We start from the raw sequence: 141321 nt of genomic DNA on the forward strand, positions 1-141321 counted from the left end.
CACAAATCAGCGTGAATGACAGAAATTGCAGCCCCTGTATCAATTAATGCTTCTACCGGTAATCCTTCAGCTAAAACAGAAATCACATTATACGGGCGATCTGGAGGACTTTTGGTAAGTTCGCAGACTGCAGTTTGACCTCCGGAAACTGCAACGCTTAGTTTTCCGGATGGCGGACAGGGAGAGTTGTTGCGGGTCGGAGAGGGGAAAATGAGCGGCGGTATGGGGATAGGGACCGACGTCGGGACGCATGGGTTCCACGAGGCTCAGACGAGGATTCTGGAGGTGGAGATGATCTTCGAGGTGGGCTGGACATAGGAGGTCGTCGCTGATAATATGAGGGTACGTCACTTTCGAATGCGTCATAACCACGCCGCTCGTTCTGAATACGGCGACGGCAGAAGCGGGATATATGTCCTCGTATTCCACAGTAGTAGCACACTGGGCGAGAGGGGCGCCAGGGCGCGTAATAGTGTGGCGTAGGCTGAGCCGTCGTCACGGCGTTGATGTGGTTGTAGGGCGATGCCAGTTGGGGCGGCGGAACAAAAGGAGGGGGTGATGCTGCGACGTGCGCGTAAGTCGATGCTTGGTGGGGTGCAGGAGGGTCGGACGGCATAGGTCGCGTGATTGTTGCCAGCTCATCTTTAATGATGTTGCGTAGACCGGCGTCATTAGAAGGTACGGAAGAATGATCGCACCCGTGTCGACAGACAGGCTTGAGGGCTTGGAGCTCCTCCCGGATGATGGCTCGAATCAGTGCCCGTAGATCCAGGTCAGCATAGGTCGGGCCTGTAGCAATGCTGGGCTGCAATCGGGAGGACTGCAGCTGGTCGATGCGTTGGCAGGTCGCAATAATGGCGTCAACAGTAGAAGGATTCTGGGCAATCAGGGTATTATAAGCCACAGAATTAATTCCTTTTAAGATGTGGTGTACGCGTTCAGGTTCCGGCATGGTGGGACTAACACGCCGGCAGAGTGCAAGTATGGCCTCTATGTAAGACGCGTACGACTCATCGGGACCTTGGAGGCGAGAGGCGAGCTTGTTCTTCGCGACCTCAGTGCGAACTGCTGGGTCGGCGAAATATTGGCGGAACTGCTGCTTGAATGTTGTCCAGTTAGTGGTGTGGGGTTCGCGGTTAATAAACCAGGTTCTGGCGACCTCAATGAGGTAGAAAGAAACGTTCAGAAATTTTAGAGCGTCGTCCCACCGGTTGTAGTTACTGCAGCGTTCATAGGTGTCCAGCCAGTCATCGACGTCTTCGTCGCGACGACCAGCGAACAGCGGCGGGTCGCGTTGTCGTGCGGGCATAGTCGGAGGGGGTGGTGCAGCCGAGGTAGAGGGTCCTGCCGATTCTTGGGTGCTCTCGGTAGACATAACGATGGTGGCAGGCGGTAAACAGCGACCGGAACGTAGCTCCAGCGAGAGGCAGGGCACAAAACAGCAAGGGGATCAATTCTCACCTCCACCACTTGTGGAAGAAGGCTAGGTCAAGACGGCGAGGTCGTGGCGGCAAGGACAGCGAAGCCTTGTCCAGCGTTTTAATCCGGTCACCAACCCAGGCACGCGCCAGAGCCGGCGCCGCGGGACGATGATGATGGTATGTACAAATGAAAGAAGATGATGATGGCATGTACAAATGAAAGAAGGTCCACAGAAGGCTCACAATATATATATATATATAATCACGTAAGTCACAGATACACTACATAGATAGGCACGTGTGGAAACATAGTTCCTACACGTATACTTTTGAATATATATACACTCGAGTTATTAGACCCTAAAGGTGGGGTCAGTGGCACTTGCCCATTAAGAATAGATATCTAAATTATTTATATCGTGGCAGATGGCGTGAGTACTGAGTACAGTTCCGCAGGTCAGGCTACTGACATCTATTACATAATCAACACTTGTTCTAGGCTGTGTTTATACCGAGCATGTATATTGCACAGTAATGCACAGCCAGGAATATCCAAATGGAACTGTTGAAAAACTCAACTGGAACCAGTTGGAATTGTATTCCATTTGAGTCCATTTGAAACCAGTTGGAAAAACATTTATTCTATAGAAAATCCAGCTGGTCTGAGCAGTGGGAATGGTAATTCTAACAGGAATCAAATGGAACCAGTTGCACACCATTTGAATCCAATTGGAACCTGTTGGAAACGCAACTGTTTTTTTCGACTGGGAAAGGTTAGGTAAAGTAGTTCTCATGTATCTCTGCCATCAACTGTCTTTCACAAACTATTGTGACCGATGATTCTCTTGTGGTGGGGACCGCGGACACTACTTTGTACAGCCATCCACTTCCAGCCTGAGAGCACTGAGTTGAGATTTCATCTTCATGCTTTCGAACCAAACGAAAGGGAAGATGTTCCATTTTCAAATTCAAATTTGTGAGCGGTGAGCTCGTCTTCTGCCACTGAGTGAACATCAGCCGAGCAACAGAGAGCTTTGACAAGTTGACAAGAAACAAAAGTTGGATGCTGTTGTCACACTGTTCCCTTAAGACTCATTGAGTGATGTTCATGGGTGAAGTAATTTCCTTACGCACCCCCTTGTTCATCTGAAGGCACCCTCGCATATTCTTGTTCTTTAGCTTTTCTGTTCATAAATACAACCTTTTTGTCTGTTTGCAGTCTTTCTCATTGCTAGTCCTGCACAACGCGTCAACGACAGACATTAAAAATGCTTCTCCTCTGCCATCTATGTCCCCCGCCCCAAAAATTTACCCCCTCCCCCAACACCTGCATAGGTCACACTTTCATGTTTCTAGTAGGTTTTGATATAACTTTATTCATACTTTTGCACTGTTCTCGCGTTTTTATGTGTTTGTCCTTCTGTAGCAATCTAGTGCCTTCTAAACCTTACCATACCTTTGCATTTGTCCTTTAGTCTGTTTGTTTTAAATATCATTCCCCGTGCCCACAGATGAGATGCTGTTATATCTTCCCTGCTCTCTCTCTCTCCCTGCCTCCCTGCTCTCCATGATGGTGCACCACCTAGCACCAGGACCGGTGCTAGGAGAGCTGGCTGGGCCACGAGCTGTACCGGCTGCTGGTGGTGGATACGGTCCTTGTGCTCCTGCTGACCGCGGGTGTTGGCAAAGCGCTCCTCTCGTTTGTCTACAAGCACATCACCTCGCGCGTCGGACCTCCCGAGCTGGACATTGCGCACAACACTCTGGACCTCATCTACATCCAGGCACTTGTCTGGTGGGTGCCTCCGACCCTATGCCCCGGTCGTGTTGTTCTTGTTTATTGTCGACTGGCCTTTACTGCAGATCTGTTCTTATGCACATTTTACCGTACCCGTTTCATGTCAAGTTTTTGAGAAAACTTGTCATTGTTTTATGTTATATATAATGGAGGGTGTTCTAGTTGGAAAAAGTTTCCTTTTTAGGAAGTTTTGTGTAAAATTTTCAACAGGGGGAATCTTTACAAAGTTTCAGAGAAGATTAGGAACCGAAATTGTCTCACTTGTTTTCAAATTCACAAAATGTCCCTGCCACTACAGGGAAAAATGGCCTGCAATAAGGAATGCATGTCTAATTGAGGTAATGTTTGGTGACATCATAGAAAATAAAGAAGCTCGAATGCATTCAAGTTAGGTCAAGTCATATTTTGTTCAAGCCTTCTCCTTATTTAAACTAACATTTTTTTCGTTTTAGAACTAATATTGCAAGGCTGTCACTGATGTGAATTCGACATTCAGGTTCTTGCACAAATGCTGATTTGATAAAACAATTAGTGTTGTAATGTAGGCGTTGTAAATTACCTGCAGAAACCAACAGTTTGATGGTGTTGTTTAGCATTTCTAGCATCATTCTTAGTGCTTTTCTATTGTAATTTAATTTTACTGACAGGGACAGTTATGTTTTCACCACCTTGAAAACTCTCAAGAATGGCGTCAAATCGCAGTTTCAGAACAGTGTACTTTTGTGCAGAATGAACTGGCATCTGGAACTGAACTGACATTTGAAAGCTTTTATTTACTCATTATTGTTCACCTTTATGTATGTAAGGCATGCTGATGCAATAATGAAGAGACTGGGAAAAGATTCACACCTGTGTTATGTGAATTGGTACCCAGAGACTAGGAACATGTTTTTTGGTAGTAGAGCTAAGACGAAAGCATAGAATCACGCATAACACATGACATGCAATGCATCGAACGCGGTGTCAGAGGCGGATGTCTTGAAAAAAAGCACTCGGTTAGCTCAGTGTTGAATTTTGTGACTTCGGTGCAGACGTAGGTGGTGGCTGGACCACAGTGTTGGGGTGTCACTAGATGAGGTGCTTCTTCGTGCTTGCAATGTTCAGGGCAGGCCTGTTCTACTGTCCCTTGCTCGCACTGGTGGCCTGTGTGAAGCTGGTGCTGACATTCTACGTGAAGCGAGTGAGCGTCCTGTGCACTCAGCCCTCGGTGCACTCCTGGCGGGCGGTGCATGCCCAGTCAGTCTTCCTGGCACTCACCTTCCTCGTTTTTAACCAGCCAAAGGACGAGACACAGGGAAGAGGAGGACAGGACAAGGTCAACCTTGTTGAATTTCACCTTCCTCAGCACTGGGCTGGCCACAGGGACCCTGAGATACGCCCTGCTCAGGTGGGTCACATCTTGGTCTTGTGCATCTATGTAATGGCTAGTGTGCTTATTATTAGTGGACTTTTACTTTTTGTTAAAGGAGCATGGAATCCTTTGAAAGAGGCTCTAGTTATATGTGAAAAAAGGCCGACTGTGAAAGCTGATGTGAGAAAGCTGCGCAAGCATTCGCATTTACCCTCAGTGATTTACATTTATGATTTTACTCTAATGATGGCTGGTTTTGTTCTAAGAAATAGTCTGAAGGAGTGAAGAAATGCTTGAAGAAATGAAAGCCAGTGATACACTGCAGCTTGATCGAGGCAGCATCTAGCAGAACCCTCATAATACGACGTTCCTTGCTCCACGTCCACGAGGTTACTGGGTGCAACACCCACCTGAGCAATTATTTTTAATGGGGCAGTGTGGCTAGACGGCTAGGTTACGATCATGTTGACTACATTTGTTGCTATCGCAACGTTTGACCGACCTATTTGCGGGTTGTAAGGTAAGTTAGCTGTGAATAAGTGGTGGGCAGTGGGTGCTTCCCTGTGACCGTTTCCAGTCCCAGCAGGATGCATGGGGCTCCATGTATCAAAAGAAGTAGTTGAGTTTTATGCAAATTCAAATTGCATGCTGTTTTCCCAGCTCGTTCATGCTGAATTGCTCCCTCGGACGAGTGGTAAATAGCACCCGATAATAACCTTGAGGACCTGCGTGCGCCATGGAATAAAAAACTGTATGGTCATGCAGACTTGCCTGCTTCAGGCCATTAGAACTGCAGTCAAGTGTAGAGGGTAAAGCCAGGTGCTGTTTCGCTTTTAATGTTTCTTGGCGTTGTTAGGATTTAACTTATTTTAAAACTGTGTACCTGCCGTAATGCCACCCACACTGCGATCTTTGGAATGCCCCTGTTTCCTTGAGGGAAAAGAGAGAGAGACTGGTGGAGAAAATTTTATTGTCATCATTGCGATTGTTACAAACCGCCAGCCGCTGGCGGACGCCTGCCAACAAGTCGGCGGCAGAGCCCGCTAGAACACGAGACTGATGGCTGGGGCAGAAAGAACAAGGTTTATTGTGTGGCTTGGGTTTTTATATCAAGCTAAAGGAAAACGAGAATGAAAGGAAAGCTGCAAGCAGAGGCTGCCGTGATGCTTGGTGATAACTACGAGCAGAGCGGAAGAGGGCACACGTGTCGCGGACAAAGCATTTAGCAGTTCGCAGCATCCCACTTTTCTTGGAATCCATATCTTACTACGGGCCTCCTGACATGTGTTTACCGCCGCAGCACAGGACCCTCGATGTCGCTGGCTATGGAGCCTCCGTTCTCTCCAGCTCCGTGTAATAAAGCATATGAGCCTAATGTGCGGCCGCCGTCTTTTGCATCTTCTCATACAGTGCTAATTCCCAAAATGGAGGACCGAGGTCAATTACGCACCGTTACCGCTTACCGCCCGGTTAGTTTAACCAATGTCAACTTTTAATGAAAGTACTTTCTAAAAGACTGCAAACATTATTAAAGATATTGATACGTGGCTAGGTTAGTACATGAAGGTTCGTCCAGGATGACACAGCATACAAAACGCAGGACAGCCGTGTCAACCTTCTAGCACAAACCATTGCTACCACGTTGTCTTCTTCTGTGTCACTGTTGCTGATCGTTGTCTTCTTCAACGTACAGCGATGCAGGGCATAAAAGTCACATTACCCCCCCACCCACGAAAAGCACAGTCCCGGTGCACACAAGCACGAACTACTGCAGGAGTAGTACGGCTTCATTCGGGCGACATGAACAATCTCGGTGCTTGGCATAGAGGACTGTTGCGGCGGATGTACAGGGGTGATCTCATATGTCACTGGAGTGACTGGCCGTAAAACACGGTAGGGTCCTGCGTAGCGTCGCATGAGCTTCTCACACAGCCCAACTTTACGATCGGGAGTCCAGCCCAACTTTACTAGCAGGAGTCCATAGCAAGACGAGAGAGCCAGGAGAGTAATGGACATCCCGGTGGCGAGAATCATGGCGCCGTTTTTGAGATTTTTCGGAGGAAGCCAGTCGGCGGCAAGAAATAACACGGGCGGCGTCAGCTCGGAGATGGCGTCACGAACGTAGGAACTGGCGTTAGCGGTGGGAGGCAGTACGCTGTCAAACGGAAGGGGGAGGGTCGCGGCCGTATAGAAGATAAAAGGGTGAGTAGCCCATTGTGTCGTGCCGAGAGGAATTGTACGCGAACGTTACAAATGGCAATGTAATATTCGAGTCACAGTGATTATACGAGACATACCTTAACAGCATGTTTGTGAGCGTGCGGTTCAGGCGTTCGGTGAGGCCGTTCATTTGTAGATGGTAAGCGGTAGTAAAATAGTACTTAATGGAGCAGTACCGAAGAATTTCGTCGACTACTCGAGCAAGAAAGCAACGGCCATGGTCAGTGAGCAGCTGGCGTGGAGCACCATGCAGCAGATGACGCCGTGAAGAAACACTGCCATGCCAGTTGCACAGCTAGTGGGTATCGCTCGGGTGACAGCGTAGCGCGTAGTATAATCTGTGGTCACCGCAATCCATTTATTCCTCGACGCAGAAAGTGGGAAAGGCCGGAGGAGATCAAGGCAAACTCGGGAAAACGGGTCTACTGGGATGTTGATCGGCTGCAGGGATCCAGCAGGCATAACTGACGGCTTCTTCCGTCGCTGACACTGATCACAAGAAGCCACGTAACGACGAACAGAGCGATATATGCCTGGCCAAGAGAAGCGGCGGCGGACGCTGTCGCACGTACGAGATACGCCAAGATGACCCGCTGTAGGTGCGTCTTGCAGCTGCTGAACGGTTGGTACGCAGGTGTTCGTGGACTACGAGCAGACGCTCGGCGCCATCTGGTCGCATATTCTGTCGGTATAAGGTGCCGTTGTGAAGCACAAACAGAGCAAGGGTAGCATCAAGGTGATCAGTGCTGAGGCGATTTGTAATGCTGCAAAGCTTGGGATCTAAGTGCTGCTCATGGCGAATGTTTGAAAGGTCATGGATGGCCAGCACATATGTGTCACACTCACACTCACTCGCAGGTGGCGGATCTACCGGGCTGCGGGACAGTCAGTCAGCATCAGCGTGCAGCCGGCCAGGCTTGTGGACGACAGAAAAAGTGTATTCCTGAAGGCGGAGGGCCCAACGGCCCAGGCGACCAGTAGGGTCCTTCAGCGTAGAGAGCCACCATAAGACATGGTGGCCGATGATGACGGAGAACGGGCATCCAAACAAGTAAGGGCGAAATTTACTTTCTTATGGCCCACACGGGGGCTACGCACTCACGTTCTGTGATCGAGTAATTTTGTTTAGCGGCAGAAAGGAGGCGACTGGCATAGGCAATGACGCGAGTGCGACCCATCTGCTGTTTGGCGAGTATGGCACCAATACCGTGACCACTGGCATCGGTGCGTACCTCCGTTGGTGCCGAGGGATTGAAGTGTGCCGAAACGGGAGGGTTGGTGAGGTATGCAGTAAGTGCAGAAAAGGCGTGGGATTGTTCTTCGTCCCAGCAAAATGGAGCGTCGTTCTTCAGAAGATTGGTGAGTGCACAAACCGTCTCCGCAAAGTTGGGTACAAACCGCCAAAAATAGGAGCAAAGCCCAAGAAAACTGCGCACGTCACTGGTACAGCGAGGTGTAGGAAATGCACTTACAGCACGTATTTTGTCTGGATCGGGTTGAACGCCACGGGCGTCGACCACGTGTCCGGATGCTTGAAGAAGAAGGAAGAATAGAACGGCTTGCCAGCACGATAATTACCGGTGAACCTTTGCCCAGGACACTGTCGGGCCACACGTTCCCACGACTCGATGGCGGAAGCCAGGGCACGCACCGCATGGCATAGGCAGGGAAGGATGTATTGAAGTGTAGCGGTGTCTTGGGTCGTGGGGTCTTTGGGCAGTACATCTGGTCAATGGGGTCACATATGGTCGTTCGGGTCTCTTCTTTTGTCTTGTGGTCATGCGCGGCGTCTCGGGTCAGTCTCTCCTTCGTCGTGTCTTGTAGTCGGGGTGGGGAAACAATTGAAACGTGTTTCTCGGATGCCGTGTTTTTCTGGGACGTGCTCCAGAGTACGTTTAAAAAAGAACTACCTCTGAGCCCACATGGTATCCGACTTCTGCCCGCAAAAGCGAGCGTGATACACCGTTGGATCCTTTGATGCTACTGGCCCTTTACAGCATATGGAAAAGCAGAATGGCTGTAGGGCACGCCGACGCCGATGCACGTTCAGCGAGGCAGCTTTTTAGAGAGCGCATACGAGCATATGTGGATGAACAGAAAGCTTTGAAACTACAGCCAGAATGGCTGGTTAGTGTTGAAGGGTTGTCACGTACAAGAGATTTTAATCCGATAAATTCAGCTAAGAAAAGCTGAAGCTTTTATTCAGCGCTTGGTTTTTATTTTGTCACATTACTGATGTCATACGTGTCTTTTCTCTGTACGTCTTCGGTAAGGCAATAAAGAAAAAAACCTGCGGCGTGCAGGATACGGCGTTGGCCTCCGGAGCCAAAGGTTGTGTGTTCAAGTCCCATCAGGTGTGGTAACGTGTTTTTACTTTCTAAATTTTCATTGGGATGACTCGATACTGCGTTTTTTGTCCCAAAGGGAGCGCGTCTGCGGAATATTCTTCCACATAGCACCTAAGAAGGGCTGCCATCTGACTTCAGGTAACGGTAAAAGCGCTACCCTATTCTGAATATAATTCATGTATGCTGCGCACCTGTGGCCTAATGGATATGGCGTTGGCCTCGGGACCCAGATTGTGAGTCCTATCAGGTACGGTGACGTGATTTTGCTTTCTAAATTTTGCATTGGGATGACTCGATAGTGCGTTTTTGTCCTAAAGAGAGCGAGCTTGCGGAATATTCTTGCACTTAGCACCTAAGAAGGGCTGCCGTCAGACATTCAAGTAACCGTAAAAATGCTACCCTATTCTGAATATAATTTCTGTATGCTGCGCACCTGTGGCCTAATGCGATTCCACTTCCCGCCATCACTGTGAACGGACATGTCATCATGTGCTCCTTCGGAGCGGTGTTAGCGGCTCAGCCGAGCCGCGGAAACAGGTTTGCTGCTGAAGATAACGACACAGGCTGCGAAGTTATGCTGCTCCACCTCCCAACAGCTCGTATTGTTTTTAATACTGTATTTTTGCACGCCGACGTTCAAGCGCGGCCGTATAGGGTCGAGGACTACAGGGATGCCCTGGCCCGTTTGGGATTGCTTCCCGAGGTTGTGGCCTTGGGAGCATTTCAAATGAATCGTGTGGGCAGTCTCGTTTAAGAAAACTCGGAAGCCGCTAAGAAAGTGCTTACTGCCGGGAGCCTGACTGTGAAGGAGCACCGGTGTCTTGTGATTGACCCCAACAAGCAAGAGGTTCGTGTTAAAGTGCAGTGGGTTCTTCACAACGTGACTGATGAAGAAGTGCGTGCGGCCTTCCTTCCGTACGGCCAGCAGACCGAGCTGTCGAAGGAGCGCTGGCGTGTGCACGGCGTCACAAAAAAAGGGTAAACGACCCGTGTACTAAGCCTGAAGCTGAAATCCAACGTGACAGTTGAAGGCATACCTCACCAACTGCGAATAGCCGGTGAACCTGCACTTTTGGTTGTAGCTGGGAGGCCCCTGCTCTGCCTCCGCTGCCAAGGGAAAGGCCACATTCGCCGCGAGCGTCGGGTACCTCGGTGCTCGCGCTGTCTCCGGTTTGGTCACGACGAAAGTAAGTGTGTACCGTCTTTGCCAAAAGTTACCAGGCTGCTCTGAAGGCTGGCGGTGCAAGCGCGCGGCCGTGTGGCGGCGTTGCGTTTGCTGTGGCTTATCGGTGCTCTTCAGTTCCGAGGGTACAACAGCTGACGTAACTTTGGACCCTCAGTCTCGCCCGTTGGATGATAAAAATTAGGCGCGTATGATGTGCGGGCTGCGATTTCACGTGTGCGAAGCTTAGCTGCACCTAGCGAGGGCGCTCAGTATAGCGACGGGGCTATTCGCTCTTCTCGGCAACTGCCCTGAGACAGATATGTCGCGTTACTCGCTACGTGCTTATGTTCTGTAATCAGCTGCTGAAGCGCACCAGCAGAATTGCGCTTTCCTGCGTGTTTGATGCGCCTGTACATTAAAGAATGATAACGCACCTCGAATTTTCAGTATGCTTTCTCCGAGGTGCCTTGCGTACTGCCGCTTTACGGGCCGTAACTTCAGTACAAAGATATGAAAAAGCTAGTGAACCCTTTTAAGCCACCTTATCTCTCTTTTAGGGTCGCGAAATTGTGTTAGCCCCTTGGTGAGGCTGCATATAAATAAGTGCAATGATTGATTCTAGGAAATTCTTGCTTTTGCTTGTAGGTAATTTTTGGTTTAAGTAATGAACTATAATGAAACCTTCCCCACTCTTAGGCATTATATGCACAGGATTGCTTTCTCGTTCGTGGAACCCTTATTTCAGAGCAACACTTTCTGGCAAACCTAGCACATATTCGTCCTAGAAATGAACAAGAACTCACAGTATCTACTATCACCTGCTTTTCTGTTTTCCGCAGTTGCCGAGAAGAGCGAATAGCCCCGTCGCTATACTGAGCGCCCTCGCTGGGCACAACCAGGCTTCGCAGTCGTGAAATCGCAGCCCGCACATCATACGCGCCTAGTTTTTATCATGCAACGGGCGAGACTGAGGGTGCGAAGTTACGTCTGCTGTTGTACCCTCGGAGCTGACGAGCACCGATAAGCCACAGCGAGCGCAACGCTGCCACACGGCCGCGCGCTTGCTCCGCCAGCTTTCGGAGTAGACTGGTTACTTTTGGGAAAGACGGTACCTACGTACGCAAACAAGACCGGGCCAGGAAAGACCATCAATTTGAGTGAACACGTTATGGACGAGGTGGAGGCTGAGGAAGCATCAAAGGCAGCTGGAGAGAAAGCAGCAACCGTCGAGAAGAGCACGCAGCCTTCAAGTGTTGGGCCTAGCGCCACAATTCCGACCGAGGCACCTCCAGTGCTGCAACACGTCTCCGAGGAAAAGACCAGCCAAGAAAAGCAGTCGCCTACTCTCAGAGCCCCTGCTAGCACACTTGACGACCTTCACGTCGGACACTACCCTAATGATGTCGCATTGGAAGTAGCTGCTGTCTCAGCCGCAAAACGCGCTTACCTCAAATCTGTGAAAGATGACCGACTAACTGATGGAGCACCCGCGGAGGAGCCGCCCACCAAGGCGGTAATGACGCGACGGTCGCCCTACAGGCCAAGACCAAATATTCCACCAGACATAAGACCTGCGGTAGAGGCGCCTGAATAGCGCTTCTACAGCTGTAATGCGCTGCCGTCGGTTTCCGGATAAGCGTGCAATGGTGGAGACGATATACCATGGAAGGGAACTGTGAGCTTGATCGTCAAACTTTCGCCATGGACTGTGAAAGTGCGAGTGATCGTTGCGAGGCAGTGCTGGAGCTCCAACACGCGGAACCCCCTTCAGCGCCACGGTACCCTGAGGTTAGCACTGCGAGAGCAGTGGGTGCCTTTAAAAATGAACAACAAAAGATTCAACTGCCACTACACGTAGCCACGCTGAACGTGCGTGGACTGGCGGCGAGGAAGCGCCAGTGTCAGTTTAACCGCCTCTTTTTAGAAAATTAATTGGATATAATCGCATTACAAGAAACTAAGATTGAGAGCGAGGAACACACAGATCGCACGGTTGAAATTTTTCGGTCCCGATACAATGTCTGCGTACGTCACGCGGTTGGAAAGTCCGGAGGTTGCGCGTTTTTGAGAAATAATCTTGGAATTGGGAATGAAACTGTTGTCACATCCGAGGAGGGTCGGTTGCTGGTTGTCAATTTTACCCTTTCTGGATGCTCTTGGAGCGTGATTTGTGTGTATGCCCCTAACAATTACAAGGAACGTGCTATTTTTTTTAAAAGGTCAAAGTGTTTTCGAACTACGAGAGAAGCGTTGTTTTGATGGGTGATTTTAACAGTGTTTGCATGCCAGAGGATCGAGTGCCGATCAACCCTGTGCGTGATCAGCGTGTGCAGTATCTCGATGCGATAATTCAACACGACATGGAAGATCTGGGCTGGGTGTTGTTTCAAGGCACGCAGTCATGTATTACACACTTCCCACGCGGTAGCAATGCAAGACTAGATAGAGTATACGCAAGCATAGGATTTGTGACAATATGTTCCAAACATGAAGTGAAACATCTTTCTTTCAGAGATCACAGCCTTGTTATTATAAGCTTTGGGAATAAACATAGTAGGATTCGTTTCAACTGGAAACTTGGGAAATTTAATGCTAAATTGCTGGAGGATGAAACCTTCGTTAAACAAATTATAGACTTAGCCAAAATGCCTTGCGTCGAATCGGCAAGCAGCGCAGATAAGTGGGAAACTTTTAAGAACACAGTCAAGATAGAAGCGATAGAACGAGGAACTATCCTTCTTCAAAGTGAAAAGAAACCAATCAAATAATTGGAGTGCAATTCAGACTGTTTGACATGTATGGAAAGAGTAGTGCCCGCTGTGTACATAAAAGAAATCCGAGAAATGTAAAAGCCAGCTGGAAGCTCTGGAGGCAGGTAAGTACCGAGCGGATCTGATAAGGGCGCGCGCCGAAAATTGTGGGCGGGTGAAATACCGAATAAGCGTGCATTGTGTGATGAAAGAAGATATGCAGCACAAAATCAAATTCAGCAGATCCGCTACCGCAACAGAATAACGACCGACCGCGAAGAAATCGAGCGAGCGTTTGTTGACCATTACAAAGGACTGATAGGAAACGACAGAAGCGCAAAGGGTAGTCTGTGGGAAGAATTTTTGCACCTCATGCCTCGATTAGACAAAGAAAAACGTGCGCGCTTAGAACAGCCTATTAGTTTAGAGGAAGTTCAGAAGGCTATTGAGGACCTGCCACTTGGGAAAACACCAGGACCTGGTGAGTTAGGCGCTGCTTTCTATAAACCATTCAGAGAAGAAGTCAGCCCGCTGCTATACGATATGATTGCAGAAGCATACACGGTAAAACAAATGCCACCTTCCTCTTCTACTGTCCACATTGTGTTTATCCCCAAAACAGTTGACCGAGAAAAAATGCTATCTGTGGGGGCTTATCGCCCGATAACCCTCACAAATATCGACTATAAGATCTATATGAAGATTCTAGGCAAACGTTTACAGAGTGTCATCACGGATCTATTTGTACCGCACCAAACGTGCGGAGTGAAAGGGCGCACCATCTGCACAAATGTGCACATCGCTCGAAGTATCCTTCAGTGCTGTGATGCCTTCGGTGGCCGAGTTGCAATGGTACAGCTAAACCTGTCGAAGGCGTTTGATCGCGTGGCGCACGATGTTCTGTACTCAGTTTTGGAACATCTAAATGTAGGCAGCATAATCGAAGACTGGCTTAAAATGGTTTACAGCAGCTGTACAGTTCAAATGATTGTCAAATAGAACCTGTGTGAACCCATCCCTCTGCGGTCCTCCGTAAGACAGGGATGCCCCTTTCACTGTTGCTTTTTGCACTTCACCTTTAGCCCTTCTGTTTACGTCTTATTTACAACGACAGAATAAATGGCTTCATGTTTCAGTCATCTAATGCTAAAATTCTTGCGTGTGCAGACGACATTGCTGTATTCTGCAGTGACCGCGAGAGTGTTCAAGAAAGTGTTTACGTCGCCAAGCGGTTTTGCCAGCAAACTTGGGCTGAGATCAATTGGGAAAAGAGTGTGGGCGTTTGGCATGGAAGCTGGGGAAATAAACCTGCGTTGTTCGCGAACCTGCAATGGGCAAACATGCCATCTAACTACTTGGTTGTGCCTCTCGAGCACTATAACAAGAGCGCAGATTACTGGAACGAGTCGAAGGCAAACGTTAGCGAGAAAGCAAGGGCATGGTAAGGACGAGACTAGTGGATGTTTGCGAGAGCAACAGTATGCAACATTTTTTCAATTGCCAAAGTGTGGTATGTTTTGCAGTTTCTGTCTATGTCGTGTGTAAATTCGCAAAAATGCATAGGGCGTTTGCTGTGTTTATTTGGAATTCAAGATGGGAGAGGGTCAGAACTAATTTGTTTCGAACAGTTCAAGATGGTGGTCTGGATCTCGAGATTTGTTTGTCCGCCAGGTTGTGTCCCGTGTTATTTTTATGAGGGATCAGAAAGAACCCTTCCTGCGCTCAATGATACAGGTGCGCCTGAGCAGGGCTCTTCCTGATTTTATAGTGTCCACTGTCAGATCGTCAGCTTGTGGCGCTAGAAGTTATTTGAAAGAAGTTGTTGACTCGGTGCAATTTTTCAAGGTTTGGTTTTTGCAAGAGTATCTCAGCACTGTAAAGAGGAAAAAATTGTACAAAGATCTTATAGATGTAATCATGCCAGTGCCTCTGTATCGTATAATAAACTCTGGAGGCCTAGGACAAGATGTTATTAAAAGAATTAAAAGCATGCCAGTTAAAGCAAGTACGAAAACATTCTTTTTCAAACTGCACACGGGTACCTTGCCGGTTAAGACATTGGTATCTGACAAAGGCATTTTTGTTCTATGGACAACGAACTGCTTGCTGTGCAAAAAGCCAGAAACCGTTGAATATGTGTTCATTGAATGTTGGTGGTGGTGAACTCTTTTATTGCGCCCAAAAACAGGGGACCAGTCAAAGGACCGGTTGCGCTGACTTAGAGGAGGTCGGCGGAGATCCTTTGAGATGCCGCGGCCTCCACCGCGCACTGGATAAGCCAGCGTTAGTCTGCTGGCTCGGAAGTACGCAGGAGAGACTCCCACGTCTCTGGGGTGTTTGAGTTGTCTGTGTTGTAATGTGTACAAGTCCACACCATGTGTATGAGTGTGGCCGGCATTGAGCAGTGTTTACACATGGGGGCTATCCGATCCGGAAAGATCCTGCTGTATAAGAGGGGGTGTGGGAAGCTGCCAGTTTGTAGTTTGCGCCATTGGACGGCCTCGCGTCTTGTTAGATCGCGGTATGCGGGAGGATATGTGCACCTTTGGAGTCGGTAGTGCTGGAGTATGTCCGTGTAAGTGGGGAGTAGAGATGCGCGTGAAATATTAGTGTCAGCGAAAGCAGGGTGGCTGATCATACTCTCGGCTCGGCAGCTGAGATCTCGAGCGAGAGTGTGTGCCTGGACGTTTCCGCTGAGCGACTCGTGGGCTGGAGCCCAAAGAAGTAAGCGAGATGTGGAAGAGGGTGATTTAGAACGTAGAATGTGTAACGCCTGGCAAGAGATACGGCCAGCATCGTAATTGCGAATAGCGTGTTGAGAGTCACTGATGACGACTTTGGTATTAGGGTCGGCTAGCGCTAGAGCAATGGCAACCTCCTCAGCTGTGATGACTTTATCTGCATTGCGAATGCTGCAGGCTGTGTACCAGCTGCGGTGAGGGGCGAGAGCTACCGCCACCATCGCTGGCCTCGATGGATGGTAAGAGGCATCCGTATACCTGACATCCGGACGTCCGCTGAAGCGTTTCTCGAATTGACGAGCCCGGTCGGCCCGTCTCTCGGCGTGTGTTCCGGGTGCATCCGTTTGCGTATGGGAGGAATGCGGAGATTTAGGCGATATTCCGGTGTAAGTTCAGCGTAACTTGGGGCCGATCTCGGCGGGGAGATCCCAACTTGCTGCAGTACCGCTCGGCCAGCGTGTGTGAGTGAGAGCCGCTCATACTGGGCGGTGAGGGTTGCATCGATCAGTTCGCTCACGCTATTGGAGATTCCGAGAGCCATGAGCTTATGGGTAGCTGTGGGCATGGGAAGACCTAGTGCCATCTTGTATGCGTCTAGAAGTGACGCCTCTAGCCGTTCGCTTTCGGCACGAGTGAGACGTAAGTAGGGTCCAGAGTAGGTGATGCGGGAGCAGATGAAAGCTTGAACGAGGCACAGGAGGTTGGACTCTCGCATGCCATGATGCTTGTTGGAGATTTGCTTAAGGAGGCGTCCAATCTGTACAACCGACTGGTCGATGCGTTGGATCGTGATGTTGTTGCTGCCGTTGTCCTGTAGATGCAAGCCTAAGATCCTGATGTTGTCTGTTCGAGAAATCGGGTTTCCTTGCACCTGGAGGTTGATGTCAGGAAGTATCTTTGAAGGGCGTCGTCTCGGGGAAGGGATGATGACATACTCGAACTTTGTCGCCCAGAAAGTGAGGCCAACTGTACTTAGATAATCTCCAATCAGTTCGATCGCGGTCTGTAAAGTCTCTTCAATCTCGCCGTCACTGCCGCGCGTGATCCAAAGAGTGAGGTTGTCAGCATAAATGCTGTGATGCAGATGGGGGATGTCGGCCAGTAGCTTCGGCAGGCCTATCAGTGCGACGTTAAAAAGCATCGGCGAAAGTACGGCGCCTTGCGGCGTGCCACCGTTACCCGGAGAGATGATGGAAGTATCTCCAGTGCCTGCTTTAAGTTACACTGTGCGGTCGGTGAGAAAGTTTCGGATGTACGCATACATGCGATGTCTAACACCGAGAGCTTGACGTTGTTGAAGAATCGCTTCATGGAGGACGTTGTCGAATGCCGTGGCAACATCGAGGCCGACGATGACTTTCGTGTCTAGCGTACGTCTCATGACTACCTGATGATGGAGAAGAAGCATAATGTTCGGGGCCGCTAAATGAGGGCGGAAGCCGAACATTGTGTCCGGTAGAAGATGGTTTTCTTCAAGGTATCGTGAGAGTCTGGTCTGGATAACGTGTTCCATCAGCTTCCCAACGCAGGACATGAGAGAGATGGGATGGAGGTTGGCCAAGGTTGGTGGTTTGCCCGGCTTGGGGATGAGGTCTAGATTGGCGCATTTCCACTCTTGAGGGATGGTACCGCTGGTCCAACATTCTTGAAAATAGTCGGTAAGAACATGAATGAATGCGTCGTCTCGATTCCTAAGCATTTTACTTGAAATGCGGTCAGGGCCGGCCACCGAAGTCGTCTTGAGGCGATTGAGTTCTGCTCGTACCTCCGAAAGAGTGACTGGAGCGTCTAGACAGAGATTGTCCGCGCCCTGATAGAAAGGGAGGTTGGTTGTTGGCTCAGGGCGGATGTAAGTATTTATAAGCTCTTGTTTGAGCTCGTCAGACGTGCCAGGACACTGGTGGAAGATTCGCTCGAGCTGTTGGCGTGTCTGGAGCTTGCCTCCTGCTGGGTCGAGTAAATGTCGAAGGAGGTTCCACGTCTTACGAGCGTTTGGAGTCGTGTTCATCTGGTCACATATGTTGTGCCAGCTCTGTCGAGTGAGTTCAATTGCATAGTTCTCGATATTTGTATGTGCGCGCGCCAGTCTACGCTGGATATCGAGGTCCCATTTCCGAGCGGCAAGTAGAGCTTCGAGCGAATTCTTGCGCTCCCACAGATGGGCGTAGTAGCGGTCGCAGTGTGGGATACTGTCCTCTAACTCGACGATTTGAGTGGCGTCGGCCACTTGTTTGACAATTTCGGTTGTCCATGCTTTATATCAGTAATAGCGGGAGGTTTGTCCTGCTGTTTCCTGTGCGTCAGGAAGGAGTCCCAATCACCTGAGCCGGTCGCGTACATTCTCTGGTGGGCTCATGCATTACGATTTCGAGTACGAAGTGATCATTCCGAAAGTTTTCGTGAGTGTGACACCAAGTCGCTTTAACTCCGGAGGTCGTAAAGGCAAGATCCGGCGTTGTATCACGGTGTAGGCCCGTACCATGTCTAGTGGGGTAGGATACGTCCGTGATAAAGGTCAGCTGGTGCGTGTGCCAGTCATTCCAAAGCCGTCGACCTTCAGAGTCATAGTGGTAGCCCCAAGCGCGGTGATGCGCATTAAAGTCACCGACAATGAAGAGGGGTTGCCCCTGCGCCAGCTGCTGGGCTTTGAGGAAATGCGGACAGAAAATATCCTTGTGAGCTCGGGGACATTAATTATAAACAGACTAGTGCAACGTTTACGCGAGGGTCGAGGTAATATTTCTAAGAAGACGTATTCGGGGAAAGTTGGATCTAAACAGTGTTGAAGGACAGTGAGATTACGTTTGACGAGAGTAGCTATTCGAGGTTTTACTCGTTCCGATAGGTATGTACTGTAACCGGCAAGGTTCGTGTTCTTGTCGCATTCCTGGGGAGCTATTAGTTCGGGGCGATCACTCGCGGTGAGGAACTGCTGGAGGACCGGACGCGTACACGCGAACCCACGACAGTTCCACTGCCAGATGGTGGTGTGGTCTGACGAGCTGCTCGCCATGATTAGGCTGGGATAGTTGTGGGGTTTGAACGGGTGTCGGCGCAGGGGCCGCGGGTACCATGGCAGCGAGGAGTTTGTCCTGTGCTTCTATAGCTTTGTTCAGCATCTCAAATTGTTGCGTGACTTGTGAGCTGATTGTTAGGAGTGAGCGTTCGATGTGTGCTTCTAAAGCCTTGATGCGATTTTGACTGATGTTGCAGCTTTCCTCAACTTTGGTAAAACGCGCCTGCCAACCCTCTGAAGGGTGAGTCGGTGTCGGACGTTGCTTTGCGTTTTTGTGCGGATCGGTTGGGAGGAGTGATATTCATAGGTACTGATTCATAAGATCCCTGCGGATGCGGGGGAGACGAAGTGAGTGTGGCCGTTGGCTTGTCGAGAGCCTCTACTCTGAGTATAAGTTGTTGGATGACTGCTGTCAGTTCCATAAACGCTTTGTGTGTGTCTAGAGTAGTGGGAGTCCCTTCCTGCGTACTCACCGGTTCTTGACATTCTCGTAGACCGGGTAGAGATGGTGGTAGCCCAGGTGGCTGCTGCAAAGGATTGAATCTTGAGACCCGATCTTCTATTGGCATGTCTTGCAACGTACACTAAAAAAGGAACTACCCTTAACACCGATTGGAATTTGCTATTTAGCAACAGACAGAGATGACACAGGTGTCCCTTACGACATCATTATGCTCCTTGGCCTCCATAGTTTATGGAAAACGCGAATGGCGGTACGCAATGCAGACGTAAACGTCCGATCTACAACGGAAAACTTTATTGAAAGTGTATGTTGTATACGTGATGTGTACCGAGCGCAGAAAGGCCCACCCGCATGGATAAGTGTACTTGATGAGTTAGTTCAAGACATTTTAACTTGTGACCGGCTGAAGGAGCCGGGGTGCTTTTAACGATGCATCGTGCTTTTCTCAATAAAAAGGTATTAGAAAAAAACCTTTGGCCTAATGGATATGGCGTTGGCCTCCGGAGCCAAAGGTTGTGGGTTCGAGTTCCATCAAATCGGGTGACGTGCTTTTGCTTTCTAAATTTTGCATTGAGATACCTCGATAATGCGTTTTTTGTCCCAAATGGAGCGAGCCTGCGGAATATTCTTCCACTTAGCACCTAAGAAGGGCTGCTGTCAGACATTCGGGTAACAGTAAAAACGCTACCCTATTCTGAGTATAATTTCTGGATGCTGCGCACCTGTGGCCTAGTGGATTCTGCTTCCGGCCACTCCAGTGAACGGACGCAGAATGCAGGGCTCCTCAGGAGCGGCTTCAGCGGCCATATCAGGCCGCGGTAACAGGAATGCTGAACAGGACAATACTTACCAGGTTGTTTTGCCTGCACTGCCAACAGGTCAGTTTGTTTTGAGTACCGTTTTTTTTGCACGCCGATATCAGGGCCCGCCCGTACCGGATGGAAGATTTCCGGGATACATTAACACAGCACTCGCTAATTCCCAATGTTATCGCAATGGGGCGTATCTGATGAGCCATCGGATGAGCTGGGCCGTCGCTTTCAAGGATACTGAAGCGGTGACCAGCACTGTTAGTGTAGGTGAGCTGTGTGTGAAAAACGGTCGCTGCTTGGTGATTGACCCGGCCAACCAGGACGTGCGACTGAAACTTCACTGGCTGCTACGCAACGTGCCAGAGGATGTTCGTGTTGCCTTTACGCCATACGGAAAGGTGTCGGAAGCTATCCGGGAGCGCTGGCGCGTTAAAGGTATGTTAGAAAAGGGCTCTACTACTAGAATCGTCATCGGATCACATCCGCAGAGAGTTCCAGGCTCCTCGCTACGGAACCTGTCGACAGTTACGGCATGAAGATTGCCAGTGTGCACGTACTTACGCTAGCATTGCCGGACCTGGGGCCAGCGAAGACTCGTCCGAGTTAATAACGGATGAGGTGAATGCGGAGAAGGCGGCTGACATTAGAGGTCAATCAGCGAAACAGGACGCGCATTCCATGACGGTGTTAACAAAACATAAGGTGACGGTCTCCAGTGAAAAGAATGAAACTCGGCAAGTCTTGCACGTTCCATCACAGGACCATGAAGGCGCGTCAAAGGAAGCGTCAGAAGATGTAATCAATTTTTCTGACGCTGAGGAGCATCTCAGTACTGAGCCCCCCTGTACTGATGCCATGGAGGTTGGGCCGGAGACAGCGGCCTTAATTGCCACGAAACGTCCGCACGAGGAAAGCGTCGAAGAGACGCAGCTGCCAGGTGGTGTTTGTGGTGAGCCGCCGCCGAAAACTGCGGGTATCCGAAAATCGACATTGGGACCGAAGCCTAACTTTTCGGCCGACACGAGGCAGGCGGGGAAGCCGCCTCCGTAGTTTTAGTGGTGTCCTGAACGATTTGTGGGTCGGCTGCCTACCAACCAGCGTCAGAAACCTTCTGCAACCAAGCGGCGCTTGTGTGCGCAAAAATGAAACACTGTGCTTGGACTTCTTTTGAATGCATCCCGACGTTCTGCTGGGAGGACATTACATGCATACACACGCCGCTGTTCGTCTGAAGCGGAGGCCATGCAACCATGAAGGTAGGCACCATGCGGGTACGGGCGTCTCTTTCTGATATATTACCCTCAAGCTTAATTTGCCGTTAAACGTAGCTACTTTGAATGTCAGAGACTTGAGAGCGAGGGGGCGACAATGCCAGCTCAGTCGCCTCCTTTTGGATAATGATAGATATAGCAGCTGTGCAAGATTCAAAGATTGAGAGCTAAGAAAGCACTGACCGTATGGTGGCTTCTTTTCGAACAAACGTTTGTGTGTGTATGCCATTCTGTTGGTGTATCGTGTGGATGCCTTTTATTTATAAGTAACACGCTGGGAGTAAGCGTAGAGTCCGTTTTTGCCTGTCCAAGTGGTTGGCTTTTGGTTACTGATTTTACCTACTCTAATTTATGCTGGCGTGTTGTGTGTGTGTATGCTCCCAATTCAGAATGTGAGCGTGAATTGTTTTTTGAGTGTATTGAGTTGTGGTTGAAGGTCGACAAAATCTTGCTTTGTACATGCATGTGACTACAACTGTGTGTGCGCAGCTGTGGACCGAGCGGCGAAGTGTAAACCTCGCAGAGAGAGAAGCTCCGAGCTGTTGAAAACACTTGTGCATGAGTATGGCCATGAGGACGTTGGTAGTGCGCTCGCCACTGGAAACCAGCCAGAGTTCACGCACTTTCAGCGAGATAACCATGCTAGATTGGACAGGGTGTATGCCTCGGTTGATCTTATTTCCATATGTACTGCATATGAGGTCAAACCTGTGACTTTCAGCGATCATTGTCTCGTGAGTGCAGTGTTTCGCAGTGTTTGGTAGGAAAGGAAAGAAATCGCGCTTTAACTGGTACCTATGGAAACTTAATGGCAAAGTTCTTGCTGATGAAGAGTTCCTTACGGAAGTTAAGACCGAGTTTGAAAATCGTCTTGATATGCGACCAGTAAGTTTTGCAGCGGAATGGGACAGCTTCAAAGAGAGGGTCAAATTGAAAACCATAGAAAAGAGTAGTAAGGTGCTGTATAAAGAGAAAGAGAAAGAACTGAATGAACAACTTGAATTTTTTTTTGACCATGGAAAGTACTGTGCCAGGGAACTTCGCCAGTAAAATACGAGAGCTTAAAAGTGAGCTGGAAACAATCGACAGCGAAAGATACACAGCGGCTGTCATGCGTGCAAGAGCTGAAAAACTTGGGGCTGGAGAAGTGCCGACAAAACGAGCGCTAGCAGACGAGAAAAGATACGCCTGCCAGGAAGAAATAAGGAGCATAAGGTATGCCGGCCATATCACTGAAGATGCTAAAGATATTCAGCGTGCGGTAGCAGAGAACTTCTAAGAACTGCTTAGCGCTAAGCTTGAGGCTGTAGGCGGCTTTCAAACAGATTTTCTAAGACTGATGCCTGCAATGGATGGTGAAAGTAAAGCGCGCCTAGAAACACCGATAACGTTGCAGGAGATAGAATCTGCAATAGATGACCTGACACCTGGAAAAGCCCCTGGGCCGGATGGTCTAAGCGCTACCTTCTTTAAAAGTTTTCAGCAATATGCGGCTCAGTTTATGCTCGATGTAATCACTGGAGCTTATGAACGTAATACGGTTCCATTGTCTTTCTCTACATCGCACATTGTTCTAATACCCAAGACAGAGGATCCGGAGAAACGACAGTTGGTGGGGTCATATCGACCGATTAGCCTCACCAATGTTAACCACAAGGTGTACATGAAGGGTTTAGCAAAAAGATTGCAAAGCGTAATAAAAAAATTGGTTGGGTCTCATCAAACATGCGGCATCAAGGGTCGATCCACTGCCACGAATATACATCTCGCAAGACCCGCATTAGAATGTGTTGATACACTCGGCGGTCAGATAGACATGATGCAATTAGATTTGGCGAAAGCCTTTGACCGTGTTTCTCACGGAATTCTTTTTTTAGAGCATTCTAAACTTGCTGAAGTCATAGTGGAGGAAGTTAAAATGGCTTATGCGAACTGCACGACCCGTATTATAGTGAATGGTGAACTGACTGGCAGCATCGCTGTACTTTCATCGGTGAGGCAGGGCTGCCCGCTCTCACCCCTGCTTTTTGCACTGTATTTAGAGCCACTTTGCTTGGCTATCATTGATAGCGATCGCATGCTAGCACACGAGAAAATGCTAGCATACGCTGATGACATAGCAATGTTTTGTGCAACCAGAAAGAGCATCTGTGAAGTCACAGGTGTCGTTCAAACATTTTGTGATCAAACCGGATGTAAGATCAATTGGGAGAAAAGCTCTGGGTTTTGGGACGATGATTGGGACGCGGCACCTGATTTCTTCTGTATGCTGCGATGGTCTGCTCTCCCAAGGCGATATCTAGGCGTGCCGTTAGATGGTTATCGAGATCCCAACGTGCACTGGATGGAAGAAACTTCAAGAGCGAAAGAAAAAGTGGATGCATGGCAAGGAAGGCAACTCTCAATGTTTTCGCGCGCTTCTATTTGCGATGTTTTTCTTATTTCGAGGCTGTGGTACCACATATGTATATATAACTGTATTAGGGAGCCGGCAAAGGACGGGTTAAAGCATCGTGACGCTGGCCAAGCGTCTACCGGGGTTAAGCCCTACTCTGCACTACCTCATTTGGCCCGTTTGTGGTGGGTTGTGAGGCTCATGATTTTCGAGCGCACCCCGGGCCTGCTGGACGGCCCATAGTTGAATATCTTTGTCTGTATTCTGCACAGCACTTTGAAGTTCCAGCGGGTATGTCCTGGATGCAGCTTTGGTCGGGAACCTGGCACAGTCCCACGTGTTGTGCCATTGGTCCGCAGGACCCACTTGACATACACTGCACATATCACTCGTGTAGATGTCTGGGTGGAGGACGTGTAGCACTGCCGGGGCTAGGAGTGACCCGGTTTTCATTTGCCTCAGGATGACCGCCTCCTCACGACTAAGTACCGGGTGAGGCGGCGGTACTGTCCGTCGAGCTAAGCGGTAAAATTTAGTCACTTCCTGGTAACTGGTCAGTCGGTCTTTTGTTTCGAACCACCATTCGGAACGGTCCCTCTCGGGGGTGCGGAAGGTAAGCACTCGCGCCGCCGAATGGGCCGTCTCGTTGTGATTCGGTGAGGATGCACAATCACCCGCGTGCGCCGGGAACCACTTGATGCGGATAGGGCTGCCGCGGTCTTGAAGCTGGAGCTTAATGATGATGGCGGCCGCCGGCGTTGTGTGTCTCACGAACCTGAATTCAGAAAATGAACCGCGTTTTTTTATTTATTTTCATTATTTATTGATGCTAGCAGGGTGGGAATACAAACTAAGCAGTTTAACAAAACAGCAAAAATAAACAATAATTACAGTTGCTGTTTTTATTTGGGCATCCACATGGGAAAAACCGCCCGGACGAATATGTTTATTTTTGTTAAAAGGGGCGGGCTTTGCCTTGCACATTTGTTCTTGCGTCAAGTGGTTTCGGGATTTATATTCCTCCGTGATCACAAAGGTATCTTTCTAAGAACTGTGATGCAAGTGTGATTGCAGAGGCTGCTCCCTGAATGGGTTGTGTCATGTGAAAACATGCCTGGTACTGTGACTAGCTACCTGAGCGAGGTTTTTCGTGCAAGTTGTTGGAAGTGCGGTTTTCTTTTGATTATCTTTACAATGTTCCAGGAAAAAACCTATATAAAGATCTCATTGACGTGATGCTGCCGGTGCCTTTTTACCGGGCATTACACTCTGGAGGCCCAGGGCAGAACGTTTTGAAAAGAGTTAAGATGTCCGTGAGGCCATCTGCTAAAACCTTCCTTTTCAAACTTCACTCTAATACGCTCCCTGTTAAAACCTGGCGGAATGATAAAGGTATAATCGTCCCATGGACAACAAATTGCCTGTTGTGCAAAAACCCGGAAACAATTGAGCACGTTTTCTTAGTGTTGGCATGCGGTCTTTCTATGGGACGTCCTCCAAAGGACAATTAAAAAGGAACTTCCCTTAACTCCTTACGGTATCAGATTCCCAAGATTGCAGAACGATGATGCACCTTATGATGTAATTATGCTTCTTGGCCTCCATAGTTTGTGGAAAACACGAATGCAGGTGCGTCACGCAAATATAGATACACGATCTGCGCGTGAAAACTTCATTGAAAGTGCGATGCATATACGCGAAACTTTCAGGATGCAGCAGGATCCACCATAATGGCATCGTCTATTTGATGAGATGACCCGATACTGCGTTTTTTGTCCCCAAGGAAGCAAGTCTGCGGAATATTCTTCCACTTAGCACCTAAGAAGGGCTGCCATCAGATATTCAGGTAACGGTAAAAGCGCTACTCTATTCTGAATATAATTTCTGTATGCTGCGCACCTACTGTAGAGGTCTGTATAGAACTCCTCGGCTACTTTGACTATCTTGTCCATATTTTTGACGACGTTGGCCGTCTTGTCCCTTATCACATACATCTGGTTTTTGCCTATGCCCAATTTCTTCTTTACTGCTTTAAGGCTCCCCCCATTCTTTACAGCATGCTCAATTTTTTCCATGTAATACTTCCTTATAACGGCCACCTCGCGCTTATTGATTAGCTTTGATATCTCGGCCAACTAGATCTGCTCGGTTGGATTGAAAGCTTTCATAATCTGACGTTTCTTAATCATGTCTTTGGTCTCCTTAGACGGCTTACCTGTATCCCCTCTAACTATCCTACCGCCTACTTCTACCGCACACACAGTAATTATCTGAAATTATTGTTCATTGCTTCTAGGGTCATGTCGCCATCCTCGGTTAGAGCTGAATATTTATTCTGTCGCGAGATCCTGAATTCTTCTGCCCTCCCCCTCACCACTGATACGTTGATGGGTTTCTTCCGTACTAATCTGTTGCGTTCCTTCTTCAGATTTAGGCTAATTCGGGTCCTCACCATCCTGTGGTCACTGCATCGCACTTTCTTGATTGCCTCTAAGTCTTGAACAATGGCAGGGGTTGAACACATTATGAAGTCAATTTCAATTTTAGTGTCCCCGTTAGGACGTTTCCACGTCCTTTTCCGATTCTTCCGTTTGCTGAAGAAGGTATTCATGGCTCTTAAGTTATTGCACTCTGCAAATTCAACTAGTAACTCCCCCCTGCTATTCCTAGATCCAATGCCATAGTCACCTACTGCCTGGTCTCCTGCCAGCTTCTTCCCTACCTTGGCATTGAAGTCCCCCATTAGTGCAGTATACTGCGTCTTTACTTTTCGCATTGCCGATTCTATATCTTCGTAAAAGCTTTCAACTGCCTGGTCATCATAACTACATGTAGGTGCATAGGCCTGTACAACCTTAAGATTATACCGCTTATTAAGCCTAATTACGATGACTGCCACCCTCTCATTATTACTATAGAATTGATCTATATTACCCGCAATATACTTATTGACACGGAAACCTACTCCTAGTTGTAGCCTGTCTGGTAAGCCTCGATAACACAGTACAGGCCCATCCTTCATTACAGTATATGCCTCATTCGGCCTCCTAACATCACTAAGCCCTATGACAGCCCATTTCATACCCTCTAGTTCCTCTAACAGCACTGCTAAACTAGCTTCACTATCTAGGGTTCTAAAGTTAAACGTTGCCAGGGTCAGTTTCCAATGAATGGCGGCCTGTCCAGCGGAGCCAGAAGTTCTCAGCACCCCCTGCTGCGTCACAGGTCTGACCGCCGCCGTGGTCAGTTGTTCCGCAGCCGCTGGTGACTGAGGGCCGGGGTTTTATGGAGCTTACCATGAGAGGTCGGCCAATTACTGCACCAGGGTGGCCAACTCCTGTTCTGGTGAGGGAGTGCGTTACCGGAGGTATGTTCACCGGCATCAGATCGCACCCCAAACCTGTTTATGCAATTCCATCGACAAGCGGATGTTTTTATTTTTTTTAAATCCGGTGGAGAATAGCGCGGCCAAAGTAGTCAGGACCGTAACGAGATTAGCGGGAGGGAAAACGTCAGACGTTCCACCAGTGACGAAGGACGAGGTCAAGAAAGCATTAGAAACTATGAAAAGGGGGAAATCAGCTGGAGAGCATCAGATAACTACAGATTTGCTAAAGGACGGGGGGGATATCGTGCTAAAAAAACTGGCCACCCTGTATACGCAGTGCCTGGTGTCATCGACGGTACCGGAACCATGGAAGAATGCAAACATTATCCTCATTTATAAGGAAGGGGACTCTAAGGACCTTAAAAATCACAGACCAATCAGCTTACTCTCTGTTACGTATAAGGTATTTACTAGGGTAATCGCTAATAGTATCAGGACAACCTTAGACTGCAATCAAGCAAAGGATCAAGCAGATTTTCGGAAACGGTACTCTACTATCGATCATATCCATACCATCAGTCAGGTGACAGAAAAATGATCGGAATATAACCAGCGCTTATACATAGCATTCAATGATTACGAAAAAGCATTTGACTCAGTTGAAACATCGGAGGTGATGCAGGCATAGCGAAATCAGGGGGTAGACGAGCCGTACGTGAGAGTGCTGGAAGATATATCTAGTGGCTGCACAGCAACCATAGTTCTGAATGAAGAAAGTAACAAAATTCCCATAAAGAAAAGTGGTAGACAAGGAGACACAATCTCCCCAGTACTATTCACAGCTTGCTTAGAGGAAGTATTCAGACACTTGGAATGGGAGCAGTTAGGGATAAAGATAGATGGAGAATACCTCAGTAATCTGCGATTTGCTGAGTACATTGCCTTGCTAAGCAACTCGGATGATGAACTGCAAATAATGATTGATGACCCAGACAGGAAAAGTAGAAAGGTAGGCTAGAAAATCAATATGCAGAATACTCAGGTAATGTTCAACAGCCTCGGGAAGGAACAGTAGTTTACATTAGGTAGCGAAGTTTTGGAAGTAGTAAGCGAATATGTCTACTTAGGACAGGTAGTAACCGCAGATCCGAACCATGAAAAGGAAATAAGAAGAATAAGGTTGGGATGGAGCGCATTTGGCAAGCACTCGCAGATTATGACTAGCAGGTTACCGGTATCGCTCAAGAGGAAAGTATACAACAGTTGCTTCTTACCTGTACTCACCTATGGGGCTGAAACGTCGAGACTAACCAAGAGAGTTTTACTTAAGTTGAGGACAACCCAGAGTGCTATGGAACGAAAAATGGTAGGGGTAACATTAAGAGATAGGAACCATGCAGAGTTGGTCAGAGAAATAACTCAAGTTACCGACGTTCTAGTGAAAATTAAGAAGAAGAAATGGGCATGGGCAGGACATGTAGTGCGAAGAGAGGATAACCGATGGTCGCTTAGGATAACAAACTAGATTCCAAGGGAAGGAAAGCGTAGCAGGGAGCGGCAGAAAAGTAGGTGGACGGATGAGGTTAAGAAGTTCGCAGGGGTCAAGTGGATGCAGTTAGCACAGAACCGGGTTAAGTGGAGAAATATGGGAGAGGCCTTCGCCCTGCAGTGGGTATAGTCAGGCTGATGATGATGATGCGCACCTGTGGCCTAATGGATATCACTTCCGGCCACCGAGCGTGACGGACGTGTGCTTCATGGGCTCCCAAGAAGCGGTTTCAGCGGCCCAGCAGGGCCGCCGCATCAGGAGTAGTGACAAGCCTGCCGAGGATTACGAAATGGTTGTGCCGCATCTGGCCTCAGGTTCGAGTGTTTTGAACACGGTCGTTTTGCATGGTGACGTCAAAGCCAGGCCATATCGCATTGAGCATTTTCATGACGCCTTGGCGCGTCTGTCATTGTTGCCGGAAGTGGTTACCCGCGGGGCATGTCAGATGGACCACCTGTGGGCGGTAACTTTCAACGGCGAAGGAGCGAAGGCAAAGATATTTTAGGCTGAAGCCTTCAACGTGAAATATCACCACTGCGTGGTGATCGACCCGAGCAACCAAGGCGTCAGGCTTAAGCTGATTTGGCTTCTTCACGGCGTGCAAGACGACGACGTGGGAGAGGCCTTGGCAGCATTAGGGAAAGTGACTGAAATCTCCCGTGACAAGTGGAGGGTTAAAGGGTGCGTCGTCAAAACTTCAACGACGCGGTCGGTTACTCTGAGACTGAAGGTGGGTGTTACCATTGACGACTTCCCCCTTCAGCTACGTGTTTTGAGGACGTTGCTCTCGTCCATGTGCCTGGCAGGGCTCCTCTCTGCCTCCGATGCCGTGGCACCGGACACATACGCGGAGAGTGCTGTGTGTCGCGTTGCGTGCTTTGTCGTCGTTTAGGCCGCGTTGAGTCCCAGTGCGTGCGTACCTATGCAAACGTTGCGGGGCCGGTGCGCACGGATCGCCTCCACGGGCCGGTGGAGGCGACCCGCGAAAGCGGTGGCGACGAGGAGACCAAGGAGTCACTTTCCGAAGTAATCGCACCTCTTGAGAAAGTCAGTCAATCCACCGAGATGCAAGCCCAGCAGGCTGACGATTCAGGGGGCATGCTGCCTCCAACAAAAGATTACAGCTCGAGCACCGGAAGCTGGTTGCGACTGGACAGCAGAGCGGTAAACAGGAGGACACCGACGTCGACATGCCCGGGGCTTCAACCTGGCCAGTAAAGCGGGCACACAAAGGCGCAGACTACCAGGGAACAACGGAGGATGGGGAACGCGTTGAGGAACCTCCGTCTAGGGCACCTCCAATGCGCCGCGCGCCTTTCAAGCCGAAACCTAACGTGCCACCAGATCATAGGGCTGCGTCTACGCTACCTACGCCTTAGCGGAGGTTTCCTTTGTCACAACGGTAGAAGCCTGATCATTGATCGGGACAACATCGAGCTCCGAACGTTGGATATTCCTGGATGTGCGTGTGAGTACAGTTCAGCGACTCCGAATCTCTTTAAATGGCTACCAACCTTGCGACTAGTTTACGCGTGGCTACGCTGAATGTAAGAGGCCTCTCTGTGCGTAGACGACAGCAGCAACTAAAACGCATTCTGCTAGAAAAGGAAATCATTTGCTCGCAGTTCAGGAAACCAAGGTTGAAGATGAAGAGCAGACAGACAGAATGGCTGATGTTTATCGAAGCAGATACAGTGTTGGCATTTGCTATGCACTTGGTAGATCCGAAGGATGTGTTATTTCTATGAGAAATTTTACTTGGGCTTGTGACTCTGTGTTCTCATGTGAAACTGGACGTCTTGTGATATGCGATTTCAATGCGGCTGGAGTGGCCTGGAGAGCTATATCTGTTTACCCACCGAATGTGCTATACGAAAGACAGATTTTTTTTTCACCGTGAGAAGTCTTTCCTACTGACAAAAAGGCGTGTGATAATGCTTGGCGACTTCAATTTTGTCTGTACACCAGATGATAGATCAAACATGCGTTCTTTCGCGACAAAAGTGCTGAATTACTTTCCAAAATTGGTAATGAGCATGACCTTGAAGATGCAGGCTTGATACCGACGCACGAAGGCCAGGCAAAGTACACACACTTTCAGGGAGGTAGTCATGCAAGATTAGATCCGATATACGTTTCTATTGAATGTGCACTTTTATGATCGGAATATCTTACAATGTATGTCAGTTTTAGCGACTACTGTCTAGTCATGGTTACACTCGGCGTAAAGAAAACAGCTACAAAGTTTAATTGGGACTTATGTAAATTTAATGATAAGTTACTGGACGATAAGGAGTATGTCACGAAAGTGAAGATAGAGATAGTGAACATGATGGAAAGTGAGTCAAAAAACATGTATGAGAGCAGTTCAAATGCGATATTAAAAGAGCTGCTATAGATGATAGAGCATGTGCGCTTGGGCGGAAAGAAAAAGAAGAAAAAGAGCTTCACAGCGCCCTTGATTGTTCGCAAAAGAAATAAAAGAAACAAAAGCTAAGTTCGAAATTTTGGACGAAGAAAATTACCATGGAGCGGTGATGAGGGCGCATAACGAAAGGCTGTGGTTAGGAGAGACGCCCACAAAACGGGCGCTTAGCGACGAAAAAAGGCATGCACTGATGAAAGAGATAACAGAAATCTGCTATCAAAATGAAGTTACATCTCGAACTGGAGAAATCGAAAAGGCATATGTGAAATATTACAGAGATCTATTCAGCCTGAAAATTCCAGACACTGAATGCTTCAGAACAGATTTCCTACCTCGGATGCCGAGATTAGAAGACGAACTTTTGCAAACCCTTGAAGCTCGTATAACAGCAGCGGAAATTGAAGTAGTTATCCGGGAACTGAGTTCAAACAAGCCCCCGGGCTAGATGGACTCCGTGCATCTATATATAAAGCTTTCAGAACTGAAATGGCAGTCGCTCTGGAACGACTCATTAGCGAATGCTACGAAAACGAAGTGACGCCTCCATCTTTCCTAGTGTCCCACGATTTACTAACCCCTAAAACAAATGACCCGATTAAGTTAGTCTGTGGAATCATACCGGCCCACTAGCTTAATGAATGTGGATTATAAAATATACAAGAAAGTTTTAGCTCGACGTCTCCAAAGGGTAATTAAATCACTTTTAGGTCCTCAGCAAACGTGTGGCATAAATGGCAGGACAATACCAATATTCATACAGCTAGAAGCATCCTTGAATGCTGCGAGGTAATGCATAGGCGGGTAGCCATGTTGCAGTTAGACTCTCACAAGGCATTTGACAAAGTTGTACACCAAGTTCTCTTCTTAATAATGGATAACAGCAACGTGGGCAGGGTTATTACTGATGGCATAAAAATGAGTTTCGATAGTTGTGCGGCGAAGCTGGTAATAAATAAGCAATTAAGCGAGAGTATACCTGTGCTGTGTTCTGTGACACAAGACTGCCCTTTGCCTGCCCTGCTTTTTGCACTATATTTTGAGCCTTTTGCTTGCGGCTGCTTTCAATGCGAAACATCCGGGGTTACGATTTCTACAGAACTGAATTTAAAGTCTCTGCATACGCTGAGGATCTAGCAGTGTTTTGTACGGACCATGAAAGTGTGAAAAAAGTTGTAAAAGAGGATGAAACATTTATAATGCAAGTGGAAGTGCTGTGAGCCAGTCCAAAGTGTTTTTGTTTCTGGCATGGGAGCTGGCAATACTCGCCGGAGGTGTTTTGCAACATGATATGGGCGGTAAAACCAGGCACCTACCTAGGTGTGCCACTGGAGCATTACCGCGCGAGCAAAGATTACTGGGCAAATGAAGTTGTACGCGTTAAAGCTAAGACAGGAAAATGGGGAGAGCATAATTTTTCAATGTTTGCAAGAGCAACTGTCTGCAATTTGTTTTTAGTGGCGAAAATCGTTTATGTGATGCAAGCGTTATGTTTTGCGACAATGTCTGTGCAAAAAATGCATAGAGTATTCGCGACATTTATTTGGGGTTCAACATGGCAGCGCACATGTCATAGCAATCTCTTTCATAGGATGGTGAACGGGGGGCTGGGGTTGTCGCATTTGTTCCTCAGGCAGGTTGTAACAAGATTCCTTTTTTTGCGTGATCAAAAAGATGATTTTCTGAGGAGAATTATTCAAGCCTGATTGCGCGATTCATTGCCTGATTGCGTTGCGTCGTCCATGTCTACAGGGCCAATAGCTTTATGTGCGTTTTCGCTGCGCAGTGGTCGCGTCTTTTGATATATTAAAGGCGAGATTTTCAAGTGAGTATCTCGCCGTGCTTGACTGTAAAAGGCTTTATACAAAGACCATGTTGGCGTATTCTTGCCTGTACCTTGAAAAAAATGCCGGTACGAGCAGTTGTTAAATCCTTCGTTTTCCAAGTACACACAGGCACTCTCCCAGTGAAGCCGTGGCTACAAAGCAAAGGCATCTTTTTACCTCGGTCCGTGAACTGCTTGATATGCGGAAAATAGGAGACGATTGAACATACTTTTCTGGATTGTCATGATGCAGTATTTTTGTGGGATGTCTTAAAACGCAGCATCAAAAAAGATTTGCCGATATATCTATTCGGTATACATTTCCTGCCATGCGCTGAAACAGGGGGAGTGCCCTACGACCTGGTAATGCTTTTGTGCATGCATAGCGTGTGGAAAACGCGTATGGATGTTAAACATGGCCATAATGTTGCGACTCCTTCTCGAGAATATTTTATTGAGAGTGTGGTGTACATACGGAATGTTTTTGGTTCCAAGAATGATCCTCGCGACTGGTTACCTGTTTTAGACAGATTGACCACCCTTAACCCATTTTATCACCGTACACTGCTCAGACTTTGACTAGTGGTCTTACGCCCATGTAACAGTTACCAAGCCGGTAATAAGGAAAAAAATGTTGCCTTATGGATATGGTGTTGGCCTCCGGAGCCAAAGGTTGTGGGTTCGAGTCCCATAAGGTGCGGTGACGTGTTTTTGCTTTCTAAATTTTGCATTCATATGACTCGATGCTGCGTTTTTTGTACCCAAGGAAGCGAGCCTGCGGAATATTCTTCCACTTAGCACCTGAGAAGGGCCGCCGTCAGACGTTCAGGTAACAGTAAAAACGCTACCCTGTTCTGAATATAATTTCTCTACGGTGCGCACCTGTGGCCTGCAGAACAAAGGGCTTTTTGTACCGTGGTCTATTAACTGCATTATTTGCAGAAAACCCGAGACCACTGAACACATCTTCTTGGAGTGCCATGACTAAGTTTTCCTCTGGGATATCTTGAACCGAACTTTAAAAAAGGAATTGCCAATAACGCCATTCGGAATCCAATATTTGCCATGCGCTGACCCTGAAGGAGTGCCGAGTGACATGCTGATGCTAATATGTATGCATAGCGTATGGAAAACGCGTATGGATGTCAGGCATGAGCGAACCGTTGTACACCCCGCTCGACACCACTTCATCGAGGGCGTGGTATACCTGAGAGAAATTCTGCGTGCACAAGATAGTTCCCCGGAATGGCTACCTGTACTGGACCAGCTGGCTTCAGTAAAGCCATTTTAAATCTAACGCTTTAGGCAGAATGTGCCTAGGGCTTTTGGCATTCCTTTTGTTTTGCTTTGTTTTTGTGTATTCAGAGTGTACGGTGCTGTGCTTGAAAACTGGTAATAAAGAAAAAAAAACACCTGCGACCTAACGGATATGGCGTTGGCCTCCGGAGCCAGAGGTTTTAGGTTCGAGTCCCATCAGGTGCGGTGACGTGTTTTTGCTTTCTAAATTTTGCATTCATATGACTCGATACTGCGTTTTTTGTCCCCAAGGAAGCGAGCCTGCGGAATATTCTTCCACTTAGCACCTAAGAAGGGCCGCCGTCATTCAGGTAACAGTAAAAACGCTACCCTATTCTGAATATAATTTCTCTGCGGTGCGCACCTGTGGCCTGTTGATTACAAAATTTTTGCCAAGGTCCTTTGTTCTCGTTTGCAGCTGGTTATCATGGACTTGATAGGTTCGCATCAGGTATGTGGTATCAGAGGGCGCAGTATTCAAACACACATCCATATTGCACGTTCAGTAATCGAGACAGTATCAGATGAGACAGGCCAAGTAGCTCTGATTCAAATTGACCTAGCGAAGGCGTTTGATAAAGTTCGGCACAATTTCTTGTTCGCGGTCTTGGAGAATGCAAAGATTGGTGACGTTTTGCTCAAAGGCATAAGGCTGTGCTATATGAACTCGTATACAAGACTAATTGTTAATCAGGAGCTAACGAAACCAATACCACTGGAATCATCTGTTCGTCAAGGATGTCCACTGTCTCCACTGTTGTTTGGCTTATATCTGGAACCCCTCTGTCTCAGTATAATTAACAGTGCAGTCATCCGTGGTTTCTCTCTGGCTCAATGTGAAGTTAAGATTTTAGCTTACGCGGACGATATCGCCCTCTTTTGTTCTGACAAAAACAGTGTACTTGAGGCTTTACACTTGACTGAACAGTTCTGCGATGTATCAGGCGCGGCCCTTAATTTAGATAAATCCAAAGGTTTTTGGTTGGGACACTGGGGCACTAGACCAAGCCAGTTTGGAGGCATATGCTGGGACTGTAGTCCTCAGTACCTAGGGGTTGCGCTGCACCAAGTTTGTAACAGCGCAGCCTACTGGGATTCACAAATCGTACCTATGCGGCGAAAAACGCAGGCTTGGATGGGTAGGGAACTCTCAGTGTTTGCTAGGGCACAGGTCTGTAACATATTTTTGTTTGCAAAGCTTGCGTATGTCCTTCAAGTCCTGCATTGTGCGAGGAGCAAAGTACAAGTTATACACAGAATATTTGCAACATTTGTGTGGCGCTCTCAATGGGAGCCCATGCGGCGTGACAACTTGTTTCTTCCCTTAGAGTCTGGTGGAGTGGGCCTTGTTCACTTGTTTGTGCATCAACTTGTCTCCCGTTTTTTCTTTTTCAAATCGGCAAACCATCCGTTTCTTGTAACTGTGCTCATTAGGCGCCTTAGTCCACATTTGCCTTACTTATTTGCACCAACTGGGCAGGCTCGTGAGGGGCGTTTATGGGGATTCCTTAAGGAGGTTGCTGACACTTTCAATTTTCTCACTGTGCGTTTCTCTGTAGATTACCTGTATAGCCTCTCGAGAAAGCAGATGACCCAGGCTCTCACTGAGTCTTTGTTCCCTACACCGTTGTATCGGCAGCCTTATCTGGGGTTTTTGGACACCACTGTTCTAAAGCGTGTTAGGCAAATGTGCATTCAGGCAGCTGCAAAAACGTTCTTTTTCAAATTACATACAGCGACGTTGCCTGTCAAGACATTTCTTCACAATAAGGAGATGTTTGTGCCCTGGTCGGTAAATTGTCGTCTCTGTAACGTGCCTGAGACAATTGATCATTGCTTTATTCTGTGCCGTGATGCTATGTTCTTTTGGGACATACTACAAAGAACTCTTAAAAAGGACATTGAAATTACGCCTTATACAATTAGATTTTTGCCTCCTGACAAAAACTCTGTCGTGCCTTACGATCTATTTGTGTTGATGGGACTGTTCAGCCTTTGGAAAAGCCGCATGATCGACAGGCATGCAGAGCCACCAAGATCGTCGAAATCCGTGTTTCGGGAGCAGTGTGCTTTGGTGAGAAGTGTATATGCTGCACGTGAAGAACCTCCAAACTGGATGCCGTATCTAGACGCATGTGTATGTCTCCCAGACTTTTGATGTTCTGATGATTGTGCGTTGTCGGGCTGAGGATATGACGGGCTCGTATTAAGCAGCCCGGTAACTTTAGACATGGACATGTTTAAGTAAGTGGAATTGTTCCTTTTTACGGAAGTTTTTCCATGCAATAAAGAAGGAAAAAAAAAAGCACCTGTGGCCTAATGGATATGGCGTTGGCCTCCGGAGCCAAAGGTTGTGGGTTCGAGTCCCATCAGGTGCGGTGGCGTGTTTTTGTTTTCTAAATTTTGCATTCATATGACTCGATACTGCGTTTTTTGCCCCAAGTAAGCGAGCTTGCGGAATATTCTTCCACTTAGCACCTAACAAGGGCCGCCGTCGGACATTCAGGTAACAGTAAAAACGCTACCCTATTCTGAATATAAGTTCTCTACGGTGCGCACCTGTGGCCTAATGAAAGCATTAAACATCCGGCTTCGCTAGCGAACGGACATGTGCATCATGGGCTCCGTAGGAGTGGTTACAGCGGCCCTACTTCGTCGCGGAAACAGGTTTTCTTGCTCAGGTGACCAAGCTTACGAAGTTATTTTGCCCCGGCTCCCAACAGGTCGTATTGTATTTAACACTCTTTTTTTGCACGCCGACGTGAGAGCGAGACCTACAAGGTCGTGAATTTTCGCGACGCGCTGGCTCAGTTGGGACTGCTCCCCGAGGTTATCGCCTTAGGGGCGTACCAAATGGATCACGTTTGGGCCATCACGTTCAAGAGTGACGATGGAATGAAGCAGTTGTTGTCGTGCCATGAACTAGCCGTGAAAGACCGTCGGTACATTGTTGTCGATCCTGGTGACCAGGATGTTAGAATGAAAATTCACTGCATTTTGTACAACGTTCTCGATGAAGATGTACGGACCGCCCTGGCTCCGTACGGCACAGTCACAGAAATTGCCAAGGAACGCTGGCGCGTACAAGGCGTGTTGGACAAAGGCTCTTCAACACGGTCAGTGTCCTTGAAGTCGAAGCCTGGTGTGACAATTGATTTGCCGCACCAGCTGCGCATTGCTGGAGAACAGGCTCTCATAGTCATTTCCGGCAGAGCTCCACTTTGCCTGAGGTGCCATACCACAGGACATGTTCTTCGTGAGTGCAAAGTCCTCGTTGTACTCTATGCCGCCGATTCGGACATCATGAACCAGAATGTGTGAAGACCTATGCAAATGTCACAGGGTCTATGACAAGGCAAGACACCTCGGAGCTCGTCATGGACGAGGTTGAAGCCGAGGAAGCTGCGAGAACAGAATCGAACATACCGCAGTCAAATGCTAAAGATACGGACGACACTGGGGGCGGGGCAGTGAAGTCTAGTGAAGACCGCGCCTCTGTGCCTGCTCAGGCAGGTGCAGCCGAGACTATGGGGGCATCAGATGGAGAAGGCAGCCAAGTTATTATAAGCATGCGAGAAAATGCAGCTGTTAACGAAGGCGGTATGAGAACGACCAGTCATCCACGAACGTGGCACCAACAAAGAGGACCCATGACAAGGCCTGTGTTGAAGATTCGAGCATCTCTACCCTCAGCGCCGACGAACCACCTCCCAAAACACCAGTACAGCGTCGGACGACGCTTCGCCCGAAGCCCAACATCCCGCCGGACAGAACGCCGGCGACGACTACACCGACGTAGGAAAAATGGCTCGCCCCAGATTGACTCCAGGACGAGGGGCGACTCACGACGGGTCTGCCTGCGAGGGTGTGCTGACGTTAAGTCAGTACACGCCGGACGACCCGCACACATCTCGAGTGGACTCGAAATTTCGTAAGTGAGAACGTTTCCTGCGTTCCTCATCTGTGTATAATACGGTAGAAGGTGAACACCGAGCGGTTTGGTTATCTTGTGTTTATAAACGAAATGGCAGCTCAACCTGAAGCAACACTTAGATTTGCCACGCTTAATGTAAGAGGCCTTGCAGCGAGTCGACGTCAGTATCAACTGAGTCGCTTCATGCTGGACAACGATTTGGACGTGATATCAGTGCAATTGGAGACTAAGGTCGAAAGTGAAGCTCAGACAAACTGCATGGTCGAACCGTTTAGAAATCGGTACAGTGTATGTGTATGCCATTCTGTTGGTACTACATCGGGAGGGTGTGCTATCTTCATCCGCAAGTCTTTAGGTACTGTTGAAGAATCTGTTGTAGTGTGTAATACTGGACGTTTTGTTGTGTGTGATTTTTCATATCTTGATTTACAGTGGCGCATACTGTGTGTGTATGCCGCAAATAAGGAAAATGAGCGCAAAGCATTCTTCAAAAATATTGAACCTTATTTGAATTCTACCAGATATACGATCCTTCTAGGTGATTTCAATTGCGTGTGTATGCCCGAGGACAGAGCTACTAACGCGATCATTCGGGATCAAAGTTCGTTGCTTTTAAGCTCAATCGTCCAGAGAATAATCTCGAAGACGTTAGGAGTGCTCTTTCAGGAGGAATCCGTCCTCAGTTCATGCACTTCCAACAAGCCAGCCACGCACGACTCGACAGAGCTTATGTGTCGGCTATCTTGGTGCCAATGATTAGTGAATACTTGTTTAAATGCATCGCATTCAGCGACCATTGCATGGTGATGTTTACAGTAGGAACTAAGCCCAGGAGATCTAATTTCAACTGGAACCTCTGGAAACTAAATGTAAAGCTGTTAAGTGATGAAAGTTTCGCGCGTACAGTACGAGAAAAACTTGATAGTTTGTTTATGGGCGACTATAGGGGCGTTATAGAGAAATGGGAGCGTTTCAAAGAAGAAATAAAAATGAGCGTAATCGAAAGAGCGTGTGCACTACGCCATAACGAGAAAACGGAGGAAAAAGAACTTCAAAGCCGATTAAATTCATTTCTGCGGCTAGAAAACGCACAGCCAGGCCAGTTTGCAACAGAAATAAAAGAAAGAAAAAATAGACTAGAACTGATAGATAAGGAAAAATACAAAGGTGCTATCATACGCGCGCGCGCAGAGCGGTTGTGGCTAGGTGAGTCGCCAACAAAGCGGTCCCTGTGCGACGAAAAACGATATGCCGTCAAGAATGAGATTAAAGAGATAGACTACGAGGGAGAAATAACTCTCGATTTCAAGACTATTCAGCGCGCGTTTGTTGATTATTATGAAGAACTAATGGGTCACGAGGCAAACTTGCAAGAAGGCTTTGAGTCAGAATTTTTGTCACTGTTGCCTATACTCGGTGATAAAGTTAAGCTTAAACTAGAGGCACCTATTAGCGTTATTGAAATCGAGCGTGCTATTGACGAGTTGAGCTCTGGAAAGGCACCGGGACCAGACGGGCTTAGTGCAGCTTTCTACAAAGCCTTCAAGAGTGATATGGCGTATATGTTGCACCGAATAATTCAAGAAATGTACGAAACCAAGATGATGCCTCCGTCGTTCCGAAAAACCCACATTGTTCTCATACCGAAGAGTGACGATCCCCCAGGCGACTATCAGTAAAAGCTTATAGGCCCATAAATCTTACAAATGTAGACTATAAGATTTTCATGAAGGTTTTAGGAAGAAGATTGCAGAATGTAATAAAGTCTATTGTTGGCCCGCACCAAACGTGCGGAATAAAAGGTCGAACGATATATTACAAATATTCATGTAGCACGTAGTATTCTAGAATGCTCTGATTCATTTAAGAAACGTGCAGCCATGTTGCAATTAGACATGGAAAAAGCCTTTGACCGCGTTAGTCACCATACATTGTTTTCTATCCTTGAACATGTGAATGTTGGCCGCGTTCTTGTTGAAGGTGCTAAAATGGCATATGCTGGTTGTACGGTAAACATCATTATTAATAAGCAACTGAGTGAAAGCATTACTGTTCGTTCTTCAGTGAGACAAGGGCGCCCTTTGTCGCCATTGTTGTTGGCCCTGTATCTCGAACCATTCTGTCTAAAAATTATGTAAAATGAGAATGTGCACGGCTTTGCGATATTGTCCACTGAAGTTAAAATCCTTTCTTTCGCGGATGACATTGCAATCTTCTGCGCAGATAAAGATAGCGTGACAGAAGCAGTGAAAGAGGCAACTAGGTTTGCAAAGTCTCAGGAAGCGTGATAAACTGGGAAAAGTGCTTCGGCTTTTGGCATGATAACTGGTATTCTGCGCCCATCATGCACGAAGGCTTTGAGTGGGCAATGTCACCTGTTAAATATTTGGGAGTTCCCCTAAACGATTATAAGGAACCAGCAAGGTACTGGGAAGCATAAATTGAACGAGCGCGTGAAAATACGCGCAAATCGGGTGGCCGAGATTTTTCTATTTTTACTAGAGCCACAGTATGCAACCTGTTTCTAGTGGCCAAAGTTTGGTATGTGCTTCAGGCATTGTGCATGTCACGAACCAGTGTCCAACGATTGCACCGAGTGTTTGCAGTGTTTATTTGGGGGTCGAGTTGGGAGAGGACAAGCCGCACAAATCTTTTTCGATCTGTGAAAAACGGTGGCCTGGGTTTGACTCATTTGTTCATTAGGCAGCTTGTGTCGAGATTTATGTTCCTTCAGGACCAAAAAGACGCTGTCTTGCGGACAGTAATGCAACTGTGGCTGGGTGAGGCACTGCTAGACTTCGTTGTATCATCCAGTCCTGCTAAACACATGAGGGTCAGAGGTTTTCTCTGGGAGGTTCGAGCTTTTCAATTTTTGAAAGCTCGCTTTTCAGTGCAGTACCTTACTGAAGTATTGAGGAAAGAACTTTACAAAGCACTCATAGATACTATGTAACCTGTTCCTGTCTACCGGACCATGTACAGTGTAGGTCAAGGGAAAAATGTGCTGAAAAGAGTAAAGAGGATGCCTGTGCGGGCCTCGGCGAAAACCTTTTTTCAGTTGCACAGTGGCACTCTACCAGTGAAGCCCTGGCTTCAAGAGAAGGGTATTTTTGTCCCATGGTCCGTAAATTGCCTAATTTGTAGAACACCGGAGACGATAGATCAAATGTTCCTTCACTGTACAGGCTCTGTATTTCATTGGGACATCTTACAACGAACGGTTAAAACGTTGCTTCCGATATCGCCAAACGAAATACGATTTCTACCTGTAGAGAGTGGGGCGACATACCATACGACATGTTCATGCTTCTCAGCCTACACAGTATTTGGAGAAATCGGATGGCATTCAGGCATGCAGACGAGACTGTACTCCCCGTCAGGGAGTACATTATCGAAAGCATGTCTTTTATAAGAGGTGTGCTTAAGGCACAAAATGAGCCCCCAGAGTGGCTCTCAGTAATGGACGACCTTGTACAACTTAAACGCTGTTAATCCTGTTGCGTGAGCGCCTTTTACTTGCCATGTGATGTAGATGCTGTACAGATCTGTTTTTTGTGTTATATTCCAATGTGGCAATAAAAAAAAGAAACCTGTGGCCTAATGAATATGGCGTAGGCCTCCGGAGCCAAAAGTTGTGGGTTCGAGTCCCATCAGGTGCGGTGACGTGTTTTAGCTTTCTAAATTTTTCATTCATATGACTCGATACTGCGTTTTTTGTCCCCAAGGAAGTGAGCCTGTGGAATATTCTTCCACTTAGCACCTAAGAAGGGCCGCCGTCAGACATTCAGGTAACAGTAAGAACGCTACCCTATTCTGAATATAACTTCTCTACGGGGCGCACCTGTGGCCTAATGGCATTCTACTTCCGGCCACCGGCGTGTACGGACGAAGAATCATGAGCTCCGGCGGAGGGGCGATTGCGGCCCAGGCTGGCCGCGGTAACAGGCTTGACGGAAACGAAGATAAGGAATATCAGATCATTTTGTCGCATCTGCCCACCGGACGCGTTGTTTTCAACACAGTTTTTTTTGCACGGCGACGTACGAGTGCGACCCTTCAGGGTTGAAGATTTCCGGTACGCCTTGGCCAAGACTGGTACGCTCCCAGACGTGGTGGCCTTGGGGGCTTACCAAATAAACCATGTCTGGGCGGTGACTTTGAGCAGCACTGAAGCAACTAAGCGGCTGCTTCAGTACTTCAGCCTATAAGGAGCTTCAAGTGAAAGGTCGACGGTGTATAATCATTGACCCGGAGGATCAACAGGTGAAGCTACGGCTCCACTGAATGTTGCATGGCGTGGCGGATGAGGATATGCGAATTGCTTTTGCGGCTTTCGGTGAGGTGACCGAAGTGACCCGTGAGTGGTGGCGAGTCCAGGGCGTTCACAACACAAGGGCACAACAACGAAAACCGTGCTCATGAAGTTGAAGCCCGGGATGAAGATAGAAGACCTGCCTCACCAGATAAGAGTAGCAGGGGAGGTGGCCCTTGTTGTGGTGCCTGGGCGGTCAATGCAGTGTCTGCGCTGCCGCGGGACCGGTCATGTGCGCCGGGAATGTAAGATTCCACGTTGTTCGACATGTAAGCGTTTTGGCCACTACGGGGAAGATTGCGTACGAACGTATGCAGTGGCTACTACACCAACAGCGAGGGCGGACATGACGGAGAACAAATGGATGTCGCAGAGACAGAAGAGGCCGCAAAAGGGGTCGGAGAAGCTGAAAAGCTAGCAGCAACGACAGGCATGTTGGTGCCCCTGGGGGGTGCTGACGAGATACTCAGTAGGCCAGACAAGGAAGTCACACTACCAAACAACGGACCGTCAGAAGCAGGAAGGGTGAGCGATGCCGAGAGCTCAAAAATTGAACTTCCGGAGTCTGCGGGCAGACAGGAAACCCTCGAAAAGAGGAGCGGCCGAGCGACCAACGTCCAAGGCCCTGTGAAGCGTGCCCACGAGAACACAAGTGAGACAAACAAGACAGAGGCAGCTAGCAACAACGAGCCGCCGATAAAAACGCCAATAGGGAGGAGGGCGACCTTCAAACCAAGACCGAATGCCTCGACTGACAGGAGAGCTTCCGAAAAGCCGCCCCTGTCACAAGGTCTGCCAGTCCAACCTCATGGCTCTGGCGTCAACGAAAGCGTCTAGCGCCATGCTAGACGTGAAAGGTAAACACTATGCTCTTGGCCTCTTTTCACTCTAAGAAAATGGCTAATGTACTGTCACTAATAATTGCGATCCTTAACGTGAGAGGTCTAGCAGCGAAAAGGAAGCAGAGCCAAGTCCTGCGCCTTTTAAATGAAAATGACATCGATATACTTGGAGTTCAAGAGACAAAAGTCGAGGGTGAACAAGAGACCGAGAGCATGGTGCAACGTTTCACGTCGCGGTTTTACGCAGCTGTCAGTCATGCAGTCGGTACTTCTGCTGGATGCGTCCTGTTTTTGAAGAAGTTGCCGGGTCTTGTAGTGCAGTCGCATGCTTCTTTTCCGTCGGGTCGGGGTGTGGTCCTCGATTTTAGTTTTTGCTCTGCTGAGTGGCGTGCTGTTTGTATATATGCACCTACGATAGTTGATGAGAGGGCTGCTTTGTTTGATTTTGTTGAGGAGTATTTAAACACGGATAAGCAACTTGCCTTTCTGGGACATTTCAATTGTGCACTGAGCTCCGGTGACAAAGCTAGCCATCGTACATTTAGGGATAGTAGCATAGAGGTACTTTCGCGCTTCATTGACGAGTTTGTGCTGGAAGATGTTGCATAGTGTCTCACGAGTGAGCGACGGGTTCAGCATACTCATTTTCAGGGTGCTAGCCACGCCTGCCTTGACAGAATTTGTGTCCGCAGAACTGGCTCCAAAATGCCAGGATTATTATATTTTGGCGGTAACGTACTCAGATCACTGCATGGTTCAGTGTACAATTGGAACAAGAAAAGGAGGTAGCGGTTTTAATTGGGAATTGTGGAAGTTAAATAATAAACTGCTGAATGACGAGCAATTCACCATACTTGTAGAAGAAATTGGTGAGATTTGTCAGGAGGACAGCCACGAACTGGGTCAAGAATGGGAACTGTGTAAGCAACAAATTAAAATCAAAGCTATAGAAAAGGCCAGCTGCATACGGTTTCAAGAAAAACAAAACAAAATGAAATGCATTTAAGATCTTTGCTAGATAAATTGTTAGCCCTGGAGTGTAACACGCCAGGGTTATACATATACGACGTTAGAAAAATAAAACAAAGACCAACTGAATGACGAAGACCGTTATTGCGGAGCACTGGTGGTGCGTGCGAAAGCGGAAAAACTGGCCATGGATGAGACGCCGACAAAATGATCGTTGGGAATAGAAAACTCAAATGCAAGGCGAAATCACGTGGCAGAAGTAGATTGGGCAGGACGCAAAGAAACCGATAACGAAGGAATCGCGAAAGCTTTCCGGGAGTATTCTGAAGAGCTATTTTCGTCCCGAGAGGTTTATTTGGACCGCTTTAAAGAATTCTTTCTTCATGCGATGCCAAAAATTGATGACGAACAAAAAGAAAGACTGCAGCGGCCAATAAGCGAAAAAAAAAGTACAGTCGGCAATAGAAAATTTAAACCGAGGGAAATCACCCGGGCCTGATGGCCTGAGTGCGGCTTTTTATAAAGCGTTCAAGGAACAGCTATCACCTTTATTGTGTGCCTTATTTAATGGAGCATATCAACTGAAAGCACTGCCTGCGACTTTCGGATCGTCGCACACAGTACTTATTCCGAAAACTGACCAATCAGATAAGCTTAGGCAGTTGTCGTCTTACAGGCCCATTGCTCTGACAAACGTTGATTACAAGATTTATATGAAGGTGCTTGCTGGCAGACTACAAACGGTTATATGCGAACTAGTGGGCCCTCACAAAATGAGCGGTATCAAAGGGCGATCCATCTTTCAGAACATTCACAAAGCGAGAAGTGTGCTCGAATGCTGCGATGCAACTTACGCATGTGTTGCGATACTGCAGTTGGACTTGGAGAAAGCTTTTGATCGTGTGGCACATACTATTCTGTTCAGTATATTACACTATGTTAATGTCGGCTCTGTTATTCGACAGGGAGTGGCCTTGGCGTACCGTAACTGCACTACGAGATTAATTGTCAAAAGTCATTGAGGGTCCCCATCAACGTACGACGTTCGGTGCGCCAAGGTTGCCCCCTCAGCCCTCTTTTGTTCAGCATTTATATTGAAACATTGTGTTTAAGCATTCTACAAAACAATGACAATGATGGCTTTCGACTGCAGGAGTCAGAAGTCAAATTACTGGCTTGCGCAGACGACGTTGCGGTTTTTTGTGCAAATAAGGAGAGTATAAAGAGGACAGTGGATGTGGTAAAACATTTTAGCAAAGTCACAGGGAGTCAAGTTAACTGGGGTAAGCGCCTGGGATTTTGGCACGGAGAATGGCAGCTAACCCCCCACACTTTCGCTAATGTGTCGTGGGTTACAACGCCTGCAAAGTACTTGGGTGTGCCCTTAGAATTTTACAAGGAAAGCGAGCCATACTGGCTAGAGCAGGTCAAAGAAACCCCTGAAAAGGCAGAGAAATGGAAAAGCGCTCAATTATCAATATTTGCAAGAGCCGCAGTTTGCAACCTGTTTTTAATTAGTAAGTTATGGTATGTAATGCAAGTGTTGCATTGCTCCCGTGTAAATGTGCAAACATTCAATAGAGTTTTTGCGGTGTTTGTTTGGGCCTCGAGTTGGAAGAGGTGCAGTCGGACAAATTTGTTCTGGCAGGTGACGCATGGGGGGCTTGGTCTGGGTCATTTGTTTGTGCGACAGATTGTCAACCGGTTTATGTTTTTTAGGGATGCCAGCGATCCATTCCTGCCCACAGTGTGTCAACAAAGATTCGGTCGAGAGTTGCCTGATTTCGTAGTTTATACTCAATGCATGCCGGGTTCTCTTTTTGGATTCTTTAGGGAAATTGTTTTAGCGTAAAATTAGCGTAAAATTCCTAATCGCGCGTTTTTCGAAGGAGTATTTAAGTAATGTTTACAGGAGAACATTATACAAGGATGTTTGTGAAGTGGTGTTCCCGGTGCCCTTGTACAGAGCTTTATACTATGGAGGTACAGGAAGTAATGTATTAAAACGCGTAAAAAAATGCAAGTTGCTACGGGAGCTAAAACGTTTTTCTTTATGCTACATGCCGGTACTTTGTGTGTAAAATCATTTATGGAGGAAAAGGGTATGTTCCTACCGTGAGGGGTACAATGTCTCATCTGCAAACAGCCAGCCACAATAGATCGCGTGTTTTTGCATTGCTGGGAGGGGGTATATTTGTGGGATGTACTACAAAGGACAATAAAAAAAAAGTTGCCACTTGATTCCCATGGCATTAGGTATTTGCCATTGGATAACCATGATGATATGCCGTTAGACCAGGTTATGTTAATGTGCCTCCACAGTATATGGCGCGCACGAATGGCTGGTTATCACTGCGATCCAGATGCGCGGCCAGCCCGCATGTATTTCCGCGAAAGCGTGCAGCGATGGCTCGACATACTTATATTGCAACCATGCGCTCCTGAGTGGCTGTCAAAGCTGGAACCTTTGACGGTGCTCAAGGAATTTTAACATGACAAAGCCAGCCTCTCAGTGGGTGTTAGGCAACGCGAACTAGCTTTGTGTACATATATTATTCCTTTGTTCCTGTTGTTTTGAGTTCCAGTGCAGTGTATTTGTGTCCACGTCAGGCAATAAAGAAAAAAAAAACCTGTGGCCTAATGGATATGGCGTTGGCCTCCAGAGCTAAAGGTTGTGGGTTCGAGTCCTATCAGGTGCGGTGACGTGTTTTTGCTTTCTGAATTTTGCATTCATATGACTCGATACTGTGTTTTTTGTCCCCAGGGAACCGAGCCTGCGGAATATTCTTTCACTTAGCACCTAAGGGCCGTCGTCAGACACTGAGGTAACAGTAAAAACGTTACCCTATTCTGAATATAACTTCTCTACGGTGCGCACCTGTGGCCTAATGGATATGGCGTTGGCCTCCGGAGCCAAAGGTTGTGGGTTCGAGTCCCATCAGGTGCGGTGACGTGTTTCTGCTTTCTAAATTTTGCATTCATATGACTCGATACTGCGTTTTTTGTCCCCAAGGAAGCGAGCCTGCGGAATATTCTTTCACTTAGCACCTAAGAAGGGCCGTCGTCAGACATTCAGGTAACAGTAAAAACGCTACTCTATTCTGAACATAACTTCTCTACGGTGCGCTCCTGTGGCCTAATGGGCGGCACTTCCGGCTTCGCTAGCGAGCGGACGTGTGTGAAATGAGCTCCGTCGGAGCGGCTTCAGCGGCCAAGCAGGGCCGCGGTAACAGGTCTTTTGCCGCTGTTTCTTGAGCAGGGTGTGATTACCAGGTAGTTTTACCGAGTTTGCCTACAGGGCGTTTTGTTGTAAACACAGTTTTTGCACTGTGATATCAGGGCCCGCTCTTACCGGGTGGAAGGTTTCCGCGATGCGCTCGCGTAATTATCGCTCCTACCGGAAGTCATCGCCATCGGAGCCTACAGGATGAGACATGTGTGGGCGGTTACCTTCAAGGATGAAGACGCCGTGAAGAAAATTGTCAGTTCTGGTGAGCTGGTAGTGAAAAAGTGTCGGTGTCTTGTTATCGATCCAGCTAACCAGGATGTACGCATGAAAGTACACTGGCTTTTACACAGTGTACCGGACGAAGACGTGAAGCTCGCCTTTGCGGCATATGGCAAGATCACCGACGTCGCCCGCGAGCGGTGGCGCGTGAAGGGCATGGTGGACAAAGGGTCTACCACACGGCATGTGACCCTGAATCTGAAGCCGAGTGTAAAGCTCGATGACATCCCCCACCAGGTGAGCGTCGCCGGCGAGCTGGCCCTTGTGGTCGCGCCAGGGAGAGCTCCGCTCTGCCTACGCTGCCGCGGCACTGGCCACATTCGCGGCACCGGCCACATTCGCCGAGAGTGCCGTATACCAAGGTGTGGTGCTTGTCGACGATTCGGTCATGAGGAGGGCCAGTGCGAGCGCACCTACGCAAAAGTGACAGGGCCCGTGAACGCACAGGACGCATCCGCCTTGTTCATGGACGAGGCGGATATGGAAGAGACATCTTCCGCTGCGACTGAGAATGCTGCGGGTGAGAGGGAGACTTCCTTGGGGGTGCTGCCTCAGGAGAAAACCGTGGTTGAGGCGGATGTTACCACACGTGAACCAGCGCCTCACCAGGACGTCGGGCCCAAGTCGGAGGGCGAGGCGAAATCTTCAGTCGACACTCAAGCTCCTTGCATTCCTCCAGACTCTGAGGGCATGGACATTCATCCCGGTGCGGCTACCTTGGTGGCCGGAAAACGCCCCCACGACGCCGTTGACAGCGGGACGCTTCAACAGGACCACAGAGGGGGAGACGGACCGCCGGCCAGAACTCCAGGTTTGAGGCGGTCTACCCTGAAGCCGCGGCCGAACATTTCGGTCGATTCAAGGCAGGCGGGGAAACTTCCTCCATAGTTTATTGTGCAAAGTGCCATTCTGGGCTAAGGGTATTGGGGTGTGGCGGGAGGGCAGACACCATTTTATAAGGCGTTTTTTTTTCTTTTCGATATGGCGATCACAATAAGTGAAGCACTGCGTGTAGCATCTACTAACGTGCGAGGCCTTGGAGGAAGAAGGCGACAGTGTCCGCTCAGTCGCCTTCTTCTAGATAACGACCTACATGTTGTCGCCGTGCAAGAATCGAAAATTGAGAGTCAAGTTGCTACAGACCGAATGGTGTCTGCTTTCCGTACGCATTTTGATGCATGTGTCTGCTATTCTGTAGGTGCCTCTGGTGGTTGCGTACTTCGCAATAATCTTGGTATTATGGTACAGTCGATTTTCTCGTGTCAAAGCGGCCGTCTCCTTGTCGTTGACTTTTTGCACTGCGGCCTTGATTTCCGAGTTATTTGTGTGTATGCACCAAGCGCAGAGACTGAGCGAAAATTATTTTTTGAAGGATTGGAGTCATATTTAAACAGTGACAAAGTGATAATCCTACCGGGCGATTTCAATTGCGTTTGCCAAGCTTCAGATCGCGCCAATAAGTCAATTGTACGTGATAAAAGTGCTGATGTTTTGAATGAAATCGTCCATGGCCCTGATTTAGAAGATATTGGAAGTTTATTTACTAATGGCACCTATATGCAGTATACCCATTTTCATGGCAACACCCATGCTCGATTGGACAGATTGTATGTCGCAGCTGAACTTGTACCACTTTGCACCTTGTACGAAGTTAGACCTGTGGCTTTTAGTGATCATGCCTTAGTAATTGCAACCTTTGGAAGAAAACAAAGCAAGAATTGGTTTAATTGGCATTTATGGAAACTTAATAATACGTTGTTGGAGGACGAGAGCTTTTTTAACGAAACAGATCAAGAATTAATTACATTACTTACAGCGAAAACGTTGAGCATCGCTGTAAAATGGGAGGATTTTAAGCAGGGGGTGAAAATGAGAGCGATAGAAAAAATCGCGAAATTAAGATACGCAGAGAAGCAAAAAGAAGCAGAGCTTCGTAAACAGCTCGAATCTATGACATGTATAGAAAACACCCAACCAGGCGCATGCTTTAATGAGATCAGGGGTGTCAAAGCCCAGCTTGAAAAAATGAACACATTAGTATAGTGCGGCAGTTATTCGGGCGCGAACGGAACAGCTGTGGGCGGGGGAAACACCAACAAAGCGTGCGTTATCAGACGAGAAACGATACGCGTGCCGAAAGGAAATACGAGAAATAAGAACTAGCACAGGTATTTCGGCGGACAATAGTGTAATCAAGAACGCAATCTGTGATCATTTCGCAAATATGCTTTGTCAGTCGCGAAAAACTGAACGTGGCTTCTATAGTGAATTCCTTCCACTTATGCCGAAACTTGAGGAAGAAGTGAAAACACGGCTTGAGCAGCCGATTTCCGTGAAAGAAATTGAGGATGCAATAGATGCCCAGCCAGCAGGTAAAGCCCCTGGCCCTGACGGACTGGGTGCAGCTTTCTACAAAGTGTTCAATCCAGCAATAGCCCAGGCACTGCTGAAGGTTGTTGACGAAAGCTATGAGAAAAAACGGGTTCCGCTGTCTTTCACAACATCCCACATAGTGCTAATTCCTAAAACCGATGACCCTGATAAGCGCCTGTTGGTGGGGTCTTATCGCCCGATAAGCCTCACCAACGTCGACTACAAAATTTTCATGAAGGCGCCAGCGAAAAGATTGCAGGGTGTTATAACAACACTCGTAGGCACGCACCAAACATGCGGCATAAAAGGGCGAAGTATCGCCACTAACATACACGTGGCACGATCCATACTAGAATGCTGTGACTCATTTGATGACCGAGTGGCGATGATACAACTAGACCTGGCAAAAGTATTTGACCGCGTTTCTCACGATGTTTTGTTTGCCGTATTAGATCATGCAAATGTCGGCCGAATAATAGTAGATGGCGTTAGAATGGCATACGAAAACTGTACCACACGGATTGTTGTGAATGGAGAACTCACTGAAAGCCTCCAAGTGCGATCTTCTGTGAAGCAGGGTTGTCCACTGTCGCCATTGTTATTCGCAGCCTACCTTGAACCGCTTTGCTTGGCCATCCGGAATAATGAATGCATAACGGGCTTCACACTACAATCAGTGCATGTGAAAATCCCGGCTTACGCCGGCGACATCGCTGTCTTTTGTGCAAATAGAGAAAGTATTTGTGAGGTGACGAATGTAGTACAGAAATTTTGCAGCTGCACAGGTTCCCAGATAAACTGGGAAAAAAACTGCGGTTTCTGGCATGGTAGCTGAGAGGTCACACCCGAACACTATTCTCGGATGCGCTGGTCACACACTCCAGCATTGTATCTAGGAGTGCCCCTTGATTCTTACCGGGACCCAGATCCGTTCTGGCATGACAAGGCATCGAAGGCCAAGGAAAAAAGTGATGCGTGGCAAGGAAGGCAGTTATCCATGTTCTCGCGTGCCATTATATGTAATCTGTTCCTTACTGCTAAAGTGTGGTACGTGGTGAATGTGCTCAGTGCTTCGAGGACAAACATACAAAAACTTCATCGTGTTTTTGCCGTTTTCATTTGGGCGCCGACCTGGGAAAGGACTAGCCGAACAAATTTGTTTCCCTCCGTACAAAAAGGAGGGCTTGGTCTGGCGCATTTATTTTTGCGACAAGTTGTCTCGCGTTTCATGTACCTTCGTGACCAAAATGATGTCTTCCTCAGAATAATAATCCAAGTTCGGCTTGGTCGACTCCTTCCTAATTTTCTTCTTAGTTCGTGTCTCAATGTATGTGGTACAGTAAGAGGGTACTTGCGAGAAGTGGTGCTCGCGTACAGATTGCTGCATGTGCGCTTTTCCATGGAGTATTTGTGCAATATTAAGCGGACAAAATTGTATGCGGACCTAGTGGACACAATGCTTCAGGTACCGATATACCGTTTGTCGCACTGTCCAGGCCCAGGAGATGATGTACTCAAGAGAGTTAAGAAGATGCGAATATCACCACCAGTCAAATCATTTTTCTTTAAACTCCACACTAGCACATTATCAGTCAAAACAAAGATGCAGGCTAAAGGCCTGTTCGTCCCTTGGTCAACAAACTGTTTCTTGTGTAACAGACCTGAGACGATAGAACACGTATTTTTGGACTGTTGGGAGGCCATTTTTTTCTGGGATGTGCTTCAGAGAACTTTAAAAAAAAGAGCTACCTCTAGATGCATATGGCATACGATGTTTACCTTTTCCTAATACAGAGCAGTTTCCCTTTGATACAATAATGCTCCTGGGCCTCCAAAGCTTATGGAAAACCAGAATGCAGTTTAACAATGCAGATATACAAGTCAATCCTGTACGAGAACATTTCATACACAGTGTTGTGCGGTTCAGGGAAGTGCATATGACACTCCCCGAGCAGCCACAATGGATTCATTTGCTTGACAGTTTGGTAAAACTGAAGATTTAACCCGCCGTGTTATGCGAAAATGTGCTGGCATGTTTTTTTGTTAATCGTCTTGTTTTGAATGTCCAAGTCGGCAATAAAGAAAAAAAAAATCCTGTGGCCTAATGGATACGGCGTTGGTCTCCGGAGCCAAATCTTGTGGGTTCGAGTCCCATCAGGTGCGGTGACGTGTTTTTGCTTTCTAAATTTTGCACTCATATGACTCGATACTGCGTGTTTTGTCCCCAAGGAAGGGAGCCCGCGGAATATTCTTTCACTTAGCACCTAAGAAGGGCCGTCGTCAGACATTCAAGTAACAGTAAAAACGCTACCCTGTTCTGAATATAACTTCTATGCGGTGCGCACCTGTGGCCTAATGGATATGGCGTTGTTCTCCGGAGCCAAAGGTTGTGGTTTCGAGTCCCATCAGGTGCGGTGACGTGTTTTTGCTTTCTAAACTTTGCATTCATATGACTCGATACTGCGTTTTTTGTCCCCAGGGAAGCGAGCCTGCGGAATATTCTTTCACTTAGCACCTAAGAAGGGCCTTCGTCAGACATTCAAATAACAGTAAAAACGCTACTCTATTCTGAATATAACTTCTATGCGGTGCGCACCTGTGGCCTAATGGATATGGCGTTGTTCTCCGGAGCCAAAGGTTGTGGTTTCGAGTCCCATCAGGTGCGGTGACGTGTTATTGCTTTCTAAACTTTGCATTCATATGACTCGATACTGCGTTTTTTGTCCCCAGGGAAGCGAGCCTGCGGAATATTCTTTCACTTAGCACCTAAGAAGGGCCTTCGTCAGACATTCAAATAACAGTAAAAACGCTACTCTATTCTGAATATAACTTCTCTACAGTGCGCACCTGTGGCCTAATGGATATGGCGTTGGCCTCCGGAGCCAAAGGTTGTGGGTTCGAGTCCCATCAGGTGCGGTGACGTGTTTTTGCTTTCTAAATTTTGCACTCATATGACTCGATACTGCGTTTTTTGTCCCCAAGGAAGGGAGCCCGCGGAATATTCTTTCACTTAGCACCTAAGAAGGGCCGTCGTCAGACATTCAAGTAACAGTAAAAACGCTACCCTGTTCTGAATATAACTTCTATGCGGTGCGCACCTGTGGCCTAATGGATATGGCGTTGTTCTCCGGAGCCAAAGGTTGTGGTTTCGAGTCCCATCAGGTGCGGTGACGTGTTTTTGCTTTCTAAACTTTGCATTCATATGACTCGATACTGCGTTTTTTGTCCCCAGGGAAGCGAGCCTGCGGAATATTCTTTCACTTAGCACCTAAGAAGGGCCTTCGTCAGACATTCAAATAACAGTAAAAACGCTACTCTATTCTGAATATAACTTCTCTACAGTGCGCACCTGTGGCCTAATGGATATGGCGTTGGCCTCCGAAGCCAAAGGTTGCGGGTTCGAGTCCCATCAGGTGCGGTGATGTGTTTTTGCTTTCTAAATTTTGCATTCATATGACGCGATACTGCGTTTTATGTCCCCAAAGAAGCGAGCCTGCGGAATATTCTTTCACTTAGCACCTAAGAAGGGCCGTCGTCAGACATTCAAGTAACAGTAAAAACGCTACTCTATTCTGAATATAACTTCTCTACGGTGCGCACCTGTGGCCTAATGGATATGGCGTTGGCCTCCGGAGCCAAAGGTTGTGGGTTCGAGTCCCATCAGGTGCGGTGACGTGTTTTTGCTTTCTAAATTTTGCATTCATATGACGCGATACTGCGTTTTATGTCCCCAAAGAAGCGAGCCTGCGGAATATTCTTTCACTTAGCACCTAAGAAGGGCCGTCGTCAGACATTCAAGTAACAGTAAAAACGCTACTCTATTCTGAATATAATTTCTCTACGGTGCGCACCTGTGGCCTAATGGATATGGCGTTGGCCTCCGGAGCCAAAGGTTGTGGGTTCGAGTCCCATCAGGTGCGGTGATGTGTTTTTGCTTTCTAAATTTTGCATTCATATGACGCGATACTGCGTTTTATGTCCCCAAAGAAGCGAGCCTGCGGAATATTCTTTCACTTAGCACCTAAGAAGGGCCGTCGCCAGACATTCAGGTAACAGTAAAAACGCTACCCTATTCTGAATAAACTTCTCTACGGTGCGCACCTGTAGCCTAATAGATATGGCGTTGACCTCCGGAGCCAAAGGTTGTGGGTTCGAGTCCCATCAGGTGCGGTGACGTGTTTTTGCATTCTAAATTTTGCATTCATATGACTCGATACTGCGTTTTTTGTCCCCAAGGAAGGGAGCCCGCGGAATATTCTTTCACTTAGCACCTAAGAAGGGCCGTTGTCAGACATTCAAGTAACAGTAAAAACGCTACCCTGTTCTGAATATAACTTCTATGCGGTGCGCACCTGTGGCCTAATGGATATGGCGTTGTTCTCCGGAGCCAAAGGTTGTGGTTTCGAGTCCCATCAGGTGCGGTGACGTGTTTTTGCTTTCTAAACTTTGCATTCATATGACTCGATACTGCGTTTTTTGTCCCCAGGGAAGCGAGCCTGCGGAATATTCTTTCACTTAGCACCTAAGAAGGGCCTTCGTCAGACATTCAAATAACAGTAAAAACGCTACTCTATTCTGAATATAACTTCTCTACGGTGCGCACCTGTGGCCTAATGGATATGGCGTTGGCCTCCGAAGCCAAAGGTTGTGGGTTCGAGTCCCATCAGGTGCGGTGATGTGTTTTTGCTTTCTAAATTTTGCATTCATATGACGCGATACTGCGTTTTATGTCCCCAAAGAAGCGAGCCTGCGGAATATTCTTTCACTTAGCACCTAAGAAGGGCCGTCGTCAGACATTCAAGTAACAGTAAAAACGCTACTCTATTCTGAATATAACTTCTCTACGGTGCGCACCTGTGGCCTAATGGATATGGCGTTGGCCTCCGGAGCCAAAGGTTGTGGGTTCGAGTCCCATCAGGTGCGGTGACGTGTTTTTGCTTTCTAAATTTTGCATTCATATGACGCGATACTGCGTTTTATGTCCCCAAAGAAGCGAGCCTGCGGAATATTCTTTCACTTAGCACCTAAGAAGGGCCGTCGTCAGACATTCAAGTAACAGTAAAAACGCTACTCTATTCTGAATATAACTTCTCTACGGTGCGCACCTGTGGCCTAATGGATATGGCGTTGGCCTCCGGAGCCAAAGGTTGTGGGTTCGAGTCCCATCAGGTGCGGTGATGTGTTTTTGCTTTCTAAATTTTGCATTCATATGACGCGATACTGCGTTTTATGTCCCCAAAGAAGCGAGCCTGCGGAATATTCTTTCACTTAGCACCTAAGAAGGGCCGTCGTCAGACATTCAAGTAACAGTAATAACGCTACTCTATTCTGAATATAACTTCTCTACGGTGCGCACCTGTGGCCTAATGGATATGGCGTTGGCCTCCGAAGCCAAAGGTTGTGGGTTCGAGTCCCATCAGGTGCGGTGATGTGTTTTTGCTTTCTAAATTTTGCATTCATATGACGCGATACTGCGTTTTATGTCCCCAAAGAAGCGAGCCTGCGGAATATTCTTTCACTTAGCACCTAAGAAGGGCCGTCGTCAGACATTCAAGTAACAGTAAAAACGCTACTCTATTCTGAATATAACTTCTCTACGGTGCGCACCTGTGGCCTAATGGCATTCTACTTCCGGCCACCGGCGTGTACGGACGCAGAATGATGAGCTCCGGCGGAGCGGCGATTGCGGCCCAGGCTGGCCGCGGTAACAGGCTTGAGGAAAACGACGATAAGGAATATCAGATTATTTTGCCGCATCTGCCCACCGGACGTGTTGTTTTCAACACAGTTTTTTTGCACGGTGACGTACGAGTGCGACCCTTCAGGGTTGAAGATTTCCGGGACGCCCTGGCCAAGATTGGTACGCTCCCAGACGTGGTGGCCTTGGGGGCTTACCAAATAAGCCATGTCTGGGCGGTGACTTTGAACAGCACGGAAGCAACCAAGCGGCTGCTAGCATTCAAGGAGCTTCAAGTGAAAGGTCGACGGTGTATCGTCATTGACCCGGAGGACCAACAGGTGAAGCTACGGCTCCACTGGATGTTGCACGGCGTGGCAGATGAAGATATCCGAACAGCTTTTGCGGCGTTCGGCGAGGTGACGGAAGTGACCCGTGAGCGGTGGCGAGTCCAGGGAGTGCACGAAAAGGGCTCAACAACGAGAACCGTGCTTCTGAAGTTGAAGCCTGGGATGAAGATAGAAGACCTGCCTCACCAGATAAGAGTAGCAGGGGAGTTGGCCCTTGTTGTGGTGCCTGGGCGGCCCATGCAGTGCCTGCGCTGCCGCGGGACCGGTCATGTGCGCCGGGAATGTAAGATTCCGCGGTGTGCGACGTGTAAGCGGTTTGGCCACTCGGAGGAAGACTGCGTACAAACGTATGCAGTGGCTACTGCACCAACAGCGAGGGCGGACATGACGGAACACCGAATGGATGTCGCAGAGACGGAGGATGCCGCAAAAGGGGTCGGAGAGGATGAGAGGGTGACAGCGACGACAGGCATGTTAGTGCCCCCGGGGGGTGGTGACGAGATGCTCGGTGTGCCAGACAGGGAAGTGGCACTGACAAGCAACGGACCGTCGGAAGAAGAAAAGGTGAGCGATGCCGAGAGCTCAAAAATTGAACTTCAGGAGTCTGCGGGCAGAAGGGGGACCCTCGAAGGAAGCAGCGGCCGAGCGACCAACGTCCAGGGCCCTGCGAAGCGTGCCCACGACGGGAGCGCCAGTGAGACGAATGAGGCAGATACAGCTAGCAACGACGAGCCGCCGATAAAAACGCCAATAGGGAGGAGGGCGACCTTCAAACCAAGACCGAATGTCTCGACGGACAGGAGAGCTGCCGAAAAGCCGCCCCCGTCACAAGGTCTGCCAGTCCAACCTCATGGCTCTGGCGTCAACGAAAGCGTCTAGCGCCATGCTAGACGTGAAGGGTAAGCACCATTCTCTTGGCCTCTTTTCACTCTAAGAAAATGGCTTATGTACTGTCACTAAAGGTTGCGACCCTTAACGTGAGAGGTCTAGCAGCAAAAAGGAAGCAGAACCAGGTCCTGCGCCTTTTAAATGAAAATGACATCGATATACTTGGAGTTCAAGAGACAAAAGTCGAGGGTGAACAAGAGACCGAGAGCATGGTGCAACGTTTCACGTCGCGGTTTTACGCAGTTGTCAGCCATGCAGTCGGCACATCTGCTGGATGCGTCCTGTTTGTGAAGAAGTTGCCGGGTCTTGTAGTGCAGTCGCATGCTTCTTTTCCGTCGGGTCGGGGCGTGGTCCTCGATTTTAGTTTTTGCTCGGCTGAGTGGCGTGCTGTTTGTATATATGCACCTACGGTAGTTGATGAGAGGGCTGCTTTGTTTGATTTTGTTGAAGATTATTTAAACACGGATAAGCAACTTGTCTTTCTGGGAGATTTCAATTGTGTACTGAGCTCCGGTGACAAAACTAGCCATCGTACATTTAGGGATCGTAGCACAGAGGTACTTTCGCGCTTGATTGACGAGTTTGCACTGGAAGACGTTGCAGAGTGTCTCACGAGCGAGCGACGGGTTCAGTATACGCATTTTCAGGGTGCTAGCCACGCCCGCCTTGACAGAATTTATGTGGCCGCAGAACTGGCTCCAAAATGTCAGGATTATTATGTTTTGGCGGTAACGTACTCAGATAACTGCATGGTTCAGTGTACAATTGGAACAAGAAAGAGAGGTAGCGGTTTTAGTTGGGAATTGTGGAAGTTAAATAATAAACTGCTGAATGACGAGCAATTCACCAGACTAGTAGAAGAAGAAATTGGTAGGATTTGTTAGGAGGACAGCCACGAACTGGGTCAAGAATGGGAACTGTGTAAGCAACAAATAAAAAGCAAAGCTATAGAAAAGGCCAGCTGCATAAGGTTTCAAGAAAAACAAAATGAAATGCATTTAAGATCTTTGCTAGATAAATTGTTAGGCCTGGAGTGTAACACGCCAGGGTTATACATGGACGATATTAGAAAAATAAAACAAAGACTTCAACTGAATGACGAAGACCGTTATCGCGGAGCACTGGTGCGTGCGAGAGCGGAAAAACTTGCCATGGATGAGACGCCGACAAAAAGATCGTTGGGAATAGAAAAAGCAAATGCAAGGCGAAATCACGTGGCAGAGGTAGATTGGGCAGGACGCACAGAGACCGATAACGAAGGAATCGCGAAAGCTTTCCGGGAGTATTATGAAGAGCTATTTTCGTCCCGAGAGGTTAATTTGGACCGTTTCAAAGAATCCTTTCTTGACGCGATGACAAAAATTGATGACGAACAAAAAGAAAGACTGGAGCGGCCAATAAGCGAAAAAGAAGTGCAGCAGGCAATAGAAAATTTAAACCCTGGGAAATCACCCGGGCCTGATGGCCTGAGTGCGGCTTTTTATAAAGCGTTCAAGGAACAGCTATCTCCTTTGTTGTGTGCCTTATTTAATGAAGCGTATGAACTGAAGGCACTGCCTGCGTGTTTCGGATCGTCGCACACAGTACTTATTCCGAAAACTGACCAACCAGATAAGCTTAGGCAGTTGTCGTCTTACAGGCCCATTGCTCTGACAAACGTTGATTACAAGATTTATATGAAGGTGCTTGCTGGCAGACTACAAACGGTTATATGCGAACTAGTGGGCCCTCACCAAACGTGCGGTATCAAAGGGCGATCTATCTTTCAGAACATTCACAAAGCGAGAAGTGTGCTCGAATGCTGCGATGCAACTCATGCGTGTGTTGCGTTACTGCAGTTGGACTTGGAGAAAGCTTTTGATTGTGTGGCACATACTATTCTGTTCAGTATATTAGACTATGTTAATGTCGGCTCTGTTATTCGAGAGGGAGTGGCCTTGGCGTACCGTAACTGCACTACGAGATTAATTGTCAATAAGTCACTGGGGGCCCCCATCAACGTACGACGTTCGGTGCGCCAAGGTTGCCCCCTCAGCCCTCTTTTGTTCGGCATTTATATTGAAACATTGTGTTTAAGCATCCTACAAAACAATGACATTGATGGTTTTCGACTGCAGGAGTCAGAAGTCAAATTGCTGGCTTACGCAGACGACGTTGCGGTTTTTTGTGTGAATAAGGAGAGTATAAAGAGGACAGTGGATGTGGTAAAACATTTTAGCAAAGTCACAGTGAGTAAAGTTAACTGGGGTAAGTGCCTGGGATTTTGGCACGGAGAATGGCAGCTGACCCCCGACACTTACGCTAATGTGTCGTGGGTTACAACGCCTGCAAAGTACTTGGGTGTGCCCTTGGAATTTTACAAGGAAAGCGAGCCATACTGGCTAGAGCAGGTCAGAGAAACCCGTGAAAAAGCGGAGAAATGGAAAAGCGCTCAATTATCAATATTTGCAAGAGCCGCAGTTTGCAACCTTTTTTTAATTAGTAAGTTATGGTATGTAATGCAAGTGTTGCATTGCTCCCGTGTAAATGTGCAAAAATTGCATCGAGTTTTTGCGGTGTTTGTTTGGGCCTCGAGTTGGGAGAGGTGCAGTCGGATAAATTTGTTCCGGCAGGTGAAGCACGGGGGGCTTGGTCTGGGTCATTTGTTTGTGCGGCAGATTGTAAACCGGTTTGTTTTTTACGGATGCCAGTGATCCATTCCTGCGCACAGTGTGTCAACAAAGACTTGGTCGAGCGTTGCCTGATTTCGTAGTTTATACTCAATGTATGCCGGGCTCTCTTTTTGGATTCTTTAGGGAAATTGTTGTGAGCGTGAATTTCTTAAGCACACGTTTTTCGAAAGAGTATTTAAGTAATGTTAAAAGGAGAACATTATACAAGGATGTATGTGAAGTGGTGTTCCCGGTGCCCTTGTACCGAGCTTTATACTATGGAGGCACAGGAAGTAATGTATTAAAACGCGTAAAGAAAATGCAAGTTGCTACGGGAGCTAAAACGTTTTTCTTTATGCTACATACCGGTACTTTGAGTGTAAAATCATTTATGAAGGAAAAGGGTATTTTCCTACCGTGGGGGGCCCAATGTCTCATCTGCAAACAGCCAGAGACAATAGATCACGTGTTTTTGCATTGCTGGGAGGGGGTATATTTGTGGGATGTTCTGCAAAGGACAATAAAAAAACAGTTGCCACTTGATTCCCATGGCATTAGGTATTTGCCATTGGAAAACCACGATGATATGCCGTTAGACCAGGTTATGTTAATGTGCCTCCACAGTATATGGCGCGCGCGAATGGCTGGTTATCACTGCGATCCAGATGCACGGCCAGCCCGCATGTATTTCCGTGAAAGTGTGCAGCGATGGCTCGACGTGCTTAAATTGCAACCATGTGCTCCTGAGTGGCTGTCAAAGCTGGAACCTTTGACGGTGCTCAAGGAATTTTAAAATGACAATGCCTGCCTCTCAGTGGGGGATAGGCAACGCGAACTAGCTTTGTGTACATATATTATTCCTTTGTTCCTGTTGTTTTGTTTTCCAGTGCGTTGTATTTGTGTCAAAGTCAGGCAATAAAGAGAAAAAAAAACCTGTGGCCTAATGGATATGGCGTTGGCCTCCTGAGCCAAAGGTTGTGGGTTCGAGTCCCATCAGGTGCGGTGACGTGTTTTTGCTTTCTAAATTTTGCATTCATATGACGCGATACTGCGTTTTATGTCCCCAAAGAAGCGAGCCTGCGGAATATTCTTTCACTTAGCACCTAAGAAGGGCCGTCGTCGGACATTCAAGTAACAGTAAAAACGCTACTCTATTCTGAATATAACTTCTCTACGGTGCACACCTGTTGCCTAATGGCATTCTACTTCCACACACCGTAGTGAACGGTCGCAGAATCATGTGCTCCAGCGGAGCGGCGATAGCGGCCCTTTCCAGCCGCGGAAACAGGCTCGACGACATGGACGATACCGAGTATCAGATTATTCTGCCAACTTTGCCCACCAGACGCGTTGTTTTTAACACGCTTTTTTTGCACGGCGATGTGCGAGCCAGGCCATACAGGGTCGAGGATTTCCGCGATGCCCTGGTCAAGGCTGGTGCGCTCCCCGACGTTGTGGCGTTGGGGGCGTATCAGATCAACCATGTTTGGGCGGTCACGTTAAGCAGCACAGAAGCAACGAAGAAATTGGCGGCTTTCAAGGAACTCGAAGTTAAGGGACGCCGTTGCCTCATTATTGATCCCGAAGACCAACAGGTGAAGCTGCGACTTCACTGGATGTTGCACGGTGTGGCAGACGACGACATCCGGACCGCTTTTGCTGCGTTTGGGAATGTGACCGAGGTGACCCGGGAAAGGTGGAGAGTTCAAGGCGTCAAGGAGAAGGGGTCCACCACGAGGACTGTGCTCCTCAAATTGAAACCCGGCATTAAGGTCGACGACTTACCTCACCAGCTGCGAGTTGCCGGAGAGCTAGCCCTTGTCGTGGTGCGTGGGCGAGCGATGCAGTGCCTGCGCTGCCGCGGTACCGGTCACGTTCGACGTGAATGTAAGGTACCGCGTTGTCCAAAGTGTAGACGCTACGGACATGACGAGGCTGCCTGTGTGCTTTCGTACGCTTCGGCCGCGGGACATGGAACTGCGGAACGGTCGGCGGAGCTCACAATGGACGTGGTCGAGGCGGAGGAGGCGGCGAAGGGTGCCGGAGAGGTGCGAACGAAGACACGGGAGACGGATTCGTCGGTGGACTCGGCAGAAAGCGGCAATGCTGCGAGGGATGTGGGGAGAGCGGACTCTGCACCTGAGCTCCCTAGCAATGAGGAAGGCACGGCACTTGAGCCGGCAAACGGTATGGAGCAGGATAATGGGGAGGAGCACTCGGACACCAGCGGTGTTCGTAAGCCAGGCGTCCCAGCCCCAGCCAAGCGATCCCACACACAGTCCGAACCCGAAGGTAACCAGGTGTCAGCCCCCAGCGTCGACGAGCCACCAGCAAAAACGGGGCAATCCCGGCGGTCCACGCTACGTCCGCGGCCAAACATATCATCAGAGAGACGGGCAGCGGATAAAGTGCCCCCGCTGCCGGGTCAGCCGCTCGCACCGGACGGGGATGGATCCAACGACGGCGTCTAGCAACGCGCTAGACGGGAAAGGTAAGCACCATGCTTTCGGTCTCTTCACCCTTGATGAAAATGGCGCCCGAAACCACCTTAAGAGTAGCCACGTTAAATGTCAGGGGATTGGCAGGCAAAAAGAAGCAGAGCCAGGTGCACCGGCTCTTAACTGACCACGATATTGACGTGCTTGCCGTGCAAGAAACTAAGGTTGATGGGGAGGAAGAGACCGGGAGCATGGTGCGACGTTTCACGGCTAGATTTTACGCCATTGTTAGCCACGCAGTTGGGACATCGGCCTGGTGTGTATTGTTCGTCAAAAAGCTGCCTGGTCTGGTTGTAAAGGGCTACTCCTCATGCTCTTCTGGACGGTATGTAGTGGCTGATTGTGTATACAGCGGTGTTGAGTGGCGCATTATTTGTGTGTACGCTCCTAACTGTGTGGAGGAAAGAACAGTGTTTTTCGAGAATGTTATGCAGCAGTTAAGTACGGAAAGGCAGGTAGTATTGCTGGGCGATTTTAACTGTGTACTGAATGCTCGAGACAAAACCAGCACACGCGGATTCAGAGACAAGAGCACGGAAATGTTATGCCAGTTAACAAGCGAATGGAATATGGAGGATGTGGCTGATTGCTTGGAAGGACCGCGTGCCGTTCAGTACACGCACTTCCAAGGTTCTAGCCACGCGCGTCTGGACAGAATTTACGCGTCGCTGGATTTGATTCATTCATGCAATGAATACCGAGTGGTGCCTATGACATTCACGTATCACTGTTTGGTGCAATGCTTATTCGGCACCAAAAAACGAAGCAATGCATTTAGCTGGGAGTTATGGAAATTGAAAAATAAATTGCTTAAGGATGATGCCTTTAGACGCGTGGTATTGAATGAATTGATTAAAGTGAGGCCAGAGACTTGGCTCGAAATCTGGAAACAGTGGGAGTTGTGCAAGGAACAGATTAAAATTAAAGCCATTGACAGATCCAGTTGCCTGGTGTACGAGAAGAAAATTACAGAAACCCAGCTTAAGGCTTTGCTCGCAAAACTACACGAACAGGAATGTAAGGCACCCGGCAGATGGATAGAGGATATTCGAAAAATAAAAGAACAGATTAACTTGATAGAAGAAGACAGACACCAAGGAGCGTTAGTGCGTGCAAGAGCGGAAAAATTGGCCATGGATGAGACGCCGACAAAAAGATCGTTGGGAATAGAAAAAGAAAATGCAAGGCGAAATCACGTGGCAGAGGTAGATTGGGCAGGACGCACAGAAACCGATAACGAAGGAATCGCGAAAGCTTTCCGGGAGTATTATGAAGATCTATTTTCGTCCCGAGAGGTTTATTTGGACCGTTTTAAAGAATCCTTTCTTGACGCGATGCCAAAAATTGACGAGGAACAAAAAGAAAGACTGGAGCGGCCAATAAGCGAAAAAGAAGTGCAGCAGGCAATAGAAAATTTAAACCCAGGGAAATCACCCGGGCCTGATGGCCTGAGTGCGGCTTTTTATAAAGCGTTCAAGGAACAGCTATCTCCTTTGTTGTGTGCCTTATTTAATGAAGCGTATGAACTGAAGGCACTGCCTGCGTCTTTCGGATCGTCGCACACAGTACTTATTCCGAAAACTGACCAACCAGATAAGCTTAGGCAGTTGTCGTCTTACAGGCCCATTGCTCTGACAAACGTTGATTACCAGATTTATATGGAGGTGCTTGCTGGCAGACTACAAACGGTTATATGCGAACTAGTGGGCCCTCACCAAACGTGCGGTATCAAAGGGCGATCTATCTTTCAGAACATTCACAAAGCGCGAAGTGTGCTCGAATGCTGCGATGCAACTCATGCATGTGTTGCGTTACTGCAGTTGGACTTGGAGAAAGCTTTTGATTGTGTGGCACATACTATTCTGTTCACTATATTAGACTATGTTAATGTCGGCTCTGTTATTCGAGAGGGAGTGGCTTTGGCGTACCGTAACTGCACTACGAGATTAATTGTCAATAAGTCACTGAGGGCCCCCATCAACGTACGACGTTCGGTGCGCCAAGGTTGCCCCCTCAGCCCTCTTTTGTTCGGCATTTATATTGAAACATTGTGTTTAAGCATCCTACAAAACAATGACATTGATGGTTTTCGACTGCAGGAGTCAGAAGTCAAATTGCTGGCTTACGCAGACGACGTTGCGGTTTTTTGTGTAAATAAGGAGAGTATAAAGAGGACAGTGGATGTGGTAAAACATTTTAGCAAAGTCACAGGGAGTAAAGTTAACTGGGGTAAGTGCCTGGGATTTTGGCACGGAGAATGGCAGCTGACCCCCGACACTTTCGCTAATGTGTCGTGGGTTACAACGCCTGCAAAGTACTTGGGTGTGCCCTTGAAATTTTACAAGGAAAGCGAGCCATACTGGCTAGAGCAGGTCAAAGAAACCAGTGAAAAAGCGGAGAAATGGAAAAGTGCTCAATTATCAATATTTGCAAGAGCCGCTGTTTGCAACCTGTTTTTAATTAGTAAGTTATGGTATGTTATGCAAGTGTTGCATTGCTCCCGTGTAAATGTGCAAAAATTGCATCGAGTTTTTGCGGTGTTTGTTTGGGCCTCGAGTTGGGAGAGGTGCAGTCGGACAAATTTGTTCCGGCAGGTGAAGCATGGGGGGCTTGGTCTCGGTCATTTGTTTGTGCGACAGATTGTCAACCGGTTTATGTTTTTTAGGGATGCCAGCGATCCATTCCTGCGCACAGTGTGTCAACAAAGACTTGGTCGAGCGTTGCCTGATTTCGTAGTTTATACTCAATGTATGCCTGGTTCTCTGTTTGGATTCTTTAGGGAAATTGTTTTGAGCGTGAAATTCTTAAGCGCACGTTTTTCGAAAGAGTATTTAAGTAATGTTAACAGGAGAACATTATACAAGGATGTTTGTGAAGTGGTGTTCCCGGTGCCCTTGTACCGAGCTTTATACTATGGAGGCACAGGAAGTAATGTATTAAAACGCGTAAAGAAAATGCAAGTTTCTCCGGGAGCTAAAACGTTTTTCTTTATGCTACATACCGGTACTTTGAGTGTAAAATCATTTATGGAGGAGAAGGGTATGTTCCTACCGTGGGGGGCCCAATGTCTCATCTGCAAACAACCAGAGACAATAGATCACGTGTTTTTGCATTGCTGGGAGGGGGTATATTTGTGGGATGTTCTGCAAAGGACAATAAAAAAACGGTTGCCACTTGATTCCCATGGCATTAGGTATTTGCCATTGGATAACCACGATGATATGCCGTTAGACCAGGTTATGTTAATGTGCCTCCACAGTATATGGCGCGCACGAATGGCTGGTTATCACTGCGATCCAGATGCACGGCCAGCCCGCATGTATTTCCGTGAAAGTGTGCAGCGATGGCTCCACGTGCTTAAAGTGCAACCATGTGCTCCTGAGTGGCTGTCAAAGCTGGAAGCTTTGACGGTGCTCAAGGAATTTTAACATGACAATGCCTGCCCCTCAGTGGGTGTTAGGCAACGCTAGCTACCTTTGTGTACATATATTATTCCTTTTTTCCTGTTGTTTTGAGTTTCAGTGCGGTGTATTTGTGTCAAAGCCAGGCAATAAAGAAAAAAAAAAAAACCTGTGGCCTAATGGATATGGCGTTGGCCTCCGGAGCCAAAGGTTGTGGGTTCGAGTCCCATCAGGTGCGGTGACGTGTTTTTGCTTTCTAAATTTTGCATTCATATGACGCGATACTGCGTTTTATGTCCCCAAAGAAGCGAGCCTGCGGAATATTCTTTCACTTAGCACCTAAGAAGGGCCGTCGTCAGACATTCAAGTAACAGTAAAAACGCTACTCTATTCTGAATATAACTTCTCTACGGTGCGCACCTGTGGCCTAATGGATATGGCGTTGGCCTTGGAGCCAAAGGTTGTGGGTTCGAGTCCCATCAGGTGCGGTGACATGTTTTTGCTTTCTAAATTTTGCATTCATATGACGCGATACTGCGTTTTATGTCCCCAAAGAAGCGAGCCTGCGGAATATTCTTTCACTTAGCACCTAAGAAGGGCCGTCGTCAGACATTCAAGTAACAGTAAAAACGCTACTCTATTCTGAATATAACTTCTCTACGGTGCGCACCTGTGGCTTAATGGATATGGCGTTGTCCTCTGGAGCCAAAGGTTGTGGGTTCGAGTCCCATCAGGTGCGGTGACGTGTTTTTGCTTTCTAAATTTTGCATTCATATGACGCGATACTGCGTTTTATGTCCCCAAAGAAGCGAGCCTGCGGAATATTCTTTCACTTAGCACCTAAGAAGGGCCGTCGTCAGACATTCAAGTAACAGTAAAAACGCTACTCTATTCTGAATATAACTTCCCTACGGTGCGCACCTGTGGCCTAATGGCATTCTGCTTCCGGCCACGCCAGTGAACGGACGCAGGATGCAGGGCTCCTCAGGAGCGGCTTCAGCGGCCATGTCAGGCCGCGGTAACAGGACTGCTGAAAAGGACAACACTTACCAGGTCGTTTTGCCTGCACTTCCAACAGGTCGGTTTGTTTTGAATACCGTTTTTTTGCACGCCGATATCAGGGCCCGCCCGTACCGGGTGGAAGATTTCCGGGATGCTTTAGCACAACGCTCGCTAATCCCCGATGTTATCGCTATGGGGGCGTATCGGATGAGCCACGTCTGGGCCGTCACTCTCAAGGATACTGAAGCCGTCAACAAGATTGTCAGTGTAGGTGAGCTGTCTGTGAAAAACGGTCGCTGCTTGGTGATTGACCCGGCGAACCAGGACGTGCGACTCAAGCTTCACTGGCTACTTCACAACGTGCCAGATGAAGATGTTCGTGCTGCATTTGCGCCGTACGGAAAGGTGTCAGACGTTTCCCGGGAGCGCTGGCGTGTTAAAGGTATGCTGGAAAAGGGCTCTACAACTAGACTCGTCACGCTGAAGCTGAAAGCTGGCATGAAGCTCGACGACCTGCCGCATCAGCTCAATGTTAGCGGTGAGCTCGCGCTCGTCATTGTGCCAGGCAGACCCCCGTTGTGCCTACGCTGCCGGAGTACGGGTCACATCCGCAAAGAGTGCCGGGTTCCTCGCTGCGGAACCTGCCGACGGTTCGGGCATGAAGACAACCAGTGTGCACGAACCTACGCTAGCATTGCCGGACCTGGGACCAGCGAAGACTCGTCCGAGTTAATTATGGACGAGGCGGATGCGGAGGAGGCTGCTGACATTAGAGGTCAGTCAACGAAACAGGACGCGCCTTCCATGACGGTTTTAACAAAGGGTAAGGTGATGGTCTCAAATGAAAAGAATGAACCTCGGCATGTCTTGAACGTTCTATCCCAGGACCATGAAAGCGAGTCAAAGGAAGGGTCAGAAGACTTAACCAAATTTTCTGACGCTGAGGATCATCTCAGTACTGAGCCTTCCTGTACTGATGCCATGGAGGTTGGGCCGGAGACAGCAGCCTTAATTGCCGCGAAACGTCCGCATGAGGAAAGCGTCGAGGAGACTCAGCTGCCAGGCGGTGTTTGTGGTGAGCCGCCGCCGAAAACTTCTGGCATCCGAAGAGCCACGTTAAGACCGAAGCCGAACTTCTCGGCTGACACGCGGCAGGCGGGGAAACCGCCTCCGTAGTTTTTGTGGAGACCTGAACGATTTGTGGGTCGGCTGCCTACCGACCAGCGTCACGAACCTTCTACAACCAAGTGGTGAGTGTGTTAGCAAAAATGAAACAATGGGCTTGGACTTCGTTTGAATGCATCCCGACATTCTGCTGGCAGGACATTACATGCATGCATACGCCGCTGTTTGTCAGAAGCGGAGGCCACGCAACCATGAAGGTAGGCACCATGCCGGTACTGGCGTATCTCTCTAGTACATGACTCTCAAGCTTAATTCGCCGTTAAACGTAGCTACTTTGAATGTTAGAGGACTGGGAGCGAGAAGGCGACAATGCCAGCTCAGTCGCCTCCTTGTGGATAATGATATAGATATAGCAGCTGTGCAAGAGTCAAAGATTGAGAGCCAAGAAAGCACTGACCGTATGGTGGCTTCTTTTCAAACAAACTTTTATGTGTGTGTATGCCATTCTGTTGGTGTATCGGGTGGGTGCCTTTTATTTATACGTAACACGCTGGGAGTAAGCGTAGAGTCCGTTTTTGCCTGTCCAAGTGGTCGGCTTTTGGTTACCGATTTTACCTACTCTAATTTATGCTGGCGTGTTGTGTGTGTGTATGCTCCCAATTCAGGGCGTGAGCGTGAATTGTTTTTTCAGTCTATTGAGTTGTGGTTGAAGGTCGACAAAATCTTGCTTGTACTTGGTGACTACAACTGTGTGTGCGCAGCTGTGGACCGAGCGGCCAAGTGTAAACCTCGAAGAGACAGGAGCTCCGAGCTGTTGAATGCACTTGTACATGAGTATAGCCTTGAGGATGTTGGTAGTGTGTTCTCCACTGGAAACCAGCCAGAGTTCACGCACTTTCAGCGAGATAGCCATGCCAGATTGGACAGGGTGTATGCCTCGGTAGATCTTGTTTCCCTATGTACTGCATATGATGTCAAACCTGTGTCTTTCAGCGATCATTGTCTCGTGAGTGCAGTGTTTGGTCGCAAAGGAAAGAAATCGCGATTTAACTGGTACCTATGGAAACTGAATGCCAAACTTCTTGCCGATGAAGAGTTCCTTACTGAAGTTAAGACAGAGTTTGAAAATCGTCTTGCTATGCGACCAGTAAGTTTTGCAGCGGAATGGGACAGCTTCAAAGAGTGGGTCAAATTGAAAGCAATAGAAAAGAGTAGTAAGCTGCGATACAAAGAGAAAGGAAAAGAAAAAGAACTGAATGAACAACTTGCTCTTTTTTTGAGCATGGAAAGTACTGTGCCAGGGCATTTCGCCAGTAAAATACGAGAGCTTAAAAGTGAGCTGGAAACAATCGACAGCGAAAGATACACAGCGGCTGTCATACGTGCAGGGGCTGAAAAACTTTGGGCTGGAGAAGTGCCGACAAAACGAGCCCTAGCAGACGAGAAAAGATACGCCTGCCAGAAAGAAATTAGGAGTATAAGGTATGGCGGCCATATCACAGAAGATGCTAAAGATATTCAGCATGCGGTAGCAGAGCACTTCGAAGAACTGCTTAGCGCTAAGCTTGAGACTGTAGGCGGCTTTCAAACAGACTTTCTAAGACTGATGCCTGCACTGGATGACGAAAGTAAAGCGCGCCTAGAAACACCGATAACGTTGCAGGAGATAGAATCTGCAATAGATGACCTGACACCTGGGAAGGCCCCTGGGCCGGATGGTCTAAGCGCTGCCTTCTTTAAAACTTTTCAGCAGTATGCGGCTCAGTTTATGCTCGATGTAATCACTGAAGCTTATGAACGTAATACTGTTCCATTGTCTTTCGCTACATCGCACATTGTGCTAATACCCAAGACAGATGATCCGGAAAAACGACTGTTGGTGGGGTCATATCGACCGATTAGCCTCACCAATGTTGACTACAAGGTGTATATGAAGGTTTTAGCAAAAAGACTGCAAAGCGTAATAAAAAAACTGGTTGGATCTCATCAAACGTGCGGCATCAAGGGTCGATCCATTGCCACGAATATACATGTCGCAAGAACCGTACTAGAATGTGTTGATGCACTCGGTGGTCAGATAGCCATGATGCAGTTAGATTTGGCGAAAGCCTTTGACCGTGTTTCTCACGAAATTCTTTTTTCCATTTTGGAGCATTCTAACCTTGGAAAAGTCATAGTGGAGGGTGTTAAAATGGCTTACGCGAACTGCACGACCCGTATTATAGTGAATGGTGAACTGACTGACAGCATCGCAGTACGTTCATCGGTAAGGCAGGGCTGCCCACTCTCACCCCTGCTTTTTGCACTGTATTTAGAGCCACTTTGCTTGGCTATCATTGATAGCGATCGCATTTTAGGGTTCAAGCTGCAATCAGCACACGTGAAAATGCTGGCATATGCTGATGACATAGCAGTGTTTTGTGCAACTAGAAAGAGCATCTGTGAAGTTACGGGTGTCGTCCAAACATTTTGTGATCAAACTGGATGTAAGATCAATTGGGAGAAAAGCTCTGGGTTTTGGCACGGTGATTGGGACGTGACACCTGATTTCTTCTGTAAGCTGCGATGGTCTGCTCTCCCAACGCGATATCTAGGCGTGCCTTTAGATTGTTATCGAGATGCCAACATGCACTGGATGGAAGAAACATCCAGAGCGAAAGAAAAAGCGAATGCGTGGCAAGGAAGGCAACTCTCAATGTTTTCGCGCGCTTCCATTTGCAATGTTTTTCTTATTTCAAGGCTGTGGTACCTCATGAATGTGTTGTGTGTCTCACGAACCTCAATTCAGAAAATGCACCGCGTTTTTGCTGTTTTTATTTGGGCATCCACATGGGAAAAAACCGCCCGGACGAACTTGTTTATTTCTGTTAAAAGGGGCGGGCTTGGCCTTGCTCATTTGTTCTTGCGACAAGTGGTTTCGCGATTTATATTCCTGCGTGATCAAAAAGATACCTTTCTAAGAACTGTGATGCAAGTGCGATTGCAGAGGCTGCTCCCTGAATGGATTGTGTCATGTGAAAGCATGCCTGGTACTGTGACTGGCTACCTGCGCGAAGTTGTTTTTTCGTGCAAGTTGCTGGAAGTGCGGTTTTCTTTTGATTACCTTTTCAATGTTCCCAGAAAAAAACTGTATAAAGATCTCATTGACGTGATGGTGCCGGTGCCTTTTTACAGGGAAATACACTGTGGAGGCCCAGGGCAGGATGTTTTGAAAAGAGTAAAGAAGATGCCCGTGAGGCCATCTGCTAAAACGTTCCTTTTCAAACTTCACTCTAATACGCTCCCTGTTAAAACCTGGCTGAATGAAAAAGGTATCTTCGTCCCATGGACAACAAATTGCCTGTTGTGCAAAAAACCGGAGACAATTGAACACGTCTTCTTACAGTGTTGGGATGCTGTTTTTCTGTGGGACGTCCTCCAAAGGACAATTAAAAAGGAACTTCCCCTAACTCCGTACGGAATCAGATTCCTACCAGTGCAGAACGATGATGCACCTTATGATTTAATTATGCTTCTTGGTCTCCATAGTTTGTGGAAAACACGAATGCAGGTGCGTCACGCAGATATAAATACACGATCTGCGCGTGAAAACTTCATTGAAAGTGCGGTGTATATACGCGAAACTTTCAGGATGCAGCAGGATCCACCACATTGGCAATGTCTATTTGATGAGTTGGTGAACCTGAAAAGATTTTAGCCGCGTACGCGTTAGCTCAAGTGTAGTTGACGTGTTTTATCATGTGTATTTTTGTTTTCTGTTTCACGGCAATAAAGAAAAAAAAAAAAAACCTGTGGCCTAATGGATATGGCGTTGGCCTCCAGAGCCAAAGGTTGTAGGTTCGAGTCCCATCAGGTGCGGTGACGTGTTTTTGCTTTCTAAATTTTGCATTCATATGACGCGATACTGCGTTTTATGTCCCCAAAGAAGCGAGCCTGCGGAATATTCTTTCACTTAGCACCTAAGAAGGGCCGTCGTCAGACATTCAAGTAACAGTAAAAACGCTACTCTATTCTGAATATAACTTCTCTACGGTGCGCACCTGTGGCCTAATGGATATGGCGTTGGCCTCCGGAGCCAAAGGTTGTAGGTTCGAGTCCCATCAGGTGCGGTGACGTGTTTTTGCTTTCTAAATTTTGCATTCATATGACGCGATACTGCGTTTTATGTCCCCAAAGAAGCGAGCCTGCGGAATATTCTTTCGCTTAGCACCTAAGAAGGGCCGTCGTCAGACATTCAAGTAACAGTAAAAACGCTACTCTATTCTGAATATAACTTCTCTACGGTGCGCACCTGTGGCCTAATTGATATGGCGTTGGCCTCCGGAGCCAAAGGTTGTAGGTTCGAGTCCCATCAGGTGCGGTGACGTGTTTTTGCTTTCTAAATTTTGCATTCATATGACGCGATACTGCGTTTTATGTCCCCAAAGAAGCGAGCCTGCGGAATATTCTTTCACTTAGCACCTAAGAAGGGCCGTCGTCAGACATTCAAGTAACAGTAAAAACGCTACTCTATTCTGAATATAACTTCTCTACGGTGCGCACCTGTGGCCTAATGGATATGGCGTTGGCCTCCGGAGCCAAAGGTTGTGGGTTCGAGTCCCATCAGGTGCGGTGACGTGTTTTTGCTTTCTAAATTTTGCATTCATATGACGCGATACTGCGTTTTATGTCCCCAAAGAAGCGAGCCTGCGGAATATTCTTTCACTTAGCACCTAAGAAGGGCCGTCGTCAGACATTCAAGTAACAGTAAAAACGCTACTCTATTCTGAATATAACTTCTCTACGGTGCGCACCTGTGGCCTAATGGATATGACGTTGGCCTCCGGAGCCAAAGGTTGTAGGTTCGAGTCCCATCAGGTGCGGTGACGTGCTTTTGCTTTCTAAATTTTGCATTCATATGACGCGATACTGCGTTTTATGTCCCCAAAGAAGCGAGCCTGCGGAATATTCTTTCACTTAGCACCTAAGAAGGGCCGTCGTCAGACATTGAAGTAACAGTAAAAACGCTACTCTATTCTGAATATAACTTCTCTACGGTGCGCACCTGTGGCCTAATGGATATGGCGTTGGCCTCCGGAGCCAAAGGTTGTAGGTTCGAGTCCCATCAGGTGCGGTGACGTGTTTTTGCTTTCTAAATTTTGCATTCATATGACGCGATACTGCGTTTTATGTCCCCAAAGAAGCGAGCCTGCGGAATATTCTTTCACTTAGCACCTAAGAAGGGCCGTCGTCAGACATTCAAGTAACAGTAAAAACGCTACTCTATTCTGAATATAACTTCTCTACGGTGCGCACCTGTGGCCTAATGGATATGGCGTTGGCCTCCGAAGCCAAAGGTTGTAGGTTCGAGTCCCATCAGGTGCGGTGACGTGTTTTTGCTTTCTAAATTTTGCATTCATATGACGCGATACTGCGTTTTATGTCCCCGAAGAAGCGAGCCTGCGGAATATTCTTTCACTTTGCACCTAAGAAGGGCCGTCGTCAGACATTCAAGTAACAGTAAAAACGCTACTCTATTCTGAATATAACTTCTCTACGGTGCGCACCTGTGGCCTAATGATTCTGCTTCCGGCCACGCCAGTGAACGGACGCAGGATGCAGGGCTCCTCAGGAGCGGCTTCAGCGGCCATGTCAGGCCGCGGTAACAGGACTGCTGAACAGGAAACCACTTACCAGGTCGTTTTGCCTGCACTGCCAACAGGTCGGTTTGTTTTGAATACTGTTTTTTTGCACGCCGATATCAGGGCCCGCCCGTACCGGGTGGAAGATTTCCGCGACGCGTTGGCACAGCATTCGCTGATCCCCGATGTTGTTGCGATGGGGGCGTATCGGATGAGCCACGTCTGGGCTGTCACTCTCAAGGATCCTGAAGCGGTGACCAAGCTTGTTAGTGTCGGTGTGTTGTGTGTGAAAAACGGTCGCTGCTTGGTAATTGACCCGGCCAACCAGGACGTGCGACTGAAACTTCACTGGCTTTTACACAACGTGCCAGACGAGGATGTGCGTGCTGCCTTTACGCCGTATGGAAAGGTGTTGGAAGTTACAAGGGAGCGCTGGCGTGTGAAAGGTATGGTAGAAAAAGGCTCGACTACTAGACTTGTCACGCTTAAGTTGAAAGCTGGCGTGAAGCTGGATGACCTGCCACATCAGTTGAACGTTAGCGGTGAGCTGGCGCTCGTTGTTGTGCCAGGCAGACCTCCCTTGTGCCTACGCTGTCGGAACACGGGTCACATACGCAAGGAGTGCCGGGTTCCTCGCTGCGGAACCTGTCGACGGTTCGGTCATGAAGACAGCCAGTGTGCACGTACCTACGCAAGCATTGCCGGACCTGGGACCAGCGAGGACACGTCCGAGTTGATAATGGATGAGGTGGATGCGGAGGAGGCGGCCGACATTAGAGGACAGTCAACGAAACAGGACGCGCCTTCCATGACGGTTTTAACTAAGCAAAAGGTGACGGTCTCAATTAAAAAGAATGAAACTCGGCACGTCTCGCACGTTCCATCGCAGGACCAACAGGACCACGAAAGCGCTTCAAAGGAAGAGTCAGAAGACGTAATCAAGTTTTCTGACGCTGAGGAGCATCTGAGTACTGAGCCTCCTTGCACTGATGCCATGGAAGTTGGGCCGGAGACAGCGGCCTTGATTGCCTCAAAACGTCCACACGAGGAAAGCTTCGAGGAGACTCAGCTGCCAGGCGGCGTTTGTGGTGAGCCGCCGCCGAAAACTGCGGGCATCCGAAGATCGACTTTGAGACCGAAGCCGAACTTCTCTGCCGACACGCGGCAGGCGGGGAAACCGCCTCCGTAGGTTTTGTGGTGTCCTGAACGATTTGTGGGTCGGCTGCCTACCGACCAGCGTCAGGAACATTCTGCAACCAAGCGGGGCGTGTGTGAGCAAAAATGACAGACGGTGCTTGGACTTCGTTTGGATGCAGCCCGAGGTTCTGCTGGGAGGACAATACGTGCACACATATGCCGCTCTTCTTCAGAAGCGGAGGCCACGCAACCATGAAGGTAGGCACCATGCGGGTACGAGCGGCCCTTTCTAACACATGACTCTCAAGCTTAATTCGGCGTTACACGTAGCTACTTTGAATGCAAGAGGGCTGGGAGCGAGAAGGCGACAATGCCAGCTCAGTCGCCTCCTTGTGGATAATGATATAGATATAGCAGCTGTGCAAGAGTCAAAGATTGAGAGCCAAGAAAGCACTGACCGTATGGTGGCTTCTTTTCAGACAAACTTTTATGTGTGTGTATGCCATTCTGTTGGTGTATCGGGTGGATGCCTTTTATTTATACGTAACACGCTGGGAGTAAGTGTAGAGTTCGTTTTTGCCTGTCCAAGTGGTCGGCTTTTGGTTACTGATTTTACCTACTGTAATTTATGCTGGCGTGTTGTGTGTGTGTATGCTCCCAATTCAGAATGCGAACGTGAATTGTTTTTTGAGTCTATTGAATTGTGGTTGAAGGTCGACAAAATCTTGCTTGTACTTGGCGATTACAACTGTGTGTGCGCTGCTGTGGACCGAGCGGCGAAGTGTAAACCTCGAAGAGACAGAAGCTCCGAGCTGTTGAATGCACTTGTGCATGAATACGGCCTTGAGGATGTTGGTAGTGTGTTCTCCACAGGAAACCAACCAGAGTTCACGCACTTTCAGCGAGATAGCCATGCTAGATTGGACAGGGTGTATGCCTCGGTTGATCTTGTTTCCCTATGTGCTGCATATGAGGTCAAACCTGTGTCTTTCAGCGATCACTGTCTCGTGAGTGCAGTGTTCGGTAGGGCAGGAAAGAAATCGCGCTTTAACTGGTTCCTATGGAAACTGACTGCCAAACTTCTCGCCGATGAAGAGTTCCTTATGGAAGTTAAGACCGAGTTTGAAGATCGTCTGGCTATGCGACCAGTAAGTTTTGCAGCGGAATGGGACAGCTTCAAAGAGTGGGTCAAATTGAAATCCATAGAAAAGAGCAGTAAGGTGCGGCATAAAGAAAAAGAAAAAGAACTGAATGAACAACTCGAGTTTCTTTTGAGCATGGAAAGTTCAGTGCCAGGGCATTTCGCCAGTAAAATACGAGAGATTAAAAGTGATCTGGAAACAATCGACAGCGAAAGATACACAGCGGCTGTTATACGTTCAAGGGCTGAAAAACTTTGGGCTGGAGAAGTGCCGACAAAACGAGCCCTAGCAGACGAAAAAAGATACGCCTGCCAGAAAGAAATAAGGAGTATAAGGTATGCCGGCCATATCACTGAAGATGCTAAAGATATTAAGCGTGCGGTAGCAGAGCACTTCGAAGAACTGCTTAGCGCTAAGCTTGAGACTGTAGGCGGCTTTCAAACAGATTTTCTAAGACTGATGCCTGCACTAGATGACGAAAGTAAAGCGCGCCTAGAAACACCGATAACGTTGCAGGAGATAGAATCTGCAATAGATAACCTGACACCTGGGAAAGCACCTGGGCCGGATGGTCTAAGCGCTGCCTTCTTTAAAACTTTTCAGCAGTATGCGGCTCAGTTTATGCTCGATGTAATCACTGAAGCTTATGAACGTAATACTGTTCCATTGTCTTTCGCTACATCGCACATTGTGCTAATACCCAAGACAGATGATCCGGAGAAACGACTGTTGGTGGGGTCATATCGACCGATTAGCCTCACCAATGTTGACTACAAGGTGTATATGAAGGTTTTAGCAAAAAGACTGCAAAGCGTAATAAAAAAACTGGTTGGGTCTCATCAAACGTGCGGCATCAAGGGTCGATCCATTGCCACGAATATACATGTCGCAAGAACCGTACTAGAATGTGTGGATGCACTCGGTGGTCAGATAGCCATGATGCAGTTAGATTTGGCGAAAGCCTTTGACCGTGTTTCCCACCAAATTCTTTTTTCCATTTTGGAGCATTCTAACCTTGGAAAAGTCATAGTGGAGGGTGTTAAAATGGCTCACGCGAACTGCACGACCCGTATTATAGTGAATGGTGAACTGACTGACAGCATCGCAGTACGTTCATCGGTAAGGCAGGGCTGCCCGCTCTCACCCCTGCTTTTTGCACTGTATTTAGAGCCACTTTGCTTGGCTATCATTGATAGCGATCGCATTTTAGGGTTCAAGCTGCAATCAGCACACGTGAAAATGCTAGCATATGCTGATGACATAGCAGTGTTTTGTGCAACTAGAAAGAGCATCTGTGAAGTTACGGGTGTCGTCCAAACATTTTGTGATCAAACCGGATGTATGATCAATTGGGAGAAAAGCTCTGGGTTTTGGCACGGTGATTGGGACGTGACACCTGATTTCTTCTGTAAGCTGCGATGGTCTGCTCTCCCAACGCGATATCTAGGCGTGCCTCTAGATTGTTATCGAGATCCCAACGTGCACTGGATGGAAGAAACATCCAGAGCGAAAGAAAAAGCGGATGCGTGGCAAGGAAGGCAACTGTCAATGTTTTCGCGAGCTTCTATTTGCAATGTTTTTCTTATTTCGAGGATGTGGTACCTCATGAATGTGTTGTGTGTCTCACGAACCTCAATTCAGAAAATGCACCGCGTTTTTGCTGTTTTTATTTGGGCATCCACATGGGAAAAAACCGCCCGCACGAATTTGTTTATTTCTGTTAAAATGGGCGGGCTTGGCCTAGCACATCTGTTCTTGCGTCAGGTGGTCTCGCGATTTATATTCCTGCGTGATCAAAAAGATACCTTTCTAAGAACTGTGATGCAAGTGCGATTGCAGAGGCTGCTCCCTGAATGGATTGTGTCATGTGAAAGCATGCCTGGTACTGTGACTGGCTACCTGCGCGAGGTTGTTTTTTCGTGCAAGTTGCTGGAAGTGCGGTTTTCTTTTGATTACCTTTTCAATGTTCCCAGAAAAAAACTGTATAAAGATCTCATTGACGTGATGCTGCCGGTGCCTTTTTACCGGGCATTACACTGTGGAGGCCCAGGGCAGGACGTTTTGAAAAGAGTTAAGAAGATGCCCGTGAGGCCGTCTGCTAAAACGTTCCTTTTCAAACTTCACTCTAATACGCTCCCTGTTAAAACCTGGCTGAATGAAAAAGGTATCTTCGTCCCATGGACAACAAATTGCCTGTTGTGCAAAAAACCGGAAACCATTGAACACGTCTTCTTACAGTGTTGGGATGCTATCTTTCTATGGGACGTCCTCCAAAGGACAATTAAAAAGCAACTTCCATTAACTCCTTACGGCATAAGATTCCTACCAGTGCAGAACGATGATGCACCTTATGATTTAATTATGCTTCTTGGCCTCCATAGTTTGTGGAAAACACGAATGCAGGTGCGTCACGCAGATATAAATACACGATCTGCGCGTGAAAACTTCATTGAAAGTGCGGTGTATATACGCGAAACTTTCAGGATGCAGCAGGATCCACCACAATGGCAATGTCTATTTGATGAGTTGGTGAACCTGAAAAGATTTTAGCCGCGTACGCGTTAGCTCAAGTGTAGTTGACGTGTTTTATTATGTGTACTTTTGTTTTGTGTTTCACGGCAATAAAGAAAAAAAAAAAAAAAAAAAAAAGCACCTGTGGCCTAATGGATATGGCGTTGGCCTCCGGAGCCAAAGGTTGTAGGTTCGAGTCCCATCAGGTGCGGTGACGTGTTTTTGCTTTCTAAATTTTGCATTCATATGACGCGATACTGCGTTTTATGTCCCCAAAGAAGCGAGCCTGCGGAATATTCTTTCACTTAGCACCTAAGAAGGGCCGTCGTCAGACATTCAAGTAACAGTAAAAACGCTACTCTATTCTGAATGTAACTTCTCTACGGTGCGCACCTGTGGCCTAATGTTCCGTCGGGTTAAAGACGGCGGTTTGGGACTCGGCCATCTGTTTTTACGGCAGGTGGTCAACCGGTTTTTGTTTTTTCGGGATGCTTCGAACCCTTTCTTACGCACCGTCTGCCAAGTTAGGCTTCGGCGCCTACTGCCGGAGTTTGTTGTCTCCACCGAAGAAGCTACGGGTGGGATTTTTGGTTATTACAGGGAGGTCGTCGCTAGTGTAAGATTTCTTTCAGTGCGTTTTTCTAATGAATATTTGTCCACTGTAAAACGAAAAAAGCTGTATTGCGATTTATGTGACATTGTTTTGCCACAACCCTTGTACAGAACCTTATACAGTGGAGGTCCGGGCAGAGATGTCTTGATGAGAGTAAAGAAAATGCAGGTGTCGCCAGGAGCTAAGACATTTTTCTTTAAATTACACACCGGAACATTATCAGTCAAGAAGTTTTTGGAGGAAAGGGATTTCTTTTTACCGTGGGGGGCGCACTGTTTAATCTGCAAGCAGCCGGAAACAATAGACCATGTTTTTTTGCATTGTTGGGAAGGGGTTTATTTCTGGGATGTTTTGCAACGTACGATAAATAAAGAATTTCCACTAGACTCCCACGGCATCCGGTATTTAAGCATTGATAATGAAGATGGCGTTCCGTATGATTTAATCATGCTCATGGGCCTCCACTCTATATGGCGCTCCAGAATGGCGGGCTATCACTGCGACAGGGATGCTCGACCCGCTAGAATATACTTTCGAGAAAGTGTGAATTGGTTTATTGCCATACAGAAAGTGGCTGCTGAACCTCCCGAATGGCTCTCAAGGGTAGAGCCTTTGCTGTCGTTGCGGGAGTTTTAATGTACTGAGACGAAGCCAGCCTGACATTGGCTGATGATGACCTTCCAATATGTACTTTGTTTTGTGTTATTAGTGTTGTGTTCTTGTGGAATGGTATGAACCAAAGCCAGGAAATAAAGAAAAAAAAACCTGTGGCCTAATGGATATGGCGTTGGCCTCCGGAGCCAAAGGTTGTGGGTTCGAGTCCCATCAGGTGCGGTGACGTGTTTTTGCTTTCTAAATTTTGCATTCATATGACGCGATACTGCGTTTTATGTCCCCAAAGAAGAGAGCCTGCGGAATATTCTTTCACTTAGCACCTAAGAAGGGCCGTCGTCAGACATTCAAGTAACAGTAAAAACGCTACTCTATTCTGAATATAACTTCTCTACGGTGCGCACCTGTGGCCTAATGGATATGGCGTTGGCCTCCGGAGCCAAAGGTTGTGGGTTCGAGTCCCATCAGGTGCGGTGACGTGTTTTTGCTTTCTAAATTTTGCATTCATATGACGCGATACTGCGTTTTATGTCCCCAAAGAAGCGAGCCTGCGGTATATTCTTTCACTTAGCACCTAAGAAGGGCCGTCGTCAGACATTCAAGTAACAGTAAAAGCGCTACTCTATTCTGAATATAACTTCTCCACGGTGCGCACCTGTGGCCTAATGGGGATTCCACTTCCGGCCACCACTGTGAACGGACTTGTTGTCATGTGCTCCTACGGAACGGTGTTAGCGGCTCAGCCGAGCCGCGGAAACAGGTTTACTGCTGAAGATAACGACACAGGCTACGAAGTTATGCTGCCCCACCTCCCAACAGGTCGTATTGTTTTTAATACCGTATTTTTGCACGGCGACGTTCGAGCGCGGCCGTATAGGGTCGAGGACTACAGGGATGCCCTGGCCCGTTTGGAATTGCTTCCCGAGGTTGTGGCCTTGGGAGCATTCCAAATGAATCGTGTGGGCAGTCACGTTTAAGAACACGGAAACCTTTAAGAAAGTGCTTGCTGCCGTGAGCATGACGGTGAAGGAGCACCGGTGTCTTGCGATTGACCCCAACAAGCAAGAGGTTCGCGTTAAAGTGCACTGGGTCCTTCACAACGTGACTGATGAAGAAGTGCGTGCGGCCTTCCTTCCGTACGGCGAGGTGACCGAGTTGTCGAAGGAGCACTGGCGTGTGCACGGCGTCACAGAAAAAGGGTCAACGACCCGTGTACTAAGCCTGAAGCTCAAATCCAAAGTGACAGTTTAAGACATACCTCACCAACTGCGAATAGCCGGTGAACCTGCACTTTTGGTTGTAGCTGGGAGGCCCCCGCTCTGCCTCCGCTGCCAAGGGAAAGGCGACATTCGCCGCGACTTTCGGGTACCTCGGTGCTCGCGCTGTCGCCGGTTTGGTCACGAAGAAAGCGAGTGTGTACCTTCGTACGCAAGCAAGACCAGGCCAGGAAGGAACATCGATATGACTGAGCACGTCATGGACGAAGTGGAGGCTGAGGAAGCATCAAGGGCAGCGGGATGCAAAGCAGCAAGCGTCGAGAAGAGCACGCAGCCTTCAAGTGTTGGGCCTAGCGGCACAAGTCCGGCCGAGGCACCTCCAGTACCGCAACACGTCTCCGAGGAAAAGACGAGCCAAGAAAAGCAACCGCCTACTCTCAGAGCCCCTGCTAGCACACTTGTCGAACCTCACGTCGAACACCACCATAATGATGTCTCATTGCAAGAAGCTGCTGTCACAACCACAAAACGCGCCTACCTCGAAACTGTGAAAGATGGCCGACAAACTGATGGAGCACCCGCGGAGGAGCCGCCCACCAAGGCGGTAATGACGCGACGGTCGCCCTACAGGCCAAGACCAAATATTCCACCAGACATACGACCTGCGGTAGAGGCGCCTCAATAGCGCTTCTACAGCTGTAATGCGCTGCCGTCGGTTTCCGGATCAGCGTGCAATGGTGGAGACGATATGCCATGGAAGGGAACTGTGAGCTTGACCGTCAAACTTTGGCCATGGACTGTGAAAGTGCGAGTGATCGTTGCGAGGCGGTGCGCTTTGTGGAGCTCCAACACGCGGAACCCCCTTCAGCGCCAGGGTACTCTGAGGTGAGCACTGCGCGAGCAGTGGGTGCTTTTAAAAATGAACAAAATATTCAACTGCCACTACGCGTAGCCACACTGAACGTGCGTGGACTGGCGGCGAGGAAGCGCCAGTGTGAGGTCAACCGCCTCTGTTTAGAAAATGAATTGGATATAATCGCGTTACAAGAAACTAAGATTGAGAGCGAGGAACACACAGATCGCATGGTTGAAATTTTTCGGTCCCGATACAATGTCTGCGTATGTCACGTGGTTGGAAAGTCCGGAGCTTGCGCGTTATTTTTGAGAAATAATCTTGGAATTGGGAATGAAACCATTGACACATCCGAAGAGGGTCGGTTACTGGTTGTCGATTTCACCCTTTCTGGATGCTCTTGGAGAGTGATTTGTGTGTATGCCCCTAACAATTACAAGGAACGTGTTAGTTTTTTTGAAAAGGTCAAAGTGTTTTTAAACTGCGAGAGAAGCGTCGTTTTGATGGGTGATTTTAACTGTGTTTGCATGCCAGAGGATCGAGAGCCGATCACCCCTGTGCGTGATCAGAGTGCGCAGTATCTCGATACAATAATTCAAGAACACGACATTGAAGATCTGGGCTGGGTGTTGCTTCAAGGCTCGCAGCCATGTTTTACGCACTTCCAACGCGGTAGCAATGTAAGACTAGATAGAGTATACGCAAGCACAGGATTTGCGACAATCTGTTCCAACCATGAAGTGAAACATGTTTCTTATAGCGATCACAGCCTTGTTATTGTAAGCTTTGGGAATAAGCATAGTAGGATTCGTTTCAACTGGAAGCTTTGGAAATGTAATGTTAAATTGCTGGAGGATGAAACCTTCGTTAAACAAATTATAGACTTAACCAAAATGCCTTGCGTCAAATCAGCAAGCTGCGCAGATAAGTGGAAAATTTTTAAGAACACAGTCAAGATGAAAGCGATAGAACGGGGAACTATCCCTCATCAAAGCGAAAAGAAACGAATCAAAGAATTGGAGTGCAAATTAGACTTTTTGACAAGTATGGAAAGAGTAGTGCCCGGTTTGTACATAAAAGAAATCCGAGAAGTCAAAAGCCAGCTAGAAGTACAGGAGGCAGATAAGTACCGAGCGGCTTTGATAAGGGCGCGCGCCGAAAAGTTGTGGGCTGGTGAAGTGCCGAATAAGCGTGTATTGTGTGATGAAAGAAGATATGCAGCACAAAATGAAATTCAACAGATCCGCTACCGCAACAGAATAACGACCGACCGCGAAGAAATCGAGCGAGGGTTTGTTGAGCATTACAAAGGACTGATAGGGAATGACAGAAGCGCAAAGGGCAGTCTGTGGGACGAATTTTTGCACCTCATGCCTCGATTAGACGAAGAGAAACGTGCGCGCTTAGAACAGCCTATTAGCTTAGAGGAAGTTCAGAAGGCTATTGAGGACCTGCCACTTGGGAAAACACCAGGACCTGTTGGGTTAGGCGCTGCTTTCTATAAAACATTCAGAGAAGTCAGCCCGCTGCTATACGATATGATTGCAGAAGCATACAATGTAAAACAAATGCCACCTTCCTTTTCTTCTGCCCACATTGTGCTTATCCCCAAAACATGTGACCGAGAAAAAATGCTGTCTGTGGGGGCTTATCGCCCGATAACCCTCACAAATGTCGACTATAAGGTCTATATGAAGACTCTTGGCAAACATTTACAGAGTGTCATCACGGACCTAGTTGTACCGCACCAAACGTGCGGAGTGGAAGGGCCTACCATCTGCACAAATGTGCACATCGCTCGACGTATCCTTGAGTGCTGTGACATGTTCGGTGGCCGAGTTGCAATGGTACAGCTAGACCTGTCGAAGGCGTTTGATCGCGTGGCGCACGATGTCCTGTACTAAGTTTTGGAACATGTAAATGTGGGCAGCATAATACAAGACGGGCTTAAAGTGGTTTACAGCAGCTGTACAGTTCAAATGATTGTCAATAAGAACCTGTGTGAACCCATCCCTATGCGGTCCTCCGTAAGGCAGGGATGCCCGTTTCACCATTTCTTTTTGCACTTTACCTTGAGCCCTTCTGTTTAAGTCTTATTAACAACGACCGAATAAATGGCTTCAGGTTTCAGTCACCTAATGTTAAAATTCTTGCGTATGCGGACGACATTGCTGCATTTTGCAGTGACCGCGAGAGTGTACAAGAAAGTGTTGACGTCGCCAAGCGGTTTTTCCAGCAAACTTGGGCTGAGATCAGTTGGGAAAAGAGTGTGGGATTTTGGCACGGAAGCTGGGGATTTACACCACCGTTGTTCGCGAATCTGCAGTAGACCTTCCCCATCAACTGAGGGCGAGTTGGCCCTCGTCGTAGTGCCCGGAAGGCCTATGCAATGTCTACGTTGCCACGGCTCCGGACACGTGCGACGCGAGTGTGCCGCGTTGCTCTCGCTGCCGGCGCTTCGGACACGCGGAAGTGGAGTGTGTGCGCACGTACGCGGAGGTACCAGCTATGAGACGCCCGAGGACGTGATGGACGTTGCCGAGGCTGAAGAAGCAGCGAAGGGAACCCAAGACAACACGGGAGTTCCGCTGTGCCAGATAATGTGGCGACATCGCATGGCACGGATAAAGAGGTGTGCGTGGACACCAGCACTCAAGAGCCAGCGTCGGCTGTATCGGAGTTGTCCTTGAAAGAGGACGTGTTCAGTCAAGGCGCCGCACAACAGGGACCAGCAATGAATGTGAGTGCTATCACGGAAGTCGGAGCTCGGCCAACGGGCACCGCTTGTGCGCCAAAGCGTCCGCATGCCGAGGCCGGCAACTGTGCTGACAAAGGGAACCCTAGCAACAACGAGGAGCCACCAGCGAAAGCGACACAGAGCCGACGACCACTGTTCAGGCCCAAACTTAATACCTCGGCAGACAGGAAAACCGCTGAAAAGCCTTCCCCGCAGCAAGTCGGACCCACCACAAGTGATGGCGGTGGGACCTCTGGAACTGTCTAGCAGCACGCTAGACGTGAAAGGTAAGCGCCTTGCTCCCGGTGTCCTCCTTATGCATGAAAATGGCGATGAAACAGGTCCTGAGCGTAGCAACGCTTAACGTCCGTGGGTTGGCAGGGAGACGAAAAGAAATCCAAGTACATCGCCTTTTGACAGAGCTAGACATAGACGTGCTAGCGGTTCAAGAAACCAAAGTGGAAGGGTAGGAGGCGACTGGGAGCATGGTGCAGCGTTTCACGTCAAGGTATGACGTGGCTGTTAGTCACGCGGTGGGTTCATCGGCTGGGTGCCTTCTGCTTGCTAGGCGGTTGCCAGGACTGACAGTGCAGGCCGTGACCTCATCCGCATGTGGAAGGCTCATTGTGTGCGACGTCGTTTTTCCCAATAGCGAATGGCGCGTTCTGTGTGTGTATGCACCCAATACTGTTGAAAAAAGGTTCAACTTCTTCACAAGCATGCAACGATATTTAAGTTCAGAGAGGAAACTCGTGGTGATGGGGGATTTTAACTGCGTGTTTGTTAAGCGCTAGAGATAAGACCTCAAACCGTGCCTACAAAGACGCAAGCACTGACTGTTTGTCCCAGATGATTGGTGAATTTTCGCTGGAAGACGTTGCGGAGTGTTTGGATGGTGCGCGCAGTGTGCTTTACACTAATTTCCAGGGATCCAGCCATGCGCGACTCGATCGGATTTATGTATCGTTGGATGCGATAGCAAACTGTTAAAATTATGCCGTTATCGCGATTTCGTTTTCCGATCACTGTCTTGTGAAGTGCAGTATTGGACCTAGAAATCAAAGCAAACATTTTCTGTTGGAACTCTGGAAGTTAAATTCTCAACTCTTAGATGACCAGATTTTACGTGATACTATACTAGAGAAGATAAAAGAAATAGAGAAGCGACCTAACGGTAACATTGGGGAGCAGTGGGAGCTATTTAAACAAGAAATAAAGATGAAAGCGATAGAAAGAGGTAGTTGCATTCGTCATAATGAAAAGCGAGAAGAGGCAGGACTAAGGTCAACACTAAACATGTTAGGTGCTCAGGAAAGCAAACAGCCGGGGGTGTATAAAGATGACATCAACAATATTAAAAAGAAAATAGAGTTAATGGATGAGGAACGATATCGTGGAGCGATCGTTCGTGCAAGGTTTGAAAGATTGACAGCTGGCGAGGCCCCCACTAAGCGGGCCCTCAGTCTCGAAAAAGCACACGCTCGTCGAAACGAAATGCTAGAAATAGAATGGAACGGCAGCCGTATGACGGATAAGGATGACATAGCACGTGCGTTCTATGATTACTATCAGCAGCTATTCGCAATAAGGGACATTGAGTTGGAGGAGTTTAAGGGGGTGTTTGTTTCTTCATTACCCCGACTGGACAACTGCACAAAAGAAAGACTAGAGCAGGTAATTTCCGAGCAAGAAGTAGCACGAGCAATAGAAAACCTAAACCCAGGGAAGTCGCCTGGGCCTGACGGTTTGAGCGCAGCTTTCTACAAAGCATTTAAGGAAGAGCTATCCCGCTGTTGGCAGAAGTTTTTAACGAAGGTTTCCATCTTAAGAGCGTTGCCGCCTTCGTTTGCCACGCCACACACTGTGTTAATACCTAAACCTAATGAAGCGGAGAAATTAAGATTTGTGACATCATACAGGCCTATATCACTAACAAATGTTGATTACAAAATTCTAATGAAAGTTCTTGCGGCCAGGCTGCAGACAGTAATTCAAGAGATAGTCGGCACCCATCAGACTTGTGGCATCAAAGGACGGTCCATAACTACTAATATACATAAGGCGAGGTGCGTGCTGGAGTGATGCGACGCTGTTTGCGCTAGGATCGCGGTTCTCCAGCTCGACTTGGAAAAGGCTTTCGATTGTGTTTCTCATGATGCTTTGTTTTCTATTTTGGACTATATCAACGTGGGTTCTGTTATCAGAGAGGGCGTGGCCCTGGCGTACCGAAACTGCACCACGAGATTGATTGTCAACAAGGAACTGGGCGATCCAATAAATGTGCAACGCTCGGTGCGCCAGGGCTGCCCCCTCAGCCCTCTTCTGTTCTGTATATATATATATATATATATATATATATATAGAAACTTTGTGCTTGTCTATTATACGAAGCGAATTTGTCCAGGGCTTCCAACTGCATATGTGCGAGGTGAAACTCTTGGCGTACGCAGATGACGTAGCAGTTTTCTGCTTGGACAAAGAAAGTGTACTCAAGGCTGTTGAGATAGTGAAAGAATTCAGTGCGATCTCAGGAAGCCCAGTAAACTGGGGAAAGTGCTTAGGGTTCTGGCATGGGGAGTGGTCATCGACACCCAATGCTTTTGCCAACGTAACCGTGGTCACAACACCGGTGAAGTATTTGGGCGTACCTTTGGAATGCTATGAAGACAGTGATTCATTCTGGCGTGCCCAAGCTCAAGAAATAAGCGAGAAGGTCGACAAGTGGAAAGGGGCGCCGCTATCTATCTTCGCACGAGCCACTGTGTGCAATCTGTTTTTTGTGGCAAAGTTGTGATATGTCATGCAGGTACTTCATTGTTCCAGGTTAAATGTACAAAAGCTTCATCGAGTTTCTTTCAGTTTGTATTTGGGCATCCAAATGGGAAAGGTGTAGCCGAGATAACTTGTTTCGCCGGGTTCGAGAAGGTGGACTTGGGCTTGCTCATCTATTTGTACGCCAACTGGTTAATCGTTTTATTTTCCTCCGTGACGTCTCAGACCCTTTCTTACGTACTGCGTGCTAAGTAAGGCTCGTGCGGGCAGTGCCCAATTTTGTTGTCTCTACGAGAAGTATTCCAGGGCGAATTTCCAAGTTTTTAAAGAAATAGTAAGCAGTGTCCGAAATTTAACTGCTCGTTTTTCTGTAGAATACTTGAGTACAGTCAAAAAGAAGAAACTGTACAACGATATTTGTGACAACCTTTTTCCTCTTCCTATGTACTGAGCCTTGTACAGCGAGAGTCTAGGTCAAGACGTATTAAAACGCGTGAAAAGAATGCCACTTTTTCCGGGGGTAAAGACGTTTTTCTTTAAGCTACATACAGGTACATTATCGGTGAAATCATTTTTCGAAGACAAGGGTTTTTATCTGCCTTGGGGTTCACAATGCCTAATATGTAAACAACCAGAGACAATAGACCGTGTTTTTCTGCACTGCTGGGAGGGGGTTTATTTTTGGGACGTATTACAAAGAACACTTAAAAAAGAATTACCTTTAGATCCACACGGAATCATGTTCCTGCCGACAGATAATGAAGATGATGTACCCCTAGACACCGTAATGTTGCTAGGATTACACAGTCTTTGGCGGTCCCGAATGGCGGGCTTCCACATTGACCCTGAAGCTCACCCTGCAAGGCTCTACTTTCGCGAGTGTATGTAGACCTTTGTTGAAATGCACAAAGCGATGAGTGCAGTCCCAGCATGGGTGGCGAAAGTTGAACCATTGGTAGAGTTGAAAGAATTTTAACTCGACAACGTCAACCCCAATAGGGTCAACAGCTTTTTTACCTGTGTCATATTTATGTGAACATCACGAGCTGGAGTGTTCAGTTCAATTTGTGTGTCAACCTTGGTTATGTGTATGACAGCCGGCAATTAAAAAAAAGTGGCCTAATGGATATGGCGTTGGCCTCCGAAGCCAAAGGTTGTGGGTTCGAGTCCCATCAGGTACGGTGACGTGTTTTTGCTTTCTAAATTTTGCATTCATATGATTCGATACTGCGTTTTTTGTCCCAAAGGAAGCGAGCCTGCAGAATATTCTTCCACTTTGACCCGTTCAACCCGACTGGACCACAAAAATTTTGGCTGGGATTGACGCCGGAACTGAAGAGGACCACGAGTACCCCAAATTCAAGCCTGTGATTCCAATATTTTGGATTTTGTCGACATTTGAATTTTCCATGTGGCCGACCAGGCATTAAGCCTAACGAGGCTTAGCAAGAGAGCGGGGCTCCGCGGCCTCCCCGGCCTCGGCCCGAGGTAAAGAAGGCCCGGAGCGATGTCCCGAGCAAGCGACCCCAGCTACGACCGACCCTCAGCGACAGGCCCGACAAGATTTTCGGCCGACTCGCAAGAATTCATGGAGGAAGACATCCAGGACACCACCGAAGCGACTCCCGAGTAACAGGTCCGAGGCGGACCCGCGGCGGCGGGCAGCCAAGCCCTAGGAAGCAGCACCCCATCGACGCAACGCTCACAAGTAAGCAACAATGGCGGAACCGACGCAGATTGGGAAATCGCCATGTCGAGAAGGCAGAAGAGACGCCAACGCAGCGATAACAAGCAGCAAGTCTTGGCGGGAACGAGCCTAGGCAACGGGCCTTCCCTAGGCGCGGCGAAGGTCACAGATGGAACGCCAGCTGCGTCGGAAAGGAAAGAGAAAGTAGGAGCGCCGAGGCGGAGACTGCCGCCGCTCCCCAGAGACGACCTTAAAATAGTCCTTCGGCCGAGGGGACTCGCTGTTAAAAACCTGCAGACGCACCAAGTGGCGCGGGCGGTAGTCGCGGCTACCGAATAAGGATGTAAGGCGGAAGACCTCTTCATCCGACTGCGCAACGGATCGAAGATCATCATCATCAACACCGACAACGAAGAAGCGGCCCAGAAGATTAGGCGCATCATGCAGCTGAGCTTCGGGGGCAAGAGCTACGCCGTCAACGGCCACGTGGCAGCACCGGAAGGAACGCTGCGCGGGGTCGTCCACGGCGTGGACCCGGGAACCTCACCGGAAGAACTCAAGACTAACCTCAGAGTCCGCACGCAAGGCGTGAAGATCCTGGCAGCCAGAATGCTCGGGAAATTCAGCACGGCCGTCATCACCTTCGACGGCCCCATTCTCCTGAAGCAGGTGCTGTACTACGGCGGGGAGATGTGGTGCTACCCGTACCGGCCCACGAGGCAGGTGTGCTACGCCTGCGGCCAGCAGGGGCACCGAATGGACGTCTGCCCGAACCCGGAATCCAGGACCTGCAGGCAGTGCGGATGCCAGAATCCGGCGGCAGGGCACCAATGCACACCCAAGTGCCTGCTGTGCGGCGGCGATCACGCGGTGGGCACGAGAGACTGCAAACAATGCCTAAAGTCAGCGAGCGAGCTGAGGTGGGGACCCCAGCAGCAGCAGCGGCGCAGCCGAGGCCGCAGCCGGGGAAAAAGACCAAGATGGTTCCGGGACGAGAGCCAGGACCCGGGCCGGAGCAGCCGCGGCAGCAGCCGGAGCCAGAGCCGAGGGTCCAACCGGGACGGGTCCTACCCACCCCTGGGCAATGCCGGCAAGCAACAGCCGCAGCAAAAGCAGCAGCCGTGGCAACAGAAAAAAAAAGAGCGGCGGCGGTGTTAAGGTGAGCTGGGGAGACGGCCCTCCCAAATCACTTTTTGCTCCGCACTCTAACACTAACAACATACAAACCACAGAAGACAAACAACTATTAGAAGAGATTACGAGCCTCAGGCGCGAACTAGAGCAAAGTCGCGAGGAAGCGAGGCAACTAAAGAAACAACTAAACGACATTATCAGAGAGAAACAAGACATGAGGGCGGGTTATTTGCCAGCTAGAACGCTGACTCCACCACCTCAGGCGATGGACATGGCGCAACAAAACCACGAAGGGGGAAACCCAATTGATGATATAAAAGACCTCATAATGGCTCTACAGGGACAGATGCAGCAAATGCAAAGGGAACTGCAACAGACACAACAAAAGTTTGCCCTGCAAGAACAGAACTTTAGAACCTATGTTAAAAACAACACCACGCAAAGAACCACCAACGACGCCAAAGAAAGACTATACAACGAACGCAGGTTCGGCGCAGAGACCCCCAACACAAACATCAATAACAAAACACGGCAGAACGCCACCGACAACTAGAACTTTGGCAATGGAACTGCAGGGGGTACAAGCGTAAGCAAGGCCTCCTGCAGCAATTCATATACACCAGAGGAACCCCACCGGATGTAATTATGTTACAAGAAACAAACAACACCCCAATACTCAAGCGCTACACGTGTCAGGAAAGCGGACGCACTGCGACCCTCATAAGCAAACAAGTAGTAGCCATAGCACACAAAGAAATAGAGGACACCCAGGTCGAACACGTAATTACAGAGATAATTCCCAAAAAGAAAACAAACTCCAAAAGCACCTATATCGTAAATCTATACAGCCCACCCAAGCAAACAAATGGGAACTTTATTAGGCTCTTTGCGGAGGCGAAAAAGTTGGCGGGACAAAACACCTTAATCATAGTGGGCGATTTTAACGCCAAGAGTCCAAGATGGGGCTATAACAGAGAAGACAAAAAGGGGCGCGGCATCTGCACGGCGGCAGAGAACGTAGGATGCGAGCAGCTAACCGACGAGAATTACCCGACTAGGCAGGGCAACAGCGTCAGTCCAGACACGAGTCCCGACCTAACCTTCATAAGGGGCGCCAAACAAGCGGAGTGGGAAAACCTACTCGAGAACCTTGGAAGCGACCACCATAAATAAGGATCTGCACAGTGGCGGACAACGTCAGGAGGAAGATTGGCACGGCTCGGCTGACGGACTGGGATGCCTTCAGAGTGCACTGCAAGCAGCTCGAGGGCGACATCGGTTCTGCGCAAGAGTGGAGCCAACAACTCAGACAAATCCAAGACCTATACACGAAAGAAGTAGACAGAACGGAACAAACGCCGGAGGTGGACAAGCGGCTCCTCAAGCTATGGGAGGCGAGACGCCGGCTCACCAAGCGGTGGAAGAGACAAAAACTCAACAGAAAGCTAAAGTGGAAAATTGCCGATATAACCAAGCAAACGGAGCAGTACGCGACGCAGCTGGCCAGGCAAGGGTGGCAGCAATTCAGCAACTCGCTGAACGGCACCCTCAGCACAGCCAGACCGTGGCAGATCCTCAAGGCCCTTATGGACCCCAGCAAAAACAAATCCGAAGGCAGCAAATTGATACAGAGGCTGGTGCACCAATACGAAGGCACGGACGAACAACTACTCGAAGAGGTCCGGATCAAGTGCTACGACAAAGATCAGGTCGAGAGCTACCGAGAAGAATACCGTGGCGAGGAGAACCCGGCCATGGACCGACCCATCACGAGAGAGGAGGTCATCGAGGCGATAAGATTGGCCACGAAGAACACGGCGGCGGGGGCGGACAAAATCCGGAACTCGCTAATAAGGAACCTCAGTGACGAGGCGATAGATCAGCTTACGACCTACCTCAACAAGCTCTGGCAAGAGGGAAGAGTGCCGGCGGAGTGGAAACACGCCGTCGTCGTGATGATTCCGAAGCTAGGCAAAAAGCTGCAGATCGAGAACCTCAGGCCGATATCTCTAACGTCGTGTCTGGGCAAGCTGTACGAGAAAGTGATCACGAAAAGAATCCAGTCGCACATGGAAAACGAACAATGGTACCCGGACAGCATGTACGGGTTCAGAGCCAACCTCTCTACGCAAGACGTGCTGCTCCAACTCAAGGAGGAAGTGCTCGAGGCGATGCCGAAGGCGGGCGACAACGTCGTCATGGCCCTCGACATAAAGGGGGCTTTCGACAACGTAAGCCACGCGGCCATCATGGAAGGCATCAACAACACCAACTGCGGGAGGAGAACGCACGATTACGTCAGAGTTTTCCTGAGCGACAGAACGGCGACCGTGGGGCTGGGCGAGCTGAGAAGCGACGTCTTCCCCACGCCGTGCAAAGGCACACCCCAAGGATCCGTCATATCGCCCGTCCTCTTCAACGTGGCAATGATTGGACTTGCAAGACGGCTCAAGGAGATCCAGGGCATCCAACACGCGATGTACGCCAATGACATCACGATATGGGTCACCCAAGGATCACTCGGGGAGAAGCAAGAAAAACTACAGGAAGCGGCAACTTGCGTAGAAACTTACACCAGAGAGAGGGGCCTAAGATGCTCGACGGAGAAGTCGGAACTCCTCAGGGTCGGCAAGCATCCCACTCAAGCGACACTGGAGGTCGTTCTCGAGGGACAGAACATCCCGGAAAAGAACATGATAAAGATCCTGGGCATGTGGTTGCAAGGAAGCCGGAAGTGCAGCCACACCATCAGCCTGCTGAGTAAGGCGGCAGAGCAGGTGGGCCGTATGATCAACAGATTCTCCCAAAAGCGATATGGAATGAAAGAAGAAGACACTCTCAAGCTAGTTAACAGCCTAATTGTCAGCCGAGTCATGTACTCCCTGCCGTACCACGGGACGACCAAGGCGGAAAGAGAGCAAGCCGACATCATTATCAGGAAGGCATACAGGACTGCTCTGCACCTACCCATGCACACGTCGAACGAAAAGTTGCTCCAGCTAGGCATCAGCAACACCTTCAGCGAGCTCGCCGAAGCTCTGCTGGGAACGCAAATCATGAGACTCAGAGGCACACCCACGGGACGAGCGCTCCTAAGAAGGTTGGATCGGGACACGAGCGGACTGGTAGACAGATACGCGGACGTACCGGACCACCTTAGGAAAACCATTAACGTGGGACCAGTGCCGAAAAACATGGACCCCAATCTTCACGAAAACAGACGAAAAGCGAGGGCCGAGTACGTTGAGAGAACGCTAGCCCAGTTAGACAACACCGTATACACGGACGCTGCCGTATATCCGCGCGAGAGAGAACGCGTAACCGCGACGGTAGTGGTAAACAAGGAAGGAAACATGATCACGTGTGCCACGGCAAAGGTCGCCGGCACAGCGGAGGCCGAAGAAATTGCCGTCGCGCTGGCGGCAGCAGAAGGCTACAGAACGAGCCGATCTCTCAACATACTGACGGACTCGAAGGAGACGTGCAGGAACTACACGAGGGGCAGGATCAGCAGAACAGCCCTTAAAATACTCAGCGGGGCAACGTCCGCCGAGGAGAAACCCAGGCATAACCTAATCTGGATCCCGGGCCACACGGGCATAGGGGGGAACGAAAGGGCAGACAGCCTAGCTCGACGTAACGCATTCCGAGCAGGGCAGTCAAATGCTCCGGAGCTCCGCCTACAGGCTTGCGAGGGAGGATATGCAGAGATCTTGCACTTGCATAGGGAAGCTAGAATTAGATATCCACCACCACACAAAACCCTAACAAAGGAGGAAGCGACCAGCTGGCGCAGATTACAGACCAACTCCTTTCCTAACCTACACATACTTAATAAAATGTTCCAGACACAATACAGAGCCACCTGCCCTTGGTGCGATGCCACACCTACACTTTATCATATCACGTGGGAATGCGAACGCAACAAAGCATTCCACCAACACGAAGACCTGAGTGCGGAGCAATGGGAGAGTCGGCTCACCAGCGGCGAGCTCGCGACCCAAAGGGCCTTAGCGCAGCACGCGACTGATACAGCACGACTCAGTGGAGCCTTGGAATAGGGGCCCACCCTTGTGGACGAGAAGCCTCAAGTCGCCAGCGCCAGAGAAGACGACGGAGACTTCAGAACCGCGAAACCCTTGAAATATCCAATAAAGTTTTCACTCACTCACTCACTCACTGACTCACTCACTCACTCACTCCACTTAGCACCTAAGAAGGGCCGTCGTCAGACATTCAGGTAACAGTAAAATTCCTACCCTATTCTGAATATAACGCCTCTGCGGTGCGCACCTGTGGCCTAATGGATATGGAGTTGGCCTCCGGAGCCAAAGGTTGTGGGTTCGAGTCCCATCAGGTGCGGTGACGTGTTTTCGCTTTCTAAATTTTGCATTCATATGACTCGATACTGCGTTTTTTGTCCCCAAGGAAGCGAGCCTGCGGAATATTCTTTCACCTAGCACCTAAGAAGGGCCGTCGTCAGACATTCAGGTTACAGTAAAAACGCTACCCTATTCTGAATATAACTTCTCTACGGTGCGCACCTGTGGCCTAATGGATATTCCACTTCCGGCCACCGTGCGTGACGGTCGTGTTATCATGAGCTCCGGTGGAGCGGTGTCAGCGGCCCGTGAGGGCCGCGGAAACAGGTTTTTTGCTGGTGGTGCCCAGGATTATCAAGTTGTGCTGCCGCAATTGCCAACAGGCGCGTGCGTTTTACCGTCTTTCTTCACGGCGATTTGAAAGCTAGGCCTTTTCGTGTGGAAGATTTTCGCGACACGCTGGTCCGTCTCGGAATGCTCCCTGGGGTGCTAGCTTTGGGGGCGTTCGAGATGAACCATGTGTGGGCGGTCACCTTTAACAGCCCAGAAGCGACAAGAAACATTTTGGAAGCTAGCGATGTTCAAGTGAAAGAAGAACGGTGCCTTGTCATCGACCCGGCTAACCAGGATGTGCGGCTAATGCTCTACTGGGTGCTTCATAATGTCCCTGACGAAGGTATTCGTGTGGCACTATCCCCATACGGCAAAGTAACTGACCTGTCTCGGGAGTGCTGGCGCGTTCAGGGTATGGCAGACAAAGGTTCCTCTACCCGCACTGTAGGCCTCAAGATGAAGCCCGGTGTGACACTGGAGGACTTGCCTCACCAAATATGCATTTCTAGAAGTACGGCACTACTAGTCGCACCAGGGCGCCCGCCGTTATGTCTGAGATGCAATAGCCGAGGGCACATCAGGAGGGAGTGTAAAGTGGCTCGCTGTGCCATGTGCAAGCGATACGGCCATGAAGAAGCAATGTGCTCTAGGTCGTATGCCAATGTAGCAGGTATCAGTGCGGGCAACGAAGTCCAGGCAGAACATCTCATGGACCAAGTGGACGCAGAAGAAGCAGCTGGTGGAGGGAGCGTGCCACTTACTGCAGACAAGGATGCCACACTTGCTCCTGAAACAGAAGGACCAGTTAACGCGCAAACAAAGATTATATCGGAAGCTTCTCCTGCGACGGAAAACGCTGCGGACGAGAATGGTGGAAATAGGAGCGAAGCTACTTGTGCATCGCCTGGGAAAACTCAGGAAAGTGAAGACGTCGTGATGTCAACCATGCCTACAGCAACGAAACGACTTCACGCCGACAGCAGCAACGATGTGCACGGCAAAGGAAACGAAGCCAACGAGGAGCCACCAGTGAAAGCTCTGCCCAACCGAAGGCCGTCCTTGAGAGTAGCACCCAAAATTCCGCCCGAGCCGAGACCCGAGCGGAAACCGTCGGTGATGCCACCGACGTGATCTCCAGCCAAGTGAGTGTTGGAGCCGCCAACGAGGGTACGATGGCTAAGGCAGGGACAGCTTCTCGCGGCAATTTAAAAAACGCCGTGTCTAAGAACTGTAGGCTGCAAAAGACTGTGCAAGGGAGAGAAAATGAGATTTCGATCGGGGGCTCCAAAGTCGAAGGTAACACCATGCGGTTCGGCAGCTCCTTGAGAAAAAAATGGTAGTGAACATAGAAACAAGTTTCCATGTGGCCACGCTGAATGTGCGCGGCTTGTCCACTCGGAAAAGGCAATATCAACTAAGTCGGCTTTTTCATGGAAAACAACCTCGACGTCATTGCTATTCAAGAGACAAAAGTTGAAAGTGAGGAAGCAACAAACCGCATGGTGGAACCTTTCAGAGCACATTATAACGTGTGCATTTCGCACGCTACTGCCACAGCAGGTGGCTGTGGCCTTTTTGTTAAGAAGTCCTTGGAAGCAACCATTGAAACTGTTTATACTTGTGGCAGTGGCCGTCTAATAGTGTGTGATTTTATACTGCAAAGTAACAAGTTTAGAGTGATTTGTTTATACGCTCCAAATAAGGAGGGTGAACGCAAAATATTTTTCGAGTCAGTCGAGCGCCACCTAAACAAAGATGAAATGATCATCGTAATGATGGGTGACTTTAATTGTGTGTGCCGATCCGAAGACCGAACTAGGCAGGCGCCTGTTCGAGATGCGAGTTCGTTGTTTTTGAACGAGCTGGTTGGCGACCGTGGGCTAGAAGATGTAGGGTTATTTATGTCGAATCCAACATCACAATGGTTTACCCATCACTAGCGAGGCAGCCTCGCCAGACTGGATTGAATTTATGTATCTGCAACAGTAGTACCTGTGTGCACCGAGTATGGTGTTAAAAACGTTTCTTTCAGTGACCACAGTTTGGTCATGGTGATGCTTGGTCCGAGAAAACCGCCCAAATTTAACTGGGATCTGTGGAAATTCAATGCACAGATTCTCGACGCTGAATCATTTGTTAAAAAATTCAAAGAAAAATTGACGACTTGCTTGTTCGTAGGCAGGAAAGCTACAGTGAGGCATGGAAACTGTTTAAACAAGAGGCGAAAAAGATTGCGATCGAAAGTGCCGGTGTAATGAGTAAAAACAAAAGGAAGAAAGAAAATGAACTGCTCATACTTAACCAGCCAAAAGACGGGACACTAAGTTGGATTTTTATTTAAGCGCCGAAGCATTGTCGCCAGGCCGATTCAGTAAGGAAATCAAGGAAGTAAAGAGCGAATTAGGAATAATCGACGTAGACAGATACAGGGGAGCGGTAATCCGTGCGCTCGCAGAAACTCTGTACATGGGGGAAGCTCCAACAAAACGGTCCTTATCAGACGAAAGAAGTTATGCTACGCGCAACGAAATAAGAGCGATAACATTCGGGGACAAGGTTGTGCGAGATAACCAGGCGATACAACGCGCTTTTGTGGATTATTACTGTGAATTACTTGGTCGGGAGCAACAACTGGAAGAAGGGTTTGAAACGCAATTCTTAAAGCTCATGCCGCAAACAGAAGATGAGATGAAAGCAAGTTTGGAAGCGCCAATTACCGTTACAGAAGTAGTGTGTGCAATAGACGAATTAAACTCAGACAAAGCGCCGGGACCTGATGGGTTCGGCGCCGAGTTTTATAAAGCGTTTAAAGACGAGTTCGCTATAGTCCTACACCACGTAATAGAAGAAGCATAGAGCATAAAATAATTACCTCCGTCTTTTAGGCACAGTCATATGGTGCTATTTCCCAAATCGGACGATCCTACTACGCTATTGTCAGTACGAGCATACCGGCCAATGACGATTGCAAATACAGACTATAAGATCTTTGCGAAAATATTAGGCAAAAGACTCCAACGCGTAATACAGAGGTTGGTAGGGACACACCAAACGTGTGGTATCAGGGGGCGTTCTATTCAAACAAACATCCACGTGACTAGAACTATCCTAGAGTGTTGTTGTGCGTACGGTGAGATGGTAGCAATGATACAGTTAGACTTAGAGAAAGCGTTTGATAAAGTCGCTCACAAAATCCTGTTCAGTATCTTGCAACATGTGAACATCGGGAAGGTACTAATACAAGGAATTAAGTTATGCTATACTAACATGTTCACCAGGATTGTAGTCAATAAGGCATTAACCACTCCATTTCAAGTAAAATTATCTGTTAAGTAAGGATGTCCCTTGTCGCCTTTACTATTTGCCTTGTTTTTGGAGCCCTTTTGTTTAAGCATTATAATCAACAATGCTATCACCGGTTATCGATTTTCTTCAAGTTAACTTAAGCTTTTAGCATGCGCGGACGACATAGCTGTATTCTGCACTGATGAGACCAGTATCACTAACGCGGTAAGCGCAGCAACAAAGTTCTGCAGGATGACGGGAAGCAGCATTAACTGGGAAAAATCTATAGGAATCTGGCATGGGGAATGGGGCCCCACGCGAGTACGTTTCGAAAACATGAAATGGTCACGCTCGCCAACGAAGTATCTCGGTGTGCCCCTACAACACAATAAAGACCCCTCGGAATATTGGAAACTGGAAGCAGAGCAGCTCAAAGAAAAAACCGCGAAGTTTGGTGGGCGGGACCTATCCATCTTCGCGAGGTCAACTGTTTGTAACCTGTTTCTTGTAGCGAGAATTTGGTATGTTCTGCAAGTCATGTGTGCTTCGAGAGGGAGCATACAAAAGCTACATAGGGTGTTCGCAGTAATTATATGGAGGTCGACATGGGAGCGCAGAAGCCGCACGAACCTTTTTCGTACAGTAAAAGGGGGCGGACTGGGTTTAGCTCACTTGTTCTTGAAACAAGTGGTTTCGAGGTTTCTGTTCGTGCGAGACCAAGGGGATGCTTTTTTAAGGACTGTGATTCAAGCTCGATTGTGTGATCATGGGCCATCTTTTGTTGTGTCCTCAACTCGAGCTAAGGGATCGAGTGTGCGCGGATTTCTTCGAGAGGTTATTGGGTCCTTTCAATTTCTCCAAGCACGATTTTCAGTAAAATACCTGGGTGACGTACCCCGAAGGCAATTGTACAAGGATGTTGTTGATGTATGCATGCCACAGCCAATGTATCGCTTGATGTATCCAAAAGGTAAAGGTAAAGATGTATTGAAGAAAGTAAAGCGGATGCCAGTTCGACCCTCGGTAAAAAGCTTCTTTTTTTCAAGTACACACTGCAACTCTACCAGTGAAACCATGGCTTCCTGCTAAGGTGGCTTCATCGCTCCTCTGAAAATTCTTGCCGTCCTTTTAAGCACCTGTCCTGTCTCCAGAGAAGTGGATCTTCTATTTCCGAGGAAGCTCCAGACGTCCTCTCCACGTCAGGTTGCGAGACCTCCGGCGCATGCTATTCATGCATGATTGCAGCTCAGGTCGGCACGGAGGCTAGGCCTAGTGCTGCCGCTGCCACGCTGGCAGAGGTAGCTTCGCCGGAGTTGCTCGCTGCAACTCCTGCTCTGCCGTCGACACCTCAACCGGACCATCGGCCTCAGGTCCAGCTTGGTGGTCCCAGTTCTTCAGCACCAGCGCCCATTCAGCCTTCCTAAAATGGACAACAGCCCGTAAGTGAACTGTTCTCTGGGCGGAGCACGGCTATGGCCACTCAGCTAACACGACGAGATGCACATCCAACAGTGCGACCTGAGGAGACAAGCTCTCCAATGGACCTATCGGCTCCACCATCTGTATCAACGAGCACCCGTGCCCCTCACAAGCGTCCTTCGGAAGATAATCAACCGAATTCGTCCTCGGCAAGTGGTGGCTATCAAGGAAAGCGCTCCTGTTTAACTATCGAAAACTAGGTTGCACCTACACCGGGATCGTCATCTTATAAGGTGGCGATTAAATCTCTAGCCAACCAAAGCCTCACCGATATACCAAACAGAATCATCCAGGCCAACGTGGACGCGTGTCTCGGAACCAGAGGCTTTCGGGCTTCACGGCAAGGAAGAAGTCAAACACTATAGCTGTGTGGCTCCCGACACTTACTGCGGTGGAAAGAGTCCAAGCGCTTAGTTATATTTCAGTCACAAGTGAGATTTCAGTGCCTGTGCAAGTGTATCTAGTTGAAGGCTCCGACTTGCAGCGTTGCGTCGTTTACAACGTCGACATAAGCGAAGATCAAACCACCCTTCAACGTGAGCTGTACTGCCCAACGCACCGAGTCATACAGGCCGACACATAGGAAAGGGGCGTTCCTGCATGATCACCTTGCAAGGCCCTCCGACACTCCCAGCCTGTCTGTACTACTACGGCTGCATATTAAGGCCACTGCAGTATAAACCGAGTGTAGTTTACTGTTATAATTATTTTCGGGTAAGGCACATGCGCAAATCTTGCCCCTTTGCTACTGCCGATGAAGGTGCGTCTGAAGGAAACGTTACGTACCGATGCGGCCTCTGCAAATCGGACGACCACGAGATAACATCTCCAAGTTGTCCGACAAAGCAAAAGGCAACGAAGAAGGCTCGTCTTCGGAACACTAAGCGTTGGCCAATAGAGGACATGACACCGGTGCAGACATCCAATCGCTTTGCAGCTCTTCAGTATGATGATGACGAGTGGCCAGAGCTTCCTGAGCCCGCTTCGAATGCGCCTCCAGCTAAGACAAAGTCTAATGATACGGTGCTCAAGAAACGCCGTCGACAACAGCCAATACAGCAGCGTACTGATCTACCAGACGACGATATGGCTGTAGTGGATGAGCAAATCAATCGTCTCTTAGCAGAAGTCTCTAAGCTCCGACAACACCGCGAAATGCTTGCTCGACGTCGGCGAGCTGCAGAAGTAACCGCCAAATCTAGTAATTGCCCAACACAACCGCCTTGATCCCGTGCAACAGGGCCATTTGCTGCCTGTTCCCAGAGTACCACAACGCCCAATGATAACTCTGCAACATCGCTGCACCGCTATATGGTCAACCAGTTGTCCAACTTGACATCCGTGATACTACAGTGCTTGGACTAGCACACAAAAATGGCGAAATCCGGTCGTCCTGGTGTACTACAGTGGAACTGTAGAGGCATTTCCACGAAGGTGGCCGAGCTCAAGACCCGACTGCGATTCAACAAGCTTCGGGTGTGGGCTATGTTACTTCAGGAAACGAACGCCTTGCCATCTATTCCTGGCTTCAGCGGCTACGTGTCTCCTTCAATGACCGACCGTCGCGTGCAGACTGCTTCTCACCCGGGAAAGGCGGCGATATATGTTGAAACGCGTATTCCTCGTGTACGCCTTTCTCTCGAAAACTGGTGCACATCATACCAAGAGGTAGTAGAAGTTGCTGCGAAATTTCTCAAAGGAACCGTTGTTCTTGTTTCTTATTACGTTCGACCAGCTGGAGGCGCCTCTTCCCGTATTAATCTTGGCTGGTAATTAAGTGTTCGTCGGCACTACCCCGGGTGTCCAATTTTAGTCGGAGGCGACTTTAACGCCCCTCACACAGATTGGGGGTATCCGACTGCAAGCCCTCGTCGTAGGCGTGTGCGGGATGCCTTCACTGATGCCCTGTTTGTTCTGCTTAATCACCCTGGGACAGCAACACGGCCTGTGCGTCACATACGTAGTGCTGCCTATTCTCCAGACTTGACGTGGTGGTTGGGCGCAGGAACTCCCTCATGGCACATGGAGCCAGACTGCTGGGGAAGTGATCACCACCCTATCCTCATCGGTCTCCATCCCTCCCGTCTCCGCCCTTTACGCCGCAAATGTTCTTTGATAAACTGGGACAGCTTTCGCTCATGTCTCGACAGAATGTCTTCAGATTCGCCGTCACTCCTTGTTGACCGTATACAGAGAGCACTAAACAGCGCTACGACTACTACCTGGATTGATGTAGGTCGACCAACACCAGATCTCGGCCTGCTTAACTTGTGGGCAGCCCGCCGTCAAGCTGAGCTGGCTGCTACGCGAGACCCTACTTCGGGGCAGGCACGTACACGACTGAATTATCTTACCGCGAAGGCTCGGAGATATGAACGCGATCTCTCGCGACGCCAGTGGCATGCATGGTGTGAACAATTTTCTGATAAATCATCGAATGCCTCACTCTGGCGAACGTTTCGTGCAATGGAACACGGTTGTCGTTCTACTGACGCAGCAGCAACAGCATGCTTTGCGGCTAATCTGTCGCCGGGCGATTTCGCCAAAGAAGCTGCTCGACATATTTTCTCAAAATACGATATACTGCCTCCTTCAGCTGTAAACCTTAATTTGGCAGGTATCCCTGCAGACACATGGAAACTACCATCTGCTGCCGACGCTGATGGAATTGCGAGCCCCTTTTCGATGTGCGAGCTGCTGGCTGCAATTGACGATGCGAAACGGAAAACAGCGCCCGGCCTGGACAACATTCAGTATGAGGTTTACAAAAACCTCAGTACTGCTGCACTTCCTCAACTACTAGACACCATAAACAAAGTGTGGCTTGATGGTGTCGTACCCGAGAGCTGGAAAACCGCTGTCGTGATCCCTATTCCCAAACCTGGGAAGCCTCCAACGGACCTCGCCAACTTACGACCAATCTCCTTAACATCAACGCTTTGCAAGCTCGCAGAGAAAGTGCTAGCCACACGACTTTCTTGGTGGCTTGAACAGCACGGTTTTTATCACCCTGCTCAAATTGGATTTCGTCCATACATAGGTACAGAGGACGGGTTGGCTGTCTTGGCATCAGCAGTTCTATCATCTACCCGCAGCCGCAATGTACGTACCATATTAGCATTGGATGTTGAAAAGGCATATGATAACATCAGTCATGCTGCAATCCTGAATGCCATTGACATGCTTCATCTCCCTCCGAGAGTACGCACTTTTGTCGCATCATTTTTGGACGGAAGAAAATTTGCAATACGCCTCAGCGGTGACACTGTTGGTTCATTCGTTTCACTACGTGGCGTGCCCCAGGGATCAGTATTGTCTCCGCCGTTGTTCAATATTACTTTCATCCCATTGGCGTGGCGCTTACATGATATCCCTGAAATCAAGGTTTTGCAGTACGCAGATGATATCACGGTATGGAGCACTCACCATGATCTTCTCACTCAAGAGGCCGCCCTTCAGTCAGCATTAGACGTAACCTCTGATTACGCATCCTCCATTGGCCTTCAACTTTCTTTGTGTAAAACTTCATACACGTCAGTCGCCAACCGCTGGGGACGCCGTAAACTTGCCTCAAATCCAATTCGTCTCTCTCTATCAGGCACCCCAATACAATAAAGTTCGAGCCTGAAAATTCTGGGCTTAACAATTCACCAATCAGGATCAGCGACTGCTTGGCTCTCTCAGGCAAAAAAGCAAGCACTTCAAACTATAATTTTAATAAGTAGAATTGCACCTAAAACGGGTGGTGCTGGCTCGTCTGTTGCACGCCAGTTAGTGAGGGCGGTTCTGCAGCCCCGTATTGTTTATCAGGCCCAGTTCCAGCATCTTACAAGGGCACAATGGGATCGCCTTGAAACAGTAAATCGAGAAGCTATGAGGACCATAACATGCCTCCCACGAATCACACCGGTCGTAGCATTACAGGAGAATGCGCAGCTCAACATCATCGATGAACTGGTGCAGCAGCGTCGTGATGCTCGCAGACTCAAGGCCACTTTGTCACATTCCACGCAAGCACTGAGGGCGTATGCAACGTCACACATTATTCTTCAGCCACCTGCGCCAGTTCTCCCTCCCTGGAAATTTATACAGTTAGGAGACAACAAGCAAACTGACATCCGCAGACCGACGTCTGCCAACTCTGCATCGTTGCTACGCCAGAGATTTGAAGAGCATGATACTAACCTGCCTCAAGATTCCATATTAGTGTACGTAGATGGAAGCCTGCAAGGCTGTGAAGCCAAAACGGCAATCTACTGTCCACGGAGACCTAGCCTGAATCAGACAACTACGTTTCAGCTTTCGGAACCACTTACATCTTTCTGCGCTGAGCTTGTGGCAGTTCAGGAGGCACTCTGCTCCGTGACTTCTATAACCATGCTGTGTTACAAAGGACACCTAAAAAAGACCTGCTAATTACGCCACGTGGAATTCGGTACTTGACAAATATTAATGATGATTTTCAGTATGACCTCATCATGCTATTGGGCCTTCACAGTATTTGGAGGAGCAGGATGGCTTATAGACACTGTGATGTCGATGCACGATCTGTAATGTGATTATTTTGTTGAACAAGTGTATAAACTAAACGAAATTTTGACGCAGCAAGACGCTGCGGAGGAGGTCTTGAGTCTGATGGGCGAACTTGTGGTAATGAAAGTCCATTAGACACGGTTGTCAGCCAAGGGGCATGGCAACCACGATCTTTTACTGATGTATTTGTACCAATTCATGTAATAAAGACAAAAAAACACGGTGCGCACCTGTGGCCTAATGGATATGGCGTTGGCCTCCGGAGCCAAAGGTTGTGGGTTCGAGTCCCATCAGGTGCGGTGACGTGTTTTCGCTTTCTAAATTTTGCATTCATATGACTCGCTACTGCGTTTTTTGTCCCCAAGGAAGCGAGCCTGCGGAATATTTTTCCACTTAGCACCTAAGAAGGGCCGCCGTCAGACATTCAGGTAACAGTAAAAACGGTATACCCTATTCTACATATAACTCCTCTAAGGTGCGCACCTGTGGCCTAATGGATATGGCGTTGTCCTCCTGAGCCAAAGATTGTGGGTTCGAGTCCCATCAAGTGCGGTGACGTGTTTTTGCTTTCTAAATTTTGCTTTCATATGACACGATACTGCGTTTTTTGTCCCCAAGGAAGCAAGCCTGCGGAATATTCTTCCACTTAGCACCTAAGAAGAGCCGCCGTCAGATATTCAGGTAACAGTAAAAACGCTACCCAATTCTGAATATAACTTCTCTACGGTACGCACCTGTGGCCTAATGAGTTTCCACTTCCGGCCGCGCTAGCGAGCGGACGTGCTTATGATGTGCTCCAACGGAGCGGTGTCAGCGGCCGTTTCTGGCCGCGGTAACAGGGTTTCTGCTTCATCGAATGATGAGTACCGTGTTGTTTTACCTAGTCGGCCTTCAGGGCGTTTGGTTTTGAATACCGTGTTTATGCATGCTGATGTGAGAGCCCGGGCCCTACCGTATGGAAGACTTCAGGGAAATACGCTGGCCCGTTTGAAACTGCTCCTGGAGGGTTCGGCCTTGGGGGCGTATCAAATGAATCACGTTTGGGCAGTCACGTTCAAGTGTGCTGAAGGTGCAAAGAGGTTGCCCGAGAATGCCGAAGTACAAGTGAAGAGTCATCGCTGCGTACTCATCGACCCGTCGAATCAAGACATCCGGTTGAAGTTGCACTGGTTGCTCCCCACCGTACCTGATGACGACGTACGGGCAGCTTTGCTCGCATACGGAAGACCGACTAAAGTGGTGGAGGAGCGCTGGAGGGTCAAAGGTGTTTCGGACAAGCGTTCGACGACACGAACCGTGACGCTGAAACTCAAGGCGGGGGTGACGCCGGAGGACATACCACATCAGCTGAGAATTGCCGGTGAGCTGGCCCTTGTGGTAGTGCCGGGTAGGGCATCACTCTGCCTGCGCTGCCAGAGCACCGGTCATATTCGTCGAGACTGCAAGGTACCGCGCTGCGTTTTGACCACGACGAGACTGAGTGCGTGCGCACCTACGCCAACATCGCAGGGCCCATGGGGAGTGACGATAACTCGGAACTCCTAATGGACGAGGCTGATGCTGAAGCAACAGCAAGGGTAGAGGCTAGTATCGCTAAGGACGAAAAGGCGTCTGCCAAGCATACATCAGGGAACCCAGTCGCGGAAGAAACGCGAAACCTTGAAGAAGACGCACTTGCGTCAACAGAGGAGCCTAGTACGCCAGCCGTGGTGCAAGAAAAAGACAACACCGTGCTGTCGGTGGAAAGCGTGAGCGAGGTGCACGAGGCCATGGACACTTCCAAGGAAGGCGCCGCCGCCTCGGCAACTAAGCGCTCGCACGAAGTCGCCGAGCCAGAGGGAGCATCTCCTGGACTGACCGTCACCGGAGAACCACCTTCAAAGGCAGGTCCCATGCGTCGGCCGACGTTACGCCTACGGCCGAACATCGCTTCCGAGCGGAGGTTGACGGCAACAACGCCGCCGGCTCCACCTCCGCCGCCGCCTGCTTCGTAGTTATAAGCGCAGGCACATGCCGTGCGCTGGATCCTGCGTCTCTGGACCTGTCGTCCAAGGTAAGCACCGTACTCTCGGTCTATTTTCAAGCTATAATGGCGCTACCAGATAGGTCCTTGCGACTCGCCACAATCAATGTTCGAGGGCTTATAGCGAGGAGGAGACAACGGCAGTTATATAGGTTGGCAGTGGAACAAGATATAGACATCCTTGCTGTACAGGAAACTAAAATCGAAGGCGACGATGAGACCGAGAGTATGGTGCTCCCTTTGACGTCAATGTACTACGCGTGTGTTAGTCATGCTGTCGGGAGATCCGCGGAGTGTGCACTCTTTGTTCGGCAACATTTGGGGCTTGATGTCCAGGCAGTGAGGACGGACATATTGGGGCGCACGGTTGTATGCGATTTTGCTTTTGGCTCAGTAGAGTGGCAGGTGATATGCTTGTATGCTCCTAATGTGCTCGAGGAAAGACGACAGTTTTTTGAGTTTCTCAAAAATTTTATGAGTGTTGACCGAAAACTTGCACTGATGGGCGACTTTAATTGCGTGCTATCGGCGCGTGAGAAAGCGAGTGTTACACCGCACAGAGACGCCAGCACGGCAGTATTGAGCAAAATAACTGACGAATTTGGGCTCGAAGACGTGGCGTAATCCCTGGGAAACGAGCTGTGCTCTCGCTTCACGCATTTTCAAGCAGCAAGTCCTGCCAGAACAGAAAGGGTGTACGTGTCGGCTGAACTGATTGCGCTTTGTCGTGAGTACCACGTGAAGTCTGTGTCATTCAGTGACCATTGCCTGGTAAGGTTTAACATTAGACATAAGGCAAAAAAGGAAATCTTCACATGGGATCTGTGGAAATTGAACGCGAAAATTTTGGACGAGGATGCTTTCAAAGAACAGGTGTCAGTTATGCTTGAAAAAAATGAGAACGGCGCAGCCACAGCGATAAGCGAGCAATGGGAAACTTTCAAACAAATAATAAAATTGAAGGCATTGGAACGAGCCAGTGCCATAAATCATGCGAAGAATAAGTATGAGGCAGATTTGCAGAAAACCTTGCAAATGCTAATAAATGAAGAAAACATAGCCCCCGGCACATTCAAGGCCGACATCTGTAAACTCAAGCAAACGCTGGAGCAGATAGATATCGAACGTTATCACGGGGCGCTTGTTGAGCAAGAGAAGATAAAGTGATAACCGGTGAGGCGCCAACTAAAAGGACTCTGGCAATGGAACGCAAATGGGCCAGCAAGAACATGATTTCTGAAATTGAGCAGGACGGAGTTATCGTAGAAGGAAAAAACGACATCGAGCACGCTTTCACACTTTTCTATACAGCCTTATTCATGCGTAGCGGGGTCGACTCAAACAGCTTCAAGGCAGAATTCCTGAATTTGATGCCCAGAATTGATGACAACTCAAAAGAGAGGTTAGAGCGCCCGATTACAGCCAATGAAATAGAGTTGGCAATTGACGACTAAACACGAGGGAAATCCCCGGGGTCAGATGGATTAAGCGCCGATTTTTACAAAGCTTTTAAGCAGGAACTAGCGCCTATATTGGTTCGAGTTTTAGATTATGCTTACGAACGAAAGCGTCTACCGCCTTCTTTCCTGTCCACTCATACAGTTCTGATCCCCAAAACAGATGATCGAGCCGCATTAAGGCAAGTAACTGCCTATCGTCCTATTAGCTTAACCAATGTTGATTATAAGATATACATGAAAGTACCCCGATCGAAAAACCCAACAGGAGTTTTTGTAGCAGCGACAAAACAGAAAAGAAAGGTTTGTTGTAACGACAAACTTTTCGACCTCACAACAAACATTTCTTTCGATACTACAAAGTGTTTTGTTGTCGCAACAAACTTTTCTTTCCATACTACAAACGTTTTTGTTGTTACAAGTTTTTTCTTTGTCGTGACGAAAAGCATGTCGTATGCTTTCGTTGTTGACGTATCTTGTCGTCGACGCTCTTGTAGTGATCCAAAAGAAATTTTTCCAGCGGCAGGCGGTCTTGTCGCGACTACAAGATATCTTCGCAACAGGTACCGTTTTCGCAACAAAACTTGTGTGTTGTCGCAAGCAGATAGCCAAAACAACCCCAGCCCACCTTAGTTGCGCGAGAGCCGTGAAGAAATTGTTCGTCGCCGTATGAGCAGTTTTCCTTGTCTCCAAAGGCGCGGCCGCATGATAAATATGTGGAGCTGTCCATGCAACTGGTCCTACGAGCAAGAGCAGCTCGTATGCCTCGATTTGTGCGCTGACGTTGAAGCAGCTAGCTCGCTTACGCTGGAGTGTTCTCGATCGCGGAGAATTTATTTTATTTCAAGCATCAAGCATGCATGGTAGGAGAATACCTCCAGTGATTGTGAAAACTTGCTGGCTCATATCGCGCTTCTGCGCTGCCGAGGCGATATATATATAACGCGAAAATGCCGAGTGGCGTGGCGAATGTCATTGCATGGCGTTGTGCGGTAGACGATCGGCACCTGCCCTTACTGTTATACTAGCCAAGAATGGCGTTTATTATGCAAGTGGTGTCTTCAGGCACACATCTCAAAATCTGCGCAACGTAAATTTGTGCACCAGCATATGCAGCGCTAGGCTAACGAACGCACGTGCACGTTCATCGCACGCGAGCCCGGTGCAAAAAAACCATCGCTAGATCAGCAGCTGATCTGTTCTCAGCTTTCTTACAATAGCTCCATGTCTTAGTTATTCGGAAATCTCTTCTGCCGTGGTGCACGCATTCATGAGAGTAAGCTGACGAGCTAATGGTACATAAATTGCAAACTGCTTTCTGCGCATAATATGGATTGTTCCTAGCTGCTGTTCTGGTCACCTAGTATATATTACTGGACCACTTAAGTGGTAAATTTGGACAGTTTATAGTACAATTCATCAAAATTGATTTTTCGTTATAATCCTCTAATGGATACTAAATTGATAATTGCTTAATTTTGCGGGGTGGTACGTTATAGTTCAGCTGACTGTTTTCCATATGTTGCAGCAGTGGCTCCATATAATGTGTACACCCTGCTAACAAATGATGACAACATGCTGTCGGCTTCCTGCAAGTTGGCATCGGTGACAGATGTCTGCAGGAGGAGAAACACTCCCTGACACAGTGTACTAAAGTGGCTCAGATAGGTCGGTGGTAACACATCTTTCAGACAAGGTAATGAATAATAAAGAAGCCAATAGAGCCACTCAGTGGCTTTCCAATGAGCCCGGTCAGAGATAGGCCGTGGGAGTCGAGAGAAGGCAATTGGGGGTTTCATTTTAGTGATGGCACTGTCCAACTCTCTGATGGAGCGTCCAATGTAATAGGCTTCCCCGACTGCTGAGAGCCACAGTTCGAGCAATTGTTTAACAACGCCTTTAAGGACACAATGCATGTAGTCAGGAGGCATACACCACACAAGATTGAATCCTTCAAGCTTCATGAGTGGTGATGGCCCCTTCACTCCATTGATTGGCTCTCTTCGTAGGTATGCTTCATGCATGTCCTCCAGCATGCCACTGTGCGTCCTTGGTGCTGGTGCATTTCTTCCTGGGATATAGCGAAGCACCCCTGTAAAAAGAAAACTAGTATTAGAGTGTTAGCCACATGGTCCGCATGTTCTCGCAATGAAACTTACATGGGCCAGGTTTTTACGGTGATACAAATTGAAAACCCAGTTTATTTCAACATTTTTCTCGGTCCCAGCGAATTAATATCTTACTGTAATTCAAGTTTGTCATGTCATTTCTGAAGTAAGTTTTGTTACTAAACATTGATTTTGCTACACAAAATTGCATGCATCACCAAGTAACTACATGCGAGGAAAAAATTTGGTTTTCCAATTTATTAAACATTATTTACTGAATATAGTATCATAAACATGCAATATACTTTGCAATATGTGCTACACTTACCTACCTGTGCTGGAAAGCAGTCGTTTCTAACGTGCAAATGCTTGGCAGCAGGCCTTTGTTAATGAAGGTGCCAGGTAATGCAATGACAATAAATGTTAAGTAAGTGCTTGGGTTTGATTTCTTGCTTCTACCAGGTACTGTACTTTTTAAACTCGTTCATGAATGAGGCTATGCTATAGATAACCTTGAAAAGGGGGTTTGAAGCAGTTGACACCACACCAGAATTAGTGGTGCTTTCAGCTGTATCAACCAAATAGCTTGAAGGTGGCATAAGAACTGTGAACATACTGAGCATATGGATTACAAAATTAACAATTAAGAGGCCCTTTTAAGTGCTGCCCCTGTTCCAGACTCAAAGTTTCATTACATCGTCTCTGCTGAAACCATCCAATTGAAATAATTACTTGGCCACACAATAAAAAAAAAACAGCCACAAGAGGTCGATCAGGTGAGTGCAAAAAATCTCAGCACAGTGAACTTCAACACTGGAAACATTATACAGGTGGCACACAGTGAAGCTGTAAGCTTTCCCGTGGCATATATCACAATAATATTTTAATATAAAGTAAAATGTTGTTATCGTTGCACAAAGAATTGATGCCTTGCAGCTCTTCCCTTCTCAGATCCGATATGGTAGATCCTTGCCACATTTTGCATGTAAAACATTTTGTCTGAAGCACTACCTTATTACTACAATTTGTTGGTATTCATCATCACACCTTCCACAGGTCTGGCTATCTGTTAGCAATATTTCAGCAATATACAGATGTGACAGCACCTAGAAACATACCACCATTTTACAGCTTTATTCACTGCACATATTTGACATGTCAAATTATTATATACATATGTATGATTACTTAACTTCGTCTCATGATAGTTTTTCCATCAACCTTACCTATGTCTATAACCAACGGCAGATATAAGTACACACAGCCCAGCTTTTCTGTTTCTCTTATGCTAAAACAAATCACTATATCATTCAACAAACATTTTTGTTCAATTCAGGTTTAGTTAAAAACAGAAAAGTCGGTGCGTAATGTAATTAGAAAGGCACCATGACAGTGAAAAGTTGTGCACCATCTACGTACTTACCATCTACAACGGTTCCTTCTTCAAGACACCAGGTGCATCCAAAATATCCATTAAACTGTTTGATGTTCAGTAATGCAGCCCTTGCAGGCGAGTCAACACAACAGCAAGTCGCATACACCTTTGATGTCATAGTCTGTCCAGCATAGTGCCAAGTAATGCCCCCAAGCTTGTTGAAGGCCTCAACAAAAGCTTTCATAAACAGCAAGGCTGGTGGATGGAATTTGGCAAACCACAAGGCCGCAATGACCACATTTTGGAATCGCACATTAAATGGAAGCTCATTGATGAGCAGTTGCACAGGCCACACGCTGGACTTGTTCGACTTGAACACTGGTGATCCATCAGTATTCAAAGTCACAGTGAAGTCGCACCACTTCATCTTCAACTGCGACCTAGGGCTTGTATAAAGGCGGCCATTTGTGATGTCGCTGTAAACCCCATAAGACGGCGATGACAGTTTTTGCAGGTTGCTGTACAACTGTTCTACATGTTGTATAATTTTATCATGAAGTTGGCGCCTGATGTCAAAGATAAGGAAGAAGCTGCCTTTTCTAGTGAGCTGTTGATGGCTATATGACCTATGGTATGAAGTACACCTAAAAACCTGTTGGTCATCATTGCCATTCCTTATACCAAGGTGTACTCGACAGGTGGCACAAAAAAAAGTGCATATTCAGCGATTTCATCTTGTTGTGCCACAGTTTTCTAAACATATATTTGCTCTGTGGTAACACATCAGTGCCACAGAGTGTGTTCAATAGGACCAGCAGCCCCTCCACTTGGGACCATGACACCCCCGCATGTACAACATAGGCCAGAATCAGCAGCAATGCCCGGGCCTTGGTTAAATCCTGATTTGGTAAAGTTTCTTCTGAGCACTTCTCCATATAATCTTTGAGCTCAGTTTTCCAGGTCTTCACCGTTGGTTCTTTCATCGCGATGTTGCGAACTGCCGCTGTCGTCCGTGTCATCATCGCAGTCCACGTAGTAGTCATCATTGTCTTCTCGCGGCGATGTGTTCCCGACTGTCGGCGACGGGGGCAGGAGAGCAGGGGCAAGATCAGGAGACGCACTGGAGGCGTTGGCACGCATATCGCATCCATTTTCCGGGAGGTCAGCGGGTGCGTCGTCAGCGTGCTGCTGCTTCTGTAGGTTTCGTTGGTAATGGGCAGTCTGTTTAGGGATCTGGCAAGGCTCCCCCGGCTCCAGATAGCGGCGATACCTCTTCTTCGGTGGCATGCTGGTACGCAAACTTCTCGGCGTACAGAAATAGGAGGTACAGAGCCACAAGATGCTTCCAGCCAACCTGCAGACTAATTAACCTGTACTGCACACCTAGTGTACGGCACACCTAGGAAAAAAGTTTTATCCGGATTCATAAAAATGCACACTCGCTAAAAAGCTCTTCCGGGGAAGTTCCGTGCGCACTGGTGAAGCACCGATGGGATAAAAGGCTGGACACCCTGGCTGGGCGGATGAACAAGGCTGAGCTAGTTGAACCAAGGAGGAGGAGGAGTTGTGGCTCCTTTGTATCGGGTGAGCGCAGGTGCGCGTCCTCGGAAAGTAGAAATAAGAAAGAGAGGTGAGAAAACGGAGGGGAAGGCACGAGTTGATGGTTGAGGGGAGTGGCGGGTAGGGGCTCTTGGCACCGAATGAGTGCCCACCACTTGCGAAATCGGACTTTCGTCGCGTGGATGTTACGGCGCGTCTGTTCAAAGCCCAATGCACTCGGTCTTTGAACGGAACACGTACAACACGTGCAGTGGCGTACGTCATATCGCGCGACGAAGCCGGCTTCATATATGTTGCGGGCACTACCCTTCAACCTCCTCTGATCCTTTCATCCCTCTCCTCCATTTTCTCATCTCTTTCTTATTCTTTCTATTTCATTGAGCACGTTTTTGCCTTTATTATATTCACCAGTCAGATAACCTAGCTCCATTCGGTTATAGCTCGGTGAGCCCATTTCTCCCCCGTTTTCGCTAACATTGCATCCATTAATCGACCTTGGGAGCACAGCGACCACGCTTTGCTCTCCGTGGTGTTGCGATCGATGACAGGTGAAAATCCCAACTGGTGAAACTTTAAGGGATAAGTTACAAGTTCGTTCTAACTATTGTAGCTAAAAAAAACTGCGCTCCCCAGATCAGGAGAGTGGTAGAAGAAGGGACAATAGCCGCGTGCCGTGAGAGCTCGGGCTCAGGAGTGGCGCTCAGTAATGAAATAATAAATACTTCTGATTGTTCATAGAACTGCTGCTAACCTTTTTTCTTTCATTTAGTGCCCGTTCTAATTTCATTTTTACATATGCCTTTATGCCCTGAGGCAATAAACGAAGGTATTAAAAAAGTTGGTCCAGGTCCCGTCTCCGAGCGCTCTACAGCATGGTGACCCCCGAACGTGATACTTGCGGCCCTTGTTGAAACGATCGAAAAGAGCTACAGTTTAAACTCTGAAATTGTGCTAACTGCGCGAAAAAGTAGGACAACAGGAAAAAACACATACGACACTTCCTGTTGTCCTACTTTTTCGCGCAGTACAATTTCAATATGAATGAACTAGCCCGGCAAATCTTCTCTATTTAACGAAGTTGATGGGAGCTGCGAAACATTTTGTTAAATCGGGAACTTCGCTAAATCGAGGGAGGCATTTCTAGGTCACCTAATCTGGCACAGTCGATTATTATATGGTATCGCGGAATCAAGGAAGTACCGCGTGGCATCACATTTACGAAGCGCAAATGCGCTAAAAATGGAAACCCGTTTGAAAGAACGCAACAGCCAACTCAATTGAACGAAGGCCCAGGGAAGCTGTGCTGTTACGTCATCTTTAAATGCAGTATACCAACTTGTCCACTATATGCTATGTTGCTACAATGAAACTCCGCGCAACCACTAACACGGACAACCTCGGCAAGAAGGGTGGGTGAAAGTTATTTGTCAGAAAAGAGATCGCTGATCTTTGCTTGCTTACGGTTCGTAAGCAACATCTGCCCGGAATTTTCATGCGTTCTTCCTTCATGTGTTTCGGCAAACTGCCGCAGCAGATATTTGTCCCGGTGTTGACATGTGGTACGGCTGGCGAAATCTCGGGAATTACAATTAATATAACTCGCGTTTCGGGAATATAACTCGCGTTTGGCAGAAGTGGGACGTAGTTGCTGCACGGTGTTACCGTTGGCTCGCAAACAGCACATTCTTGAGCGTTTTATGCAAAATACACCAAAAATAGACTTTTTCACCTTAATTTTTTATCAAAAGGTTCGTTAAATCGGAACGGGTAGCGAAATTAGTTTCGTTATTTCGAGTTACTCAAAGCATTGGGCCATATGAGCGCCTGAGGGGAATAGGGATATCTTTGTTAAATCTGGTTTCGTTATATCCAGTTTTGACATATGGATGAACAGCTCTACGCAGAACACGAATTGCAGCATTCCGCTCGTTGCCAACGCCTCGGCCCCCCTCTCAGCTTGAGTGCTGTTTGGAGACAAGATCTGAACTGAAGAATTTTATTATTTCATCACCGACCGCCACTTTAAAGCGGGTCCCTATAGCGCTCACGGCCATGCGGCTCCTCTATCTTTCTGCTACCGCTCTCCTGATCAAAGAGCGCTGCTACAATATCAACAGTTTGGATCAATTCTCGGAGCCGAATAGAGCTACAGCCAGTTGGTAAAATAACTGGCTCAACTCTTCCGTGATATATACATATATATATCACAGCGTCCTTTGCGCAATTGAAAACGAAACCGAAACTAGTCACCGTAATTTAGTTGAACCGGCTATTTTACGACGTATTACACTTCAAGGCAGCAACGAGAAAAATCGGAGAGTGTAATTTGCATGAGTGTTACAAGAGCTGTAAAGTCTCCCACACTGCAGCTAGGCATCCATACCACATATGGGATGCTCGCGGAAGTGCGGTGCACATCTATCGCTTGTATTAACTCTACGATTTCTCAGAGTTGCGCCGCCTAACCTCCAAGGGGCAGATCCATACTGGCATAAATAAGGATCGGCACTTGCGGAGCGCCCAACCCAAATTTGAAATAGAAGACCGCACGGGACAAGATATAGATCCTCTCGCGATCAAAAAAAAACCGTTTTGATTACCATAAGGCATAAGGAGCGTTGATCGAGAAAACAGCTCAAATGCTCATTAGGAAATCTCATAGTACAAGCTTGCCGCCGGAGGAAGTAGATATAGCTTCGTCAATGTTGCTGCGACAGCCGAACGGCCGAACTGCCATGTGAAAGTACAGCCGGGAGCCGTCCTCCGCCCCAAGCGACGGAGGGCCGGAGCACCTTCATCCGCTGGTTCAAACTCTTTCTCTCTGAACTTATTAGTGTAGTTCTTAGAATACACTGGCAATACAGTGCAGGCTTCTTCGCCGCATACATTTTGCACTGCAATGTAGAGAGCCGTCGTATTATATATATATGGTACATGGAGCGTTGGGACGAGGATGTCTTAATTACAGCGCCCTCTACGGCAAATCCAACTGCGTTGTTGGCTTCGCCTTGCCTTGTGTAGTGAGCATCGAACGTGAGCCATCGTCATCGTGAGCTCGTGAGCCGCTCGCTTGTTTTTGTGTGAATCGCCTCCTTTAAAGTGTTAAAATGTTCGCGTTAATTCGCTATGAGAATGAGACGGAGAAACACATTGCTCCACACAGCGCAATAACTAACTTTGCGCCAAAGGATGTGGAAGACTTTAAACGGCACCAAACGTATGAAGCGTTTTGGGAGGGAGATGATGCTACCCGCGCTGGCTATTACAATGCCAGCATCCTGCACTTGACAGGTGAGCATTTATGACGTTGATATTAATCTTTCGCATGGCTACCCAACTTACATTTTCGCGTTTATATGCGAACATTTCAGAAACAAGGGAGGAGATGGAGGGCTGGCTGAAGAGCCGTTGCAAGCGGCCCCGCAAACGTGGCGACGAAGTTCCATCGAAAAAGGTCAGCTGCGAATCATCCTAGTCACTATGCAGTGTTTACACTCATAAAATCACGTTGTTTGACCTTGCAATGACTCTTCTGTACCCGCAAGTGGCCAGAAACAAAAGCTGGACTTTTTACTGTCGTCCACAGATCTGTACGGAACTCGTGTTCACGGTAGAAAAAAAAAGATGTAGCTCTGCTTTGCGAGCTTTTCGCGTATTGTTACGAGCAGATAGAGCTTGCATGTCTCGCATACCTTCACGCATTTCAAGTGAATGGGATATATAACCGCCCCGAAGTCAATTTTTTGCACACTCGCATCTCGTCAGCATTGTGGTACCTGGAGTGTGTGCATTACATATATTTCGCAAGCAGCGCTAGATTAAGGTGTCGGCTAAAGAGGCTGCAAGTCAGGTATAGTATCCAGTGCTGCATGTTAGGGCCTAATCTCTTAGGACAGTGGAAGGGGGCCTATTTATTCTAACCTGCTTTACATATGGAACCACAAATAATGGAATCATGAGCAACAAGTATGGAGAGAGAAAATCAGAACGAGGAGCCCCTCCCGTCTAATCTGACTTCACTTAGTTTTTGCGGAGACCTTGTCGATCTGCAAGTACAGCTATTCCCCACCACTCTTGGTGGTCCCTTTATTGTGAGGTGATCTGCACTTGCTTAGGAATTGGAGAAGAGTTTGTTATTGCTTCCTGTGAATGCCCCCATCCTCTGGACATAAGCAACATTGAAAAAGTGTCACAGGAACAATAGAAGAGATAATGAGGAAATATTTATTCACCATCACCTTTGTCGTAAATCTCAAGTAGTTCCAGGACACTTTCTTCCGCTTCGGGAGAGGAAAGTAGGCCATGTCAGAGTTCCGGGCTAGTCCCTTATTTATTATTTGTTATGTCCTCATCTCAGCGTTGGTGGTTGGGTTGTGTTCTGTGTGTTGCCAAACTAATGCATCATTCTCGCACTAATCATAATGATCATGCCTTTTTTTTGTACTTGAAATGAGACGGGGTATATTGCTTAAGTATGATATGGAAAAGAAGGGGGGGGGGTTCATGCGCTGTAACCCAGAGCCCCCATTTTTCTTGTTTGCCTTGTTTGCAAGTGTATATGCATGCAGTTTCCTCCTTAGTGTTGCGTGCAGTTTATTAGCTTTGCGTAGTGAGTACATCAGCTCTAAAGCCTTGAGAAAAGCTCTTTTAAACTGTGCCAAACATCCACGCTCACTAGTAACTCTTGTTGCTAGTTTGTTCGGCGTGATGCAGTGCAGAAATATGTATGTGTCAATATGGTCTCTTGGTTCGGCTTGGAACAATATGTCGATGCACCCACTTTTGAGTGAGTGATTGAGTGGTCAAGTGTGAATGAGTGGACGATAGTGTGAGTTGATGTAAGAGCGAGTGAGTGCGTGTGAATGAGTGGTTATGAGTGCGAGTGAGTCGTTTTGTAAGTAGACATAAGTGTGAGTGCTGCAGTGGTTGTGAGTGCAAATGGCAACTTGTGAGTAAATGCGAGCCACTGGGGGTTGTTCTGAGTTCATATGAGTGAATGATAGGGAACATGCTGTTGGATAGCCACAGTGAGCAAAGACAAGGCAACACTGAAGATATCATGTTTAGTATCATTTATGGTGTTTAAATTTTCAAAGTGACTCAGAATATACTCGACATCATAGTGGTGGCCTCCAGGTGATTTCGACACGCTGATGTTCTTTAGCGAGTGCTGGCATGACTCAGTACACATGTCGCTATAATAACGTGCTGCCACAGACAGGCTGGAGGTGATAGCAGCCTGTGACTGAGAGACATTGGGTTGACCGAGCTTATTTTATTAGATTGGTATAAGTATCTACCTGATCTGGTCTGAATGCTCATTTAACTGTTAGTATTGTGTTGTTATGCTACTATGTGAATATATGGCATCATAGGTTGGCGCACGCATATCCACTCTCTGATTTTCGAACTGACATTTTTGAGGAATGGTTGTGAGTGACTAGATGTCAGTGTAAGTGGGAGTAAATGTTGGCATGTAAGTGGTTAAGAGTGTGAGTGTATGTGAGTCCGAGTTCCCGAGTTGGGAATGTTAGCACCAGTGATTGTCAGTGGCCATCAGCGTGGGTGGTCGTGATGAGCATGGGTGAGCCACCGCTCATGGTGCTGACCTATGTGGATACAGTTTTGTAATCCAGTTGCACCGACTGTCAAGCCCTCATGAGTATTCATGCAATGCAAAACAAGTGAGTGGTGCATACTGTGAATAACTGTGATGGGCAGATAGTATCATTGCAATAAAAAGCTTTGTTCAAAGCTCGGCTGCCAGCGTAATTGCCTTCAGGATCCTTGTGCCAAATCGAATGGCTTCTTTGTGGAGTGCAGTGTATTCTAGCAAACCGTGATTGCGACAGGGTACTTTCAGAGCTGCATATTTTGCGACTATCAGCGCACTTGTATACAGGAGTTCGACGTGCATATAAGCCTGCCTTTGGTTTAAGTGTGTGGTTGCATTGTGCTAGCGTTGTTCATGCTGATAGGAATCAAAAGCGCAACGCCGTACATCTACTGCAGAAAGTTTTCTTTGGGAATCGCCAAGTGGGGGATAAAACTTTGCAAGATAAAGAGTTGCCTTCATCCAAGTCTACTTTTCTTTACATCTGAGAACATTAAATTGTTCTCCAGTGGTTCCTAATTGGCTCCCCTAGGAGAATGTCAGATTATGCAATATGGGATTATAATATGCTCCACACATAGTGGTATCCTGTTCATATTCAAGGTGATGTTTGTGATATGGCTGGTTGTGTTTCAGGGAAAGGTGGACAGGCACACAGTAGGTCTTGCACAAAGAGCTGTTGAAGAGGAGCTGCTCTTTTCAACAGTGAGCCCGGCCACTCAGATGACAACGAGAATAACAGAACTTGAAAATAAAGTCAAGTTTCTAGAACAGAAACTTCGCCGGCAGCGAGCCGAGACGGAAGAGCTGACTCATCTTAATAGGCAATTGCAAGAGGCTCTTTGCACTAAGATTTTCAGGGCTGGTATGTAAAACAGTGTTTTTAATAAAATTCTGAATGTTGCCATTTGGTATGAGGCATTGTTTTACCCAGGGAATTCTGATTTTTTGCAGGGATTGTTAGGCGTTAAAAAAAAACGGAATCTTCGTGGGTTATCAATTTTAGAGAGCAAAATATTTTTCTTCACACTGTGGACTTTCCAGACAGTGCGGGAAATGATGGCCAGAAATAGTATTTTAAAGTAATGAGAGCAACCCTGAAGATGTCTAAACACTGCAATTCAGTTGTATGTTTTCTTGTTAACGATGCCTAAGGTATTACTGTATATGGATCGCCATTTGGCATCCGACTAAGGCTGGTAAATAATTTTTAAATGTATTTTCCCTAATCTCTCTGTTGGTTTCACTAGGTGAGCAAACGGATAACATCAAAGGTTCCCATAGGTTGAGCGAAACATGAACAAAATTCTAATATAACTACTGCTACATCGCTTTTGTTTCCGACTCTGAAGGCGTTGTAGAGAATCCTATATTATGCCACCTATACAGATCTTTGACATTATAGCTGTTGCTCAGCTGTTGAAACCAGAGCAGTTAGGAAGAGAAATTTTGTTCTAAATTACACAAGTCAGGTCATATATTCTCCATGTAATAGTTTCCTACTCCTATACCATGAGAAAAATGCACAACCAGAAATTTTATTCTGCTCAGGGGGATGACTCATCATTCTTAGAGGCACCTTGCATTGGCTATCTTACTGTGCAGGAGCAAGTGGCATGGGCATGATAAAGGGCTGTGGGGCACAGTTGTTTTTTTTTTGCTCTTCTGTGTCATTGTGCCTTTCAATTGTGGCTTGAGAGAATATCTTTGACATTAAGACTGACTCTTGAAAAAGGCAGTACCTATACGAGAAGAGATACACGGCAAAAGAAGTGACATCTGTCACATGTACTGTGTTTCACTTCTGAAATGTTTCCTGTTAATGAAGCTGGATTTAAAATTTCGTGGTGAAGTGGGTGATATAATACTGACTTTTTGTGCGCTTTTCTAGAATTAGTAAATATGGTTTAATGATCCTTTTTTTTAGAATAAGTAAGCATGGAATAAATTGTGTATGTTACACAAATGTTTTGTAACAAAATGTTGTGTATGTTACACAAATAAAGAATAAAAAAAAACTGTGGCCTAATGGATGTGGCGTTGGCCTCCGGAGCCAAAGGTTGTGGGTTCGAGTCCCATCAGGTGCGGTGACGTGTTTTAGCTTTCTAAATTTTGCATTCATATGACTAGATACTGCGTTTTTTATCCCCAAGGAAGCGAGCCTGCGGAATATTCTTCCACTTAGCACCTAACAAGGGCCGCCGTCAGACATTCAGGTAACTGTAGAAACGCTACCCTATTCTGAATATAATTTCTCTACGGTGCGCACCTGTGGCCTAATGATTCGACTTCCGGCCACCGATCGTGACGGACGCTGGCACCATGGGCTCCCAAGGAGCGGATTCAGCGGGCCCGGTTGGGCCGTGGTATCAGGAGTGCGAGCAACCCAGCCAAGGATTACCAAATGGTTCTGCCACATCTGCCATAAGGTTCGACTGTTTTACACACTTTTTTTGCATGGGGATGTGATCCCTCACAAATATAAAACGGGACACAACCTAGCGAACAAACAAATGCGCGAGACCCAAACCGCCATATTGAACTGTTCGAAACAAATTGGTTCTTCTGACCCTCTCCCAACTCGAATTCCAGATAAACACAGCAAATACCCTATGCATTTTTTGCACATTTACACGCGTTCAGTTCAGTCGTTCAGTCGTGTCCGACTCTTCGTGACCCTATGGACCATGTCACGCCACGCTTTCCGGTCTCTCACTATCTTCCTAACATCACATAACTTCATCTGCCGTGCCTCGAGGAGGCCATCTAACCATCGCGTTCGCTGTCTACCCCTTCTCCGGCGACCCTCAACCTTTCCCAACATCAAATCTTTCTCCAGCGACTCCTCATCAGATGACCAAAGTAGCTCAGCTTTAACTTTATAATTTGACCCTCCAATGAGCAGTCAGGGTTTATGGTCGACAATATCGACTGATTTCATCTTCTGGCAGTCCAAGGAACTCTCAAGAGTCTTCGCCAGCACCACAATTCAAGCGCGTCAATTCTTCGGCGGTCAGCCTTTTTCACAGTCCAACTCTCGCATCCATACATCACAACTGGAAAGACCATAGCGCAAGTTATACGGATCTTGGTTGGCAGACTAATGTCTCTGCTCTTTACTAGGCGGTCAAGGCTAACCATTGCTCTCTTTCCCAGAAGCAGGCGTCTCCTAATTTCATGGCTGCAGTCTCCTTCCGAGGTAATCTTGGAGCCCAAGAACAGAAAATCTGTCACAGCTTCCACTTCTTGTCCATTGATGCTCCAGGACTTGATAGGGCAAGACGCCATGATCCCTGTCTTTTTAATGTTCAGTTTAAGCCCAAACTTCTCACTCGGTTCTTGTACGCGCATCAGAAGTCTCTTGAGTTCCACTTCACTTTCTGCCATTAAAGTGGTATCATCCGCATATCTAAGGTTGTTGATACGTTTTCCAGCAATCTTCACTCCAGCTGAAGACTCGTCCAGACCGACCTTCCTCATGATGCACTCTGCATATAGGTTAAATAGGCAGCGACAGTATGCAGCCTTGCCTCACTCCTTTCTCAATCGGAAACCAATCAGTAAGACCATGCCCAGTTCTGACTGTGGCCACTTGTCTTTCATACAGGTTCCTGAGGAGACAGATGAGGTGAATTGGAACTCCCATTTCTTGGAGAGCTTGCCACAATCTGCTGTGATCTACGCAGTCAAACGCTTTCGCATAATCAATAAAGCAGAAGTAGATGGGTTTCTGGAACTCTCTTGTTTTTTCCATGATCCAGCGAAGGTTGGCAATTCGGTCTTTAGTTCGTCTGCCCTTGCGAAATCCAGCTTGCACGTCCGGAAGTTCCCGATCCACATACTGCTGCAGCGTTCCTTGGTGGATTTTCAACATCACCTTGCTAGCATGCGAAATAAGCGCGATCGTGCGGTAGCTAGAACAATCTTTGGCACTGCCTTTCTTTGGAATGGGGATGTAAACTGGCCTCCTCCAATCCTGTGGCCGCTGCAGGGTTGTACAAATCTTCTGACATAATGTATGCAGAATGTTAACAGCATCATGGTTGAGATTTTGAAGCAACTCAGCTGGAATGCCATCAATTCCGCTAGCTTTGTTCTTAGCTAGGCTGGCTAAGGCCCATTCAACTTCATTCTTCAGGATGCCCGGCTCAAGATCAGTAATCACAACCGTCTTATGTTGGGTTTCCACATTCGGGTCCTTCTTGTACAGTTCTGTGTATTCCTGCAACCTCTTATTTATCTCTGAGGCTTCAGTGAGGTCCTTGCCTCGTTTGTCCTCTATGACGCCCAGCTTAGCACAGAAGCTTCCTTTGATATCTTTGATTGTCTTATACAGAGCTCTTGTGTTCCTTGATATGCTGTTGTCCTCAAGTGCTTGGCACTGTATGTTCAGGAAGGCATTCTTATCTCTCCTAGCTATTTTCTGAAAATCCGCCTTGAGAACCTTGTATCTTTCTCTTTCCCCCCCATAACATTTGCCATCCTCCTTTCCTCAGCTATTTGCAAAGCCTCTTCAGATAACCAGTTTGCTTTCTCGCATTTCTTTTGCTTTGGAACTACCTTAGTAGCAACTTCTTGTATTATATCACGAACATCAGTCCACATCTCTTCCGGCTCTCTGTCTTCTAGATCTAATTCTTGAAATCGATTCCTCACTTCTACAGCATATTCTAATGGAATTTGATCCAGATCATACCTGAAAGGCCTTCTAGTTTTCTGCGTTTTCCTCAATCGAAGCTTAATTTTGGCAACAAGAAGCTGATGATCGGTGCCACAGTTGGCCGCAGGCCTTGTTTTCACTGCTTGTATAGCGCTTCTCCATATCTGCCGGCAAAGAATATAATCGATCTGATTCCTGTACAGACTGTCCGGTGAAGTCCACGTGTACAGGAGCCTCTTGTGCTGTTGAAAATGAGTATTCGCTATGGTCAGGTTGTTTTCTTGACAAAACTCTACTCCAGTAACGCTACAGGAGGCTTCCACGAGCGAACCTCGAGGCGTGGACATGGCCGCGGCTTCCAGCATGCCTGCAAGGCGGGCACATGAGGACGTAAATGAGTATGAAGCTGACAGGAATGCGAACGGCAACGGGGAGCCACCGAAGAAGGCCAACCTGGTCCTTCGTCAGAGCTTCAAACCGAGGCCAAACATCGCCCCAGACCGGAAGACTCCATCATCAACGCCTCCGCCTTAGCGGGGGCGAGTTTTGCAAAGCAGCTGTGATGTCCCGGTCGGCGATCGGGACTAAATACCGTGTGAGACCTGGGCTGTATACTGCAACTGGCATCGCTTCACGACACGAAACTTTTGGTGTATCACTATGTCGCTCTGCATTATAAGTGTGAGTAGAATGATCGCCGTTACTTTCTTTAACATGGCTCGTCCCTTTCAAACTTGCCTACGCGTCGCAACGCTTAATGTCAGGGGCCTCTCAGCGCGCAGACGGCAACAGCAGTTAAATAGGCTAATGCTAGATAACGATATCGACTTACTTGCAATACAAGAAGCAAAAATTGAAAGTGAAGCGCAAACAGATCGAATGGTCGAAGTTTTTCACAGTAGATACAATATATGTGTAAGCGATGCGGTTCAAAAATCTGTCGGATGCATTATTTTATTCCGCAGGGCTATCAGCCAAGTTGAAGCTGCGGTAACGTGTGGAACGGGTAGATTAGTAGTGTGTGATTTCCTTTTTGTCGAACCTTCATGGAGAGCAGTGTGTGTTTACACTCTGAATAAGCGTGCGGAACGTGAGTTTTTTTTTAATGCGTCGAATCGTACCTGGCTTGTGAGAAGCATATAATATTGCTTGGTGACTTCAATTGTGTATGCAGACCAGAGGATAAGTCAACCAAAAACGTTGTGCGTGACACTAGCGCGGAGTTACTTTTGAGAATTGTTAATGAGAATGAGTTAGAGGACGTTGGCAATGTACTCATACCTGAAAGCCAAGCGAATTATACGCACTTTCAAGGTACTTCGCACGCAGGACTTGATCGCATTTACGTACCTGTTGCGATTGTCCCAATGTGTTACAGTTGCAAGCATGTCAGCTTTAGTGACCATTCTTTAGTTATGGCCACATTTGGCAGAAAGGAGAAAACCACCAAATTCAATTGGGAACTGTGGAAGTTTAATGATAAATTATTAGATGATGAAACATTTGTTAATCAAGTAGAAGAACGTATGACAAACCTATTACTGGGCAATGTGTGTGACCTTGTGCAAGCTTGGGAATTGTTTAAGCGTGACATTAAAGTAGCCGCAATAAACAGAGCAAGTGTCTTGCGGTTTAAGGAAAGAGAATGGGAAAAATATATGCGCAGCGAACTAGACTATGCAAAGCACAATGCTTTGGAGCCGTCGGAGTCGTCGCTTGAGGAACGCCCAGCGCCTGCTGAACTTCTTCACGGATGACGTCCGCGAGCGTCGCCACCTGCGGTTGTTGAGATGATGGCATCAGTCGGCGGAGCTCCTCTCGCACGATCTCCCGGATGAGGTCCCGAAGGTTCTCTCCGCTTGTAGATGCGCTGGGGTAGTGGCTTGAGTAGTCCGGTTGAAGTGGTCGCTCGTAATGGCGCATCCGGTTGTCCAACGTCTTCTCGATGGTAGAGGCTTCTGTTTCAAATTCCGCCACAGTTCTTGGCGGATTTCGCACAAGACCCGCAAAGAGCGACTCTTTAACGACTCGCAATAAAAGTTTGACTCGCTCACCTTCGGTCATATTAGGGTTGGCGCGGCGAAAGAGGCGCTTCATCTCCTCAACGAACGCCAGGACAGGCTCATTAGGGAGTTGAAGTCTTGACTGGAGGAGGGCCTGGGCTCTTTCCTTTCGGACGACGCTTGAAAAGGCAGTCAGAAACGCTTCCTTGAAAGTCGCCCAATCCTTCATAGTTGCCTCATGATTTTCGAACCAAACTCGGGCATGTCCTTGAAGAGCAAAGTAGACTTGCCTAAGTTTCGCGGCGTCGTTCCAGCCGTTGAATTCTACCACACGAACGAAAAGGTCAATCCAGTCTCCCGCATCTTCCTCCGGTCGTCCATGGAAGCAGGGGGGCTCACGGAGCTGGACGAAAACAACCGGTGCTGTAGGCTGGGCCATTGTCAGCGTCAATGCCTTCCGAGATCGAATGGGGTCAGGCAGCTGACCATGTTCGGGTTGTAGGCCTTGGAGTCGGCGGCTGGCTCGGTGACCTGTAGGTTGGTCTTCCAGGGCGACAGGAATAAGGCTGAGGTCTTAGCTTCAAGGATCAAGGGCAACACCTCCACCAGATGTCACGTGGTCGTGACCAGGGTCGATGACACAAATGAAGACACAGGCTTGATGGTACGGAAATTACCTCTTTATTGGGCTGACTTGTGCCCGCAAAAGAACTAAGCAACTCGGTGGCGGCGATAGCAGCAAACGTGCTCGTCGATCGTTGAACAAAGAATGCCCGTCACACTCGTCAACGCTCAATTTAAAGGCTGCACAGAACAATCTAGATAACGTCGCAAACAGCTACCAGCACGGGCTGGAACATTGTGGAAAGAAACCCGAGTGGCCGGAACCTTCGAGACAGATCTCGGTGCATCTTTCGCTATAACAAAACTGATAAAGGTGTGACTCGCGACATCGAGCATTAACAAACAAAGATTACAGAACTGATACGCGGTCCAGAATCAGAGTGATAAGCCTGTATGCCGGCGGCTATTAAAAAACCACAAATACAGTTTTGAAGGTTTCGCGGCAATATGCTCAAAGTAGAAAGCAGCGATCCTGGAAAATTTTAAAAAGAAATAACAGAAACAAAGAGCAAACTGGAAGTGATCGATGAATACAGGTATCGTGGCGCGATGATAAGGGCTGCGGGCCGAGATGCTGTGGTGTGGGTAAACGCCCACGAAGCGGGTGCTCAGTGATGAAAAGCGGCACGCGGTGAACAAAGAGATAAAATTTATTACCAAAATGAAGTTACCAGTGAAAAGACATTAGTCGAACGAGCCTTTTTCGAATTTTACACAGACTTGCTTAGCAAGAAGCCAAAGGACCTTGATTGCTTTGCCAAGAGCTTTTTACCACTCATGCCCAGGTTGGATGATGACGTCAAGCAAATGCTGGAAAAACCGATAACAGCCTCTAAAACTGAAAGTGCCATAGATCAATTAAGTCTTCATAAGTCACCTGGATCTGACGGGCTTGGAGCAGCCTTGTATAAGTTATTCAAGGTAGAAATAGCTGTGTGTTTAGAACGGGTGATAACTGAATGTTATGAGAAAGACTTTGTCCCACCATCTTTCAGCAGGTCCCATGTAGTACTGATTCCAAAAACCGAAGACGCGGCTAGATTGCTCTGTGTCGCAAACTACCACCCAATAAGTTTAACAAATGTGGACTATAAAGTGTACATGAAGGTCCTAGCCAGAAGATTGCAGAATGTCAATTACAACCCTTGTAGGACCTCATCAGACGTGCGGAATTAAAGGCAGGACTATATTCACCAATATTCACGTGGCGAGAAGCGTATTCGAATGTTGCGATGCCATGCAAGATCGCGTAGCAATGTTACAACTGGACCTGCACAAGGCCTTTGATCGAGTTGGGCACGATATCTTGTATGCACTTTTGGAGCATGTAAATGTCGGGAGTGTAATCACAAATGGTGTTAAAATGGTTTACAAAGACTGCTTTGCAAAATTAGTCAAAAATAGCAAATTGAGTGAATGCATACCGGTGCTGTCTTCTGTTCGACAAGGTTGTCCATTGTCGCCCCTTCTCTTTCCCCTATACTTGGAACCTTTCTGTTTAAGGCTTCTCTCCAGCCAAGCTATTACAGGGTACACATTTTTCAATGTTGAAGTAAGGTCCTAGCCAACGCGGACGACATCGCAGTGTTTTGTGCGGACCAAGACAGTGTAAAGGAAGTTGCCAAAGAAGCTGTGGAGTATTGTAAGGCTACTGGCTGTGCAATTACCTGAACTAAATGTTTAGGTTTCTGGTATGGAGACTGGGAACACACACCGGAATACTTTTGTAACATCAGATGGACGATAACACCGGCCAAATACCTTGTTGTGCCACTTGATCAGCACAAGAACACTAAAGAGTACTGGGAGGAAGAAACGCAGCGAGTTAAAAATCAGACGAACAAGTGGGGAGGACGCAACTTTTCCATGTTTTCTAGAGCTGCTGTGTGTAACGTATTTTTGGTTGCCAAGATATGTTATGTTCTTCAAGCATTATCGATGACAAGAGCGTCTGTGCAGAAACTTCACCTTGTATATGCAACGTTCATACGGGCATGCACATGGGAACGCACGAACCCGTGCAATCTGTTTCACGCAGTTCAGAATGGGGACCTTGGGTTGACGCATCAGGCATGGGCGAACCGTTGTACACCCCGCTCGACTCAACTTAATCGAGAGCGTGGTATACCTGAGAGAAATTCTTCGTGCACAAGATAGTTCTCCGGAATGGCTACCTGTACTGGACCAGCTGGCTTCAGCAAAGCCATTTTAAATCTAGCGCTTTTAGGCAGAATGTGCCTAGGGCTTTTAGCATTCCTTTTGTTTTGCTTTGTTTTTGTGTATTCAGAGTGTACGCTGCATGTTTGAAAATTGGTAATAAAGAAAAAAAAACACCTGTGGCCTAATGGATATGGCATTGGTCTCCGGAACCAAAGGTTGTTGGTTCGAGTCCCATCAGGGGCGGTGACGTGTTTTTGCTTTCTAAATTTTGCATTCATATGACTCGATACTGCGTTTTTTGTCCCCAAGGAAGCGAGCCTGCGGAATATTCTTCCACTTAGCACCTTAGAAGGGCCGCCGTCAGACATTCAGGTAATAGTAAAAGCGCAACCCTATTCTGAATATCATTAGTCTATGCGGCGCACCTGTGGCCGAATAGATATGGCACTTACGGCCACCGAGCTTGACGGACTTGTGATGCCTGGCTGGCCGCGGAAACAGGTCTTCTGCTTTTGACAAAGACTTCCAGGTGATTCTGCCAAGACTACCTGCCGGTCGCATAGTGTCAAACAGTTTTTTTTTTGCACGCAGACATCCAGGCCCGCCCGTACAGTGTGGAGGAATTTAGAGATGCATTGGCTGAGCATTCACTGCGAAACGATGCTATCACCCTAGGGACGTATTGTATAAGCCCCGTATTGGCAGTTACGTTCAAGGACGCCGAGGCAGTAAAGAAAATCGTCACTCAAGGTGAAATTCAAGTAAGGAAGGGCCGATGTATCGTCATAGATGCTGCAAATCAAGACGAGCGTATGAAAGTTCATTGGCTACTGCATAATGTTCCAGATGAGGATGTGCGGCTCGCTTTAGCGCCTTACAGAAAGGTCACCGACGTCGCCAAAGAGCGGTGGCACGTGCGCACGGTGTTTCTGATAAAGGTTCGACCACATGGCTGGTAACCTTGAAGTTGCAGGCAGGTTTGCAGCTCGATGAGCTACCACACCAGGTGTGTATTGGCGGCGAGGTGGCTCTCGTGGCAGTGCCTGCAGAGCTCCGCTATGACTTTGCGGTGGCGGCACGAGCCATATTCGACGCGAGTGCCGAATTCCGCGCTGTGGACACTGCCGTCGGTTTGGACATGAGGAGGGTCAGTGCTCCATCACTTACGCCAACGTCACCGGTTCATCTAGCTGCTTGGATTCGTCCGAGCTGGTCATGGACTAGACGAATGCTGAGGAAGCTGCAACGTCAGAAAGCAGTACAAAGGCACCGGTGGCTGTGAACTCTGCTCCGGAAGAACCAGTTGATTCGAAATTCAGCGTCGACAAGAATGTTGCAGGGGACAAGCCAGCCACTTCGCAAGAAAGAGTGTCATCTGAGGACATGGTAGGGAGCGTGGATTCAGCTAGCCCTGAGTGCAGCCAAAACGAGGCCATGGAAGTGCAGAGTGCCGCGTCTGTTGCACCGGGCAAGCGCCCGCACGAGGAAAATGCCCCTCAGACGCAGCAACCGAGTGTCGATGGTGGCGACGAGCCACCAGGAAAAACAACTGGGATGAGACGGTCGGCCTTAAAACTTCGGCCGAACATCCGTCCGAGCCAAGGCAGGCGAGGAAACCGCCTCCGTAGTTATGTGGCGCCTGCTGCGAAACACTTTTCGTTGGCGGTGCATAGGACCGGTGAACAGTGCTGGTGGCTGCAATGTGTGTCGAGGCAGCAGTGTGATGCGCTGGCAAGATACTTGCCTGGAAACATCGGCATACCAGTGGAGGGGAGACTCATACATGCGCGCCCTTGGCACTGTAAGTCAATAGAACGTTTTCAGGTCGCTAATGAGCTTTTCATTGCATGCAGGTCACAATTTCTCAAATCATGGCAGTTAGGCTGGACGCAGCGATTCGAGTAGCATCTCTAAATGTCAGATGGCTTGGATCGAGAAGGCGGCAATAGCCTTTTCCTTGAGAATGACTTGGATATAATTGCCCCTCAGGAAACGAAAGTAGAGAGCGAGGAGCTTACTGATCTTATGGTGATGCCTGTTCGAGCGCTTTATAATATTTTTGCGAGCCATTCTGTTGGTGCATCTGGTGGATGTGCCCTTTTTTCCGAAATTCACTTGGTAATAATGTAGTTTCTGTTACTGCGTGCCAAAGTGGTCGCTTGCTTGTTGTTGATTTTTTGTATTCTAATTTACGTTTTCGCGTTATCTGTGCATACAAAGGCTTTGGTATACCCTTACAGAAATTTCATATCTGCTCCAGATATGGAACATATGCTGCCAGATACAAATATATAAGGCAGCAAATAAGACCTTATCTGGGCAAATCAAATCAAAAATCAGGCCAGATAAGGTGATATATGTGCAAAATGTTGCCCTTATATGGCTCAGGTTTGGCCATATCATGTAACATATAATCCATATCTGAACGGGTAACGGGACCTTGTATGGCTTGATCAGGGGCATATATGGTATCCTCGCGACCCTATGTAGCCTGATATAGGGCATATATGGCGCAGTCATGACCTTATATAGACAGACCAGGGCCGTATGCCTGGCGGGAATTTATACAGCCTCATCGGGGCCTTAATTATGTAGGCGCCATAGTGACTCTATATTAGCAATATATGGCCTTCGTCTACCTTGTTGCAACTATCCAATATTGGCGTCATGTGGCCGAGCTTCAATTTTTCTACACCCAGCATGGCCTGCATGCTTAGTTTTGACAGAATTGTATCCAATTTAGAAAATAGCTACGACTCTTAATATTTCAATTACTCTGCAGATTTCGCTACACTATAATTATTATACCATGTGTTCCTTAATCCAGGTGTGCGCTGTGTTATGGCTACATGCTCCTCTTTGCGCCTAATAACTTGCATTTTCATTTAAAATGCGGCGGCAGTCCGGTGCACAAAGAATGGTCGGTTAAGTTGAGCGATTCAAAATATCAAGAAAATGATGGCAGTTGAGTATACGGCGCCCTCCGCGCTGTCTAGATGGTGACTCATCCTCAGAGACAGCTGGCGGTCGCTGAGTCGCTGGCAGCGCTTGCTAGACAGTGACTCATCCTCTCCGGCGTTCCCCTCTTCTCTCTCAGACAGCGGCGGTCGCTGCGTCGCGGGCTCGCATTTCATCTCCGCGAGCTCTCCGTTTTGTGTGTTTTTGCTTCTTCCCCTTCCCCTTTCACCTCCATGCGCGTCAGGCCTTCTTGCTGTCTCGTTCCTTTCCGGTGGTAGACATCGGAGTTTAATGCGGCTGGCGGGCGTGCTGCATATTCTGTTTGCTGGTGTGTGTGTATGTGCCAGCGCCTTTTCCCTATTAGCTGTGTGCATGTAACCAAAATGCGACAGCAAACATACACGAGCTCTACTCTGATCGCCGGCACAGAGGAAATTACTGTGTCCCACTGCGGGTGGTAGCTGCCTCTCCAGCCTTAGCAGCGAACCTGGGGCCGTATTACAGGCCGCTCTATAATTGAGAGCGCTCTGGATTGATTGATGTTCTTGTTTGGGATGGTAGGAAGGGGGGTAACGTGGTGCTTTCAACTGTCTCCTCTGTTGAGGGAATCACCGCCGTTGCACCACGCGGGGAATGGGTATTAAAGAAAAGAAGGGGTGGTCGTGGTAAAGAGGGCAAAGACAAGGAGAAGAGCAGAGCCGCTCCAGGAGCGCACGCCTGAGAGCGCTCTAAAACGCCCGCTCCTATTGGTCGCCGTCGCCATCTTGAAAAGTTGCGTCACGGGATGCTGCTATTGCGTCGCGGAGGCGAAAAAACAGATGACGTCGCGCACCTAATTATGCCCGTGGTTTTAGACTACTTTTGTAGAGCGCGATGAGGCGGTCTAAAACGTTTTAGAGCGAGTTTTAGAACGAAAATGCCGGCGGCGTCCGTGGTGGAGTGGTGTGAGTGGTGGCTGCGGCGCTGAAGCGGCAACGCCGGCGCGAGCAACGACGAAGGGCGGTGTGTGACAATGCCTTCTACTTGTTCTGCGAGTTGTTCGTATGCCTATTTCGACTTGAAAATGTGAAAGCGGAATGGTGGTGCGACGAATGCGCCGATGAACTGTGATGAAGATCGCAGTCGACCGCTCTGGCGGTGCGGCTGTCATGCGTGCTCTGATCTTTTGTTTTTCTTTTTTTTTGCCTCCGGAGGATTTCGTCTCCGCAGGTCGGCCTCTCATAACTGATGTTGAGCAAGTGCGTGCGTCAAATGGCTAACTCAACTGCTGCAAAGTTGGCGCTGAAGGGTGGTTGGGCTCCGCAGTGCGCCCAAAGCAAAAGGCGGAGGCGAAGGCGACATACAGTGCAAAAGAATGAAAACGAGCGAGGTTGGTAGTGTACGCTCAACCGCGTTGCTTTTCCCCGAGTTCGTTCTAACTGAAGCGTTTGTGTGTGAGACGTTCGTGTGGACATAAACGTTTATTTTGCCTGTGCTCCGCGGTCGAGCTTTCTTTTGTTTGTTTCTTAAAGAAAAATAAACAAAGCCCCGATTACAATGCTTTCTATATGATTTCTCCGTGCATTTAGGACCATCACACAGTATCTTGACTTCAGACGATGCGAAAAAGCCGGCACTAGCCGTGGAATCAGCTATTTTACTGAAAAGCGCCATTCTCACGGTTTGTTTACCTCTGCCAGCGCGCCCTCGCGGCAAAAGAAGCTACCCACGAGAGCGTTTAATTGCAAAACTGTAGCTGCTTCATGATTTCTTTGATGACGTTGAACTTGAAATGCGGATTCATGGAACAATAAAGCTTCAGTTAATTTATTCACATGCTATATCTATAGAAACGTTAGCGAATGGCTCCTTGATGTGCGAATAAACCTCGTCGTGAAAATAAGCGGCCCGGGCCGGCACCCTGGCGATCATTGGTTGATTCCGATTTTCGTCACGCGTTGACATCTCGCCGAGGCGTCACGGCGTCGTCATTTTGACGTCACGCTCTATAACTTTAGAGCGAGTCCCGTAATTCGGCCCCTGATATTCGCTAAGCTTTTCGGGGCTTCTGCCCTGGGTAGCCCCGGCCAAATATTTACCATTGTGTAGAAACTGCCATCGGATCGCACCCTCATCGTGTCGCCTTATCTTCACGCCAGATCACCAAAACCGTGAGCATGAGACCTCTTGTCGGGAACTAGCACTTGCCAGCCTCAGGATATTGTTCACTGTAATATTTTGATAGAAAATTAATTTTCCAATCAGTAAATTGGTGGCCAATTGCCAGTATGTGGTATTTTTCCGTACATTTCGTTGCTCATTTGTCTTTCGCTCCAGCAATTTTGATAAATTTCAGTGGGTTGATAGGGTCCTTTGTTTAATATTATTATTATTATTATTATTATTATTATTTTCACTACCTAAGTAGCTTTATGCTTGATTTCGTTTAGGGGCAGAGCTGTCGCTGTCATGACAAATGCCATCTCTTAATTTCAAAAGCAACCACGAGTTAGGTGCGTTCGCTCATTTTGCACTGCAGTCTCTGCTTAAGGTAACACCAGTCCTTCTTGACGGCCTATATGTACTTTGCTAAGATTTAGGTATTAGCAGCAGTCCCAGCAGTTTGTAGTTTATCGCCCTACGGTTTAGCGGAACTATTTCCGGGTATCGACAAATCTTTAAATTTGATTTCAATAGTCTAGTTCGATTTCAATAGCCGTTCTCTATTTATTTTCTTTAGCTTCGCAAGTAAACCAGCTCAAACTAAAATCATTTACTGGTTAAAGCTGTGTGTGTAAAGGAGTAGATTAAAAATGTAATATCTAATTTAATAGCCTAATGTATTTCACTTTAGCTTCTCGTGTAGACAGGTAGGTCTATTATTCTGTTCAGATACCTCATTAGTTTATTATAGTATCGTGCATAAATGAGTAGGATCTCAATATTTACTAACGGATTAGCATGTCTTTGACCCTCAGTACCCACTTAATTCAGGCCCATGTTTGGGCGATTTCATATAGGCAGGGAAAAAAAGAACCTGTGGTTTCAAAGCTGGTTTTCTGTAAGGTTTCAAATGAAAGGGGAAATTCAGGTTTCCCTTGGCAAACTTGATTGAGCGTGCTGGACGTTTAGCTGGAATACTGAAATTGTCTTGTGTACGTTGTAATAAAATGTCATGTTGATATGCAGATATATAGATCTATAGTTCAAAACCTGGGAGAGGACTTCGCCCTGCAGTGGGTATAGTCAGGCTGATGATGATGAGTTAAAAACCTACATGTCATGCGGGCTAGACTTTTAAATGAAGAATTGGGTAGATAAGGCATATCTGCCCAGGTATGCCTTATCTGGTACTTGAAATCAGGAATTGGGCAGATAAGGCATTTACAACCAGATATGCCTTATAAAAATGAAATCGACTTCATAATGTGTTCAACCCCCGCCATTGTGCAGGATGTAGAGGTAATCGGGAAAGTTCGATGTAGTGACCACAGGATGGTGAGGTCCCGAATTAGCCTAAATCTGAAGAAGGAACGCAATAGATTAGTAAGAAAGAAACCGATCAACGAATTAGCGGTGAGGGGGAGGGCAGAAGAGTTCAGGATCTCGCTACAGAATAGGTATTCAGCTCTAACTGAGGATGGCGACATTACCCTAGAGGCAAGGAACAATAATTTCAGAGATATCATTACTGAGTGCGCGGTAGAAGTAGGCGGTAGGATAGTTAGAGAGGATACCGGTAAGCTGTCTAAGGAGACGAAAGATTTGATTAAGAAACGGCAGAGTATGAAAGCTTCCAATCCAACAGACCAGATCGAATTGGCCGAGATATCAAAGCTAATCAATAAGCGCAAGGTGGCCGATATAAGGAAGTATAACATGGAGAAAATTGAGCATGCTGTAAAGAACGGGGGAAGCCTTAAAGCGGTAAAGAAGAAATTGGGCATAGGCAAAAACCAGATGTATGCGATAAGGGACAAGGCGGGCAACGTCATCACTAATATGGACAAGATAGTCAAAGTAGCCGAGGAGTTCTATACAGATCTCTACAGTAGCCAAAGTAGTCAGGACCGTAATGAGATTGGCGGTAGGGAAAAACTGTCAGACGTTCCACCAGTGACGAATGACGAGGTCAAGAAAGCACTAGAAACTATGAAAAGGGGAAAATCAGCTGGAGAGGATCAGATAACTACAGATTTGCTGAAGGACGGGGGGATATCGTGCTAGAAAAACTGGCCACCTGCCAGTGCCTGGTGCCATCGACGGTACCGGAAGCATGGAAGAATGCAAACATTATCCTCATTCACAAGAAAGGGGACTCTAAGGACCTTAAAAATTACAGACCAATCAGCTTACTGTCTGTTACGTATAAGGTATTTACTAAGGTAATCGCTAATAGAATCAGGACAACCTTAGACTGCAATCAAGCAAAGGATCAAGCAGGGTTTCGGAAACGGTACTCTACTATCGATCATATCCATACCATCAATCAGGTGATAGAAAAATGCGCGGAATATAACCAGCCCTTATACATAGCATTCATTGATTACGAAAAAGCATTTGACTCAGTTGAAACCTCGGCGGTGATGCAGGCATTGCGAAATCAGGGGGTAGACGAGCCGTACGTGAAAGTGCTGGAAGATATATATAGTGGCTGCACAGCAACCATAGTTCTGCATAAAGAAAGTAACAAAATTCTCATAAAGAAAGGTGTTAGGCAAGGAGACACAATCTCCCCAGTACTATTCACAGCTTGTTTAGAGGAAGTATTCAGAGACTTGGAATGGGAGCAGTTAGGGATAAGGCTAGATGGAGAATACCTCAGTAATCTGCGATTTGCTGATGACATTGCCTTGCTAAGCAACTCGGGAGATGAACTGCAAATAATGATTGATGACCTAGACAGGAAAAGTAGAAAGGTAGGCTTGAAAATCAATATGCAGAAGACTAAGATAATGTTCAACAGCCTCGGGAAGGAACAGGAGTTTACATTAGGTAGCGAAATACTGGAAGTAGTAGGCGAATATATCTACTTAGGACAGGTAGTAACTGCAGATCCGGACCATGAAAAGGAAATAACAAGAAGAATAAGATTGGGATGGAGCGCATTTGGCAAGCACTCGCAGATTATGACTAGCAGCTTACCGGTATCGCTCAAGAGGAAAGTATACAACAGTTGCATCTTGCCTGTACTCACCTATGGGGCTGAAACGTGGAGGCTAACCAAGAGAGTTCTAATTAAGTTGAGGACAACCCAGAGGGCTATGGAACGAAAAATGGTAGGGGTAACATCAAGAGATAGAAAGCGTGTAGAGTGGGTCAGAGAAATAACTCAAGTTAATGACATTCTAGTGGAAATTAAGAAGAAGAAATGGACATGGGCAGGACATGTAGTGCGAAGAGAGGATAACCGATGGTCGCTGAGGGTAACAAACTGGATTCCAAGGGAAGGAAAGCGTAGCAGGGGGCGGCAGAAATTTAGGTGGGCGGATGAGATTAAGAAGTTCGCAGGGGTCAAGTGGATGCAGCTAGCAAAGAACCGGGTTAAGTGGAGAGATATGGGAGAGGCCTTCGCCCTGCAGTGGGTATAATCAGGCTGATGATGATGATGATGATGATGATGATGATGCCTTATCTAGTGCTCCAAATCAGGAATTGGGCGGATATGGCTTATCTGACCCAGATCTGTCCTAATATACCATATCTGCCTAATTCCTGATATACCTGATCTGGAATTTTTTTTAAAGTCCAGATATGGCATTTTCGTAAGGATATGCTCCTAATGCTCAATCAGAGCGCAAAGCTTTTTTTGAACAGCTTGAAGTGCACCTAAATTGCGACATGATTTTAATCAGGCTGGGCGACTTCAACTGTGTTTGTTGTGCTGCTGACCGCGCGAAAAGAGTGTCACTGCGTGATAAAAACACTGAGTTGTTGAACACCTACGTTAGTGAATGAAATCTGGAAGATATCGGTAGCGTTTTTACCAGTGGCATGTGTCCGCAGTACACGCATTTCCAATGCGACACACATGCTAGGCTGGACAGATTATATCTGTCAATTGAATGGATATCATTGTACTCTGGATACGAAGTGAAACCCGTACAATTCAGTGATCACTGTTTGGTTAAAACAAGTTTCGGAACGAAAAAGAAAAAACAAGCTTCAATTGGGATTTGTGGAAATTAAATGTCAAGCTCTTAAATGATGAAGGATTTGTAAATGAAGTAGGTAAAGAGCTCGACGAAATGCTTTCAGTGCAGCCTTATAATTGTGCTACAGAATGGGAAGAGTTCAAGCAATGGGTGAAGATGAAAGCAATAGAAAAGGCTAGCACGCTACGGCGGCGTGAGAGGCAAAAAGAAAATGAGCTACATGAAGAGTTGGAATTTCTCCTAAGTGTGGAAAGTGCACAGCCGGGATGTTATGCACGGGAAATAATAGACGTTAAATGGGCTCTCGAAAATGTTGACAGCAAAAGGTACAAGGCGGCTGTCATTCGGGCACGCTCCGAAACGTTTTGGGCAGGTGAAGTGCCGACAGAGCGAGAAATAACAGACGAGAAGTGTTACACATGCGAAAAAGAGAACATATAAAAAACATAGGCGAGATCATAAGCGATAGTTCAGTTATCAAAAATGTGGTAGTGGAACACTTCACTGAACTGCTCGGTGCCAGCCTAACGATGAAAGAAAGTTTCTTGACACAGTTTTTGCCGCTAATGGCGAAACTAGAAGGTGATGTTACAGACCGTCTTGAGCTGCCGATTACTGTAGAAGAAATAGAAAACGCAATTGACGACCTCTCAACAGGAAAATTACCAGGCCCGGACGGGCTTGGCTGGGCCTTCCACAAAATGTTTAAGCGCCCATTTGCCCAGATGCTGCTCAGAGTACTGGCAGAAGCTTTAAAATGTAAAAAAGTACCGCTTTCTTTCGCTACATCGCACACTGTTCTGATTCCAAAGACGGATGACCCTGAAAAACGCTTATTTGTGGGGTCTTGCCGCCCGATAAGCCTAACCAACGTGGATTATAAAGTGTTTATGTCAGTGTTAGCATAAAGGCTACAAAGTGTGATAAAAATTTTGGTGGGGCCGTGTCAGATGTGTGGTATTAAGGGACGCAGTATTGTAACGAGCGTGCACATTGTGAAAAGTGTATTGAAATGTTGTGATGGGGGGCTTTTGATGCTCGAGTGGCAATTATGCAACTTGACTTTGCTAAAGCCTTCGACTAGGTTTCGCGTGACGTCCTTTTTTCGTTGCTGGATCACTCGAACGTCAAACGTGGGCCGTGCCACAGCAGATGGTATCCGAATAACATATGTGGATTGTAAACTCGTATTATTGTAAACAGAGAGCTCCCCGACAATTTGTGAGTGCGGTCGTCGGTGAGGCAAGGATGCCCTATGTCTCCCCTGCTCTTCGCCGTCTACCTGGAACATCTATGCCAGGCGATCGCAAGCAATGACCGTATATGTGGTTTTAAACTGCAGTCAGAGGAGGTTAAAGTCCATGCATATGCAGATGGCATTGCTGTGTTGTGCTCTGATAGGGAGAGCATTGAAGAAGCCACAACCATTCTGGAAACATTTTGTCAACAAACCGGTTGCAAAGTGAACTGGGAAAAAGTGCAGGGTTCTGGCATGGTGACTGGGACGACACGCCTGAACACTATTCCAAATTACAATGGTCAGATTTGCCCACACAGTACCTCGGTGTACTGCTGGAATCCTATTGCGACCCTGCTCAGCTGTGGGCTACTCAAGCAGAACGGGCCAGGGAGAAAGCGGGTGCATGGCAGGGAAAGTCACTGTCGATGTTTTCTCGCGCTTACACATGTAATGTATTTCTGGTATCAAAAATATGGTAACTCATTAATGTACTCAATATGGCTCGTCGAAGCATCCAGAAAATTCATCGCGTTTTTGCTGTTTTTCTGTGGGCATCAACGTGGGAAAAAACAAACCGAACTTGCTCCTTCCCCTCAAAGCCGGAGGGTTGAGACTTGCGCACTTGTTCTTGCGGCAGATAGTGTTGCGGTTTGTTTTCCTTCGCGATCAGAGAGATAGTTTTTTGCGGACTGTCGTGCAAGTGCTAGTTTGTTATATCGACGCGTGATAATATGACTGGCATGGTATCTGGTTATATGCGTGAAGTTGTTCTTTCGTGCAGAATGCAACACATGCGATTTTCGATGGAGTATTTGAGCAACGTGCCTAGAAGAAACTATACAAAGACCTCTTAGATGTGATCCTCCAAGTACCAATGTATCGTCTGCCGTACCGTGGAGGCCCAGGACACAATGTTTTAAAGCGAGTTAAAAAGATGCCAGTTAGACCATCGGTAAAAAGTTGTTTCTTCAAGTTAAATTCAAATATCTTGCCTGTTAATCATATTAAGTGAAATTTTATGGATCTCTGCGGGTGTGCATTTAGGAATATTAGCTTCTGCCTTTTTCGAGTTCAGATCGGAATGTTCTGAGCTGCTTTCTATCTCGTTGTTCCGCGTTGCTCGTTCATGTGGGGAAATAATGCCTTTCGTTACTCATATAAATGTCTAAGCTATACGTGACGCAATGTAGTTAACAGTGTCATCTCCATCTAGCTATTTTTCCTTGGTATCTAGAATTTGTTTCCATTTTTTTATTCTTTTTACCTAGCTAGCTTATATGGTTCAAGAATTTTCTTGGCCTGCCTTTAGTTGCATCATTCATTTCAGCCATCCAGCGATCAGCGGACTGCTTACTTTATACGATGGCCTGTACAACCAGTTTCGTTTGTCGATACGATTCACTTTTTTGGCCCATTTTCTCTTGAGCTAGCTGCACCTTTTGTGCCTCTTGGTGTTCTTTTGAAGCAGCCCGTTGTTGCCCGATGGCTTCCCAAATTTCCATATTTCCGCAAGCTTCGTGGCTTCCTCTTTCCGCATCAGTGGTTTGCTACTTTTGCTTCTTTCATTTTCGCTTGCTTGTTTGGTTTGTGGGGGTTTACCGTCTCAAAGCGACTCAGGCTATGAAAGATGCCGTAGTGGAGGACTCCGGAAATTTCGACCTCCCGAGGTTCTCTAACGTCCACTGAGATTGCCCAGTACACGGGCGCCTTGCTTTTCGCCTCCATCGAGGAGCTGCCGCCGAGGCCTTGATTCGATCCCGCACCCTTGGGAACAGTAGTCGAGCACCGTAACCACTGCGCCACCCCGGCGAGGCCCCATTTTCGTATTATGAGTAGTTCTAGGTAGATTATCATCCCACTTTGCCAACCGCCGTTTCCCTACTGCTTCCCTTATTCGCGCTCCTATTAGCGATATTTTGTGGTCGTTTATGTGTGTGTTTTGTTTCTTTTTCGCCTTTCTTCCATTTCTGTTTTTAATACAGCTCCCAACTGTTATCTAATACGTTTCTAATACTGTAATTCTATTACTGTAATACTGTAATCTAATACGTTTAAGACTTCCCAGACTGCACTGTCTCTCTTCGTCTCTTTCCATCTTTGTGTCAATGGTCTTCTGCCTGTTTCTAAATTCCCATATGATGTCTCCACATTTGGTTTCTCTGTTCACAAGATTGTGTCGCTCCCAGACGTCCAGCAGTAACTTCCCAGTTCCCCGAGCGAACTTCCACCCCGTAGGGCTTAATCAAATTACAAGACTTTATCTGAGACCAGAATGGGCTGCTGTCTCTAGCTATATATCAGCACCCTGGTACGGCACGAGGGCTGCCATATCGGATTGGGCTACTTTGCTGCGGCAAGCGCCTTGTGCCCTTGGTCATGAGAGCTTTGAACTGTTACTAAACGTTGTACTTATTGGAAGGTAGTACACCGTGCTGACAAGTCGTTGTTGTTGGAAATGACAACGTATAGTATCGTAATGTATAAAAAAGTGTAATTCTAGATCGGACAGTTATGATGAATGTATTACCCATCCGAGTGTTTGCTATCGCTGAAACAGATGCCACTGGTGCCGCTATAACGCTACCAGTGCCGCTACCGCACCTGGTTTTCCTGCATTGAAGTAGAATATTGAGTGGTAAAGAAGTAAGAAGCGGTAAAGAAGAAATTGGGCATAGGCAAAAATTAGATGTATGCGATAAGGGACAAGGCGGGCAACGTCATCACGAATATGGACAAGATAGTCTAAGTAGCCGAGGAGTTCTATACAGATCTCTACCGCAGCCAATGTAGTCAGGATCGTAACGAGATTGGCGGCAGGGAAAAACAGCCAGACGTTCCACCAGTGACGAAGGACGAGGTCAAGAAAGCATTAGAAACTATGAAAAGGAGGAAATCAGCTGGAGAGGATCAGATAACTACAGATTTGCTGAAAGACGGGAGGGATATCGTGCTAAAACAACTGGCCACCCAGTGCCTGGTGTCATCGACGGTACCGGAACCATGGAAGAATGCAAACATTATCCTCATTCATAAGAAAGGGGACTCTAAGGACCTTAAAAATTACAGAACAATCAGCTTACTGTCTGTTACGTTATTTACCAAGGTAATCGCTAATAGAATCAGGACAACCTTAGACTGCAATCAAGCAAAGGATCAAGCAGGTTTTCGGAAACGGTACTCTACTATCGATCATATCCATACCATCAATCTGGTGACCGAAAAATGCTCGGAATATAATTAGCCTTTATACATAGCAATCATTGATTACGAAAAAGCATTTGACTCAGTTGAAACATCAGCGGTAATGCAGGCATTGCGAAATCAGCGGGCAGACGAGCCATACGTGAAAGTGCTGGAAGATATATATAGTGGCTGCACAGCAACCATAGTTCTGCATAAAGAAACAAAATTCCCATAAAGAAAGGTGTTAGGCAAGGAGACACAATCTCCCCAGTACTATTCACAGCTTGCTTAGAGGAGGTATTCAAGGTAACTTAAGAGATAGGAAGCGTGCAGAGTGGGTCAGAGAAATAACTCAAGTTACCGACATTCTTGTAGAAATTAAGAAGAAGAAATCGGCATGGGCAGGACATGTAGTGCGAAGAAAGGATAACCGATGGCCGCTTAGGGTAACAAACTGGATTCCAAGAGAAGGAAAGCGTAGCAGGGGGCGGCAGAAAGTTAGGTGGGTGGATGAGGTTAAGAAGTTCGCG

The 141321-nt window shown here is 47.8% G+C and overlaps 2 protein-coding genes, 1 long non-coding RNA gene, 26 other non-coding genes and 3 pseudogenes across 29 annotated transcripts; all 32 read left to right on the plus strand.

Annotated features, from left to right (window-relative positions):
* Positions 1-36479: 36479 nt before the first annotated feature.
* Positions 36480-36552, plus strand: TRNAR-CCG (transfer RNA arginine (anticodon CCG)). The gene has a single exon. It is a non-coding gene; the product is annotated as a tRNA-Arg (tRNA).
* Positions 36553-47105: 10553 nt separating this feature from the next.
* Positions 47106-47178, plus strand: TRNAR-CCG (transfer RNA arginine (anticodon CCG)). The gene has a single exon. It is a non-coding gene; the product is annotated as a tRNA-Arg (tRNA).
* A 236-nt stretch (positions 47179-47414) lies between these two features.
* On the plus strand, positions 47415-48627 carry LOC146187654 (uncharacterized; annotated as a pseudogene).
* Positions 48628-52955: 4328 nt separating this feature from the next.
* Positions 52956-53028, plus strand: TRNAR-CCG (transfer RNA arginine (anticodon CCG)). Its single transcript has one exon. It is a non-coding gene; the product is annotated as a tRNA-Arg (tRNA).
* Positions 53029-53457: 429 nt separating this feature from the next.
* TRNAR-CCG (transfer RNA arginine (anticodon CCG)) lies at positions 53458-53530 on the plus strand. Its single transcript has one exon. It is a non-coding gene; the product is annotated as a tRNA-Arg (tRNA).
* A 178-nt stretch (positions 53531-53708) lies between these two features.
* Positions 53709-53781, plus strand: TRNAR-CCG (transfer RNA arginine (anticodon CCG)). The gene has a single exon. It is a non-coding gene; the product is annotated as a tRNA-Arg (tRNA).
* Positions 53782-53959: 178 nt separating this feature from the next.
* Positions 53960-54032, plus strand: TRNAR-CCG (transfer RNA arginine (anticodon CCG)). Its single transcript has one exon. It is a non-coding gene; the product is annotated as a tRNA-Arg (tRNA).
* Positions 54033-54209: 177 nt separating this feature from the next.
* On the plus strand, positions 54210-54282 carry TRNAR-CCG (transfer RNA arginine (anticodon CCG)). Its single transcript has one exon. It is a non-coding gene; the product is annotated as a tRNA-Arg (tRNA).
* A 429-nt stretch (positions 54283-54711) lies between these two features.
* On the plus strand, positions 54712-54784 carry TRNAR-CCG (transfer RNA arginine (anticodon CCG)). Its single transcript has one exon. It is a non-coding gene; the product is annotated as a tRNA-Arg (tRNA).
* Positions 54785-54962: 178 nt separating this feature from the next.
* Positions 54963-55035, plus strand: TRNAR-CCG (transfer RNA arginine (anticodon CCG)). The gene has a single exon. It is a non-coding gene; the product is annotated as a tRNA-Arg (tRNA).
* Positions 55036-55213: 178 nt separating this feature from the next.
* On the plus strand, positions 55214-55286 carry TRNAR-CCG (transfer RNA arginine (anticodon CCG)). The gene has a single exon. It is a non-coding gene; the product is annotated as a tRNA-Arg (tRNA).
* A 178-nt stretch (positions 55287-55464) lies between these two features.
* On the plus strand, positions 55465-55537 carry TRNAR-CCG (transfer RNA arginine (anticodon CCG)). The gene has a single exon. It is a non-coding gene; the product is annotated as a tRNA-Arg (tRNA).
* A 216-nt stretch (positions 55538-55753) lies between these two features.
* Positions 55754-59720, plus strand: LOC146187664 (uncharacterized). The gene is made up of 2 exons (XM_084603435.1): positions 55754-56703; positions 59685-59720. Exons 1-2 carry the CDS (start codon positions 55771-55773, stop codon positions 59718-59720), a joined length of 969 nt encoding a protein of 322 aa, XP_084459561.1. The 5' UTR covers positions 55754-55770.
* An 887-nt stretch (positions 59721-60607) lies between these two features.
* TRNAR-CCU (transfer RNA arginine (anticodon CCU)) lies at positions 60608-60680 on the plus strand. The gene has a single exon. It is a non-coding gene; the product is annotated as a tRNA-Arg (tRNA).
* A 5062-nt stretch (positions 60681-65742) lies between these two features.
* Positions 65743-65815, plus strand: TRNAR-CCG (transfer RNA arginine (anticodon CCG)). Its single transcript has one exon. It is a non-coding gene; the product is annotated as a tRNA-Arg (tRNA).
* Positions 65816-66243: 428 nt separating this feature from the next.
* TRNAQ-CUG (transfer RNA glutamine (anticodon CUG)) lies at positions 66244-66316 on the plus strand. Its single transcript has one exon. It is a non-coding gene; the product is annotated as a tRNA-Gln (tRNA).
* A 5424-nt stretch (positions 66317-71740) lies between these two features.
* On the plus strand, positions 71741-71813 carry TRNAR-CCG (transfer RNA arginine (anticodon CCG)). Its single transcript has one exon. It is a non-coding gene; the product is annotated as a tRNA-Arg (tRNA).
* A 178-nt stretch (positions 71814-71991) lies between these two features.
* Positions 71992-72064, plus strand: TRNAR-CCG (transfer RNA arginine (anticodon CCG)). The gene has a single exon. It is a non-coding gene; the product is annotated as a tRNA-Arg (tRNA).
* A 178-nt stretch (positions 72065-72242) lies between these two features.
* Positions 72243-72315, plus strand: TRNAR-CCG (transfer RNA arginine (anticodon CCG)). Its single transcript has one exon. It is a non-coding gene; the product is annotated as a tRNA-Arg (tRNA).
* Positions 72316-72493: 178 nt separating this feature from the next.
* Positions 72494-72566, plus strand: TRNAR-CCG (transfer RNA arginine (anticodon CCG)). The gene has a single exon. It is a non-coding gene; the product is annotated as a tRNA-Arg (tRNA).
* A 178-nt stretch (positions 72567-72744) lies between these two features.
* On the plus strand, positions 72745-72817 carry TRNAR-CCG (transfer RNA arginine (anticodon CCG)). The gene has a single exon. It is a non-coding gene; the product is annotated as a tRNA-Arg (tRNA).
* A 178-nt stretch (positions 72818-72995) lies between these two features.
* Positions 72996-73068, plus strand: TRNAR-CCG (transfer RNA arginine (anticodon CCG)). Its single transcript has one exon. It is a non-coding gene; the product is annotated as a tRNA-Arg (tRNA).
* Positions 73069-73310: 242 nt separating this feature from the next.
* Positions 73311-74984, plus strand: LOC146187674 (uncharacterized). Its single transcript, XM_084603041.1, has one exon. The coding sequence runs from the start codon at positions 73333-73335 to the stop codon at positions 74512-74514; it is 1182 nt and encodes a 393-aa protein (XP_084459167.1). The 5' UTR covers positions 73311-73332; the 3' UTR covers positions 74515-74984.
* A 3269-nt stretch (positions 74985-78253) lies between these two features.
* TRNAR-CCG (transfer RNA arginine (anticodon CCG)) lies at positions 78254-78326 on the plus strand. The gene has a single exon. It is a non-coding gene; the product is annotated as a tRNA-Arg (tRNA).
* Positions 78327-79489: 1163 nt separating this feature from the next.
* Positions 79490-79562, plus strand: TRNAR-CCG (transfer RNA arginine (anticodon CCG)). Its single transcript has one exon. It is a non-coding gene; the product is annotated as a tRNA-Arg (tRNA).
* Positions 79563-79740: 178 nt separating this feature from the next.
* On the plus strand, positions 79741-79813 carry TRNAR-CCG (transfer RNA arginine (anticodon CCG)). The gene has a single exon. It is a non-coding gene; the product is annotated as a tRNA-Arg (tRNA).
* Positions 79814-94029: 14216 nt separating this feature from the next.
* TRNAR-CCG (transfer RNA arginine (anticodon CCG)) lies at positions 94030-94102 on the plus strand. Its single transcript has one exon. It is a non-coding gene; the product is annotated as a tRNA-Arg (tRNA).
* A 237-nt stretch (positions 94103-94339) lies between these two features.
* Positions 94340-95526, plus strand: LOC146187679 (uncharacterized; annotated as a pseudogene).
* Positions 95527-103918: 8392 nt separating this feature from the next.
* On the plus strand, positions 103919-103991 carry TRNAR-CCG (transfer RNA arginine (anticodon CCG)). Its single transcript has one exon. It is a non-coding gene; the product is annotated as a tRNA-Arg (tRNA).
* A 180-nt stretch (positions 103992-104171) lies between these two features.
* On the plus strand, positions 104172-104244 carry TRNAR-CCU (transfer RNA arginine (anticodon CCU)). The gene has a single exon. It is a non-coding gene; the product is annotated as a tRNA-Arg (tRNA).
* A 237-nt stretch (positions 104245-104481) lies between these two features.
* On the plus strand, positions 104482-105686 carry LOC146187682 (uncharacterized; annotated as a pseudogene).
* Positions 105687-115401: 9715 nt separating this feature from the next.
* Positions 115402-118553, plus strand: LOC146187683 (uncharacterized). Its single transcript, XR_014707141.1, has 3 exons — positions 115402-115506; positions 115587-115669; positions 118466-118553. It is a non-coding gene; the product is annotated as an uncharacterized LOC146187683 (long non-coding RNA).
* The last annotated feature ends 22768 nt before the right edge of the window (positions 118554-141321 follow it).

The sequence above is a fragment of the Amblyomma maculatum genome, chromosome 5 (assembly GCF_055883805.1).
Source record: "Amblyomma maculatum isolate TAMU_Amacu chromosome 5, ASM5588380v1, whole genome shotgun sequence".
NCBI lineage: Eukaryota > Metazoa > Arthropoda > Arachnida > Ixodida > Ixodidae > Amblyomma > Amblyomma maculatum.

Bases quoted from the DNA above. Each gene is read 5' to 3' on its own strand.
- LOC146187664 (XM_084603435.1), top strand. From the start codon at position 55,771: ATGATGAGCTCCGGCGGAGCGGCGATTGCGGCCCAGGCTGGCCGCGGT. The intron at 56,704-59,684 runs GTGAGCGATGCC...TTTGTGCGGCAG, and splicing joins GACCGTCGGAAGAAGAAAAG to ATTGTAAACCGGTTTGTTTT.
- LOC146187674 (XM_084603041.1), top strand. From the start codon at position 73,333: ATGTCAGGCCGCGGTAACAGGACTGCTGAACAGGAAACCACTTACCAG.